At 46.2% G+C, this 126,891-nt stretch overlaps 2 protein-coding genes across 2 annotated transcripts; both read left to right on the top strand.

The window, feature by feature from the left end:
- The first annotated feature begins 25,891 nt into the window (after positions 1–25,891).
- On the top strand, positions 25,892–86,436 carry LOC130485810 (synaptotagmin-like protein 4). Its single transcript, XM_056858957.1, has 16 exons — positions 25,892–26,047; positions 29,130–29,281; positions 49,200–49,299; positions 57,698–57,788; positions 58,364–58,457; positions 59,535–60,674; positions 63,521–63,619; positions 65,283–65,371; positions 69,271–69,372; positions 72,492–72,661; positions 75,446–75,548; positions 75,912–76,073; positions 76,631–76,709; positions 77,246–77,345; positions 78,477–78,682; positions 86,253–86,436. Exons 1-16 carry the CDS (start codon positions 25,947–25,949, stop codon positions 86,396–86,398), a joined length of 2,934 nt encoding a protein of 977 aa, XP_056714935.1. The 5' UTR covers positions 25,892–25,946; the 3' UTR covers positions 86,399–86,436.
- A 25,126-nt stretch (positions 86,437–111,562) lies between these two features.
- Positions 111,563–118,631, top strand: RAB39B (RAB39B, member RAS oncogene family). Its single transcript, XM_056859882.1, has 2 exons — positions 111,563–111,777; positions 118,113–118,631. Exons 1-2 carry the CDS (start codon positions 111,563–111,565, stop codon positions 118,537–118,539), a joined length of 642 nt encoding a protein of 213 aa, XP_056715860.1. The 3' UTR covers positions 118,540–118,631.
- Positions 118,632–126,891: the final 8,260 nt, after the last annotated feature.

The raw sequence follows: 126,891 nt of genomic DNA, 5'->3' as shown, positions 1-126,891 counted from the left end.
GTCCCTTGTACTGCTGCCGACTCCCTTTGATCGCATTATAAATCAACACCTTTATCTGCATCTCTGAACGATTATAGCCCAACAGAAAAGGAACAAATTATCTCAGGGAACTTTCCAACAAAGTCAAAATGAATGAAAACCACTTTTGACCATCGGCAGCTGGCTGCAAAAGCCACATCAGGAGCCGAAAACCGACCCCTTTGAGCTGAAAAATCAAATAAGCTTTTGGGGATGGCATAGGGTTGCCAGCTCTGGATTGGGAGATACCTGGAGATTTTGAGGGTGGAGCCTGGGGAGGGCAGGGTTTGAGGAGGGGAGGGACCTCAGCATGGTATAAGGCCGTACTGTTCACCCTCCAGAGCAGCCATTTTCTCCAGGGGAACTGATCATGGTTGTCTGGCTATGAATTGTAGTAGCGCATAGTTAAATTGTGGAACTCCCTGCCCCAGGTTGTGGTGATGGCTGCCAACATGAAAGGCTTTAAGAGGGGAGGGGACATGTTCATAGAGGATAGGGCTGTCCATTGGTTACTAGTCAAAATGAACACTAGTCATGATGCATACGTATTCTCTCCAGTATCGTAGGAGCATGCCTATTATATTAGTAGGATTGCCAGGTCCCTCTTCGTCACCGGCAGGAGGTTTGGGGGCAGAGCCTAAGGACGGCAGGGTTTGGAGAGGGGAGGGACTTCAATGCCATAGAGTCCGATTGCCAAAGCGGCCATTTTATCCAGGGGAACTGATCTCTATCAGCTGGAGATCAGTTGTATTAGCAGGAGATTTCCAGCTAGTACCTGGTGGTTGGCAACCCTATATACTGTGGAACACAGGCAGGATATTGCTGCTGCAGTCGTCTTGTTTGTGGGCTTCCTAGAGGCACCTGGTTGGGCTGCTGTGAGAACAGACTGCTGGACTTGATGGGCCTTGGCCTGATCCAGCAGGGTTTTTCTTATGAGATCTACAGCTGCTACCTGGTGGTTGGCAACCTCAGGATGACATGAAGTGGCGCAATTGGTCTTTTACATGGTGCATGAAGAAGAAGAGTTGTTTTTTATATGCCGACTTTCTCTACCACTTAAGGGAGACTCAAACCGGCTTACAATCACCTTCCCTTCCCTTCCCCACAACAGACACCCTGTGAGGGAGGTGGGGCTGAGAGAGCCCTAAGAGAGTTGTGACTAGCCCAAGGTCACCCAGCAAGCTTCATGTGTAGGAGTGAGGAAACCAACCCAGTTCACCAGATTAGCATCTGCAGCTCATGTGGAGGAGTGGGGAATCAAACCTGGTTCTCCAGATCAGACTCCACCGCTCCAAACCACCACTCTTAACCACTACACCATGCTGAGTGAACATGGTCCTTTAGCTCATCTCTTCCATTGCTGAGGATGCTAGTAGACTGGGTCACCGATTTACCAAATGTTCAGCGGTTGTCTTATGCTAACTGATGTGCAGCTTCCGTGACTGAGTAGGCCAGTATGGTCTCAGTGTGTTCAGGCTAAGCGATTCCAGATCGGGTTACCCCCATGTTATCTTCTGAGTCTTAATTAATGCTCTGCAGACCGCAACTTTAGCTCTCTCCAGTTTGTCCCCATGGCGAAAGGGCAGCTACTTTGATCGTGTAATCTTACACACTCACACCGTTGAACACAGCGGGACCTACTTCCAAGTAAGCCTGTCTGGGGCAGGGCAGGCATCAGCATACCATGAGGTGGGGCAACTGCTAGGGCCCAGGGTTTCTGGCAGGGCCCACTGCCACAGGAACCCCCCCCCCCAACCACATGCTTCCAGGGAATAATAGTGGCACGTCTGGGGGCGCAGTGGTGGTGGTCCTAATTGCACATACCCCTCATACGTAGGATTGCCAGCTCCAGGTTGGGAAATAACTGGAGGTTTTCAGGGCGGAGCCTGAGGAGGGCGGGGGTTGGGGAGGGGAGGGATTTCAAGCGGGTATACTGCCATAGAGTCCAATTGCCAAAGCGGCTGTTTTCTCCATGTGAACTGATCGGCTGGAGATCAGTTGTAATAGCAGGAGATCTCCAGCTAGTACCTGGAGGTTGGAGATAGGGTTGCCAGGTCCCTTTTCGCCACTGGTGGGAGGTTTTGGGGGCGGAGCCTGAGGAGGGTGGGGTTTGGAGAGGGGAGGTACTTCAATTCCATAGAGTCCAATTGCCCAAGCGGCCATTTTTCTCCAGGTGAACTGATGTCTATCGGCTGGAGATCAGTCGTAATAGCAGGAGATCTCCAGCTAGTACATGGAGGTTGGTGACCCTTGGCATATGGTCAGGTTCACAAATGGGTAGGGGAAGGAAAGAAACAGCAGCAGGTGGGATGTGGGTGGGCTGGAAGTAAAGCATGAGTGGGGGCCCTGGTGAGAGTGAGAGGAGGGGAAGGCCACACGGGCCATTTAGTCCTGGCTGTTTCCTCGCAGTCAAACCACCAACTACTTCGGGGCTTTGCTCTGATTATCCAGAAAACGCGGGGGGGAAGTGCGAGGAGAGCAAGGCGACCTCTGCCAGTCGGAAAATGCAAACATAAAGCAAAGCCCCAAAGTAGTTGGTGGGGTGACCGCAAGGAAACAGCCAGGCATAAATGGCCCGTGTGTGCCCCAGGGTCCCCCAAAACCTGGAAATGGCCCTGGGTGGGGACAGCACTTTTGTGGTATCCTAATCTCCGCCTTTTGGCTAAGATCAAGTGTAGTATCCTAAATGAGTAAGAATCTTTGGAGGTCCGGCTCTCCCTCACTTCATTGCCAGTGACAATGTAAATCTAATGGATTCCTAATCTCTTTGCTTCTTTGGTATTGCTCTTTCCTGCTCCTGAATTGCACTAGGTGGGAGAATTTTTTTTTCTGGATCCGTAACATTCACAGATGTACAGGGTGGTGTTCTGACAGACTCAGGGTCAAACTTCACAATACAGCTGGCATGTGTTGGGTCATGGGTGCGCAATGGAATTTACACTCAGACATACATTGGGGGAGAGCTGGCGTGGTGTAGGGGTTACGAGCCATGGCTTGGAGCGGTGGACTCTAACCTGGTGAACCGGGTTGGTTTCCCCACTCCTGCACACGAAGCCAGCTGGGTGACCTTGGGCTAGCCACAGCTCTCTCGGCCCCAACAGGGTGTCTGTTGTGGGGAGGAGAAGGGAAGGTGATTGCAAGCTCTTCCTTAAGTGGTAGAGAAAGTCGGCATATAAAAACCAACTCTTCTTCTTTAAAAGCCCTTGTTCAAAAAGGGCACATGGAGCTGGAGAAAAGGGGTGAAAAGCCCCCGCCACCCCCCTTTCCACCGGCAAAAGCAGAGAGGGCGAGAAACCAGAAGCCCCCTCCTTCCCTCGCAAGGCTCCCTTGTAGTGCCAAGCAAACGAGTGGGCTCCCCCCACGTACGTCCAGTCCCGCTCCCATGACTCAGCACGTGTTGGGCGTATTGTGTAGTTACGCCCTAAGGAGACCTGGGTTCAAATCCACACTCAGCCATGGAGTGCACGGGCCACACTATCTCATGCTAACCGACATCATATGATGGCTGCAAGGATAAAAATGGAGGAGGGGCGAATCATAGATGCCACCCTGAGCTCTCAGGAGGAAGGGGTGGGATAGAAATGCCGTATCTGAAATACCAGTTTGCCAGGCGTTCCTTGATGCATATTTATCTCCCTGTGGTGTTGGCCGGCACCATGGTGCCCACGGGCATCACGTTGGGGATCCCTGCACTAGAAGGAGCATTTTGTCCTGCTCTTTTCTGAATGACTACTCCAGCCTTGCATTATTCCTGACTTCTGGATATGCAGGATTGCATTGGAACAATGGGAGTGTTTTAACGAAAGACATTCCTAGAGCTATGAAAACGACAAGCGTTCAAATGCACCATAAGAATGCCTTTAAATCCGGGTGCTCTAAATTGTGGACTTTTTTTCACGTTGGCTAAGAAAGCACAGGAGGGAAAGTACCAGGGTGTAGCCAGATATTGTCAGATCTTGGAAACTAAGCAGGGTTGGTACTTGGATGGGAGACCACCAAGGAAAGCTCTGCAGAGGAAGGCAATGGCAAACCACCTCTGCTTCTCACTAGTCTTGAAAGCCCCTTTTCTGGGGTTGCCGTAAGTTGGCTGCAACTCGGCAGCATTTCACACACACACACACACACACACACAAGAAAGCACAATCTTCAACCAGATGTACATACCAGCCCAAATGCTTTTCGCATGCAAATCAGGAGTGAAAAAAGTGTTAATATTCGATTTAATTTTCCCGTAAACCAGATGCCTGAAGGTGTGTTCGGTGTCCTATCAGCTCCTGTTTGTGGCCGAACAGTATGGAAATGGCAAGAGGCTAATATCCCATAATCTAGACCAGACAAACAGTCTCTTCCTGTAGATTCAACGTAGTTTACAAATATTTAAATTCAAGCTGTTAATTCCCTTTAAAGGGCAATTAACCCCCTCGACTTCTCAGAGATGCTTTTGCAGCTGCTGAGAAATTGGTGTCTGGTGCTTTTTGCACTTCCCATTTCCCTGAGCAGTGAGGCGATCCAGGGGGCAACACCACCAGATTGAGTTTCCTTTGCAAGAGAGCTCTGGAGACTTGTGGTGTCTTTGCAGCGTTTGCTTCCTTTGCAAGTACAGAAGCGCAACCTAAGTGGAGGCAGAAGGATATGCCCGCAAAGCAGGGGGTCCGTTATCCCGGCTCAGATCCCCAGAGAAAGGCTTTGTGGCCCTCCAAAACTGTGCCGCGCTATCAGCTAACTTCAGGCTTTCTCTAGCTCTCATCAGATGTGGGATAGAATGAACATGCATAGGAGTGGTGGGGGGAGGCACAATCCTGGCAGCAAGCTCTGGCCCAAACCTATGTGCTTATGATCAAAAAGCCCTTGCAGCATACAGACATGCACACTTACGGCTCTCTCTGCATGGTCAGGAATAGGGTGTCTGGAGATCTCCCGCTATCACAACTGATCTCCAGGCAACAGAGATCAGTTCACCTGGAGAAAATGGCCGCTTTGGCAATTAGTCTCTGTGGCATTGAAGCCCCTCCGCTCTCCAAATCCCGCCCTCCCCAGGCTCCACGCCCAAAATCTCCAGGTATTTCCCAACCCGGAGCTAGCAGCCCTAGTCTGGAACCCTGTTGTTGTTTTTGCTGTTGCCAATCCCATAGAGTGCCATAAGCACCTGTAGGCTCAATACATATATCCAAAAGCATGTGCATAGATCAGCAGTGGAGGTTCTCACCATAATCCCACAAACCCCCTTTGAACATCTGGCGCCACGGCAGAGAAGGCCCTATTTCTTGTCACTGGCAATGAAGTGAGGGAGATCCGGACCTCCAAAGTAAATCTTACTTGTTGGGCAGGTGCACACATGAGCAAGTGGTGCTTAGGTTGCCATGCTCCAAGCTGGGGTTGCCAGATCTGGCTTGGGGGATTCCTGGAGATCTGGGGGATGGGGTGCCCAAAAAGGGCAAAATTTGAAGAGGGGAAGGAGCTCGTCATGGTTGTGAAACCATAAAATCTACCCTCCAAAGCTGCCATTTCCTCCAGGGGAACTTATGCCTGTAGTCTGGAGATCAATTGTAATTTTAGGAGAACATGACAAGGTTTGTGTGTTTGAATTCTCTGTAACAATGGTTGTTACCATTCTCTAGGGTTGCCAACTCTGGGTTGGGGAATGCCTGGAGATTTGGGGGTAAAGCCTGAAGAGGGGGGCGGGTTCGGGAGAGGAAGAACCTCAGCAGGGTCTAATGCAATAGAGTCCACAATCCAAAGCTGCCATTTTCTCCAGGGGAACGACTCTCTGTAGTTTGGAGATTAGTTGTAATTCTGGGAGATCGCCAGGCCTCACCCCGAGGTTGACAACCCTAGCAAAGGGAGGTTCTACAGACACTGGGGCCTATGAAACATCCATCTTTCTAGCAAAGGGATCTTGCTGTGAAGAGCCACCATTCATTAGATTGTCCTCTGTAGCCAAATGAGTATTTCCAGTGGTGGCCACATATCTGTGGAATTATTTGCCATTAAAAATTTTCCAGCTTCAAGGGTTGAAATCTTTCCCTCTGAAGTTAATGAGATATTAACTTTTGCTTACATTAACTTTTGTGCTTAACTTTGCTCTACATTTTAATATGTGCTGTACTTTGAGAATTTGGCAGCACCAATTTCTCCATCTTGAGAGACCTCTCCCCCCCCCCGCACACACACACACACACACACAAAAGGTGCTACTACTCGGTACTGGTGAGTTCCACTACAAAAAAGCCCTGACTACACCAGCCAATGGAGACAATCTGTCTTCTGTAAAATGTTCGGCTCTCTATTGCTGTTCCTTCGATAGCCATTCCTTATCACACTTATTTGTTTAAAATATGTTACACTTCTTGGTCTAAGAATAAAAAATAAAACTAACCAAGCAATAAAACAGGAAAGACAGAATAGCTAAAGCGGAAGGCTGAACTCAGTCAAAGGTCTTTTGAAAGAAGAATATTTTAAATCCGCTCCAGATCTTTGAACGGATGTAGCTTTTTGAACATCCTTGTGGGATGGGATTTCCAAAGATTAGGGGCTGTCACCAAAAAGGCCCTGCTGCTGTCCACCCTCTTCTGTACTTGGTATACTGACAGTTTTGCAAGCAGCGCTGCTTTTTGCCCTGATTTTCATCAGTGTGTGGAGAGAGGTATGTAGATCCCAGACCGTGAAGGACTTATAATTTCCCTCTTGATGGACAAGTGAGTGGCAACCTATGTGAGTGGCTGAATCTGTGCATCCCTCCCCACTCGCAACAGGAGAGGATATCGGCCCCTCTCCTGGATTATAGCCTAACAAGAAGCCACATCAGCAGGTTGAAGATAACAAACGGCATTCCTTGTAGAGTTCCCATTTGGAGACTGGTGTGTTCAAACAATAAGCGCATTCAGGGAAGCATTTCTGAAGAGTGAGATTATTTCTATATATTGACAGAGCCGGGCCTTGACCCTTGGGAAAGGGCGGGGGGAGCACAGGTGGAACAGGAAGAACGTTCATTGGTGGCTGTTATGATAAACTACACAGTGCTCTTTGTTCCAAGCTGGCTTGCGCGGGGGCCATAGATCTTCCTCGCTGAGCTGGAGTTTTAAGAGCTTGCCTCATTGGCTTTGATCAATACCACCTGACCTTTTTTTTGGGCCTCCGTTTTATGGCCAGTTTCACCCTGGCCTTTTGGCATTTGATTGGTTTCATTTGTTATCTAACTAGCGCCATCAATGCTTGAAGCACATTTCAGAGTACAAGAAGCCAGGTCCCTGCCTTCAGGTGGTGGCTGGAGATCTCATGACACATAAACACATGATGCTGCCTTATACTGAATCAGACACTCGGTCCATCAAAGTCAGTATTGTCTACTCAGACTGGCAGCAGCTCTCCAGGGTCTCAGGTAGAGGTCTTTCACATCACCTACTTGCCTAGTCCCTTTAACTGGAGATGCTGGGGATTGAACCTGGGACCTTCTGCATGCAAAGCAGATGCTCTACCACTGAGCCATGGCCCCTCCCCTACAATTGATCACCAGGCGACAAAGATCAGTTCACCTGGAAAAAATGGCAGCTTTGGAATGTGGGCTGTAGGGCATTATATCCCATTGAAGTCCCTCCCCAAACCCTGCCCTCCTCAGGCTGCATGCCCCAAATCTCCAGGTACCATATTTCCTAATCTGGAGCAGGCAACCCTATCCCTGCCCCAAGGAGTTTACAGTCTCACCTTTGACCTAAGGGAGGAGAAGGAAGGTGGAGGCAGGGATGAACAGGCGAAGACTATGCATTCATTCCAAAGCAGACAGGAGTTGCATGTTAATCAAAATCCAAAAACCAAAGCCATATAATATCATTGATTAAGACCAACCCAAGCAACACAACAATGTGCAAGATTTCACATTCTCCAGAACTCTTCATCAAGTGGGACGTTAAAAGTACGGTGGAGATTATGGTCTTCAGAGTTTCTTGGCCTAGAATACCAAGCAAGTTTGCATAGATGAGATGGTGTTGGGTAGAACCGGTGTCAGGTTGCTTCTTTGGTCTTCTTGGAACAAAAATAGAAGCCTCCACCTGACAAAAAGTATTGGAGGACTCGAAAGCATGAGTGAGCTTGACTCGAGTGTGCTAATGTTTAAGAAAAATTCAAACACAAAATCTGTATAACACCTTCTGTTAAGACTAGCCAAAATAACAGAATACATCCTGCAAACTTCTAAGTTCTCAAGAACGTTTCATCAGGCTGAATGTTAAGAACACATCTTCAGCGCATGGTGTTAAAAGTCTTGTCTGCATCCTCTGTAAGATGCTTAGATGATTTCAACATGCACAGAGATTGGCTAACTGGTATCAGATGGCATACTGGGAAGATGAAGCAAAAACAGAAACCATCTTCTTGATCAGATGTCTCTCAGATGCCAGACATGTATGAACATATACAAAGTTGCCTTAAATTGAATTGGACCTTGATCCAACAAGGTCAGTATTGTGTACTCTAAGCTAGACAGGGGTTTGTCAGGGGGCAGCATCCTGGGAGAAATTTTTTTAAAAAGAAAAATAAAGCCTCGTCTACTTATAGGAATTCTTACCATAGAGTTTCCATTAATTCCTAGAGCGACCCTTTTCACTTCTTCCAGCTCCCAACTGGGGCTTGGCAGCCCTAACTGTGACTGGCTGCAGCTCTCCAAGGTCTTAACTCAAGGTCTTTCAAAACACTTCCTACCTGATCCTTCTGCCTGGAGAATAGTGTTCGATGGTGTATTAAGCAGAGTATAAGGAAATTGAGGAAATTTAAGGAAATAATTGTCACTGGTTACAATTAAATATGAATAGTAAATTAGCTATATTAAATACCTTTTCCTCAGAAACAATAGCATTAAAAGTCATTTCTCAGCTCTTATTGGCAGCCAGGGAAAGTAGTATCCTTTAACGGGAGAAAATAATCAAATTTGGGAAGAAAAATTTGGTTTCCGTGTATTTGGAGCACCGTGACAATGGAGAAGCTTACATCAAATTAGGGAAATGAGGTCAAGGGAGTCTGGGAAATGTGATAATTGTGGCTTCCCTTCATACTGTATATGTGTGTGTGTAAAGTGCCTTCAAGTCGCAGCTGACTTATGGCGACCCCTTTTTGGGGTTTTCATGGCAAGAGACTAGCAGAGGTGGTTTGCCAGTGCCTTCCTCTGCACAGCAACCCTGGTCTTCCTTGGTGGTCTCCCATCCAAATACTAACCAGGGCTGACCCTGCTTAGCTTCTGAGATCTGACGAGATCAGGCTAGCCTGGGCCATCCAGGTCAGGGCTCATACTGTATACAGGCATTGTTTAAACAAATGTGACATTCCCAACCAATATAGAATTTTAAATATAGAGTACTGAAGCAAGAAACTGTCTGGGATTGTCAGGGAAGATTTATCAGAATTTGAAGTGAAAGATTTATCAGATAACTTTTTTTGTACATGTACAACTCAAAAGTCTTGACCTGGATACCACAGGGTAGCCTGAGCTTGTCAGGTCTTGGTAGCAGAGCCGGGCCATCCCTGGTTGGTAGTTGGATGGGGACCAAGGGAAGTCTAGGGTCTCTATGCAGAGGAAGGCACTGGCAAACCACCTCTGTTCATCTCCTGCCTTGAAAACCCTACTCAGTTGCCATATCTTGGCAGAGACTTGACCGGGGGTGGGTGGGTGGAATTATTAAACAATCTCATCCTTTTTCTCATTTTGACTTTTTATCGAATAAGAATGATGTAAACAAAATTCTAGCCTTTAAAACTATTTTTACATATTAACAGCCATCCCTGACCTGAAAGGATGAAAGTCCTTTGGAGGCCAGGAAAGGACTGCACAGGCATAAGTGGCACAGCCGCCGCCAGCCGTGCCACTTCTGCTGTCCAGGTTGGCATGGATGCCTATAGGGGGACCCGGATGCCGTCCTCCTGGCGCTGCCATGGCAGTGCCACCCAGGGATGCCAGGGCATCCCTGAGCACCCACACCGGCGTTCCAGGGGGCATTCCTGGGGTGTGTCGGGGGACGTCCCCTTTCGCCCCGGTACACCGCCAGAGGACAGTGTTGCCGGGGGGCATCCCCTTTCGCCCTGGTATGCCGCCAGAGAGAACAGTGTTACTGTGCCAGCTTTTTGCTGGCGCAGCCTCACTGTTCTCAATGGGGCCCCATTTAAAAATTAAAAAGCCGACAAAAGGATTTTTAAAGCCTCTTGGCAGCTGGGGAATGGCTTTGGAGGCGCCGCGGTGGTGCCTCGGCCACGCTGTCCCCGGCTGCCGAAGGCTCAGGAATGGGATGCCAGTGTACCTGAGAATTTTGGATTGTGTTAATTCCCGTTTTCCAAGAAACTTACATTTGCTCCTCTTTTTTAAATTATTTGCTTTGAAATGTTTCAATGGCAAAGTCATTTTTTAAAAGCCTAGGCCGAGCACGATCCTTCCATTGGGAAGTGCCTTGGAAGTTTTCCGGAACTGTGCAGATGTCAGGTTTTTTTGCCCAGCCTTGCCTGCCTGGAACAGTGAGTAGTCCGGGTGCAGAATAGATTGTACTGAGTTTGCAAACAATGCAATTGTTTTATGATTTGTACTGCATATACCCGTGGCAGGCCAAACAGCTAAGTCACACAAGGAAACGGGTGGGGGGGACGGGACTGTGTAACAGCAACCAGGATCTTCATGTATCTTAACATGGCATTTAAAATGAAAAATGTATTCTTGTTGAGAAACAATTATTTATTAACTCTACTTGAACATGATTCAGGACAACCAGTTGGGCTTAACTGGGTTGTGTTAAACTGAGATACCTGGGAGGCATTTGGAATGTGTAAATATATGCCTGCTTGATATCCCTGCTTATTCGTTACTTTTTTTTTTTGGTCTACTATCCAGCCAGCAGCCCTGCAAGGTATGCTGGGACAAGAAAGACTTTTCCGCATTAACCCAGGGAACTTGAAGTGGGGATTTGAACTCAGAACTCCTCAGTCCTAGGCCTGCACTCTGACCCCAAGAACCCACTGGCTTTCATTTACAATATATAAATCTAATCAGCAGAAGAAGATGCAAATGATTGCTTCTGTAGCTGGAAATTTTGCAGAGAGGGATTGTCACACAAAGGGCCTGGGCTGTGCATGTTTGCCACAGAGGAAATGTCCCTTCTTAGGGATCTCTCCCTCCTGGTGTTGCCAGCTCTGGGTTGGGAAATACCTGGAGATTTTGGGGGTGGAGCCTGAGGAGGGCGGGGCTTGGGGAGGGAAGGGGCATTGGAAAGATATAATGTAGGGTTGCCAGCTCTGGGTTGGGAAATACTGGGAGATTTTGGGGGCGGAGCCTGAGGAGGGAGGGGTTTGGAGAAAGGAGGGACTTCAATGCCATAGAGTCTAATTGCCACAGCGGCCATTTTCTCCAGGTGAACGGATCTCTTATCGGCTGGAGATCAGTTGTAATAGTGGGAGATTTCCAGCCAACACCTGGAGGTTGGCAGCCCTACAGGACAGACATGATGGTGAGTGGAGGTTTTCCGCCATATGAGCTGTTTGGTGTCATTCTTTTAAAGGTGCCTGAACTATTGTTCTGGTCCAGTTCCCACTGCTTGTTTGCTGGTTGCCGCGCCAACAGTGGCAAAGTTCATTTTTTAATTTACCTGTGAAACAATTGGTTGCTTAAATGCACAGATACTATTGATAACTGTGCAAGTGCAAATGCAGGCGAAGTATTGATGTGCATAGTTAGCATAATAGCACATGAGCAGCATAAGATATAGAAACAAAGCTGGAAGGTACCTCAAGGGTCATCTAGTCCATCCCTCTGTACAACACAGGAAATTCACAACTCCCTTTCCCCCCCTCCCCCAGTGACCCCTGCTCTATGCCCAGGTGAAAACAAAAAACCTCCAGGATCCCTGGCCAATCTATCCTGGAAGAAAATTGCATGCAAGAAAGGGCCACAAGAGCTGAGCCCTGACTCATCCCCTCCTGCCCTCCCTCTTATTATCTCCCTAAGTTCTAGACCCAGCACTACGGCTACCAAGCAACACAGCGAGAGTGCAGCTGAAAACAAGTTTGTAAGTAATTTGCGCCATTCCCCAAGCAAACAAATCTTGAGATCGGCTTACATTTCACAACCCTTGCACTCAGTAACTGTTGGATTCATTCGCGGCAAAAATCGCGACATCCCTACAATGCAGAGTGACCCAGAAACAGAACTCGAAGTGGGAGTGTGCAGATGGCAGCATGGTCATGCAGAGAGGAGCAAATTTGATTGCCAATAGCTGTGGTCCTTGGAGGCACCAGGGCAGGGAACCACATTCACCCCACCCCAAGTTAGTCCTTTACACACAAAATATGTGAACACAGAGGATGCAGCACACTGGCCCTGCCTGCACGTGCGTGCATTACCATTGCATAGCCTCCCTCCGAGGGTTACCTACCACAACCTGCAAAAACCTGTTTGACCAGAGAAGATTGTGGGACAAGAAAGGAACACATACGCTACAGGCAACGGTATCTTCCTCCATACCACTTTCAGGGCCCTTAAAATGGGTTGGATCTCACTCCAGATCTCCACTGATGGAAGGGATTTACATCAGCGGGGTAGGACTTTCCTGCTTCCTCCCTCCTCTGGAAATGCTACTCCTGGGGGACAGAAGCAGCATGGGAGGGGGGGTTGGAGATCTGCAATGAGAAGAGAATCCAGAGCTGGATGCCCAAGCTAAGTAAGTTATGATTTATGGCCAATGGGCTTTTAAATTTTAAAAATTACTAACCATAAGTAAATTACCATTTTGGGGTAATGCTATGGGGCAGGGCCCTGACCTGGATATCCCAGGCTAGCCTGATCTCCTCAGATTTTAGAAGCTAAGCAGGGTCGGTGCTGACTAATACTTGGATGGGAGACCATCAAAGAATACCAAGGAATGCAGAGGCAGGTAAGGGCAAACCACCTCTGAACATTTCTTGCCTTGAAAACCCTACTGCAGGGGTGTCAAACTCAATTGTAATGAGGGCCGGATATGACATAAATGTCACTTGGTCAGGCCAGGCCATGCCTTGCAAGCCCAGATCGAGAGTGGCGGGGGGGTGGCTGCCTCGGCTGGCTGGCGGGCCGGATAAGAGCTCTCAAGGGGCCGGATCCGGCCCGCGATCCTTATGTTTGACACCCCTGCCCTACTGGGTTGCCATAAGTCAGCTGTGACTTGGCGGCACTTTACACACACATAGGGCTGGGCCAGCATCATCATACCCTGAGGTGGGGCATCTGCCAGGGCTTCTGATAGGGCCCGCTGCCATCAGCCCCTGCCCGCACACCTCCTCTGCCACCTGCCTGCACACCCTCCCCTCGCCCTCTTGCTTGCAAGCTCCCCACCACCTGTGCTCCCAAGTCCCTGAGCACTCTCTGTCCAGGGCACATCAATACCTGGATCTGACCCTGCTGTGAGGCGTCTGAAACTCGACAGACTTTAGGGCCCCAGCATGTCTTAACCCGACCCCAAGGGAATCAGCAAAAATTGTTCCCCCTGTGTCAGCAGAAATGTCTGCTGGATGCAACCCTCCAATTCTCCCTATTTATCAAATTCAGTTTCTGTTTGCTGGGACCTGGTAGAACGCTGCCCCTGTTTGGTCCTTCCTTGGCCTTTTAGGAATATGCTGACAATGAGTTTTTAAAATGCCATTAGCATGCACAAATGCACCAGACTCCTTTATTGTTTGAATCTACTCCTGCCAATCTCTAAATGTTCAATATATGCTATGTGCGTGTGTTGCCTTAATGCATGTGTGTAAATGCATGTTCATGAACACAAAATGCACAGCTGCCCTCCCCCCAACTGCCCATCCAAACAGCAAACAATGAGATTTAGTATGTGTTTGACCTGCCACTCAAACACATCACTTGTGAGATTAAACATTACATAACTTTTTTAAAAGGAACTTTAGGGTTTACAACATGCCCTACTTCAGAAGACAGCATCAGCCTGGCTGTTATAAATTACATCTATGAAGGATTCATGGAGAAAAGCACAGCAATTGCTATTTGGCAGGATGGCTAAATGAAACCTCCATGTTCAGAGGCAGTATACCTTTGCATACCAGTTGCTAGGGAGCAACAACAGAGGAGGCAGATGGACCACTGGCTTGATTCAGAAGGGCTCTTGTGTCATCATGATTCTGGAAGTGATCCAGTGGGTAAGAATAGGGTGTTAGAAATATATCTGTCCCTTTTGGTGTTACATACGTAAATGCCTCCCAGGCACAACCAGCTATGGCGACCCCAACAAGGACATTTCAAGGCAAGTGAGAAGTAGAGGTGGTTTGCTGTTGCCTTCCTCTGCAGAGTCTTCCTAGGTGGTCTCCCATCCAAGTACTGACCCTGCTTAGCTTCCGAGATTTGACAAGATTGGGCTATACCATGCCGCCTTCCCTCCCCACCTTTTTTTTTTTTTGGCCACCAAGTCACAGCTGACTTATGGAGACCCTGTAGGGTTTTCAAGGCAAGAAACTTTCAGAAGTGGTTGCCAATGCCTGCCTCCGCATCACAACGCTGGTAATCCCTGGAGGTCTCCCATCCAAATACTTCCTATGGTCGAGGCTGAGTGTGTGTGACTGGCCCAAGGTCACCCAGCAAGTTTCCATAGCAGAATGGGGATTCGAACCTGGTTCTCCCAGATCCTAGTCTGATATCTTAACCACTAAACCACACTGGCTCTCTGTTTTGTATTTGTATTAGGGATGAGCAAATCCCCTTAGTTCCACTCCATTGCTGTTCCTCTGATTATCTTCATGTAGCATTTTGTTCCTCTGTCCTTCCACTCCTGTCTTTAGACATTTTTTTTTCAGCTGTTTGGCCACAAAACATGTATTGGAATATGCATTCGAATGCATCTTTCATTTCATTATTCTGTATGACATTTCACACTTGTTTGACTGAATGGAAACTGTAGTCATACCCTGTGCACCAAGGTTTTATGTGTTGATGTGAGCTTATTTGGGGTGGGGAATACGGGAGGCGTAATGCTGGCCTCAGCCACTAGCTATTGCTTCCAAGGCCGCTAGGGTTGCCAACCTCCAGGGAATACCTGGAGATCTGCTATTACAACAGCTCCTAAGCCAATAGAGGTTAGTTCCCCTGGAGAAAATGGCCACTTTGGCAATTGGACTCCGGCATTGAAGTCCCTCCCCAAACCCGCCCTCCTCAGGCTCCACCCAAAAAAACTTCCCGCCGGTGGCAAAGAGAGACCTGGCAACCCTATTGCCAACTCTGGCTTGGGAAATTCTTGGAGATTTGTGGGGAAGGGTCTAGGGATGGTGAAGTTTAGGGAGGAAAGGGAGCTCAGCGGGGATGTGCTGCCAAAGAGCCTACCTCTGACGCTTCCGTTTGCTCCGGGGGAACTGATCTCTGAAGTCTGGGGATCAGTTCTAATTCCGGAAGAACTCCAGGACCCACCTGGAGGTTGGCGACGCTACAGGCAGCACAGCCTCTGGGCTTCTGCACATTCCGGCACTGCATCAAGTGACAGAAAACTAAAAATGTATTGTTTTGTAGGCAGCAAAACGAAGAGAGCAACCTCCCCCCAAAAATCATGCTTGTGTCTGCTTCACTGTGCTTTGCCAGTAAGTGTGCACATCGAATTTGGTGGAGAAATGTGGTGGGTAGAGAATTGTGTGTGTGTGTGAAGTGCCGTCAAGTCGCTTCCGACTCATGGCGACCCTATGAATCAATGTCCTCCAAAATATCCTATCTTTGACATCTCATGAGTCCCTCCAAATTTGTCTTCTGAGCAGGGTTGAAAATTACTCAGTCTCTAGCCTAGGGGAGTGCTGATAGTTGCAAAGCTGACTTCAAGAAGGATATAAGATGCAAGAGCCCGGGCATTTGTAATTTGAAACAGTGCAGAAGCAGAGATCTGTTCCACACGACTGCCTTTATGGCAGAACCCTGCCGTTTGCCAGCCGATCTTACCCTCTAAGTGCTACTCAGTTCACGGCGATGCAAAGCAGGAGATGGCAATAAAAAGTGTTATGGGCTGTCTCTCCCTGAGGCCATACAAGGCGCAGCAGCAGGGAGAACAAACACCGCCACGGAAATGCACCAGCCAAACAGAAGCGTCATCTTTGTGCCCCAGCTCCCGATAAGCACACACAACCAGGCCAGGTTGTTGCAAACGCTGTTTACTTCTGATGGCCCGATGCTGGGAGTTCTGCCGCGCTGGAAACAGGTGTGCAAACAATTGCCGCACATTTACATAGATGCTTTCCCACAAGTCTGGCATTCGTCAAGTTTAAGGTTTGTTTCAGTTGTTGATTTCAGATTTCTCATGTCCACCTGGAGTAATAGGTTAGACAAAAGATTTTTCCCTTCCAATAGAGCGATTGAAAGCTGCAAGGAATAGTATTCGGAAAGTTAGCCGTTAACAGTTTCAAAATAAGATCTTAAATGAGGATTGGTCCTTACTGTTTAAGGATGCAAATTGTAAATGTCCTCCTCTCTTCTTTCAGTTACCCTTCAATAGTATTTTTTCCTTGACAGACTATTTCAGCTGGTTAGAAATCCACAAGTTTAGACAAGCTTTTTTATTGGTAAAGTGTTCTGCCTTAGACTCAGCCGAAATGCAAGGGAGATAAAACACAATTATGGCAGAAGAACGCAAATGCCCATTTTGTCCAGATCAAGTAGATTCCCTAGCCCACATTGTTTTATCATGTTCCTGAAACAATGCTGCGCAAAATAAATATATCACTCCCTGGATAAAACAGCTAATGACACTTTCTGAGAAGCAGATATTGTGTTATCTGCCATCAAGTGGATTGATGAATTATGTGAGAGATGTGACAGCTTTTGTCTTTGTAGTGTCAAGAAGAAATTAATTTTCTTTCTTTTTTAATGTGAAATGGCAGTTGACTAGCTAATGGCTGTTAAATCTAGGGAAAGGTATTTTGAAGGCTTTTTATCAACATCCCCTTCCCCCAGATTCAGAGGATTCCTGTTCCTACATGTTGTCATTGGGATTGTAAACAGTAGCACTTGTATTTAAAAATTATTTGTTAACTGCATATGCTGCTTTTATACAGGGTTCCCAGCCGTTTCCTATTCAAGGGACAGACTGCACCAACATTTGCTTTGTCAGGGCTTATTTCAGGTGGATATCCATTTCAGTCTGCAGTAGAAGAGCAAGATTTGAGTCCTGCAGCACTTAGAGACCAAGATGATTTCCAGGGTATAAGCTTTTGAGAGTCAAAGCATACCCTGAAAATCTTGTCTGTCTTTAAGGTGCTACTTGATTCCAATTTTGCTCTTATTTCCTGCAGTTGGTAAGGCCCGATGAAGCTTTTCTTACCTGACTTGATGGATTTATCTCTTTTCCCCCCAAATATTTACAGAATAATAACTACAAACACAACAAAAACAAACAACCATATCAATCAAATCAAGACCCCCCCTAAAAAAAAGAAGAAAAAGAAAATAAAGTTCTTTCCCCAAAATAAAGTTCCTTTTCCTTACCCATGTGTCTCCCCCTCCTTCACCCCTGTGTGACTTCCGTGATGTACTTTCTGGCTTTCTTCGTCTATCTTTGTTTACCTAAGTTGTCTTTTACACAATATACTCCCATTGCTGCTATTTTGAAGTCTATCTTTGTCTTTCTCTGTATATATACAAATGCCAATTTCCATTTTTTTTTCAAAATCTTCATTACTTTTACCTTGTATCCCATTAGTCAATTTGGCTATCTGTATAAAATAAAATAAAAATTCTCTCCAATCTGTTTTAGATAAATCTTTATCTCCCTTCCAAGATTTAGCTATTGTTAATCTCACTGCTGCATAACTATATTGACAAATTTCTTTGTCCTCTCATTTTACTTCTGCTTTGAATAGTCCCAGTAAACACATTTCTGGGGACTTTTTAACCTTCATATTTAACATTTTATTTGTCTCCCTAACTACACTCTTCCAAAAGTTTTGTACAATCTGACATGTCCACCATGTTCTCCTCCTTTTGACTTATCTATCCTTGCTACTATCACAGGCGTTATATAACATCTATAGAACATTTTGTACATATTTTCTTGTATACTTCCTGCAATTGTAAATTTGAATTCTTTTATCCAAAGTTGTTCCCACCTCTCTAATTCTATGTTTCTCCCCTGGTCTTTAGCCCAAGAAATCATTACTGGTTTTATTCCGTTGTACTCTAAAATATATTTGTACAATCTAGAAATTAAACCTTTATTTCCCTGATCTAGTATGTTTTCTAATTCTGAACTTCTATTAGAGAATCCAGCTTGTTTATCTTTTATATGTAGGTCATAAAGTTGACGATATTTAAAGCAGTCATTGATACCTAATTCTTCCTTTCCTTTTAACTTCCATTGATCTGCTGCTTTAACCAAATATTCTCTATATGATCTTATTTCACTATCAGTATTTGATTTCCGTCTTGATATCGACTCCAGAGGGCGTAACCATAAAGGAGTTTTCAACTCCACCCCTCTCTTATATCTCTTCCATATATCTAGAAAATTGGACCTTATTATATGTCGATTGAAATCTTTATGTACCCTTTCTTTATTGTACCATAAGTAAGCATGCCAACCAAATCTCAAATTGGTCCCTTCTAATTCTAACATTTTGTGATTCTGTAGTTTGATCCAATCTTTTAGCCAGGTAAATCCAGCTGCTTCATAATAAAACCTCAAATCTGGTAATGCCACATCTCCTCTTTCTTTTGCATCAATCAAATTTCTATATGCAATTCTATGTTTCTTACCTGCCCAAATAAATTTCACGAGATCTTTCTTCCACACTCAAAAAATTTTATGCCCTTAATAATTGGCAAATTTTGGAACAGAAACAACATTCTAGATAATATCATCATCTTCACCGCCGCAGTCCTTCCCATCTAAGTTAGCTGAACTCTCAGCCATCTGTCCATATCCTTTTTCACCTCTCTCCATATCCTCTCATAATTGTTGTGAAATAAATTCATATTATTGTTTGATAACCAAATCCCTAAGTGTTTCACATTAGTTTCAACACTGCATGCTAATTTCTCTAATTCTTTAATTTGGTTTTTAGACAGATACTTTACTATAATATTAGATTTTTCTCTATTTATTTTAAATCCTGAAAGATTTCCATATCTATTTATTATATCTATTAGTCTCTGAATGCTGTGTCTTCTAAAATACACACCATGTCATCTGCATATGCTTTAACTTTATATTCATTCTTTCTTACTTTCACTCCTCTAATTTTACTCTCTTCTCCAATTTTAATATTTAATATCTCTAATACTAATATAAATAATAATGGCCACAATGGGCATCCCTATCTAGTTCCCTTCTGTATTTCTATATATTCTGACAATTGGCCATTTATTCTTAATCTTGCTGTTTGAATGGAATATATTGTTCTTAATGTCTGTTGAAATTTTGGTCCAAATTTTAAAATATTGACTACTTTTCCCATAAACTTCCAATGAACTTTGTCAAAGGCTTTCTCTGCGTCTAAAAATATTAGAGCTATACCTCTATTAGAGTCCTGTTCCGCTAGTTCTAATATGTTTAACACTGTCCTTACATTTTGATTTAATTGTCTCCCTGGGAGAAAGCCAACTTGGTCTTCATGTATTTTTTTCACCAATATTTGCTTTAACCTATTTGCTAGAATTTCAGCAAATAACTTGTAGTCACAATTTAATAATGAGATTGGCCTAAAGTTCTTCACTTCCTCTATATCTCTATCTTGCTTTGGAATTAATGTTATAACGGCTTCACTCCATGTTTCTGGCATCTCTCCTTTTAATAATACATTGTTCGTTATTTTTAGCAATAGTGGGGCCAATTCTTCTTTATATGTTTTATAATATATTGCTGTGTATCTGTCTGGACCTGGTGCTTTACTTACTTTTGCTTTCCCTATTTCATAATTCAGTTCTTCCGTTGTTATATCCCTAGATGGATATATCTCAAAGCGTGAATGGTGCCTGTGGATGTGTGCAATTGTGTAATTTTTAGATTTTACTAGAGTTTTAACAGAGTGTTATGTGTTCTGCCAAGGCAGAGGTTCTTTAAGATTTGGAAGCAAGGAAAATACTAGTAGGTGGAGAAAAGGCAATGCTTTACTTATAAAGTAACACAATATTCAGCTTAATCCACAATATAAAGTAACACAAAGTAATAACACTTTACATGAATCTCGCTCTCTCCTCCTTGGCTGCAGGGGGCTCCGTGTGCAGCATCCAGAGAGCTCCCAGGGTCAACAGTCCAGTCACACAGCATCCAGGCTGATCTGTGTAGAAGCCCTCCGTTTGTCTCCTTTCTTGGGTTTTTCACTTAGGCCAGGTACTTTGGGTTGATTCAGGGCACCTGGCCCACAGCCCTGCCTTCCTGATCATGCACACCAGCTGCTGCATGAGTCAGCATAGACTGCCTGATCAACTAGTGAGTACATCTGGCAACACAACACTCCCCTTTTTAACACTACAGAAACGAACTAAACCAGTATTCATTGCAGAAAACTATACTGTCATATAGGGAATAGGGATATGTGACATGTCAACCTAAAACTCCTCGTACAATATTCTTCCGCATATTGCCACTACATTATGTATTATTGAATGTGTTATACCAGGGATATCAAACTTATTTGTTACAAGGGCCAGATATGACATAAATGTCACTTGGTTTGGCCAGACCATGCCTCGCCAGCCCATATTGAGAGTCTGAGGAGTGGCTGCCTCAGCTTGCAAGCCTGCAGCAGGTTTGCCAGCCCAGACTGAGAGTGGCTGCCTTGGCTGGCGAGTCCACAGCAGGCTTGCCAGTAGGGTTGCCAGGTCCCTCTCTGCAACTGGCAGGAGGTTTTTGGGGTGGAGCCTGAGGAGGGTGGGGTTTGAGTAGGGGAGGGACTTCAATGCCATAGAGTCCAATGGCCCAAGCGGCCATTTTCTCCAGGTGAAGTGATCTTTATCGGCTGGATATCAGTTGTAATAACAGGAGATCTTCTGCTATTACCTGGAGGCAACCGGGATCTTGTTACATCTTTGTGTGCGCTTTATATGAATTTTGGATGGATCCACATTCAAATATACAGCTGCTTTTAGCCAAATGAGAGATATCAGCAGGAACGGGATTCCACCGTTGTGATTGGATCATCTGACCGCGGAAGTAGTGCGGGTTACAGCGATCCCCACAATACTGCCACAATACTGTCTACTTGTGAGCAAGGACATTGCTGCCGGCATTTGGTTTTTCCCGAGGGGTACTCATCAGTGTTAAAGATTCTGATAAGGGATGATGCATAGTGAAGTGTTTGTATAGTGAAGTTTAACTGTATTCAGAATTTATAATTTTGTTGTCAAGACAAGTTAAAAGGTAAAATTAATATATACTTGGAGAAAGAAACTTTGAAAGAAAGAAATATATTTAAAAGGAGAAGTTGTGGTAGTGTACTGAGATTATTTCCTTAGGGTTGCACCATTACCTGGAGGTTGGCAACCCTGCTTGCCAGCCCAGATCGGAACTGAGGGGGGCGGCTGCCTTGGCTGGCTCGAGGGCCGGATAAGAGCTCTTAAGGGGTCGAATCCGGCCCCCGGGCTGTATGTTTGCCATCTCTGTGGTATACTATTGTTATTATGAATGATGTGAGCCGCCCCGAGCCCAGCCTTGGTCGACGAGGGGTGGGATACAAATAAATAAAATAAGCAGACAAGCTGCTTGGAAGCATGCAGCCCACCATGCTGAGGTGTGATTCTTGCCCCTCATAGTTAATAGTATTGTGCCAGGCTGGAGTGGTTGAGTGGGGCCAGGGGGTAATAAATGCCCCTCTGCAGGCGAATGTGGTTCCAAGTGCTTTGAAAGAGGTGGTTGTGAGACCCTTCCTGAAGAAGACATCCCTGGACTCAGGTGTCCTAAACAATTACCACCCAGAGAGCCAGCGTGGTGTAGTGGTTAAGAGCGGTGGTTTGAAGTGGTGGACTCTGATCTGGAGCACCGGGTTTGATTTCCCACTCCTCCACGTGAGCAGTGGAGGCTAATCTGGTGAACCAGATTGGTTTCCCCACTCCTGCATATGAAGCCAGTTGGGTGACCTTGGGCTAGTCACAGCTCTCTTAGAGCTCTCTCGGCCCCACCTACCTCACAGGGTGTCTGTTGTGAGCAGGGGAAGGGAATGTGGTTGTAAGCTGGTTTGATTCTTCCTTAAGTGGTAGAGGAAGTCAGCATATAAAAACCAACTCTTCTTCTTCAGTGGTTAACATTCCATTCATGGGCAAGGTGCCCGAACAGGTGGTAGCTGCATAGCTTAAGGCAGTCTTGGAGGAGATGGATAATCTGGAGCTGTTTCATGCAAGCCTAGGTCTGGGGTCGAAATGGCCTTGGACACCCTGACGGATGACCTTCACTGGGAGAGTGATAAGGGAAGTGCATCCCTGTTGATTCTCCTGGACCTCTCTTACCCAACACTCTGCAGCTGTCAATACCACTGAACACGGTGTCCTTCTGAATAGGTAGGCTGGGTTGAAACTGAGGGGCACCGTGCTTCAGTAGGTCCATTCTTAGCTCACTGACCTGATTCCAGAAGGTGGTGCTGGGGGACTACTGCTCGGCCCTGTGGTATTTATGCTATGGGGTTCTGTAGGGTTCCATCTTATCCCCCACACTATTTAACGTATACAGAAACCACTGGGAGAGGTCATCTGAGGATTTGGAGTGAGATGTCATCAATATGCGGCTGATGCCCAACTCTGTTTCCCCTGAACTACTAAATCAGGTGGATCTGTGGAAGTCCCAAAGAGGTACCTGGAGTCTCTAATGCAGGGGTGGGGAACCTTTTTTCTGCCAAGGGCCATTTGGATATTTATAACATCATTCGCGGGCCATACAAAATTATCAACTTAAAAATTAGCCTGCTATATTTGGTCAAACATTTAGCCAAAAGGCACGACCAGAGACGGCTCCAAGTGTCTGCCACATAGAGCAACTCACTTTTGAGCTCTGCTGTCCCCAGCTGGGCCCAAGAGATTCAGGCAGGGCAACATCCTTCTTAGCTAGAGATCTTCCAGGACCCATGAAGGGCCAGACCAAATAATTTCGCGGGCCTTATACGGCCCCCAGGCCTGATGTTCCCCACCCCTGCTCTAATGGGATGGATGAGATCCAATATGCTGCAGCTCAATCTGAACAGGACTGAGATGCTATCGGTCAATGGACAGTAAGGTGTTGCATTCACCTTGAAGGAACAGGTTCATAGCTTGGGGTTGCTACTGGATCCTGGCCTACAGTTGGAGGAACAGGTCTTCTCCATGGCATGTAGCACCTTTTATCAGCTTCAGCTGGTACATCAGCTATGACTAGAATTGCCAGGCTGCTTAGATTGACAGGCAATTGCCTGCCAATCCAGTGCCTGGCTTGGAAGCAGGGATTGCGTGTGTGTGTGGCCACACTGACACGATCGCGTCACTTCTGGTTTAAACCCAGAAGTTTGAACCTGGGAGTTTGAGTGGTAAAAGGCCCATTGCGATGCGGCGCTTCCGGGTTTGAACCAGAAGTTATGTGATCGCGTCACTGCGACCACACACACGCAATCCCTGCTTCAGTTCCGCCCTAAAAACCTCCCACCGGACCCGAGAGGGGGGACCTGGCAACCCTAGCTATGACCATTCCTCGAAAAGTGTGGTCTGACCATGGCGATCCATGTTTTGATCATGTCCAAATTAAGATTCCTGTAATCCATTTTGTGGGGCTGCTTTTGAAATTGGTTCAGAAACTTCCATTGGTCCAAAACGTGGCAGCCAGCCAGGCTATTATCAGGGTTTGGTTATTAGGGGCTGATGGATGGTATGACTGCTGAAAGATCTGATCTGGCTACGAATCTGTTTCCGGGCACAATTCAAAGTGCTGATTCTCACCTTTAAAGCCCTGAAGGGGCCAGGGTACCTGAAGAGCCATCTCCTCACATGCTCTCCAGCCTGCCAGTTAAGATTTGCCACTTGAGCTTTGCTCTCTGTGCCCCTGCCTTCAGAGGTGAGGCAGGTAGCGACTAGAGGCAGGGCATTTTCTGTGGCACCCCACATCTCCTTTGGAATGCCCTCTCCCTTGAGGCTCTCCTGGCACCTCCATTTAGGTGCCAGGACAAAACATATATTTTACCCAGGATTTTTATTAGGAGCTTTTATCATCCCAGGTTTTTAATGGTCTGCTTCTGGTCTGAGGTCTGGTTTGTGGGTAGCTTTTGTCCATGGGCTTGTTTCTAATGGCTTGTAGTTTTATATGGTTTGCAATTTTAATTGCAAGCTGCGTTGAGCAGATCTCTGAACAGGCAGCATAGAAATACCCTGAATAAATAAAATAATAATGATTTTACCGATTGTAGTTGGTGAGAGTATAAGTTCTAGGGGGCGACTGGAAAGGGAGCTTTTAACACTTCCACTCATGCTGTTCCCCACACTTAGTCCCAATCCCCTTGAACTGTCTTGACTAGGGTTGCCAGCTATGGGCTGGGAAATTCCTGGAGATTTGGGGGTGGAGCCTGGGGAGGGTGGTGTAGTGGTTAAGAGTGGTGGACTCTAATCTGGAGAACCGGTTTTAATTCCCCATTCCTCTACAAATGAGCGGCAGGCTCTAATCTGGTGAACTGGGTTGGTTTCCCCACTCCTTCACATGAAGCCAGCTGGGTGACCTTGGGCTAATCACAGTTCTCTTCGAACTCTCTCAGCCTCTTCTCCCTCACAAGGTGTCTGCTGTGGGGAGAGGAAGAGAAGGTGATTGTAAGCCAGTTTGATTCTCCTTAAAAGGCAGAGACAATCGGCATATAAAAACCAACTCTTCTTCTTTTTCTTTGGAGAAGGGAGAGATCTTAGAAGGGTATAATGCCATAGAGTCCACCTCCAAATCCAGCCACTGTCTCCCAGGGAACTGATCTCTGTAGACTGGAGATCAGGTGTAACTCTGGGAGATGGAGGTGTTTCGTTTTTACATGTGCTGGGGGACGTTTGTGAGTGCCCATATTTTTCCAATGCAGGGTTAAAAACAGTTTGAAGATCAAAGCTTTCAGCAGGGAGAAACATCATAGGGTAAAGAATTAAAAAGTGCCTCCCTCCAGGAAATTGTAAACCCAGTAGCTGCAATGTGGATCTATACCCATCATCATGGCTTTTTTTGGCCAGACAGCTTGCAGCAAGATCATTTCAGGTTGTAATCCTCATAGAAAGGAAATTCCCTTATCTTCCTCTTACAAACTGGGCAAATCAGGAGAAATCGACTTTTCAGATCTGCCTTTCTTCCGCCAAAAATAAAATACATTTTATGATGCTCTCTCTTCACCTTTCTCTCCCCACACAATGGACAAACTAAGATCATATCGCAATGTCAACCCGCTTGCCCGGAAAGAGCTACCAGCGTCTCAAAAGGGTGGCTTGTTTGAAGTCATGTGCTCAGGCACAAGTAAACATCCCCAATGTACACATGCGATCTCCACATACTGCTTTTATCTCAGAAGGCATCTCAGTGCGCCTTTTCATTCTTTCTCTTCTGCAGGAGCACCCGAACCAGACTGGCAGATTTCTTGGCTGAAGAAGGCAGGAGCGTCACCTCATGGCTGACAATTCGGTCCTCTCTCAAGCCAGCCGCAGGCCATCTTCTTGTCTGGGTGCTTTGGACTGGCCCGTTTATTGTTCCTCCTGTGCATGGAGCAAGTGAAAGGGACACTCTCTGGAGGGAATGGTTGGTTCACACAGGCATGCCGGAGAGAAGATTAAGTCACAGAAGAAGAGACCTGTGTTTGGAAGTGAAAGTCTGCGTCCTACAGAGACGCCCTGTCCAAACCATGCTAGTGTGAAGCATCTCCTGCTGTTCCCGTTATCTTCTTATTCAGACTTTCTTGCAACATCCTTCAAGTTCTCCTATCAAGGCTCAATGGCCTCTGCACCACAGTAGCTTCTTCTGAGCTGCTGGGGCACCGAGAGGAAGATGCTGGACCTGAGCTTTCTGACCGAGGATGAGTATGAAAAGCTCTTACAGGTGCTGCAGAGGGATGCAGAGCTCAAGAAAAAGGACGGTGATCGGATCAGGTAGGTAGGCTGGGTGTGTAGCAAAGTCTTTGCAGGTTCTGAGAGGCGGGTTGCCGGGTTCCAAGGGACTGGCATTATGGGATTGAGTGTGGAATCATAAGAGGGTGAATTTTCCACAGTCAGTTTTCTCAAGAAGCCTTCCAAGTTAAAAGAGATTTCTTTCTCAGGATGTGCACGGAGTTCCATCAGTCGACATAGTACCTTTCAAAGGTTTGCAAGAAAACAAAAATGACAACTCTCTGCCCCCAAGGCGCATACAATATTCACAATAGGGAATAGCTGCCTGTCAAGCTAGGATGGAGAGAGATTGTGGAGAGCACGTCCTGCCCTCATGGCAGTTAGAGAGAGAAGTAAGGAGGAGGTGGCCAGAAGGAAGGAACCCCTTAGAGTAGCATTCTAGGTAGGCAGAGACAGCATCAGAGCAAACAAGAGGATGGGTACAGGAAATGACCTCTCTAGACTTGCTAGCTCTACTGCCCCCTCTGAAGCTCTGTACAAAGAAACATGGCACAGTACTCCACTTCCAACATAAATGAATAGAAATGCAGGAATTTGAGCACGTGCAATTATTTATGTATTTATTTATGCCAGTAATCTCCAGCATGGTGATCATGGGCCCAATGGTGCCTGCTTATGGGATACCTAGTACCCATTTGCTTCTTCCCCAAAACAGCCAATCCTGAGTTTCCTTCATGTCACCGTACAATGAGTTGCTTCAGATGGAAGTAGGGTTGCCAGCTCTGGGTTGGGAAATACCTGGAGATTTTGGGGGCGGAGCCTGAGGAGGGTGAGGTTTGGGGAAGGGAGGGGTTTCAATGCCATAGAGTTCAGTTGCCAAAGGGGCCATTTTCTCCAGGTGAACTGATCTCTATCGGTTGGAGATCAGTTGTAATAACAGGAGATCTCCAGCCACCACCTACAAGTTGGCAACCCTAGAAGGAAAGCATCAACTATGTCTTCAGGGAGGACCCATTTGAAAATAGCCACCTCCATAGTAGGAAGACACTTGGCATTTTATGAATGGCCCCAACATTTTATGATTGGCCCCTGCCCCCCATGTAGGTTTGCCAACCTCCAGGTAGTAGCTGGAGATCTCCTGCTATTACAACTGATCCCCAGCCGATAGAGATCAGTTCACCTGGAGAATATGGCCACTTTGGCAATTGGTCTCTATGGCATTGAAGTCCCTCCCCTCCCCAAACCCCACCCTCCGCAGGCTCCACCCCTAAAACCTCCCACCGGTGGCAAAGAGGGACCTGGCAACCTTACCCCCATGGCAGTTATTCTATGATTAGGGTTGCCAGCACAAAGTTGGCCACTGGCAGGAGACTCAGAAAACAGGGAGGGCAGAGGCACTTGCCAGCAATATATTGAAGTCGCCAACAGCTAACTGATGTCACTCGCTGTGCGACTGGAAATGACTTCAGCATATCGCCAGGGATGTTCTAGCATTCCGGCAAAACTCTGTTGTTTAACCATAGAGTTTTGGCCAAATGCTTCAGCGTCCCCAGGAATGTGCTGACATCACTTTCGTCAGTGTGTCGGGATGCTGCCTGTCACCCTCCCTCCCCTCCATTTCCCCCCTTATTTTTCTCCCACCACCAAGCTGAGCAGCAGCAGGAAGGACCCTCTGGGAATGAGGAATCTCCTGCCCCCAGTGGGAACCTGGCAAACCTATTTATGATTGACAGTGTCCTCCATGGCAGCCGTTTTGTTGGGCATCCTCTACTGGTTCTCAAAATTCCAATGGTGTTCACAGGTTCGACAAGTTTGGGGACTCCTGATTTAAGCATTTTCTCTCACACATTTTTGGCATCCCATTCTAATGAAAACAATAACAATTATAAAACAAGTTATTAAATGGGTTTAGTTTTTAATTTAATGTGTTATGTTTTAATTGATGTATCTATAACGGTGTACTCTTGTTGTAAGCCGCCCTGAGCCCTGCATTGGCTGGGGAGGGTGGGGTATAAATTCAATCAATCAATCAATCAATCAAGAAGAAGATGAAGAAGAAGAGTTGGTTTTTATACCCTACTTTTCTCTACCTTAAGGAGTCTCAAAGTGGTTTACAATCGCCTTCCCTTCTCCCCCCGCCCCTTCACAATAGGCACCTTGTGAGGTAGGTGGGCTGAGAGAGTTCAGAAAGAACTACGACTGGCCCAAGGTCACCCAGCAGGCTTCATGTGGAGGAGTGGGGAAACCAACCTGGTTCATCAGATTAGAGTCCACTGCTCATGTGGAGGTGTGGGAATCAAACCCCATTCTTCAGATTAGAGACTGCCTCCCTTAACCACTACACCACAGAGTCCATCTAGTCCAGCATCTAGTTTCTCACAGTGGCCAACCAATGTTGCCAGAAGGCCCACAGACAAAGCACAGAGGCCAAAGCCAAATCCCCACAACCGGTATTCTGAGATACACTGGGTGGGATTCAAACTAAATGTTCCGCTAACAGAAGGGATGGGGTAATTTCTACCAATTCCCTCTTCCTGCTACAGACCCCTGATTTGCCTCTCGTGCTGTTTGTGAGGGTCCCCTGCCCCCTAGCCTTTCAAGGACACCAGTGGGGAAGCAGGAACACAGTTACTCTGACAAAAGTGCCCTACGTGAGCAGAAAACGTATCTGGATCCAACCCACTGATTCTGGACATGTGGGTTCCATTCGCTAATAGCTGTCGATGGACTCATTTTACAGGGATTAATCTGATCCCCCTTTTAAATCTGTCTTAACTAGTGGCCATCTGATTACCCCTGAATGCTAGTTGGAAATTGAATTGAGGGTATTCTCAACTGGAGCTGTATTTAGACATGGCAGAGGGATGCTTATAATACAATAGGCAATCCAGCTTACAACAAAGTAAAGATATGGTTTGCATCTAGTTGATGTATATGCTTTATAGAATGATGCTAAGCAGAGTTATGACTCTGCTGTCACTCTTCCGGTGACAAAAAGGTTCTTAACTTCGAGAAAACTTACTGTAATGCCATCTGCCTTTGTGAAATATAAAATATTTTCCAGGGCTGAGCATAGCAGATCCTTGCAGCTGTGAGCCTGGTTTTGTTTTTAATTTCTTTTCAGGCGATTGCAAGACTCACTTAAGGATGAAAAGAAGAAGAAATTTGTGACTGGGGAATGGTTTCATGAGGTGAAGGCGAAGCGGTTTCAAGAAGACTTAGAAGGGCCGGATCTACTTCGAGTTTCGATTAGAAAGAGACAGAGCAGCACCGACCGTAAGTACTGGAGTGTTAGCATTAGAATCCAAGTATTCCCCCACCCCAGCTTATTTCAATGGTTTCTGGCTTTAATTGCTATACAGATGTGCTTCAAAAAGCAACAATTGTACACGGCTGGTTTTTTTGAGATTGTGAGATGGATATGGCCAACCTGAATGAATACCCAGATTATATATGTGGGGTAAAATCACCTATTTATTCTCGCTGTAAACACATGGTTTCTTCATCCATTCAAGCACATTCTCAGGGTTTAGAACTATATTGTCCCATTATGGGATCTGTTTAGAGTCCATTTGCTTTTTAGAGTCTGTTTAGAGTCCATATGTACACACACAAACACTATGGTGCATCATTATGTGATTTCCCATCTTGTTTTTTTAATTATTCTTTTTTATTTTTTCAATAAATACTCCATACAGAATGCAAGGTGAATAAACGTACAGTATGCTTGCTTTATCATAAATACATTATAATACATCTGTCGCAGCCAGCATTGTACCGGTACAAGGTAGTAATCATTCCATAAACGAATTCCCTCTCTGTCGGGTTTCTTTAACTCATATTTAACAGATAGGTTTGCTGACAGTTGTATATTCGGCTAATATTCTGTAAAAAAGTTATCATCGATGGGGTACAGTTATCCTAAGTGAAATAGCCCGAATCTATAGGAAAGATGCCTGAACCAGATAGCCTGAACCAGAGATTGAGTTTCTCAACACGTCAAAAAAAAGTTATAGAGTCCAGTAAACTAGAAAATCCGAAAGAAAGGCAGCCTCCCTTCCTAGCAAAACTGGGCAGTATCCTACCTTCAAAAGGTAAAGGTAGTCCCCTGTGCAAGCACCAGGACATTACTGACCCATGGGGTGACATCACATCCCGACGTTCCCTAGGCAGACTATGTTTTATGGGGTGGTTTGCCATTGCCTTCCCCAGTCGTCTACACTTTACCCCCAGCAAGCTGGGTACTCATTTTACTGACCTCAGAAGGATGGAAGGCTGAGTCAACCTTGAGCCGGCTAGCTGAAACTGACTTCCGTTGGGATCGGTCATGAACAGAGCTTGGACTGCAGTACTGCAGCATACCACTCTGTGCCATGGGGCTCCTATCCTACCTTAGCCTTGAGGAAGTCCAGCCAAAGGAAGGCTTCAAACTTTGCTTAGTGGAGTGGTAGAATAAAGGCCAGTAAGGTTCTCATGCAGCCAGTGAGAGCTGCATCACTGCGGGCAAATGAAGCTCAATCATAATGAGGGAAATTCTGTTAGGAAACTGGGGAGGTTTCATGACTGTGACAAGGATTGGTCGATCAGCAGTCTGTAACTGTCAGCCTATCATGGAAACAGGAAGAACCTGGTCTTGATTCTGTTTGGAAGTGTTTACATCTTTGCAGACAGAGCTGTGCAGATCACAGGAGGCAGGTCTCTCTGGGTGTGTTCAACTGCCCCCTCCCTAATTCTTGGCTTTCAACTTATAGTATTGTGTGTGTTATATGCCGTCAAGTCACTTCCGACTTATGGCAACCTTCTGAATTAAGCACCTCCAAAACATCCTATCATTAACAGGCTTTGCTCAAGTCTTGTAGACTGATGTCAGTGGCTTCCTTCATTGAGTCAGTCCATCTCATGTTGGCTATTCCTCTTTTCCTGCTACCTTCAGCTTTTCCTAGCATTATTGTTTTTCCAGTGAATGTTGTCCACTCATGATGTGATCAAAGTACAACAGCCTCATTTTAGTCACTTTAGCTTCTAGGGAGAATTCAGGCTTCATTTGATCTACAACCCCCTTATAGGTCTTTTATGCATGGCTGTTTCCCTCGCCGTCACCCCTCTGATGACTTCAGTCTTTGTGTTGATTATGCATGCCATTTCCAACAGTCAGAGGCCACCTCGCTCTCCCCCTGTGTTTCTCCTTGTTTTGTCCACGTTTTCAAATTCAAGATAAAACAGGTCCCTGAAAATGCGGACAAAACATGGGGAAACACAGGGGGGAGAGTGAGGCAACCTCTGACTGTCAGAAACGGCATGCATGGTCAGAACAAAGACCCGAAGTCTTCGGAGGGGTAACGGCAAATGAAACAGCCATACATAAAAGACCATAGTATAAGTACATCAATATTCACTTCCCCCTCAGGAGTCCCTTCTCTGAAAGATTTTTGTGTTAAACATGTGAAGTTGGCTTACACCATGTCAGAATCATTGGTCCATCCGGATCAGCTACTGTCTGCTGAGGCAGGAAGCAGCTCTACCAGGTCTTAGGAAGAAAAGGTTTTCCCACGCTTGCTACCTGAGATCCTTTAACTGGATGAGCCATGGCTAGGGTTGCCAACCTCCAGGTACTAGCTGGAGATCTCCTGCTATTACAACTGATCTCCAGCTGATAGAGATCAGTTCACCTGGAGAAAATGGTCGCTTTGGCAATTGGACTCTATGGCACTGAAGTCCCTCCCCTCCCCAAACCCTGCCTTCATGATGCTCCGCCCCAAAAATCTCCCACCAGTGGCGAAGAGGGACCTGGCAACCCTAGCCATGGCCCCTCTCCATGAGCGTGCTTATGGTGTAAACCAGGGGTGGGGAACCTCAGGCCCACGGCCCCCGAGGACATTTTTTGTGGCCCTCGGGAGCTCCGGGAACCCTGCCACGGGAACCCTGCCGCGGAGCTCTGTGGGGGGGAGTGCACGGAGACTGGGGCCCGGTTGCTTGGTGCTCCGTGTGCCGCCGGGTGTGTGTGTGTGGGCGGGGGAGGTGGGGTAGCTGGGGCCCGGTCGCGCAGGCCGGCATGCGCGGGTGTGTGTGGGGGGGGGAAGGCTTTTCTCTCTTCCTCTTTTTCTGTCACTCTTTCTCCTTTATCTCCCTCTCTTCCTCCCTCTTTCTGTCTCTTTCTTTGTCTCCCTCCGTCCTTTTTTTTCTTTCCCTCCGTCCTTTTCTTTCTTTCTCCCCCTCTCTCCATTTCTTTCTCCCTTTCTCTCTCTTTCTCCCTCCCTCCCTTTTCCTCTTTCTCTGTTTTCCTTCCTCCCTTCCTCCCTTGCCAATTGACTGTGGGCTGCGCCCCCCTGGCACCTTGTTTTCTGGGGCCCACCGCTGGCTGCCCTCCCACCTGGGAGGGGGGAGTGGGGGCGCCCTGCAGGCCTTCTCTGGGTGGCCTCCCCTGGGGTTGCCAACCTCCAGGTGGTGGCTGGAGACCTGGCAACCCTAGCCTCTCCACCCCACGGGAGATCTACACCTGGTATGGCCCCCGAAAGATGTTATAAATGTGCAAATGGCCCTTGGCAGGAAAAAGGTTCCCCACCCCTGGTGTAAACTGACCCTAAAGATTTGAACTTAAGGCCTCAGATGTAGTCTGAGACTCCATCTACACATTACAAAGACCTCGTGTTTGTAGGTGAACAACTCGGGGACTTTACATCACAGGTGTGATGGGGTTTTGTGCTTCCCAGATGCACATTGCCGCTTTTCTGTTTATGACCACAGCGCACAGGGAGAAGCGGCTGTACCTCCCCGACACATAACCGTTTTCACATCCTTAGACTGCCCCGTGGAGCTGCCATTGTCTGAGCTATAAAAAACATGTCACTTCCATGGCTGCTCTTTGCCTGCATTGCCTGCCTGTTTTGTCACCTTAGGCAGCTTTTTGATTGCTTCATTGTATTCCGGTTCTTCAGTCTTAATCCTATGGCACTATTTGTTCATCAGGAATCTAGTTTGGTTGAATTGTCTGTATTGTATTCCGTACAATGAAGGGTATCGGTGGCGTGTCTAAAGTCCTGCCCTCATCCCAGCCAAAAAAAAACACACCTCTTTCCTTATGATTTGCTTGAAAATGCATGACAAGAATGTGAAATGGAACTAATCCAACTTGACCAAAGGAGAATATAGTTGGTTTTGGTGAGGTGAGGTTTGGCTCAAATCCAGTTCTGCCGGCCTGCATTTGGCACTTTGTTATCAGTGTTCCTTTGTGGGTAGTTAACACCGAGGGGTTGCTTCGCGTGATCACGGAGGGAGGCCGACGCAGCCTCGGCAAAAAATATTATGGGACTGCTGATTGGCGCTGCCCAACCGACAGATTAATTCGCTTTGCGAGGGAGCGACGCCACAGATGTTTGATACAGACAGGTTAACTGCTGGATCAGTTGATTCCAGGAATCTAGGGTTATAATTATGAGAACCATTGAGTCATTTCATTAGGGCTACAACTTTTTTCGCGGAATTTTGTGTTCTCTTTCATTAAATAGCAAGATCCCATGTCCAAGAGACACATAACTTTAAGAATCTGCGACTGGATCACCCACTGTGAAATGTAGCCTCTTAAAGCAACCTTCAGGAGGGGGGCAGTATGGATTGGGGCCATGGCAGTGGGAATTTTTGAAAAACTCCCCCCTCCCATGTGTTAGTCATTTTTTAAAATCAAAACTAATACCCCCTCAGGTTGCTTTTTTCCCTGGTTAGCAAAACAAAAACAAAAAAAACCCAAAAACAAAACACAATTACAAGTCTGTTTCCATTGTCAAAGCTATAAGAATCCCTGAAGGGTAAATTTCAGTCAGGGTAACTACTTTTTAATGTTCCCCAGCACCACAGGTCCGATTCAGGCCCTTCCATGGCTTCTTTTTGCGGCTAAATTGCATGTCAGGAATCCACTCACAGGTCTCCAGATTGTATTTAGTTTGCCCTCCCCCCTCCACAAGCATCTGATTTTTCTCTTCCATTCCATATATCTTTTTTTTTCATAAGGGGTCTGGGGGCACTTTAAAAACTAGTGGATGTTAGTTACAAGCTTCCACCACAATAAATCTTAATCCACCACACGTTCTGTAGTCTTTACTGCAACAGGATAACACAGAACTTTCCCCAACAACATTCTTTGCTCAGTGGCCAGGAGGGACAACAGGGGAGTTGATCTTCCCTCCTCCACTTCCTTTCTTTTCTGAGAAAGAGTAATGGCCAGCAACCAATTGCATTCGCAATAGTGTTTAAACGTATGCCAGTTTGCAATTTCCCATCAGCTAAGACCAGAACAACTAAGGGGTGGCAGAGGAGGAATAACCAACCAGAGGCAAACTCCAGTCTCTGATGATCTCTTGAAGATGTCTTTCACCAGTAGGCTTACCATATACCATACAACACAGACAGCCAGTGTGGTGTAGTGGTTAGAGTGTCAGAGTAGGATCTGGGAGAACCAAGTTCAAGTCCCTGCTCTGCAATGGATGATTGCTAGGTGACCTTGGGCCAGTCACACACTCTTAGCCTAACCTACCTCATAGGGCTGTTGTGAGAATAAAATGGAGGAGAGAACTGGATAAGCCACCTTGGGTCTTTGCTGGGGAGAAAGGTGAGGTATAAAGAGAGCCAGCGTGGTGTAGTGTTTAAAAGCGGAGGACTCTATTCTGGTGAACCAGGTTTGTTTCCCCACTCCTACACTTGAAGCCATATGGGTGACCTTGAGCTAGTCACAGTTCTCTCTGAACTCTCTCAGGCCCACCTACCTCACAAGGCGTCTGTTGTGGGAAGAGGAAGGGAAAGAGATCCGGTGTGATTCTCCTTGAAAGGTAGAGACAGTCGGCATATTAAAAACCAACTCTTCTTCTAAATAAAGTAATTAAATAAATAAATGTTCCTGTTTCATCAGTCCTTGAAGTTAGCAAATTATTGGCTAATCAGGCAAATCAGTAGGGCAGTATTTAGCAGCTGCTTTGCATCTCTTCTTGGCGTCTATGACAGAATGCCCAAGAAGCACCATAGTATCTTTAAACCTTTCCATTTGCTCAGGCTTCTGAGGAAGAGCAGCAGCAAGCACGTCAGTCATCGCTGTGTGTGTGTGTTAAGTGCCGTCAAGTCACTTCCGACTCATGGCGACCCTATGAATGAAAGTCCTCCAAAATGTCCTATCTTTGACAGCCTTGCTCAGATCTTGCAAACTGAAGGCTGTGGCTTCCTTTATTGAGTCAATCCATCTCTTGTTGGGTCTTCCTCTTTTCCTGCTGCCCTCCACTTTTCCTAGCATGACTGTCTTTTCCAGTGACTCTTGTCGTCTCATGATGTGACCAAAATACGATAGCTTCAGTTTAGTCATTTTAGCTTCTAGGGTCAGTTCAGGCTTGATTTGATCTATAACCCACTGATTTGTTTTTTTGGCAGTCCAGGGTATCCGTAACACTCTCCTCCAACACCACATTTCAAAGGAATCTATTTTCTTCCTATCAGCTTTCTTCACTGTCCAGCTTTCACACCCATACATAGTAATAGGGTGTGTCATTGCTACAACTTCCCTTATTGGCTAGAGCAATGGAAAAGTGGGAGTGAGTTTGTTTCTCACTCAGCGATTGGACAGAGTACTCCGCTCACATGTTGTCCTTGCCTCTGGAACTACAAGGGCTTGAGGCTAATTAAAAATATGAGCACTGGGAACCTGTATGGAGTGGGTTTGCCAGTCCCTGCATGGTCCAGCAGCCCTACACTGAAGGCATGAAGATCAACAGTGCAATCCTGAACAGTGTTGCACCCTTATAAATCCATAGCATGATGCCTTCATCTAAACCCACTGACTTCTGTGGATTTAGAAGAGCACAGTTCTGCTTAGGACTGCAGTCCAGCCCTTCCACAGTCTGCATTTCCACAAGAAACAATTTGTTTAACAAAATTGACAGTGCAGAATTTGCTTAAACCACCAAAGTCATTCCAAAACTGCATGCATTTGAATACCTCCGTCTGCGATCCAGCCGTGTTCTTTAGTTCACAGATAGGAATGACGTTTTTCCAGGTTCATTTTTAAAATAGAAAAAAAAAACAAGGAATATTATTTATATACAAACAAAAGCTTCTTTGTGCTGTTATTGTCAGCTGCCAAAGGTTGCTGGGAGGTATTTTACCAGTAAAGAGAAGCACAGCTTGCCTTAAATTTTTAACCCCTTGCCCCCTTGGCTTACCCAATGGTGATAGGATATCATCATCATGATACCATGTGTCGGAGCACAGGCGCCTCCGCACCTGGTCACTCGCTTAAGGCGGCTAGCAAATCCACATATTAGCATGACACTGGGCACAGGGGCCTCCTTAGACCAGTGGGTAAACTGCCACCAGCCCTTAAAAACCAGTTTAGCCCCAGGCAGAGGATAAGGGAAGACTCTGCCTGCTGGTGCCCAATTAGCAAGTAGCACTCACCTTGCAGGGTAGGACCCTCAGCAAGGGGAAGCTACAAAAGCAAACGGTTTGAGTTTGGTTAGCGGACCCCAAATCAACAAGGCACTTAGATTTAGAGCTTGAAGCCAACTAAAGTCAGAAACCACACAGGAATATATTTTAAAGATTTATTCAAAAGTCTGTGCTCGTTACAGAAAGGCAAAACATTCGTGAAGCAAGGAGCAGCAAAATAACAAAGGCTTTTAAGCAGCTAACTACACAGTAGGGTTCTTAGGTTCAAGAGTTTGGCATATAGGCATAAGCAAGTTGCACAATGTTACTAGTTCCAAAAGGATGTTGCACATCAGTCCAGCATTCAATAAGCATTCCAAGAGTTCAATGTGGCAGAGTCCCGCCCCAGAAGAATAGTCAAGAAATCAAATGGGTTTTTGATGGAGTCTGACATGTCGCCTGCATGTCCAGACAACCACACTCTGTGGCTAAAAACTGGTTACTTTTATCCCCTAGAACCTCAGTGGGGTTAGCTCACAAGACCCAATAAGATTCCGAGGATGTCCACAACCCAGGTGATTAATGATATATCAAACAGTGACCAAAAGGTTGCATCAGTAGGGTTCAGAGGTGAGAAGGGCCTGCAGAAACCCAAATCACCTGGACGGGAGCCTCTCTGTGACAAGATAAGAGCCTAATTGGGAGGGTTATTTCCTTGGCAACTAATTGACCTTCAATTTAGGGAGGATTCAGGAAGAAGGTCGTAAATGTCTCACAGCTGGATGCTATCTCTTTAGAAGTGAAACCGTTCCCACAGTTGTAAATTGAGAGCTTACATTCCAGAATGCCCAGAGTTTGATATCACAAATAAGCAGGCCAGAGAGCCTGAACCAAAGACAGCAGCAACAAGGAATTGTGGAGAACACATTTCCTTGACACCATGGAACAAGGGAATAGGCAGTGGCGAGAGGTCTGATGGACAGGTGCCACCAAATTACCCACCCCCAGGAAATGCTGGTTGGGAAAGGCAGGAACCAAAGTAAAGACTCCTGCAGAAGGCATTGGCTGATCTTTTCTGCAGGTAGGTTTTTTTTTTTTTTTTTGGCAGGGTTCACAGGTGCTCATAATTATTTAGCTAATTGAGCTTGTATAGTCAATGGCTGCCACTAAGGCTGTTCACTGCTTGGAATTTCCAGTTAGTGGATCAATCATGGGAAGCAGGAGGTCTTCTCTTACCAGCATCCATCGAGAAGTGGTTGTAGAAGCAGGGAAATGAATAAATCAGAGGCCTTCTCTGAAATAAAAAAGCATATTAAAGAGATTATGTTAGCACATGGTTTCGTGCTTGTCGTGTTTGCTCGTCTGTTTTTCGGAATTCCTCCTCCACGTAGCTTGCCTGCTTATACCTATTTCTTAGCAAAGAAAGAAGAACGGCACTTATGGCTAATAAATCCAGAGCATACTCAGGAAGTAAATTGGATTACACTGGTTGTTGGTTACCTCCTGAGTATGCTCTGGATCTATTAGCCATAAGTGACGTTTTTCTTTCTTTGCTAACTCCCTACTGGAGGCACTAGTTTTTTTATTTGATTCCTATACCTATTTCTTGACAACCCCTCATTTCTTAAGAGCTTTTTCTCTTGCTAGACTGAATGCTAACCCTTCTATGGTTATGCAAGGTAGATACATGAACCTACCCTGCGCATGTTCTTCTGGTTCAATTGATTCTCTACCAAATGTGCTCCTGGAATGTCCTTTTTATGAGGATCTAACATCAAGATATGAGCCCTGTGGCGCAGAGTGGTAAGCTGCAGTACTGCAGTCAAAAGTTCTGCTCACGATCTGAGTTTGATCCCGACGGAAGTCGGTTTCAGGTAGCCGGCTCAAGGTTGACTCAGCCTTCCATCCTTCGAGGTCGGTAAAATGAGTACCCAGCTTGCTGGGGGTAAAGGGAAGATGACTGGGGAAGGCACTGGCAAACCACCCCACAAACAAAGTCTGCCTAGAAAACGTCGGGATGTGACATCACCCCATGGGTCAGGAATGACCCGGTGCTTGCACAGGGGACCTTTACCTTTACCTTTAAGATCAAGATATATTATTCCTCTTCTAGCAGATTGGACTAGTAACTCTGTGTCTGAGCTAATACCCTCTTTATTAAGTGACAGCAATCCTAAGGTTACACTGGCGGTGGCAAAATTTATCTCAGTCCTTATAACCCTCAAACAATAGATATAGAATTATGCTGCTCAAGATTTAGGAATCAAGGAGCTTCTAAGGGAGTATTTTAGCCAGTATCCTGCCAATTGGCTAGTAGGCCCCACTGACAGTAGCAGCCTGCGCTACAGATGCTAGCCAGTCAGCAGCCGCACTCTTGTTTTGGGCCGATGAAAATGTTCTCCAGGGAAAGTTCCAGGGCTAAAGGAACTGAGCTTCCTTTGGATGACTTGTGATGTCTTTGTAACATGTGCTTGAGTTTCAAGTCAAGCTTATGGGAAGGAAATAGGCAGCCTTGCAGCCAGCAGTCACTCCACTCATCCTGCATGCGGTTGCCGGGCAGAGTGCCGGCACCATGCAACGCTCCATCTTTAGCCAATTCTGAATTCTCTTTGTCACCATCTCCGTTGCAGCTGTAAATCTAAGCCCTGTTTGCATTTTGACTGCATTTAAGAGGCCCCAAATGGGTGCATCTGTAGGCCTGAATGGGGGCAAATAAGCAGAAGTTGGACAGGGCTGGTTCACATGCCGCCAAGTGTACATTTTTTTAAAATATTTTTTTATTTTTCTTCATTTAATATATCAACAAAAACAATGTAATATTAATAATAAAAAGAAAAACAAATAGTGTTTCTAATTTAACAATCAAATGACTTCCCCCTCTCCCTCTTCCATCTAAAGTTAAATTGTATAATCTTTTGCTAACGGAACTAATCCCATCATGCCGCCAAGTGTACATGATGGGCAGGTGGACATCAGAAGGATGTGCATGAGATGTGTGTGCCTGGAGTTCCATGGTGGGAGCTCAGTTCCCAGGCATGTGGGGGCATGATTGGGCAGGGCCTTAAGCCTTCCCTTTGCACCATTTTCCTGGCCTGAAATGGTCCAGAGTAGCCACTGTTTACGCCACTAGGGAAACTGGCCTATACTGCTGATGTTCTGTTAATCCATAGCGCCAATTGGGGTTGGAGGTTTCAACTTGTCCCAGATGAAACCTCACTTCTTCTAAAAATGCAGGTTCACAGCTTTGGGGGGGGGGCGCACTTGCAGATCCATGTCTGTAGATAGAGGCATTGGTCTCTTCAGTGGGGCCTGTCTCCTTTAGGTGGTTCACCAGCTGTCGCTTTCCCTCAAAAAGCATGCCTAGACCTGATCACATCCTGGCTGAAACATGGGGGGATCACATCCGGGTTAGATCTCTGCAGTCTGCTGTTCATAGGGCTGCCTTTGAAGGCTGTTCAGTTGCTACCAAATGTGGCATCAAAATTTCCTTTGGGTGTGCTTTATAAAGAAGACATCTTGCCAACCTTAAAAGCTTTGTGCTGGCTTCTGGTTCGCTTCTGGGCTGAATTTATTAGCTTTAGGACCAGAGTATATGAGACATTAACCATTTATGCAGGGGTATTTAGCTCCCAATCCCTGCTGGACTGCTTCGAGGCTTCCTTTGCATTATTCATGATTTTACTAACCTTTAGAAGTCACTTTGCTCCCACCTCGTTCTTTCCCCATAGTTCTAGGATGCTGTTTTATAATTAATTTAAAGTCAGCTTCGAGGCAAGAGAGAGGCAAATCCCTGTCATTTTCATGCATAGTCCTAACTTCAGGGTTTCTCTCCCCACGTCCATTCTGGCTTCTCCCTCCCATCCAACCCCTCCCCTCAAAGCGAAGCACAAAAGAGGGAGTGAAACCTTCATGAAATGTGCAGGAAGACATCAACTGAAGAGAGGCTGGAAGGCAGCTCTTGGCAGGGAGCTGTTGAAGAAAGAAGGGGAAGAATACCCAGCTTTGCAAAAGCACACACACAGACAGGGAGCAGTCCCTTTAAGAGCTGACCTGCCCCCTCCAAGTAAACTGCAACAAGGCTGCATTTTAAGGAGGAAGGACTCAGAAGCTCCGTGATTCACTGGGGATGTGCATAATTAATCACAAGGTACTCCTGGAATTTCTTGGGGTGGAGAGGAAGCCCTCATGCATATGATGTTTGAGAATTTGGATCAGAAAACTGTGCAGCAAACCAAGCACAGACTTCCCCTGTATAAATGACCATTGCCTTTCCCCCTGTGAACCTGCCTACCGACTAAATTCAGCTTCAGAGACCTTTCTCAGTGTTGCCTTCGCCTTCAGAGAAAAGGTGGATGAGTTTAAAATGGGGCCTCTTCTGTTGTTGCACCTTGACTCTCAGTAGTTCTGCTAAGGATCGCACTGTATCAGTGCAATCCTAAACCGAGTTACACCCAGCCACACCTATTTATTTAAATCAACTTAGACTCTTCTTAGGATGGCTCTGCATGTCACCTTGATACTTCTACCTTTTGTAGTTGTATCTTTGAAATTAATAATGATGAATAGAGAACTGTCAGTGTTAAAACATAGTACACATTATCCTGTTGTCATTTGCACAACAGCTGCGTAAAGTAGGCCAGTGTTCGTATTACGTGTTTGTAGCTGATATAGGGTGGCTTGCGTGGCAGAGCTGTGATTTGAACTCTTAGCCGCCACACCAGGTTCTCCTGTTCTTCGAACCTCTGTTTTAAAATGACAATAAATTAGCGAAGAGGTTGTAATTTTACAGGAACTGGACCTTTAACACAACATCAACCAAAGCAAGTTGAACTGGATGGGCAACTATGAGCCAAGAGGATAATTTACCTCTTAATTCCAACTGTCTTGGTTCCAAGCCACTGTTTTCTTAGGCATCTCTAATATTCCAAAAGCACCTTTTAATTTTTTTTTCCATTATGAAATGCTTTAAGAACAGCTCAATACAAAACGTACCGTATTTTAAAAAATCCTTCTCATCTCCAGCCTCAGTGAACTGATCTGCCAATATTTCTCGTCAGGTGAGACATAGGAATTTTGAAATTTCCCCAAGAAGTTACAGTAAAGGTTGGTTATTATCCAATGCATGAATGAAATTCAAGGTCATCACTCATCTGGTTGTCACGGCTTGAACAAGTCCGGACCAGTTGTGCAGAGACCAGGGTGGGTTGGCCTCAGACTTGCATGACCTACTCTTTGGGGGGGGGGGGAAATAGAATCCTAGTGTACTGCTAAAGATTATTCGGTTTTAAAAGCAAGAGAGCACACCAGAAGTCTCCTACTAGTTAAGACATAATTAATCTATCATGAGTGAACCTAAATCATGCACACTTGCTTAAGACCATGAGAAACATGGCTAGAAGTGACCAAGATCCACCTAGGCCAATGTTCTTTGTAAGCATACAGGATGTAGTCTACTGGAAATTGACCAACTCTCCACTAAGATCTACTTTCTGCCCACCCTTTGGCAGCGTGGTGTAGTGGTTAAGAGCAGTGGACTCTAATCTGGAGAACCATTTTTGATTCCTCACTCCTCCACATGAGTGGCGGACTCTAATCTGGTGAACCAGATTGGTTTCCTCACTCCTACATGAGGTCATCTGGGTGACCTTGGGCTAGACACAGTTCTCTTTGAGCTCTCTCAGCCCCACCTACCTCACAAGGTGTCTGCTGTGTAAAGAGGAAGGAGATTGTAAGCCGGATGGATTCTCCTTAAAAGGTAGAGAAAATCGGCATATAAAAACCCTTCTTCTTCACAGAAAATTAGAAATGCTTGTAGTAGTCAGTTTACTCACTGTGCCCGCCTTGTAGATCAAATCTACCTAAATGAAACCTGATGTATCTCATTAAAGGATTGGGGAATATGACTTCAGTCTTGGGTTTATTAATGAGGACCTTCCCCAATTCCACCAGTTGTGTTTTTGAAAATATTCTCAAAGTGTGTACTGCCTACTCAGGATCTCTTCACAGATAAAGCTTAACCGATCCCTGTAAAGTAATAGTGAGTATGCACTCTTGCTTTAATATGTAAGAATTTAAAAAGTGCCTTGTGGGATCCTAACGGGATCTACCTAGTTGATATTATATTACATTTAAATTGTTTTAAATGTTTTATGTGAATATTTGTATCTTGCATGCGTTTTAACGCCTCTAATGTTTTCCTGTTTGCCGCTTGGGAACCCTGAATTGGGTGGAAAGGTGGCATAGCAATGTTTTAAATAAAATAGATAAATAATAAATAGTCTGCAAAGAATCCTAGCAGCCTCTGGCCAACCAGTATTTGGCCCAGCAGTGTATGTATCACACACTGAGATGCTAAACATGTATTCTCAGAAGTAAATACTACTGAGTTCAATGAGACTTACTCCATAGCTAGAGGCGGTGAGCTCTCCTTCTTTGGAGGTTTTTAAACAGAGGCTAGATGGCCATGTACCAACAATGCTGATTCTGTGAAGTTAGGCAGGTCATGAGAGGGAGGGCAGGAAGGATTACATCAGTGTTCGGCTCTCGTGACCCTTTCTTACATGCCCAGGGTAATGCTGAGTGCCATTTTGGGGTCAGGAAGCAATTTTCCTCCAGGCCAGATTGGCAAGGGATCCTGTAGGTTTGTTTGCCATCTTCTGGGCATGGAGCAGGGGTCACTGGGGGTGTGGGGGAGAGGTAGTTGTGAATTTCCTGCATTGTGCAGGGGGTTGGACTAGATGATCCCGGTGGTCCCTTCCAACTCTGTGATTCTTTGATTTATGCACAAACTAAATAATTTACAGTTTAGGGCCTCAGATTACAACGAACCTCTTAAATACAAAACAAATTAAATTTCAAGTTTTACATTTTTTGGTGATGCTGTGGGGTCTCTTAAATGTGTCATAGCTTAGGAAACAGCACCCAGAAAACGCGGGGGAAATGCAGGGGGAGATCGAAGTGACTTCTAAAGGTCGGGAAAAACGTGCATAATGAAAACGAAGCCCCAAAGTAGTTGGGGGTTATCGCCACGGAAACAACCCTTGCATAAAAGGCCTTACATAGGATCGGAAAACTCACTTTTTAAAGTGCTTTATTCCTTAATGTGATTTTGGAGCACTGCATGGGGTTGGAAGAACTTCAGCCTTCCCTACCACGTCATTTTCCGGAGGGGAAATAGCCACAGGGAGGGCTGCTTGCCCTGCTGTTGGGCTCCATGTATTCTTCATACCATGATTCCCAGTACATGTGGAGCCCCACAGTATGTCAAACAGCCCCCGCCCCCCATGGTCATTTCTGCTTAGAAATAAAGCCCCTCCCACCAAAGTTCTCCGTAGCACTTTGGAAGGTGAGTTTCCCAATCATACATGTGATGGCAGTAGGGTTGCCAGGTCGCTTGGATTGGTGGGCAATTACCCACCAATCCATCAGCTGGCTCAGGAGTGGGGATCACACATGTGATGCAATGACGTCACTTCTGGTTTATACCTGGAAGCACCGCATCGCAACTGGCTACTAGCGTTTTGGGGGGGTTGAGTGCTGAAGCAGCCCATTGCGGTGCGGCGCTTCCAGGTGTAAACTGGAAGTGCCATAATCACGTCGTGTGCGATCCCCGCTCCAGCTCTGCCCCAGAAATCTCCTGCTGGAGGAGAGGGGGTACTGGCAACCCTAGACGGCAAGTCGGGGCAGGAGACCCCAACCTAGCAGCTTCACACATATTGTGTAGTTTGGCCTTCATCCATCCTTACTCCTTAGTCAGGATTGTAGCCACATCCTTACTATCTGCCTGTCCTGGTAAAAACTCTACAGGACCACACACACATACTCCCCTTCTCCCAGCTACAACTTGTGCACCGTCTGGTAAAATACTGTTAATGTTTATTTTGAAAGATTTACAACCTGCTTTTCCAGTGTGCATTCAAAGTGTCTTAAAACGAGAGAGAGAGAGAGAGAGAGAGAGAGAGAGAGAGAGAGAGAGAGAGAAATAAATAAAAATATTTTTTAACCTGAAATAATTTTAAAGGAATTACAAATAACATGTTGCCAGCCACAAAACAAAAAACAGAATCATTCCAGAAAGAATGATCCCAGCATCCCAGTGAAAAAGGAAGCCTTTCCAGAATGAAAGCAAGAAGGAACCATTCTTTAACTCGAAAACAATTACTTTCATTTCTAAAAAACGGTAGCTAACGAACTTTCGGACCCCGAAAGTTTGGCTTACCTTTCATGCTAAACTGAATCTTGAACGGTGCCTAGAAGTGTCCCAGTAGCAAGTGACAAAGCAAAGCCCCACCCCACCCCGGCTCCCATCTCCTGGGGTCTGCAGCGTTTGGCGCCCACTGAAGCTCCCAAATCTTCTGTCACTCAAACAAAGCAGGACATGAGGTATGGTATATGGGCAAGTCTTAACATTTCTGTCTTTTTGTGATGATGGCACTCTCTTCTCCCCCACAAGGTAGAGTTTGCACAGCACGTTTCTCATTACCTTGATTTGGTTGAACCACAAGAACAGGAAACAGGGACCTTGGAAAAGCAGGCACGTCATGGGCCGATAGTATGAGTCCGACGTGAAATGCTCCTCCACTGAGTCATAGTACCTCTCCCCTTTGTAATGTTGCCAACTCTGGGTTGGGGGAAACCTGGAGATTTGGGGGTGGAACCAGAAGAGGGTGGGGTGTGGGGAGGGGAGTGACCTCCGCAGGTTATAATGCCATGGAATTAGGGTTGCCAGGTCCTCCCTCTCCACCGGCAGGAGGATTTGGGGTTGTGCGACGTGCTTAGTCAATGCCGGGTTTACTCCCGGAAGCGCTGCAGTGTGACAGGACAGTTTACCACTCACACCCCCAGGGGTTTGAGTAGTAAAGCATCCCATCGCGATGCAGCGCTTCCGGGAGTATACCCGGCAGTGACATAAGCACGTCACACACGGCTGCTAGGTTTGCCAGGTCCCTCTTCACCACCGGTGGGAGGTTTTTGGGGTGGAGCCTGAGGAGGGCAGGGTTTGGGGAGGGGCTTCAATGCCATAGAGTCCAATTGCCAAAGCGGCCATTTTCTCCAAGTGAACTGATCTCTATCAACTAGAGATCAGATGTAATAATAGGAGATCTCTAGCTAGTACCTGGAGGTAGACAACCCTAGCGGTCGCCATTCCAAGCAGCCTGCAGGATTGGCGGGCAATTGCCTGCCGGTTCCAGCAACCTAGCAGCCCTACATGGAGTCCACCCTTGAAACCAACCCTTTTTTTTTTAGGAGAACTGATCTCTGAAGTCTGGAAACCAGTTGTGATTCCAGGAGATCTCCAGGCCCCACCTGGAGGTTATCAATCCTACTCCATTAGATTAGCCCTGCATCATTGAGATAAAAACACCAACTGGCTTAGGCCCCAAGGGCCTATTACTCTATTCCAGTGCCACAAAACTGCAGACTGTTCCATTTGGGCTGGCCTGAAACAAATGTGCCACAAAGTGCTGCTGAAGTTGTGTTGCAAAGCACAACATCCCTGCTGGGCTCAAATAGGCCTTCCACTCATAAGAACATAAGAAAGGCCCTGCTGGATCAGACCAAGGACCATCAAGTCCAGCAGTCTGTTCGCTCAGTGGCCAACCAGGTGCCTCTAGGAAGCCCCCAAACAAGACGACTGCAGCAGCACCATCCTGCCTGTGTTCCACAGCACCTAATACAATAGGCATGCTCCTCTGACCCTGGAAAGAATAGGTATGCATCCATTTTTACTAGTACCCATGAATAGCCCTCCATGAACATGTCCACTCCCCTCTTAAAGCCTTCTAAGTTGGCAGCCATCACCACATCCTGGGGCAGGGAGTTCCACAATTTAACTATATGTTGTGTGAAGAAATACTTTTATCAGTTTTGAATCTCTCACCCTCCAGCTTCAGCAGATGACCCCGCGTCCTAGTATTATGAGAGAGGGAGAAAAGCTTCTCCCTGTCCACTCTCTCCATACCATGCATAATTTTATTCATGCTCACTTAGTAGCCAGAAAGATCTGCCACCTCCTCGCTGTCTGAAACATTAGCGTGCTTTTATTTTTTCTTTCCCCTTAAGGACGCTGCTTATTCCTGTGCCAGGGCAAACAATAGGGTATCTCCTTTTATTAGCTTTTCTAGCCGCCTCCTCTGTTTGCCAAGATCGGATGACTTGGACTCAAAACAGGAAGTAGCTCAATTAAAATCCTGGAATGGATTAACTCTGTTGACAGCCTTCTGCCACGTCCTGTTTGGTTTTGCTCCTGGGTTTGTCAGCGGGCTGCACAGAAGGGAACTGGGAGAGCCAGGTCTTTGATTCCTAGGGAGACAGACAACCCGTTTTAACCCCCTGCTGGTTTTGCATGCCCGCCTCTGCTCCTGGATCTATATCTCTTTAGCACACAGTTGCGTTGTCTTGTTCTTTTTTCTTTTTTTTTCTTTTTTTACAATTTTATTTTATTTTAACAAACACAAACAACCAACCACAAAAACATTAAAACACACTCAATACAACAATATATATGAAGCTTGCCATTCAAAATTGCAATTCTGTTGTCAGCCTCATTAAATTACATTGTTCTTTGTTTATAACATATTGTTCCATATCAGTTAGCACATTTATTGCTTGCTTATTACATTTATTGCTTGCTCTTTAATTTAATCTAAATTTGATTCAGTTCGGTTTAGGGTTGACAACCTCCAGGTACTAGCTGGTGATCTCCTGCTATTACAACTGATCTCCAGCTGATAGAGATCGGTTCACCTGGAGAAAATGGCCACTTTGGACTCTATGTTGTTAAAGTCCCTACCCTCCCCAAACCCCACCCTCCTCAGGCTCCGCCTCAAAAACCTCCTGCCAGTAGCAAAGAGGGACCTGGCAGCCCTAGTTCTGTTCCAAATTTCTAGCTATATAATTTTAAAAATACATTCAGTTTTCCCCGAAAATCTGTAATTGGCCGATTATGTATAAAAGATGTAAATTTTGCCACCACAATCCGGGTTTCATGGGGAATTATTTATTGACAAAAAGTATCTGGGAGATCTGAGGCCAGTTGCAGAGGGGCTGAATTAAACCATTCTGGCTGCAAGTTTTTCCAGGCCTTCGTCACCATTCTCTTCACGCACAAACACACCCTTGAATCGCAGTCACGTTCCCACCCACCCCAATTGTGGCTTCGCTCCCCCAGCCATCACAGTTGTCTTCCCTTCTCATTGCTACAATGTTGGGAGGAGCAAAACGCAACTTTCTCACACTGCTGTTAGCCCTGCTCATGCCCTCATTGCAACAAAAATAACTGCTTGTCAGATGTTGCAGCTGAATCCTACTGTGCATGTTCACGCAACAGAGCATGCTCAGTAACAGCAGCCGAACCACTTTTGTGGCCTGATACTGCAGACGGTATCAGTGTAAGTCTCCATTGGGGAAAGAGCCTGAGAGTTGGCCGGGTGCTTTTTCACGCACAAAAACTCATAGATGGGGAGAGGACAATATTATTATGCAAAAACTGCAGTGCTCTAAGAAGGAGGCTCTACAAAGTTGTTGCAGCCTTTCTGGACCTATTGGGAGGGGAGTCTGGAGGAGGCCTCAGTTCTCTGGAGCTGTACTTCTAACATGGCCTCCAAGAAGTTCTCTCACTGGGGAACCTGACCCAGCTTCTCCAGTCAGGGGTGGGCCTTCTGACAGACAGTGGGCAGGTACCCAACCCAGTGCTGGCACAGATGATTGGGCCCCAGTTGCTTCCTTCTTTGAACAAATGAGGTCCTCTTAAGCACAAATATCTACACATATCCATTCCGCTAATGCTGGCGCTTGACCTCAGGTTCTTGCAAAAAGGGGGGATTCCTTGTGCTGTTAGAAAACGGCAGTGGTAGCAGATGAGATCTTTAGGATCCAACCTAATGTCTTCTTAGGAAACATTGAGGTGGATCTAACCAGCTTTTCTTCTGATCAAAAAGGAAGGAAGGGTCCCTTTTGATCACACACACACAAAGTTATGCTAGGGATAGGGTTGGCAGCTGGCAACCTCTGGGAAACTGTGGAGGGCGGGACTGACCCAGATGGCCTCCATAAATGCCACAGTGTCAATTTTGGCTGCGTAACTAGTAATGATATCACCATTGCACAGGACACTCTAGGATTCACTCAAAACTTTTTGGGAGAAGCCAGAAGTGATGTCATGTCATCAGTGGGTGCCATTTTGCTTTCCCCATTTTCTTCCTGGGCCCGTTTTCTTCCTGGGCCCAGGCTAGCCCAATCTAGCTAAGCAGGGTCGGTCCTGGGAGGCCACAAAGGAAATCTAGGGTTGCTACGCAGACAAAGGCCAACCACCTCTGAATGTCTCTTGCCTTGAAAACTCTATTGGGTCACCATAAGTCGACTGCGACTCGGCAGCACTTTCCAACACCTTGCCCGCTACTCTGTGGAGCAGCAGCAGAGGACCAAGGCAATTGGTGGGAGGTTGCCCTCTGAAGTGGGCAGCCTAGCCAGCCTATTTGGGGATCATGGGAACAGCATGGAGAACAGCTGTGGGGAAAAAGGAGAGCAGGGCAACAACGAGTGGGAAAGCTGCTTGGATCCACCCCGTTCTTTTTGGCCCAAAGAGTTTTTCACAATGAGGATGGTGGAAACTCCAGGTGTGCCAAGCATTGCTCCAGCGCACCTTTGGCTCAGTATTGCCCATTTAATTTCACCAATTTAGCCCCGGTATTAATCATGTAACAATCATTTTCTTATGCAAAAATGAAACACAATGGTCATTGGTGTCTGGTTTTGTTTTGTTTTAAGTTTGATATAATTGACTCTTTAACAGATGAAACAATTGAGTGTGCCCAAGAGAGTCCGGAAGGCGGAACGACACGTTTGCCCTCGGAAGCAACAGCTGTACCCTTCCTTGAATCGGAAGAAGACAGGTAATTATTAACAAAGGGGAACAATGGACGTGGAACACATTGCCATAGATCCGGATCAAAGAAGTGACTCGGTGTTGAGCATTGATGATAAGAGCGTTTCAGTTTCACCAGCACAGGTGGCACTTCGAACAGGAACATAAACAAAAGGCGGGTCCCTGTCCCAGGAAGCTTCCAATTTAAATGTAGATCTTAAATTTAGATCAGGGTGGTAGTGGTGGAAGGAAGCACAGGCTTGGATCCTATGAGCTTCCCACGCCATCCTGCCCAACACCCCTTCTTTAGCCTCTGTCTGTAGCCAGCATAGTGTAGTGGCTAAGGGTGGTGGACTCTAATCTGGAGAACTGGGTTTGATTCCCCACTCCCACATGAGTGGCGGACTCTAATCTGGAGAACTGGGTTTGATTCCCCGCTCCTCCACATGAGCGGGGGACTCTAATCTGGAGAACCAGGCTTGATTCCCCACTCCTCCACATGAGCTGCGGGCTCTAATCTGGAGAACCGGGTTTGATTCCCCACTCCTACACATGAATGACAGACTCTAAACAGGTGAACTGGGTTGGTTTCCCCACTCCTACACATGAAGCCTACTGGGTTTCCTTGGGCTAGTCACAGTTCTCTCTGAACCGTCTCAGCCTCACCTCTCTCACAAGGTGCCTGTTGTGGGGAAAGGAAGGGATTGTAATTGTAAGCCGATTTGAGACTCCTTCAAGATAGAGAAAATTGGGGTATAAAAACCAACTGTTCTCCTTCTTCTGTTTTTCCTGCATGGCTTTTGTCCCTTGAAGGTTCTACAAGAGAACCTCCCATTTTGGGCACCTCTGTATGCAGAGGCAGTAGACCTCTGAATACCACTACTAGGAAGCAACATCGGGGCAGGCCTTGTCCTCTCTACCATGTTGGTTGGTCCTCCAGAACCACTGGTTGGCCATTGTATGAAACAGGATGCTGGACCAGATGGACCATGGGTCTGATCCAGTAGGAGGAAGAGCCCCTTCCTCACTCTTTTTTCTAAAAAAAAGCTGATAGGCTCCATCCCAAAAACGAGAAGGGAGAATCAAGATGACCAAGAAAGAGCCACTGTCATATAGTGTCAGATTAGCATCTGGGAGACCTGCATTCAAATCCCCATTGAGCCAGGAAGCTCACTGGCTGACTTTGGGCCAGTCATTCTCTCTCATCCTAACCAACCTCACAGGATTGTTGTGGGGTTAAAATGGGGATAAAAAATGGAAGGGAGGAGTACTATGTAAGCCACCCTTTGCTCTTCAGAGGATTAAAAAATGTGCTAGATAGAATGCAAGTGAATTTTACATATTTACTTAGTTTATACTCCACCTTTCTCCCCAACTGAGACCTAAAGCTGCTTACATCATTCTCCTCTCCTCTGTGTTATCTTCACAACTGCCCTGTAAGGGTAGGTTAGGCTGGCCTAAGGTCACCCCATGAGCTTCCATGGCAGAGTGTGGATTCGAACCTGGTGCTACAAGATCGACGCTCTAACCACTAGACCATGCTGGCTCTCCAAATGAAGTTGCGCAGACTTAGGCAGGAAGAAAACAAGAGAGGTGCCCTGGAAGGAGATTCCAGCATAAGGTGCTACAAGAGATAAGCAGAAGAGTTGCTTTACAGAGCAGGAGGTATTTTGGGGGGCTCAAGGCAGCCACCTCAGAGGAGCAACAGAATAAGAACATAAGAAAAGCCCGGCTGTCTCAGACCAGTGGTCCATCTAGTTCAGCATCCTGTCTTACACAGTGGCCAACCAGTTCTTCTGGAGGTCCACCAACAGGGCATAGATGCCGAGGCCTTCCCCTCATGTGGCCTCCTGGCATTGGGATTCAGTGGTTGACTGCCTCTGAATGTGGAGGTTCCCTTTAGTCACCATGGCTAGCAGCCACTGGTAGACCTATCCTCCATGAATCCAATCCCCTTTCAAAGCTGCCTGTACCTGGGGCCATCAGCACATCCTCTAGCAGTGAATTCCACATTTTAATCACTAGCTGTGTGAAGAACTATTTCATTTTGTCCATCTGGAATCTACTGTCCATCAGCTTCATTGGATGCCCTTGAGTTCTAGTATTTTGGGAGAGGAAGAAAAGGTTCTCTTTATCAGAGCAGAGAGACAGGATGGGGGTGGGGGCAAGCCATGGAGAGGTCTGCACAGGAGTTTGTACTGGATATGAAGGCAAAGCCAGAGGAAGGGTTTGGAAAGAAGAGGGTTGCCTGGTGTGAACAAGGAGAGAAGTGGTGCACATTGTGTGTGTGTGTGTGAAGTGCCGTCAAGTCACTTCTGACTCATGGCGACCCTATGAATGAAAGTCCTCCAAAATGTCCTATCTTTGACAGCCTTGCTCAGATCTTGCAAACTGAAGGCTGTGGCTTCCTTTATTGAGTCAATCCATCTCTTGTTGGGTCTTCCTCTTTTCCTGCTGCCCTCAACTTTTCCTAGCATGACTGTCTTTTCCAGTGACTCTTGTCATCTCATGACGTGACCAAAATACGATAGCCTCAGTTTAGTCATTTTAGCTTCTAGGGTCAGTTCAGGCTTGATTTGATCTATAACCCGCTTATTTGTTTTTTGGGCAGTCCACAGAATCCGTAACACTCTTCTCCAACACCACATTTCAAAGGAATCTATTTTCTTCCTATCAGCTTTCTTTATAGTGCACATTAACTATGTAAAACAAAAGCTCTTGGCCAAAAATGCAGTGCCAATTTAGAATCGGTAGCAAGAGAGATTTTTCATATTCTCCTGCAGGAATATCCTTCTCCACTTAGTAAGTGACTAGCAAGAGCCCTGTGCACAAGTATAACATCTAAATCACAAGATGTCATAGCTCTGCCGCACTCTGCATTGGTCAAGCCACACTTGGAGTATTGTGTGCAGTTCTGGAGGCCTCACTTCAGAATGGACGTGGAAAGAATGGAGCGGGTGCAGATGAGAGCTGCGAGGATGATCAGGGGGCTAGAGAACAAGCCCTATGAGGAAAGGCTGAGGGATTTGGGAATGTTCGGCCTGGAAAAGAGGAGGTTGAGGGGGGACATGATAGCTCTCTTTAAGTATTTGAAGGGCTGTCACTTAGAGGAGGGCAGGGAGCGGTTCCTGTTGGCAGCAGAGGATAGGACTCGCAATAATGGGTTTAAATTGCGAGCAGATAGGTACTGACTAAATATTAGGGAAAACCTTTTTACAGTGAGAGTTGTTCAGTGGTGGAATCAGCTACCTAGAGAGGTGGTGAGCTCCCCCTCACTGGCAGTCTTTTAGCAGAGTCCGGACAAACACTTGTCAGGTATGCTCTTGGCTGATCCTGCATTAAGTAGGGGGTTGGACTAGATGGCCTGTATGGCCCCTTCCAGTTCTATTCTTCTGTGCTTCTAAGTACTTCAATTAGGTAGATCTAATGCAAAAGAGAAGGGGGGTTGGGATTGTGGTGGCAGCTCCCATCCCCAGTGTCCACTGCAGATAAACATAAGAACAGCCATGTTGGATCAGAGCATGGTTGGGTCCACCATCTTGTTTCCTACTAGAGTTGCCAGGTCCCTCTTCGCTACCAGTGGGAGGTTTTTGGGGCCTGAGGAAGGTGGGGTTTTGGGAGGGGAGGGACTTCAATACCATAGAGTCCAATTGCCAAGGTGGCCATTTTCTCCAGGTGAACTGATGTCTATAAGCTGGAGATCAGCTGAAATAGTAGGAGCGCTCCAGCTAGTACCTGGAGGTTTTCAATAAGAAACAACAGCACGAGGCTTATATACAATGTTAAAGTCTTATCTTTACCACAATTCTTTACTCTTGAGTAGACCACAATTTTACATGTCAATTCATTACACTCCTTGGCATGAAATAATATACAATTGATGACTATGTACAAACAAGATTCAATACACATTTATAATCAAATCTCTCCAAACACAATATGAAATAACTGCAAAACTTAATGCAGGAAAAATTCTTGTATGGCTTAATTAAGGAGCACGGAGCCAAGATGGTATGTTGAAAAGAGAAGACTTGGATAGAATCGGAGGAGTCCAACATTCAGACGCCACATTTAGATTAGTGTGTGTTTCGCCAAAGAGACTGCTTCATCAGTAAGCTGGTCTCCGTATAATTTCCCAGCAAATTGCCAACATGCAACGCAGTTTTCACGGCGAATTGCCAGTATTCAACCACTTCAAAGGGTGAGAAGCACCTCTACAAAAAATAACATTTTTTACTATAACATAAGTCCCTCTTAAATTATTATTATTAAAGGAGCATCAGAAAAGCAAATCATCATGCTTACAATAAGATTCAGTCCACCAAAACCTCAATGGGTTCCCTTTCTTTGTCCTAAGGTTCAGTGGTCTCATTGCTATGGATCCAATTTAATGCTGTTGGTGGCAAACCACCGTCAGCTGCAGTCACACACCTAATGCATGAGTCAGGTTATTTCATTTCATTTAGGAACAGCCATTCAGCATGCCAATAGTACCTTCATTCTATTTTGATTAATTTGGAAAGTTATTGTTTACAAAATTGTTATTTACAATCTTCTCAGTGGGGATGAGGATACTCTTAAGGAGTTTTAAGGAAATTCTTAAGGAGTTTTAAAGAATTTTAAGGAAATGTAAGGAAAACCAGAAGGAAGTTAAAGGAAAGTTAGAGAAAATATGACAAGTCAAAATCAGTGTTCAGACCAGCAGGTACTAAAGTTTTAAAAAGGAAGATATATTTCATTTCCTGTCTAAGAAGGATCTTCCGTATGTGCTGCCAACAGAACGGACGTGGTCTGTATTGCCAAATTACGAAAAAATGCATGTCATTTTCAGTATGCCCCTTCTCAAGATAGTGTGATGTGAGGGGCGCGTCCATGACTTTAGCGCGAATACGCTCCCTATGTGTGCCAATGCGTAATTTCACAGGTCTAACTATGGAACCTATGTACATCCGTGATCAGGGGCATAAAATGGCGTAAACCACGTTGGATGATGTTCAATTGCTAAATTGAGTATGTTTAACTTTGAAATTGGATGAGGTGGGGCTCACTTGTTTCACCGGAAGACTCAATACACAGACTGAGCATGCACCACATTTGTGGTGACCGGGTATGTTAACCCCTTGTCTCCCTTTCAAAAAATCAGTTCTAACTAAGTGGTTCCTGAAGGATTCAGTTTTTCTAAGACCAATAAGTGGGGGTTGTTCACAACCTGGTATGTTATGTAAAATATGCCAGTGTTGGTGCACTATTCTTTTTATGTCATAAGTGAAATGATTAAATGGTAAAGAACCAAAAATCCAAGCATTTTGCTGTGGTGTTTCCATTCGTTTTCTTAGGAGTGACTCCCGGTCTGCGCTGGCTGCTCATAGCTTCCGCGCTATGTATAATAGTGTTAGGGTAACCCCTGTGTTTCAGTCTGACACTAAGTTCACCTGCCGCTTGTGTGAAATCATGTTCATGAGTAGCATTCCGCTTCAGCCTAAGGAGTTGGCTGAAAGGTAAATTGTTGCGGAGATGCACTGGATGATGTGATGTGTAGTGTAAACCACCTCCCCGGTCAGTGGGTTTCCGGTAGGGTTTAACTGCTACCCTGTTATCCTCAGTTCTAAAGACTGTCACATCCAAAAAGGGAATGGAATTAATGTTGCATTGTCCAGAAAACTTTAAATGTGTGTTAATGGTATTGATCCAGTTTAAGAGCATCTGGTACTGTTCCATAGAGTCCAATATAAAAAAATAAATCATCAATAAAACGGTGATAAAACAAAACATGTGTTGAAAAATTAACATATTGAAAAAGTTTGTGAAATTCAAAGAAAATCATATACTACATATTTGCAACCGAGGGCACGCATGCAGCGCCCATTCCTACTCCCTGTGTTTGTATGAAAAACTGGTCCTGATATCTGAAGAAACTGTTCTCAAAAATGATATCGATAAGGCTCAACAAAACATGCATGGGTGGCTGCAAATTAGTTCTCGTGTCCAGTTTCCCTTCAATAATATTTCTGACATCAGCCAGAGGGACATTGGTGTATAAAGACGAAACGTCTAGTGTTGAAAAAACTGCCCCTGTTGGAATAGTATGATGTTCAATTTGGATAATGAAATTGGCTGTGTCCTTAATGTAAGATGGTGTTGACAGCGTAAATGGTTGTAAGAAGGAGTCTATATACTGTGAAATTGGTTCTATTAAACTCCCTATTGCAGAAATAATGGGGCGACCTGGGGGGTTGGTTAATGTTTTGTGTGTTTTAGGTAAAGAGTGAAAGGTGGGCACTCTCAGAAACTGAACCAGCAAAAAATCTGCTGTGGATTTGTTAATAAAATCTAAAGTGAGACCTTCATATACCACTGTTTTTATGATCCCTGGGACTTTAACCGTGGGGTCATGTGAAATGGCTTTATAGTAATTTACATCATCAAGCTGTCTCCGGTTTTCCTCATTATACTGTGTACTGTCCAAAATGACCAAAGCCCCGCCTTTATCCGCTGGCCTGCAGACAATGGTAGAATCTGAGGCAATTCCCTGTAGTATTTTTGTTTCCTCCAAAGTTAAATTGGCATTGGCAGTGTTGTGCCATTTTTTCCGTTTTTCTAATTTTTCAAGATCACGTAATACCATTGACTGAAAAGTATTAATGTAGTGACTGGGATTTTTTGGTACAAAGGTGGATTTTGGACAGAAGGATTGCTTAATGCTTCCTTGTCCTTTGAAAAATTTCTTAAGTTTTATATTCCTAACCAATTCGTAAAGATCTATCCTGGTTTGAAAACCTGAGTAATCGGGGGTTGGAACAAAGCCTATTCCCAAATTTAGTATGCGTCTTTCATCTGCTGTAAAAACTTGTGAGGACAGGTTCACTACGAGATCTTCTTTAGGCAAGGACCTCTCTGGGGTCCCAGGGCGTAGGGAAAATCCCTCCTACTAGGGCGTAAGTAGTATGAGGACCATAGGATCCCCCACTCGAGCCCCCCCCCCCATTCAACAGAGCCTTCTGATCCTGAATTGTTGTTATTTCTCATTCTACCCCTCTGGGCTTGCTGTTTTGGTCCTTTCCCAATGTTGGACTCCTCCGATTCTATCCAAGTCTTCTCTTTTCAACATACCATCTTGGCGGGGGCACAGGGCTCCGTGCTCCTTAATTAAGCCATACAAGAATTTTTCCTGCATTATGTTTTGCAGTTATTTCATATTGTGTTTGGAGAGATTTGATTATACGTGTGTATTGAATCTTGTTTGTACATTGTCATCAGCTGTATATTATTTCATGCCAAGGAGTGTAATGAATTAATGACATGTAAAACTGTGGTCTGCTCAAGCGTAAAGAATTGTGGTCTACTCAAGAGTAAAGATAAGACTTTAATGTAGAAATTGTGGTCTAATCAAGAGTAAAGAATCGTGGTCTACTCAAGAGTAAAGATAAGACTTTAACATTGCATATGAGCCTCGTGCTATTGTTTCTTATTGAAAATATCCATTGTACAGCATAGGTAATTTTTTGTATATTTTAGGTTCGCTAAACTAGTACCTGGAGGTTGGCAACCCTAGTGATGGCGTGTAGCTGCTGTCCAGCGGGGTCCTGAGAAGGTTCAAGTGATGACATCACTAGCTTGCCCCAGGCACTGCCAGCCAATCAGCAGCTGCTCACATGCAAAGCGGGACTGTGATAACTGTCCTGGTGCCTCTACCACGACCTTCTGGTACCCTCCAGTAAGGGAACCCCAGCAGTTGTTGGTAGCCCTCAAATGAAGTGTCGCACAAGCGTCACAAAGAGTCTGTCCTCTAACAGCAAAGGTAAAAACCATTCTGAGCAAGAGGCAAACAGGGCGGTTAATCATTAGACAAGCAGCAGCCGAGAGATGTGGCAGCCTTGGATTGCTCTTTGCCAAACAATCTATGTAAAAATGGAATGACCTTTTGTTCTAGTGGATTCCTTTCACCAGTAGCCTTGGCAGAAAAATGGAGCATTTTGCAACCCAGTAGGTTGATGGAGAAACGATTGGGTCCTACTGGTTTTGGTAACAGAGAGTGTTAAAAATGATTCTACAAGAAAATCAACAAAGACTATGACAATACTTGTTTTTTTGTTTAAGGGTTGCCAGGTCCCTCTTCACCACCGGCGGGAGGTTTTTGGGGTGGAGCCTGAGGAGGGCAGGGTTTGGGGAGGGGAGAGACTTCAATGCCATAGAGTCTAATTGCCAAAGCGGCCATTTTCCCCACAAATGCTCTCTGGGGGGTATACCAGGAAAGACGGTCCCCACATATATCTGTAGTGATGATGATGATTGATGATGACGAAACTGGGAACATCAGACAATATTTTCACCAAAAAATATTATCTCCCATGACTTCTTGGAGCCTTGAAATCTGTGGCTTTCAGTCAAATCTGTGCCTTAGAATCAGTGGCTTTCCTTCTCTGCAGACCACCGGAACCAGCTTTGGATTCTGCAGAAGGATGTCAAATGAAGCCCAAGCCAAGACTGAGGCTGTCGACCCTTCCATCAACTGAAAAGGTAGTGTCCAATGGAGGAACTCAATCACATGTTGACTTAGAACAGTTGGTCTACAGTTGGCAGGACACACCCTGACCTATATCGGGGTTATAGCAATGGAACCACAGGTTAAGAGCGGCAGACTCTAATCTGGGCAACCAGGTTGGTTTCTCCACTCCTCCACATGAAGCCTGCTGGGTGACCTTGGGCTAGTCACAGTTCTTTCCAAACTCTCTCAGACCCACCTACCTCACAAGGTGTCTGTTGTGGGGAGAGGAAAGGAAGGGGATTGTAAGCCGGTTTGATTCTCCTTAAAAGGTAGATAAAATCATCATATAAAAACCAACTCCTCTTCTTAAGAGAGGAGAGAAGCACAGAAAAGCAGAGAAAGAGAACAGGAAAACGGGTCTGGACCAGTCTTCTACATCTAGATATATTTAGGTCCACTGATTTTGCAAGGAAATGCCTGCTTCCACTCCCCCACTAAAAGACTTAGAACTTAAAAGATGTGGTGCGTGGCAACCATACTGAAGCCTAGCACAGCAATGTCTCTCCATTCTTAACAAGAATGAAAGTTTTAAAAAATTTCTTCTCAGAGATCCAGTCTAGAAGATATTTCTCCAGCCGACAGCGGTGTTGGTGTAAGTCCATTCTTGGCCACGAGAAACAACTCACAAGGATATGGAAAAGGTACGCTTTGAGGGTGCTTCTGAAGTAACCATTTTTTCCATGGGAGTGCTTCAGAGCATGTTTTTATGGAACAAAGGTCCCTGACCTTTTGGTGTCTTTGGACACCTTTGGAATTCTGACATAGTGTGGTGGGCGCAGCCACAATATGGCTGCTGCAGGAGGCGGAGCCAGCCACAAGATGGCTGCCATGGCTTACCTTCAGTCACACAAGGAAGATCCTTGTGCTGTGGTGGCAGCTGCTGCCAAAGCAGTGTTTTTAAAAATCTGCGCACCCAATCAAATCTCCAAAGTTTGCTGGGCAGAAGCCCCAGTAAAAGCCCCACCCAGCCCTACCCACTTTCTAAAAACACTTGGTGGGCACTAGGAAAGGTGTTCATGGATGCCATGTGGCCACTGGCACCACATTGGGGACCCCTGCTATATAAGAACGGACCTAAGAACATGTTTGGAGATGAAGTGAGCATTTTGAGAGTGCAGAGGGCCCCTTGATACCATCCTTCAATACAAACATACATTTCCTCCTATACATTTTCTTGACAAAACGATTGTTCAGATTTTCAGTGCTCTTCAAGTTGAATCGGGGGGGAAACTAGTGCCTCCTCCCAGAAGGGAGAGGACAGCTGATTGCACAGGTATGTGGAAGGCTGTCACAGAGACCTTTAGGCAAACCTTTTGATTCCCCCCCCCCACTGTAAGAGGGAAAGTGCCCTGACCTGGATGGCCCCAGCTCGCCCAGTCTCATCAGATCTTGTAAGCTAAGCTGGTCTGGCACTGATTGGTACTTGAATGGGAGACGACCAAGGAAGTCTGGGGTTGTTACGCAGAGGCAGGCAATGGTAAATCACCTCTGAACATCTCTTGCCTTGGAAACGCTACGGTGTCACCGTAAGTCAGCTGTGGCTTGACAGCCACAGCCAAAGTGAAAAGTAAAAAATGTACGGTAAGCCTAGTCCATGACTACTGCCCTCCTTTTAATCATATCAGTGGCTGCCCTCATTAAACATAAGTAATACAGACGTAATAATTGCATACAGACATAGTAATTGCACACTGTCTTTGTACCAAAGTTACGAGCAGGCTCTGAGCTTTCCGTTGTTGTTACAGGCCATGAAGGACACTCTGAAAAGGATCTGAATGATTTCACTTACCTGGCCGGAATGGATGTTCCTGATACTGCTACAGGAAGCCCATCGATCCAGCCAGCTGCTCAGGAAAAAACAAGTCCTTCCAGCAAGATACCAGTTAAGGCAAAGTCTAGCAAAGGACTATTCTCTCCTGACACAGTTATCAGTAATGCAGCCGAGAAACCAGAGTTTAACCTCGCAAAGAGACCATCACTGAAGAGCTGCAAACTGCCCTCTCTCGGATGGGAGGACAGTCTTCTGAAACAAGGTGACAATTATACTATCTTATCTCTCGGAAACAAAGATGAGGAGACAGGCCTAGATCGGGAACACTTCAAAAATCTGAAGAACTTTTGGGAGAAGGGAGGGGAGTCTGCCTTAACTAAAGATACATCTGAGAAACCCTCTGAAAAAACCAGCATGGTGGAAGTCAACGGGAGGCCACCCAGACTGAGACGGTCCCTCTCGGTACAATCCAACCAGAGCCAAAACAGTGATGAAAAGCAGAGCTGTAATATCTACTCCAAAGCCAGAGTCCGTCACAAACGAGCTGCCACCTTGTCTTCCAGTGAAGATGAACCTACTTACATAGCACCCCCCAGGAAAGGATCGGGGTCCTCCATCCCCAGATCCACCTATGCCAGGAGCAAAGGGGCAGCAGTTCATAAAAACAACATGAGTGATGGGAATGGGAAGCAACATTTGGTTGAAGAAGGGAAGAAAATGCAGCATTGCGCACGGAGGTCCAAGTTGCCCGTCCGCGTGCCTTCGCTTAAAATTGAGTCCCCGACAAAAGAGTTGAGCGGGATCATTTTTGAGCCCGAGACCCCCGCAGATGAGTACATCATGGCTGATGAAAGCAAGCGTAAGACGGATTCGTTGGCGGGCAGGGTTCAAATATTAATAGAGTCCGTGTCTTTGGAGGACCTTGATAAAGTTACTACGGAAAGTAATCCGGACACTCAAAACCATCTAGAAACCAATGAAGAACCACTTGGGGATAAGCCGTGCGGTCCTGCCAGTGACCGACCGCAAAATGAAGCTGCTGATGAGAGAGAAGTCATTCAAGAACAAAATTCTTCTGCACTGTCAGGTATTCTCTGGTTCACTTGTTAGCCTATGTTTTGTGCAAGCTGGTCACAGTCCTTGGCATCTCTGTTTAAAGAATGTCAGAGAGCAGGTGTTGGGAAAGTCCTTCCTCTGCCTGCAATTCTGCCAGTCGGAGGAGACCATACTGATTTTGGTGGACCCATGGACTTATTCGATGGAAGACAGCTTCGTATCAGAGTGTAAACATTGCAGGCAGAAAGTTCCCGGTTCAGTTTTTAGCCTCTCTAGTGAAAAAGGATCTCAGGTAGACAGTGTTGGCAAGGCTTTTCTCTGCCTGAGACTCTGGAGAGCTGCCAGTCAGAGTAGATGATACTGCATGAGACCAGCCAATGGTATGACATGATATAAGGCCGCTTCATGTGTGCCTTGGTATTTTGTTTTCCTCAGAGACCAAATCATGCATCAGGTTCATCAAAAGCATCAGGTACAGGCGAAAAAGGACAAAGGTTCTTTTTACAGGGCTTGGGATCTATTCCTGGTCTTTGCAGACCAACTCTTCCCAAATCTCACCACCACCATCCAATTATAGGAACATACTTACATTATGGCTGTTTCCGCAACAGTAACCTACCACAGCATATCCTCATGTTCGATATTATAGTTTTGGCAGCGAATTCTAAGTTTTTGTCTCCTTGTAGTCTCTTTTTATTTTAAGTTTTTATTACTTCTGTTTTCATTCTGTTCACACTTTCCCAAAACACGATATGCTCCCCGCTCCAGCAGTCCATTCTGCATTCTGTTCCGTGTGGAAACTTGTCCTCCCCTCCTTTTGCGCCCAAAATCCTGAGCCCAAGTGTTAACCCTTCGATTGCTTTCTCACTGCCTCCTAGTTAAATGGGGGGGGGGGGTTGTCCAACGCACCAGCGTTTCTTCAGTAGCCCAAGTTCATTTAAAAAATTAAAAGCTGGGAAAATAGCGGCCGGTAGGAGAGGGGAGGGGGAAGTGGGAACGAGAGAGGAGATGGGCAGAATCAACACGGGGGCAGGGAAATGAGTAGCGTCCCAAACATGTCCGCACCTCGGGAGAAGTCCTTAAAACGGTTAAATATCATGGTATAAGTGGTTGCAGATAACACGAGGATTGAACGGCTGCACAGCATTTCCAATCCCAAACAGAGGGGGGAAAGTGTGGACAAGAAATTATAACATGTTTCATTTAACGTTGTAAAAACTTGGTGCGGAAATGGCCTATTACTGCTGTTGTTGATGGACTATTTTATATATGTTATTACATTGGTTTTAACTAAAACTTAATATTATGTATACACATAAATCTCTTTCATCTACAGGTTTCTTATCACCTCTTCCTTTATTTTATTATTCCTTTTCTGCATTGTTATTTATATATCATTTTGTAAAATTCCAATAAGTAACATTTTTGAAACTAACACAACTTTTCCTTTTCAAACAACTTCTTGAAAGTTGAAAGGGAAAGCTTTGCTACAAATGTAATCCAATCAGTATTTTATTCATATTCTCTGTCCATAGGGAACCAAATCAGTGATGAAGTCTGTAGGATGATTCTACTTTCATCAAACACCTGAGTCATAACCTTGCATTACGGTTATAAATACTCTCACGCTACACCAATTTGCTTTTATAGCTGACTCAGTTGCATTGCAGATATATTTTTGGATTCTGTCACTTCCTGCCTGGTGGGGTGCGTTGTGTAGGAAGCTTAATTTGCATTGATTTATTTTAGGAACTGGGTAGGCTTGTAAAGTGTATATTTTCTTTTTATGAAGAGAGAGTTAGCCAGTTACTAACTAACCACTCTATTCCCAAATGCATCTACATAGAACGTTTTTCTGGTTTCTATAGATTTCAGGTTCTTAGGATTGCAGCGGTCATGCAAAAAAATAATATCTTCAAGAGACTGCAGCCCTGAGCAGACTTACTAAGGAGATTCTGTGGATATTATTTCCAGGCTTACTGGTTGAGGATCAGGGTGTTTGGCCTGTAGCTTTCAAAACACATGAACTTTCCTTGCCAGACCTTTGGCCCCTCTATCTCAGTATTAACTCCTCTGATTGGCAGCAGCTATCTAGAAAAGAGGGGTCTGCCTCAGCTCCTGCTACCTGAGATCCTTCAGTTGGATGTCTCTGAAACTGAACTGGGGAATTCCTACGTTCAATAAATGTGTTCCGTACCAGCGTGGTGTAGTGGTTAAGAGCGGTGGTTTGGAGGTGGAGAACCAGGTTTGATTCCCCACTCCTCCACTTGAGTGGCGGACTCTAATCTGGTGAACCAGGTTGGTTTCCCCACTCCTACACACTAAGCCAGCTTCGGCTAGTCACAATCTCTCAGCCCCATCTACCTCACAGGGTGTCTGTTGTGGGGAGGGGAAGGGAAGGTGATTGTAAGCTGGTTTGATTCTGCCTTAAGTGGTAGAGAAAGGATATAAAAACCAACTCTTCTTCTTCTGGGTAAGGGCCGTAGCTCAGTGGTAGAGCACCTGCTTGGCATGCAGAAGGTCCCAGGTTCAATCCCCAGCATCTCCAGTTAAAGGGACTGGGCAAGTAGGTGATGGGAAAGACCTCTGCCTGAGACCCTGGAGAGCCGCTGCCTTTCAGAGTAGGCAATACTGACTTTGACGGACCAAGGGTCTGATTCAGTATAAGGCAGCGTCATGTGTTCATGTGTGTTCTTCTTGTGCCTCAGCCACACCTCTCCCCAATATAAGCAATAGGTCCCTTGGTCGTGCCCATAAATCTCTAGATCATATAATCAGAGAAGAGGGGGGTTGGAAATTTAAGAATCCTTTCTAAGCCATAGTTGCAATGATGCCAGTATTTTGCCATTGCTTAATTCAGTCGTGTTTGTTTTCCAGGGGGAAATGGGCATTGTTCTGCCGTCACCAAGAGGTTGCCCCACACGAATGGGCTCAATTTTGCCAAGAGTATGGTGAACCTTTACACCACCACAGAAAGTGAGTCATCGCATGAAAGCTGAAAAGCGGTGTTGGGAGGGCAGTGATTGTTAGAGGAGAAATGGGGCACAGAGGGGGTGCTTAATCCTCCCCCCCCCCGTTGCTTTTCTGCTACAATTCCTCTTCCTATCAAACTTCTCCTCCCCCTAGGAGAGTTCCAGACATTCCTTCTGCCAGGATCACATGTTCTTCTTTGGCCCTTTAAATTTACTCCCTACAAATTGTAGTTGTTTTGGGTAACCTGAAGTTTTAATTTCAACCACTAGAGGGAGCTGAAACCTTCCTGAAATAGCGATTTAAATTATTTAAAATATTTCTTTTTCTGCTTTTCTGTCCTACGCCTGTAGTGGTTTATCTATCATTCAGTGGACATCAGTGTCATCATAACTGGTTTTAAGAAACAGAGCCTGTGTCAGACAGCAGAAGAAGAAGAAAAAGAAAGCTCAGGCTTAAAGAAATGTATAATCCTTTGCATTCCCCCCAAAAAAGTTGCTGACCAGCTCATTGCAGTCCTTTTGTGCTTTGTTCAGGGTGGTTATGGTGATTCTGGGGCCCTGGGCAAAAGTCCAGGATGGGGCCTCAGAATCAACTCACCCACACCCCACTGGGGCCAGGCAAGACCTCCACTGTCCCCAGATGCCAGTTGCCTAGGGTTGTCGGGTCCCTCTTCACCACCGGTGGGGGTTTTTTGGGGCGGAGGGTGGGGTTTGGGGAGGGACTTCAATGCCATAGAGTCCAATTGCCAAAGTGGCCATTTTCTCCAGTTGAACTTGTTGGAAAACATCTTGGTTCTGTAAGTATGAAAAGGTGCAGCTTTCCACCCCATTGTGTGGGTGGGAAGCCCTGCGCGCAGCCAGCGTGCAGCTCTAGCTTCCAGCATCAAAGATGCTGTTGAGAGAAGAGGACAAAGAGAATGTGTGTGACTGAAATCAAAAGTCCCTGACATTATCAGTCTAAACATCAAAGCACAGAAAGAGGGAGAGATAGAGATCAAATAGCCCTTCTGCCCTCTCCTGTCCTGTCTATCTATCTAAGTCTGTGGTTAGACCCCCTCTGGATCTGGAGTTAAGTGACACCGCAAAGGGCATATATTCCAACAGAACTGGTCTCTATCAGCTGGAGATCAGTTGTAATAGCAGGAGATCTCTAGCTAGTACCTGGAGGTGGGCAACCCTACAGATGCCCAAGCCCCAGATGGGGCAGGTGCAAGCAGCAGCAGGAGCCTGCTCTTCTTCTCCCCTGCTCTTTTGATGGAGCTGTGCTGTGAGCAATTGGGAGCCCCCTAAGCATGAGATCCGGGCCAGCTGGGGTTGCCAACCTCCAAGTTGTGGCTCAAGGTCTTCTGCTATTACAACTGATCTCCAGGCGACAGAGATCAGTTCACTGGGGAAAATGGCTGCTTTGGAAGGTGGACTCGATGGCATTAGACCCCTGAACTCCTTCCCCTCCCCAAACCCTGCCCTCCTCAGGCTCCACCCCCCAAAAAAATGTCCAGGTATTTCCCAACCCAGAGCTGGCAGCCCTGGGGCCAGCTGCCCCCATTGTCCGTTGGTTAAGACAGCCCCTGGCTTTGTCAAGGACTGAAAATAAAATGGCGTTTATTATGCTCTGCAGATTCAAAGTATAGGTTGCCTTCTCGTGTTTTGTTCTCCCCTCCCCGCAGCCTACAGTAAGCCTCAAATGCTAACTCAGTACCTGGAACCAGAGAGAGCCAAAGACTTGAGCAGATCCACCCCTCTTCTTCTCTCAGAGGTAAGAAACTTGTGGGGTGCCGAAATCATGCCTGGAAGTCTATGTGGTGCTCAGGACAATTAGGTTGTGTGATGCCTGTTCTTTCTAAGCAGAAGCTTGGTCCAAAGGTCTGTAGTACACGCATGGGCGTAGCCAGAGGACTGTGCTCCGAGGATTATGGACCAGACTTTTATCCTGTCCTTCCTCCAAGTAGGATACTTGGCTCTCCCCTCTTCAGTTTTACCCTCCCAACACCTGAGCGAGAATGTCTGGCCCAAGATTACTGAGCCAACTGGAGATTAGGATTTATTTAGTACTTCTTTTCTCCTGCCCTTCATCCAAGGAGCTATATGGTTTTCTCCTCTTTAATTTTATCCTCACAACAACCCTGTGAGGTGGGTTAGTCTGAGGGAGAGTGACTGCTCAAGGTCACCTATTGAGCTTCATGGCTGAGATGAGATCTCTGGTCTCCAAAATCCTAAATCTGCCACTACACCACACTGGCTCCAACTGGTCCTTATCCAACTCTTTAACCACGAGACCATCCATCGGGCGGAAGGTGAGGGACCTTTTTTAAAAGCTTACGCACCCCACCCTCTGACTCCTGCCCTTGATTAGATCCCCCCCATGGCCTTCGAAAAGCAATAGTTAAGGGGTCACCACAAAAGGTGGACAGGCTAGGAGGCACAGCCTCTCTGTAATTCTGGTTTTGTTTCCATGGAAGTAGCAGAACCAACAGGCACGAAGGTGCAAGGGCATGAATGGGGTGAGCCTTGCCAGGAAGAAATCTGCAGAGCTCCCATCCCAGTCAGCAACTGATGTGCATCAGAGCCGCTGAGAGCAGCTTGTTGCAAGAGAGCCAGCGTGGCGTAGGGGTTAAAGAATGGTGGGCTCTAATCTGGAGAACCGGGTTTGATTCCTCACTCCTTCGCATGAGCTGCAGACTCTAATCTGGTGAACCAGGCTGGTTTCTCCGCTCCTACACATGAAGTCAGCTGGGTGACCTTGGGCCAGTCACAGTTCTCTCTGAACTCTCTCAGCCCCACCAACCTCTCCAGGTGTCTGTTGTGGGGAGAGGAAGGAAAGGCGATTGTAAGCCGGTTTGATTCTTCCTTAAAAAGTAGGAAGTCGGCATATAAAAACCATCTCATCTTCTTTTTATGTGCATTGAAAAATTTATATGCAGTCTTAGGAATCTAGCATCCATTCAGCAGCACAGATTCATATGGGCACTAGATTCATAAGATCACGAGAGCTGCCGTGTTACATTGCACTGATTGGATGCTACTAGTGTGGCGGTGGGCATTGCACTGCTCTTGCACTATGGCAGTCCTTTGTAAATGGATCGTATTGTCCACACAGGAAAATCCAGTTGCAAATGACTGTTATTGCACCCTGACTGTACAATAGTCAATGATGTGTGGACGCAGCCTCCATTTTGACAGCAGCCAGCCAGATTCATTGTGAAGCCTACAAGCAGGCCTTGAAAGAAATGGTGGGGCTAGTCACCACTTGATTTTGGCATCTGCTCACTGGTGCGTTCTGGAGCTCTCGCGCATCATAGCCATTTGCAGCCCATGAATGGGGCAATGCCATGTCAAATACTGCATGACATTGCCTCTGCCTGATAATGGTTAATATTTATCACTGGCCCTCCTCCCTTGTTGTGTTATGTGTGTTTGTGTCTATATGTTTTGTGGAATTTTAAATTGTTTTATGTATACTTCATTTGAAATGCTGTTTTAATGTGTCAAATGTTTTAATGTTGAAACATTTAGATGTTTTGATGTTTGCCACCTTGGGGGGACCCTATTTGGGCTGAAAAACAGCATAGAAATGTTTTAAATAAATAGATAAATAAGAACATAAGAAAAGCCATGCTGGATCAGACCAAGGCCCGTCAAGTCCAGCAGTCTGTTCACACAGTGGCCAACCAGGTGCCTCTAGGAAGCCCACAAACAAGATGACTGCAGCAGCATTGTCCTGCCTGGGTTCCAAAGCACCTGATGTAATAGGCATGCTCCTCTGATCCTGGAGAGAATGGGTATGCATCATGTCTAGTATTAATTCTGACTAGTAGCCATGGATAGTCCTCTCCTCCGTGAATTTGTCCACTCCCCTCATAAAGCCTTCCAAGTTGGCAGCCATCACCACATCCTGGGGCAGGGAGTTCCACAGTTTAACAATGCATTGTGTGAAGAAATACTTCCTTTTATCTGTTTTGAATCTTTCACCATCCAGCCCTGATTGCAATTCTCATCACATAACAAGAGGTAGTTCCCTCCCCCTTCCCAGTTATACAATTGTACACTTACAAGTATGGACTCTTGCAACAGAGTTGTGGAGGTTAAGAAGGGAAAGTGTTTGGGGAAATGCTGGAATTCAAATCTGAAACCAGCCAGTTGTCACTGTGATCCCCAGCAAAGATAACCACCATCTTTGAGCATTCCTGTGCTTTTTGTATCTGAATTGCACACTTACCGGTCAGTTGACCAATCCGACATTGTTCATTGAACACCTAATATTTGACCTTGGTCAAAAATAGCTGTAAGTCACAAAGCCAAGAATGTCCCTGTGTAGGTGTCCACTTGTCTTTTTAAATGTTCATGATGGTGTCATTAGTTAACCAGGATAGCAAGAGCAAGGGGTACTTAATTCTGCGGGCCCCCCTCCCCGCCCCACTCTCTATCTATCATGACTGTGGAGGCAAATCCAGCAGCATGACAAAGCTCCCTCTACAGGCCACCTGTTGTAACTGCAAGCATCGCCCAAACTGACCATTGTTTTGAGCATAGTAATTACAAGACAAAAAACTGCTGTTACTGTGCTTTATTTAATTTTTTATTTCTTGTGATAATTTCAGTTGTTGTAAATGTAAGCTGACCCTGACATTCCAGGATAAAAGCCAAAGAGAAGAATCGTTCATAGGGTTGTGCGCATCGATAAACCCGAACAGAAAATAAACCCGAAATTAGCCGTTTTGGCAATATTCAGGTTTTGGTTTTACTGAATACCAAAACCTGCGAATAATGCCAAAGCCAGATAGCAGATCACCAAATAAGCCAAATAGATGTTTGGCTTTTTCCTGCTTCAGCTTTCCCCAGGATTTCCCCTGTGGGAATTTTTTTTTCTTTTTTTTTTCCCTGTGGGAATTTTTTTGATGAGTTCTGGGAGTGGCATTTTTGGAGGTAGAGTTCCCAACTTTTCAGGGTAGCTTCAAGGGACTCTCCTTGCATGAACCCCAAAGTTTGGTGAAGACTGGGTCAGGGGGTCCAATTTCATGGGGTCCCGAAGGAGTCGCCCCCCTCTGTAGAGCATGGTAAATTTTGAAGCAGATGCTCTACCATTGAGCCACAGCCCCTCCGTTCACTGGTTTGTGTCTATAATTAGCATAAGTATCACGCTTATCAATAACAGAAGAAGTAGAGTTGGTTTTTATACCCTGGTTTTCTCTACCTCAATTAGTCTCAAAGTGGCTTACAATTGCTTTGCCTTCCCCTCCCCACAACAGATACCTTGTGAGGTAGGTGGGGCTGAGGGAATTCTGAGAGAACCGTGACTAGCCCAAGGAGTGGGGAATTTAACCCGGTTCTCCAGATTAGAGTCCACCGCTCTGAACCACTACACCACGCTGGCTCTCATAATCACTACACTGCACTGGCTAAAGTCTTTGACATTCCAATAAAGTTCATGCTTAAAAAAATTTACTTGAACAACTTTTGATTGGTCAGTTTGACTAAATCTTTGTTGACTGATCAAAACCCCCAGCAGTTCCAGATGGAGCTCCATGAGCTGCATTCCTTCCTCCATCTTGTCCTTGAATTGCCAAACCCCTTCCACCCTGACAGAGCTTGTGTTTGACACGTTGTAGGGGCTTGTGCTGCCACTTAACCCTCCCCCCCTCTCGATTTCATTTGCAGACAGAATCTGACACCGCTTCAGAAATCAGCTTCCAGTTTAGCAGGCACAAGAAATCTCCGAGCATGGGCAGTCATTCCTCCGACATGGCCTCTGTCTCCTCGGTAGGTACTTTTACAGAAAATCTAGCCAATGCACTGTGGTGCTTGTAACTAGAAACATTTCTCCCACACCTCCCCAGGACAACATCTGCCACTCATTAAGAATAGAAGAGTAATCATGAAGAATCAAACCAATGGTCCATCCAATTCAGCATCCAACTAACAGCTGCCCAGAATTCTGCCTCTGAACACAGCCAGTCCCTTTTGGTCATCATGGCTAATAGCCAGTGATAAGAGACCTATTGTTCATGCCCATCCTTTTTAACTCCTTAAATTATTTGTGAGCTTCTTCCACTGCAGGCCAGGATATTAAGAACGGTGTCCTGATCGCCGTAGTCATTGACCCCAGTTAGCAAGGCCTTTGTTTACTTGAAGAGTTGATTTTGGGGGGGCCTTCGTCATTGACATCTCTGGGGTTCGTATGATTGTCATTTGACAGTAGTTGGCTTGATTCCGGAGTCTTCTTTGGGGTTCCAGAAATGTTCCTGTTCGCTTCCCATGAATCAGCTTCAGTTGCTTTCATCCACAGATGAGACAAAGCTGTATTTGAAGGACCATCTCCTTCCATATGTCCGTGTGCGCCAACTACAGTGATCAGGCAGCCATCTGTAGCGTATCCCATACTGTAGGGTATCATCAACCAGAGCCTTTTCCATCATGGCTCTGGCTCTGTGGAGTGGACTCCCTGAAGAGGTGAGGGGGGCGGGGCCTCCTTGGAGATTTTCAGGAGGCCCTGCAAGGCCTACCTGTTTGCCAAGGCTTTTGAGGGGCAGCCATCTTTTAAGGGGGTGGGCGGGATTTGTGGTTTACTATTTTGGTTTTGGTTGTAACTGGAAATGTTTTTAACTGTTGTGAGCTGCCTTGAACCACAAGGAAAAATGGGATATAAATGGGGAGGGGGGAGGAGGGAGAGAGAGAGAGAGAGAATGAGAATGAATGAATGAATGAATGAATGAATGAATGAATGAATGAATGAATGAATGAATTTGGGAACAGGCACCTGAAACAACGAGCTGTGAGTTCGTTGCATCCATGGCCGTCCTGGGTGGTAAGAACTCATCAGAAGAAGCTGAGACCTTTGCTGGCTGGGCTGCCAGCACTTTCCCTCAGAAGAAGTTGGGGGCAACCAACCTCCAAACTAGCCTCCAAACTAGGCCTTGCCAAAGAAAGCAGTTTTAACTGCTGATTATCAGGCTAGCTCCCCCATTTCCTTTTCTTGAGGAAGTGATATTGACCTTTCATCTTCAAAGTACCCTAAGACTTTGGGCTTCTGTCCTGTGCAAGACACATGGCCCTATTTGGTGATCTTTTTTTAAAAAACAACAACAACAACAACACACACATCAAGATTTATACACTCACTTATCCACTTGGGCCCCCTGTAGAGTTTCCAAGGCAAGAGGCATTCAGAGGTGGTTTTGCCGCTGCCGGCCTCTGCAGAGCAACCCTGGGTTTCCTTACTGGTGTCCCATCCAATTGCTAACCAGGCCTGACCCTGCTTAGCTTCCAAGATCTGATGAGATTGAACTAGCCTGCACCATCCAGGTTAGGGCTACACTTTTCCATGTAACACTTCCCAATTTTTAACTTATTTCTTTATTTGGATTATTTCTATACCACTTCACTATACAACTGGCTCCAGGCAGCTTACAACTTAAAGGATAATAAATACATAATACCAATAAGAGCTGTAACAAAACTATTAAAAATCCAGCATTAAAAAGTGAGCAGGGAGGATTGAATTTGGGTGCCCTGTCTTTTAAATTGGAGAGTTCCCAACCTCATCTAACCTTCTTACATTGTTAGTTTTCAGATAAGCCACTGATCTCATCAATGTATAGAAATTTGTTCATTATGGCCACCAGGAAAAGTCCTGGTGAGCCAATGACTCTCCAGCAGGGCAACCCCAGCTCTTGGTGAGACTTGCCTCGTCTTGCATGGGATGCCCCCCCACCCAGGCCAGGCAAGTCTTGCCTGGAGCATGGCATCGCTGCCCCTGCCTGAGGTACCCAGAGCCGCTGCCACCAGCCAGTCCTCTCTCCACAGGGAGAGTGCGATGGGAGAGGGGTTGGGGTCGGGGAGTGGCACCCTTTTCCTGAGTATTGTGACCTCCCAGATCAGCCCTGGAATCAGACAGGGGTGTTTAGCACTGCTTTTAAGACACTGAACAACTATCTGTTGCTAATCCAGAGCAGAGGTCCTCGACCTTGTTGAGCCTGTGAATTTTGAGCAAGGGGGGGGTTGGCACCAGTACAAAATGGCTGCCATGAGGGTGGCACCCCTCACGCAATGGCTGGCAATGTCAGCAGTTCTCTAGAGGCTCAGACAGAGAAAGTTCTTTCCCAGCACTGGCCTGCTTTGAGATACTTCTAACTGGGTAGGTCAGAGGCTGAACTGGGGGGCTGTTGTAGGCCGGGCAGATGCCCTTTCACTGAGCCATCTTACCGCCTTTTTATTTTTCTCAGGAAAGGAACTTGAAGGTTCCATCTTGTGCCATAAAAATACTGTAATGTCTTCCCCCTCATAGCAAATAGAAGCAAGGGGGCTATTTAAATAAGGGAAACAACATGGATTAATTTTCCCATCCCTCCCTCCCTAGAGCCTCAGTCAAATTCTCACACACATGCAGCTGCTATTGCCTTTGAGGAAAGGGGCCAAGCCAGAGTCAGGCCAGATAGAATCTTATTGTCTCTTCAACAGGACACTAGTCCTGTTGGGCAGAAAAGCTACCATATACTTCTTTGCAGGGTGACCTAGCAGAGCAATGCTGTTCCTTTTGTCCACAACTTCCCTGGTGGTGGAAGGGATAGAGTGCTTGGGCCGTCTTGCTAGAGTCTCTGGATCAAGACCTCTGGTGACCTACAGGCTGCTGTGATAGCTGACCTGAGAAGTCTCCAATCTTTTCTCGGAAATGCTATCTCTGTGTATTGTCCAGCTAGTTAAGCTTCCACCCAAGAAGTACTAAGCGTTAGCTCTATGAAAGATCTCTTCTCTCCTGAGCGAAGCAGGAAAGATGATGGAAGGTCACAGAGCCCGAAAAAGCTCTCACTCTTTCTCTAGTTGAGAAGAAGGAATGGTGACCATTCTGGCCTCATGAAGGATTTCTCTTGCACCCTGGACAGGTGAGCGGCAGTGTTCTCAGCGTGTACAGTGGAGATTTCGGAAGTGTCGATGCCCAGGGGCTAGTTCAGTTTGCCTTGGACTACGATGAGAAGAACCGAGAGTTCCAAATCTACGTCTCCCAGTGCAAAGACCTGGCCGTTGTGGATGAGAAGAAAGGCAGGACAGACCCGTGAGTGAAGATTAAAATGACAGACTTGTAACAGTGTTGGTAGTTGTGTCTGTCAAATGGTCACCATTGCAGGCCCATTGCAAGCATTCATGGGAAACTGAGTTTTCCCATGATTCTTGGGTACGGATGCGGCCATTACAGACTGTGAAAAGTAAGTAGTTTTAAAATTATCCCGGGGGGGGGGGGGCATTTTTCGAGGTAGAGTCACCAAATTCTCAGCATAGTTTCACGAGACTCTCCTTGCATGAACCCTGAAGTTTGGTGAAGATTGGGTCAGGGGTCTGAATTTATGGGGTCCAGAAGGGGTCAACCCCTAATCCCTAAAGAAGCATTGTAAACTTTACCATTCTTCTCTATGGAGGAGGGGAGCAACCCCTTCCAGGCCCCATGGGGAGCAACCCCTTCACGGCCCCATAAAATTGGACCCCCAAACCAATCTTCACCAAACCTTGGGGCTCATGCAAGGAGAGTCCCTTGAAGCTACCCTGAAAATTTGGGAACTCTACCTCCAAAAATTCCCCCACAGGAGCTTTGAAAAAAATCCCCATAGACTATAATGGACCCGAATTTTTTTGGTAAACCCAGAAATAAAGCCGAAATACCGCTTTACCAGTGTAGCTATTCAGCTTATTCCAGATTTACAAAAAAAAAAAAAAAAACAGGTCCAATAAACCCGAACCCAAAATTTACCGATTTTTTTTTTGCACAACCCTACTCCCAATTAAATCCACTTTGTTTCCTGTATTCTGAGACACAAACTAGTCTGTATGTATTTACGTCTAATCAAGAGAAGCTTTTAAAAAATAAAAATAAACTGGGGTTTGGTGTTCTTATCAAACAGTCTGATGTCTCTTTTTGTTACTCTGCAAAAAGGGTTTCAGGCCTGCAATTTCCCGACTTCCTGCAAACCACCAAATAATTTTGCTTCCATTCATTTAGTGACTCAAAGCTTAACTGAAGGTATAATTTCCCCATGCCTTGAGCAAACCACACTGCCTTGTACTGAGTCAAGCCATTGGTTCATCCAGCCCACCAGGAGTTACTCTGACTGAAAGCATTTCTTTTCAAGACCTCAGGCTGAGCTGCTCTGCCTGAGCTCCTTGTAGCTGGAAACATCCAGACGTGAACTGGAAATGCTCTGCCAGGGAGCTGCTGCCCTCTCTTGACAAAGCACAGCCATTTTTCTTGACAGCCCCCCTCACTTTATCCTGAGGCTTACCATGCAATCCTGAAGGGGTGGTGGTGCTGCATAGGAGCCAGTGTAACCCCTGTGCCAGCCTCCATGCCACTTACACTGTCCAAAGGCAACTTGCACAGGGCAACTTACCCCAGATTTGGGGAGTGACACGGCAGCGCGAGCCTCATACGCTGGCTCTGCCTTCCCAGCAGCATTTTTCCAGCACGACTACTCATGCCGACGTCCAGGGTAACTAGGGTTTCCAACCTCCAGGTACTAGCTGGAGATCTCTTGCTATTACAACTGATCTCCAGCTGACAGAGATCAGTTCCTCTGGAGAAAATGGCTTCTTTGGTAATTGGACTTTATGGCATTGAAGTCCCTCCCCTCCCCAAACCCTGCCCTCCTCAGGCTCCGTCTGAAAAACCTCCCACTGGTGGCGAAGAGGGACCTGGCAACCCCAGGATGTTCCCGGGAGTGGTGCTGTCTCCAAAGCCCTTTGGCCCTGGGAACGTTCCATTTCGCAGGCGTCGAGTTACCGTATTTTTCGCTCCATTAGACACACTGGACCATAAGACGCACCCCCACAGCTGGCCGTCAGGGCAGGGAATGCTGGCTCGCATCGTTCTGGCGCGGCCAGCCGCTCTGTGCGCCCCCCCCCCCCGCCTCCCAGCTGAGCGTCGGGGCGGGGAACAACGGCTTGTGTCATTCTGGCGCGCCCAGCCACTCTGTGCGCCCCCCCCTGCCTCCCAGCTGAGCGTTGGGGCGGGGAATGCTGGCTCACATCGTTCTGGCGGGCAGGGCGCACAGAGCTGGGCGGGCCAGAACGACGCGAGCTGGCGTTCCCCGCCCCGAAGGCCAGCTGGGAGGCGGGCGGGCCCGCTCTGTGCACCCCGCCCGCCTCCCAGCTGGCCGTCAGGGGGGGAACGCCGACTCGTGTCGTTCTGGCGTGCCTAGCCAGCTCTGTGCGCCCCGCCCTCCTTCCTTCCAAGCTAGAATGTGCGTCTTATGGACTGGGCTAGGGTCCATAAGATGCACCGACATTTCCCCTCACTTTTGAGGAGGAAAAAAGTGTGTCTTATAGAGCGAAAAATATGGTACACCTGCAAAATAGGTGGCACAGCCCCGTGAAACTCAAGTGGGGAGTTTCACGGGGATTTTTTAAAAGTGGAATTTTTTATTTTATTGACGGCCCAGGAAGCCTCTCAGGAGGCGGCACGGCTGTGCCGCCCCCGCTGTCAATTCACTAACTCCCCTTTAGGATTGGGCTGGTAGTCTACCAGTTGGGTCCTTTGCCCAGCTCTGTCCCAATAGCCGGTCTCCTTCCCCATTTCCAGTCTTTACAAGCATAAATCTCACGGAAAACACACCATGCCTGCTTCTAAATCATCTCCGCCCTTCCAAGTGTCTGGGCAGCCTCCTGTGGCTGGCTGTGGTCAGAGCTTGCGCCTCTCCCCCAGGTGATTTATCACTCTGCACAGATGCCAAGCTAACAACCCAGCAGGGTCTTTAATTCATTTTGCCTGCTGCCTGTCTACCCCGGATGCTGGCTGGTACGTAACAATGTGGCTCTGATGAATGTTAACTCAGAGACACTTTCTTCCCAGGTACGTCAAAACCTATCTGCTTCCCGACAAAGCTCGGATGGGCAAGAGAAAAACCTCAGTGAAGAAGAGAACCGTCAGTCCCGTTTACAATGAGGTTTTGCGGGTAAGGACAAGTACAGGTTACCCAGAAAGTCCAGATATTCGGGGTGGCAGGATATCCAAATTGAATTTTAAAGGTGGTGTTTCTCAAACTGGAGACAGCCCTTGCAAGGAATAGCCTCTTGTGGCAGGAAGAAAGGCAGGATAAGGTCCTTCTTCTTGATGTCTAGATTGCTATGATCTATAAGGCCATAACTCAGTAACAGAGAAAGGGCGATGCATAGAAACGCCCTCAGATTTGGACAGTCCAGAATATCTCCAGTTGAAGGATCTCAGACAGCATGTTCAGGACAAACCGTTCTCTGCCAGAGCAGAAATGAACACAAAAATGTGTAAATGGTTCAACTTCTCTTTCCCATCTCTACAGTATAAAATAGAGAAAATGGTTTTGCTGATTCAAAAACTGAACCTTTCGTTGTGGCACAATGACCCGTTGGGACGGAACAGTTTCCTAGGGGAGATGGAAATTGACTTGGCAAGCTGGGACTGGAGCAACAACAGATTGAATTGGTACATGCTCAAACCACGGGTGAGTAACTGAACACATGAAGCTGCCTTCTACTGACTCAGACCACTGGTCCATCAAGGTCATTATTGTCTACTCAGACTAGCAGCTGCTCTCCAGGACCTCAGGAGGAGATTTTTTACATCATCTGCATCATCACATCATCCTTTTTTTGACTGGAGATGCCAGGGAATGAACCTAGGGCCTTCCATACGCCAAAGAGATGTTCTGTCTCTGAATCGTGGTCCCACAGCCACAGATTGTGAGGATGTGCATTATATATAGAATAAGGGGGAAGGGAATTCAGAGATAAGTCTCCAGTGAAGATTTTAATGGTGAGGAAGGTTCATGTGAGAGCCCATTCCTTGGTTCTAGATATTTCAGGTCTTCAAAAAGCAAAAATCAGTGCTATGAATGGTGTCCCAAACCAGCTGGGACCTAGTGGAGATCTTCACATTTGTTCTCTCCTGTTGATGGCTCTGCTCTAAAGTATGTTTGCCCCATCTTAATGCCCCGGCTGCTCTGAAGTCCCTGCCACTGTTCTGTACACGCTTTGCCTATGACAGGCATTTCTCTTTCAGAGTCTGTCTACCCTCAATTGCGCCGACCATCGGGGAGTCATGAACCTGTCTATTAAGTATGTGCCACCTGGAAGCCAAGGTAAAACATAGCTGCACTTTAAGGAGCATTTCAATGTAGCTAGAAGATGGACATCAGCTTGTCTCATTTTTATGTATTATATGGAATCAGAATGGAAGTTTTCCCCATAATGCATTTGGTTTGATTTATATTTCCCTCCCTACCTTGGCACACAATGTGTGCTACCCAGGTGTCCCTTAGCAGATTTGTTCCATATCCTACAGTAGCTTCATGTAGGGCCATCAGCATGGTCACCTTTCCCTCCATTTTTTAAAAAACATAGAGGCATAAGGGTTCTCTCCCCACACCAGATTTATTCCCCCCTCCCTGGTTATCATCCTTTGGTTAAGCTAAAGGATGGTAATGGGTTCAAGATCATCCACCAATCTTCAGGGCTAAGGGGGGATTTGAACCCAGGTCTGTCCAGTATCATTCCAAAGCTCTGTCCATTACACCGCATTTTGCTATTTAATGAAACTTGTTCTATTAAAACTATGGATGGATGAAACTTACATGCTTCTTAACAATTAATTATCTTTTATGATAATTCACGGAAGGCTGGAAGACCCCTGCGTCTGGCGAGGTCCATATCTGGGTCAAGGACTCCAAAGATCTTCCACAGTTGCGCCCCTCTGGAGTGGATTCCTTTGTGAAATGGTATGTGTGTCATCTATAGTCTCTCCCCCCCCATTACCCTTATTTCTTTATAGCTGATGATGTGTGAAATTCCTTTTCTTATCAGCTGTGTCTGTAACTTTAAGGAAACTTTTCCTGTTCAGATTTTACGAAAACTTTTTAAAAAGTTTAACTAAGCACTTGTGTGTGTAATATTTGAAATGTATGCTGAAGATCGGGATCCAGAAAATGCCTAAACTTTCACATATCTATTAACTTTCTATAGTAATAATTGGTGCCTGTTGTTTTTTTTTCTCTTTCTGAGCCTCACTGTTTATAAATCTAGGATTAAATATTTCATGGCTTTAAAAGGCCAGCAGTCGCTGTATGGGGCCCAATTTGGTTTGGAGTCATGGTGCAGGGGGATACCTTTTCTCCATTCCCGTTTTGCTAATTGAAACACCAAGCTGTTATAAGCCCCAGAAGGGGTCATGGGTCAAGCAAAGAGATGGAGACTCTCTCTTTTCCCTTCCAGGTTTGATAGCCCAGGATGGGTCAGTTTGGAGCAGGGAAAAAGCATGGACTTGGAAGGGTTAAAACCCATACATCTACAGGTAGCCCAGTGCAGACAGGGACTCACAAAGCTGCTATTTGCCTTTTTTTAATATCAGGTTCAGTCGTGGATGCCGTAGCCTGTCATCCAGTTATGGATGACAAACTATATCTCATGCAGAGAATCTGTGGCATTTCTGCTGGGGTGGGGGAAGAGAAGAGGGTGTCCTTTGACAACCAAGAAGACTACGCTGGGGACGCTGTGACCTGTGTGGACAAAAGTAATGGGACGTGGTCTGCAGTAAGGAGGGAAATTAGGACAGACTGAGTGAAAAAGCTGGCTGGATCCCAACTCAGTCCTTGGACTGCCTGTCATTTTTCTTTTCTTTTTTCATTTGAATGTATCCAAAGGGGCCTCAAATTTATTCAAAGCAGAATCAGTGAAGAAGTATTATCTACCCGCTTTCCCCAGTATGTGGATTCAGCAGTTTTCAACACATTTTAATCTAACAGCCTTGAATTATGTTTGGTGGGGAAAGATTGGGAGGGAAATGCATTTTTTAAAAAAATAGCTGTTAACGGTTTTGCGACATGGAACGTAGTGTTTCTCTTTGTTTTCAGCTACGTCCTTCCAGACACCAGCAAGAAAAGTTATCAGAAGACCCGAGTGATCAAGAGAGATTCAAACCCCGTCTTTAACCACACAATTGTATATGATGGATTTCACACAGAAGATCTCAAAGATGCGTGTGTGGAGCTGACCGTCTGGGATCATGAAAAACTGACCAATCATTTTCTTGGAGGAATAAGGCTGGGTCTCGGGACAGGTAACTGAGTCATTGTCTGTCCTCATTCTTGATTTATATATGAACCATTTTCCAATTTAGGGATCAATTCAGGTTTGTGACCATGGGTTGTTACTGTCAGAAACGTAATCCCAGCTTCACTTAAGCCCTAGAAATTGGCAGCCCTGACCAACCCAGACCACTGTGCAAAATGGAGCATTAATTTTCTTGATCCTACCCACTTGAGAACTTTAACTGAGCAAAAGGCCCGAACAAATGCTCAAATACTTGCCAGAGCTTAAATTGTGACTTAAAACCACTTTTCCCCCAATGTACGTTGAAACCAAGTTTCCCAATATGGCCCCACAAACCATTTATCCTCAGCCTATTGGCTCAGGTCAGAAACCACACAAAACCATGGTTTAATTATGCTGATGAGTGTGGTTGTCTGAATGCAGTCCACTCCACTGATTATGTTTAGTTAGGTCTGTCAAACCCAGGCTCTGCAGCCAATATCTGAAGTGGGTTTGTTCACCACACTTCACTTTGATTACGGTTTCACAAGATGTCTGTCAGTCTCAGACGTCTGCCTCTAGTACCCCTCAAGCATACTCATCCAGACAGGTAGATCTGAAGCAGTAAAACTTTATTAGGAACTAAAAAGCAAATTAAAAGAACTAACTGCACGCAGGCAGGCAAGGTTAGCAATGGAGACCCAGTACAGGCTACCTGCTTAAAAGACATTAGAACAGGAGAATAGAATAAACATTGCTAGGCAACAGCAAGATAAGCATTTCCCATGAATGAAGACACAACATGCCACAGCTGTGATAACCGGCACTAACGAAGTATACACAGGAGCTTCCAAACCCTGGGAACCAAGGACTTGACTTGTAGCCAGAACTCGGCCTGAACTTATGTCAAGAGCCCGTCTGGCTCTTGCATACAGTGAAGAACCTGACAATGTCTGAATGCAGAAATCCTGGCTAAACTCTGGTTTGTTCTCTAGTGAAGCCCTCCCAGGGAACAGAGAGAAAGGTCATTTATGCATGGTCGCTGTAATCTCCTTTATTCCCTGTTTCAGCCAGGATCTAACTTTTCAGTATGCACGATATCTCATTCCTGGGTAGCTTGATGCTGTTCCAACGCAAAACCTACCCGGGTCCTCCCATTCCTCTGTTAATCCGACTTTTCCCTCTCCTCTGAGCTCAGCCCGGTTCAAGTTTCCGTGCAGATGGCAAGCAGGGGAAACACAGAAGATTGGCTTCTCTCACAGCCAATCACAAAACAGTGTGTAAAGAGGCAGGGATTCAAGTGCTTCCTGCTTCTCACTACCTTGGAGCTCTTTCTGAACAAAAGAAAGGCTTTTTAAAAACGAGGCTTGGATTTTCTCATACACACCCCTTCTTTCAGAATGCACCGTTTTTTGTTCTTAAAATGCTTTTTTATGTGGCAGTTGGATTTGGAGGGGAGGAAATCTTCTCTCACGGTGAGCACTGCAAAGTAAGCCAATTACAGAGCAGCATTTAAAGAGGTGGGACTTGATTTAGGCTTGGGAGATGGCCGGTGCATAGATTCCCAACAGAAAAGTGTGAGTCCAGCCAGCAACAAACCTCAGGTAAAACTCCCATGCATAAATGACCAAAGAAATGAAAGTGACATTTGTCAAGGAAAACCTGGGTTTGAGAGATTGGTAGTGTGCTGAATCCTGGGTTCACAAACTAACCATTGTTACAATAAACCACCGTTTTGTATTATGGTTTGGAATCCTGCCTCGAGTTTCTATTGGCAGGTGGATTCCTTCCCTCTGGCAGGAGACCTCTGATTCCCCCTCCCCACCTATTCCTGGGGGTCCTCCATCTCCCAGCATTTGGGGGGATGTTCTTTGCTGCTGGGGAGGGGAAGGAATTGGTGAAAATCACACACCCCCATTTTGCACGCATGGATCTTGCAAGAGGGGTCCAAGTCATCATCTGAACCATTAGCAGTACAGACCTAAACAGAGTTACACCTTTCTAAGTCTGTTGATGTTAGTTGGCTCAGAAGGGTTATGGAACTCTGCTTAGCACTGCACTGTCAGTCACCTTATACTGTCAGTTCCAGAGAGGTAGGCTGCTGTAGCAAAATAAAACAGAAGCCCAGGTGCCAGATGACTTCCAGTTTCTTCTGCTGCTGCTGTCAGCCGATGGGTCCATCTTCTCCAGCAGTGTCACATGAACACATGACGCTGCCTTATACTGAATCAGACCCTGGGTCCATCAAAGTCAGTATTGTCTACTCAGACTGGGAGCAGCTATCCAGGGTCTCAGACAGAGGTCTTTCACATCACCTACTTGCTCAGCCTTCCATCCTTCCGAGGTCTGTAAAATGAGTACCCAGCTTGCTGGGGGTAAAGGGAAGATGACTGGGGAAGGCACTGGCAAACCACCCTGTAAAACAAAGTCTGCCTAGGAAATGTCGGGATGTGACGTCACCCCATGGGTCAGGAACGACCCGGTGCTTGCACAGGGGACCTTTATCTTTACTTGCTTAGTCCCTTTAACTGGAGATGCTGGGGATTGAACCTGGGACTTTCTGCAGGCCAAGCAGATGCTCTGCCACTGAGCCACAGCCCCACCCCTAGTCTTACTGGCATCAGCTTAGGGAAGGGTCTTTCCCTAACCCAACTGCCTGAGATTCTTTAAGTGTAAATGTCATAGACAGAGAACTGGAGACACCCAGGATTGAACCAGGGAAGCTCTTCGTGCAAAGCAGGTTCTCTGTTGCTGAGTCACAGCCCCTCTTCTCTTTAGTTGCCCCTTGGCGAACAAGCTGAGTGTTCAGAACCACTCCACTACACATCCTATTCCTACCCCAAAACTCAACACACTTGTCTTCCAGGGGGTCACGCATAAAACTGTCGTTTGGGCTGTGTAAAATACTATTTGCAAACCGAAAAGCCTCCTGATTTCCCTGTTGGAATATCAGCTGAGCATAATTTGGGGGGGATCATTTGGAAGACATCTGCAGCGACTGGAATTGGTCTCCTCATGCCGGCTCCGCACACCCGTCGATCTTCTGACTGCTGAGACGTCATCCGCCATGTTATAAAGCTCCCAAGTGTGAAATAGCAACTCAAATAAACTTCCAGCCTGTGCAGTAAAAATCTCATACCAAAGATTAGCTGTTGCCAGCAGCCTACGGGCCGCGCATTCATTAGCAATGAAATCAAAGCTCTTTGCACACATCACAACCCCCCAGCGGGCACTTAACCCACATGCTGAGTTCACTCAGAACTACAATTAGTGGTAGACAGCCTCCTGGCTTTCCCTCCTCCCCAGAAAAACAGTGACCTCTCTATTGTCCATGAAAACCCTTCCCTGCCTGGCTTCAGAGGATTTCTTTTATTTCAAATGCTTATCATCGGCACTGCCCATTAAAAATGGCCCAAGGGGCATTTGCCAGGGTCCCCATAAGAGACTTTTCAGCTGGCATGCTGCACCTATTTAGAAACACAGAGCAGGAAGAGACCCCAAGGGAGCCAGTGTGGTATAGTGGTTAAGAACGGTGGACTCTAATCTGGAGAACCCGGTTTGATTCCCCACTCCTCCACGTAAGCGGCAGACTCTAATCTGGTGAACCGGGTTGGTTTCCCCAGTCCTCCACATGAAGCCAGCTGGGTGACCTTGGGCTAGTCACAGTTCTCCTAGAGCTCTCTCAGCCTCACCTACCTCACAAGGTGTCTGTTGTAGGGACAGGAAGTAGGGTTGTCAGGTCCCTCTTTGCCACCGGCGGGAGGTTTTTGGGGTGGAGCCTGAGGAGGGACTTTATAGGAAAGGGTGGGAATTTAATGCCATGGAGTCCAGTTGCCAAAGTGGCCATTTTCTCCAGGTGAACTGATAACTATTGCCTGGAGATCAGTTGTAATAGCAGGAGATTTCCAGCTATTACCTGGAGGTTGGCAACCCTAAGAGGAAGGGAAGGTGATTGTAAGCTGCTTTGAGACTCCTTAAAAGGTAGAGAAAGTTGGCATATAAAAACCAACTCTTCTTCTTCATCATCTAGTCCAACCCTTCACAATGCAGGAAATTCATAGCTACCTCCCACTTCCCACACACACATACGCACACACTTTCCCAGTGACCCCTGGAAGACAAAAAACCTCCAGGATCTCTGGGCCAATCTGACCTGGAGGAAAATTCTTTCCCAATCCCAAAGTGGCGATCGGCATTACTCTGGGCATATAAGAAAGGGCCACAAGAGCTGAGCACTGGCTCATCCCTTCCTGAAGAAGAAGAAGAAGAAGAAGAAGAAGAAGAAGAAGAAGAAGAGTTGGTTTTTATATGCTGACTTTCTCTACCGCTTAAGGAAGAATGAAACTGGCTTACAATCACCTTCCCTTCCCCTCCCCACAACAGACACCCTGTGAGGTAGTTGGGGCTGAGAGAGCTTGAAGAGCTGTGACTGAGAGAGCTCGAAGAGCTGTGACTAGCCCAAGGTCACCCAGCTGGCATCATGTGTAGGAATGGGGAAACGAAGCCGGTTCACCAGATTAGCGTCCACCACTCATGTGGAGGAGTGGGGAATCAAACCCGGTTCTCCAGATTAGAGTCCACCGCTCCAAACCACTGCTCTTAACCACTATACACTGACTCTCTCCCTCTCACAATCTGCTTAAATTCATAGTGAGTCATAGAATCAACATTTGTCACATTGCATTGTTTATTTCAGTTTCTACTTGGTTTCAAAAGTTTTTTCTATCTGAAAATGTATTTGTTCTCCATTTGCGTCTCAACGGGAAACATGTTGGCAACTTCCTTCATTTCTGTCCAAGCTGAATGGAATTTTCAGGGACTGTACCATTTATCAAGGAACCTTCTTGCCTGATTTCAGGCAGCAAGGAGAAAAGGCCCCAGTTTCATAGGCAATGAAAGGCCCAATGCACGAGAATGAAAGGCCGAGCACAGGGAAACGGGCCTATTGGTTCGCGCTACCCTAACAAGCATAGCTAATGGGACTTTGGGTTTCTTTTTGTCATTTGTTTGGGAACGAATGCCTCTGCCTACTCTCTTCTGGGTAAGGGAATATGCTGAGGTCTCTTGTCCGAGGATACCCAAAGGGCTAAATATTCCCCATGAATTCTAGCCTTAGGTTGCCAGAGGAGGCTATTGCACATATGCTAAAAAGAGACACTTGACATTCTATGACTCACATAAGGACAGGATTGGGGGGTATGGGTCAGCAGGAACAGATGTTCTGTCACGCAACCCCACCATTTATTTTCTGAATCACTCCTGAAAACTGTGCCAACGTCTCACATCCATGTTATCACGTCTTGCAACGACGGATGTTTTAATCAATAGGGCTGCTGCTCATGAGTTTCCCATAAATAGCCAAATGATTTGGAAGTCACCCAGGCCTCTCAGCCAATGGAGAGTGTTCTGTGTGCAGATATGTCCACACAGGGAACACCCAGAAAGAATAGGGAGATTATTATTTTTTTGCAGCAGGGAAGGTATCCACAAAGCAGAGGGGAGGTACAGAATAGTCACTGACAACCAAGGTCAAGATAATTCATGCCATCGTATTCCCTATTACTATGTATGGGTGTGAAAGCTGGACAATGAAGAAAGCTGAAAGGAAGAAAGTAAATTCCTTTGAAATGTGGTGTTGGAGGAGAGGGTTATGGATACCATGGACTGCCAGGAAAAAAAAATCAGTGGGTTATACATTAAATCAAGCCTGAACTGACCCTTGAAGCTTAAAATGACTAAACTGAGGCTATCATACTTTGGTCACATTATGAGAAGACAAGAGTCACTGGAAAAGACAATCATGCTAGAAAAAGTTGAAGGCAGCAGGAAAAGAGGAAGACCCAACAAGAGAGGGATTGACTCTATAAAGGAAACCACGGTCCTCAGTTTGCAAGACCTGAGCAAGGCTATTAAGGATAGGACATTTTGGAGGACATTGATTCATAGGGTCACCATGAGTTGGAAGCAACTTGACAGCACTTAACACACACACACAGAGAGAGAGAGAGAGAGAGAATAGTCGACAGGCGCAAGGACATCCAGTCAAAGCACTGTACAAAGATAAGTTAGGCTTGCTGGCATGCAGGTAGCTGTGTGTGTAAACAACCCTTGTGGTTTTTCTTTCTCATTTTCTGTGTAGGCTGTAACATGTAGAGCAGAGGCGGCCAACCTTTTGGGCAAGTGTCGCACACTAGATGTAACATGTAGGTAGAGTGTAGGTAGGCAGGGGATTCTGCATACTCCCTAGTTATGCAGAAAAATTGGACTTTGTTACAAATTTTAAAAGACAGCAGAACAACCTGATGAGTGTAGTAATTGCCCTCCAGGGAGGGCAGGAAATGTTGAGGGCAGAGGAGGGTCAGTTAAGGAAAACAGAAGGAAATAGAGAAATTGCCCTGCCCCAGGTCCTAAAAGCTTGAAAGGAGAGATTTGGATGGAAAGGATTTCAGATAGCTTATTAGCCTGCAATATGCAGTTCTTCTCCATCCCCCCACCTGCTTGCTCCTTCAGTGACTGAAGTTCATGGTCAAGTGGCCATCAGTAGTTCTGTGAAATGAAATCACCCACAGACAAGAGGGGGTTGCTGCATATTCAGAAGATTCTCCAGGCACAAAGGAAATAACTATGTCATACTGTTTTTAGACCAGCAACAAGCTTTGCATTAAATTGTACCCCAAAGTTGTCAAAATATTGTGGATATCCTTGCTATTGATTATGGATTTGGATGCATGTCTGTGATGACAGTTAATTTCATGTTGACGTGTTACCACTGATGATGTTTCAGTTGTTGCACTATTTTCAGACCTCGGTACCTGTGCGTTTGTACCACTTTTTATTAGCTATGGTCTGTATCTATATACTTTGGCAGCCTGTTCCTGAGCGTTTTGGCGGCTAGGGACAGTGTGGCTGAGGCGCTGCCACGGCGCCTCCAAAGAGGTTCCCCAGCCTCCGAAATGCTTAAAAAAGCCTTTTTAAATTTAAAAAGTAAAAAATTGGGCATTTTTCTCCATTGAGAACAGCGAGGCTGCGCCAGGAAAAACCTGGCACAGCAACACTGTTGCTGGAGGGGGCGTTCCTGGCCTGGTGGGGCTTTGGAAGCTGACTAATGTCAGCTCCTCCCCTGGGAACACACACACACACACACCAGTGCCACATGTCCAGGTTTTACGTCCCAGAGAGACTGCGCCACTGGGGAAGTGGTGTGCAGCTCCGCACCGTCCAGGCGCCGACAGAACTGTCCCCATCACCAGCAGAAGTGCCTCTTATCACGGAATAAGAAGCACTTACGCTGGCGGTGGGGTCACGCCTCCTCCTAAGCTGTCTCGGCCCTCCACCTCAGGAATGGGCTGTTAAATAGCCAGATACAACTGTTGAGGCTACCTTTCTGTTTTCGGCAGCAGATAGTGCTGTCTTCCTGGGTTGGCCATAAATGGCTCTTTGGGTATGATGTGCAGCTCTGCAAGCAAGATTTGACAGCTAACCATTTAACATCGTGCACCAAAAGAGCAGGGTCCTTTCAGAAAGGCAGATTTGATCATAGGGGTGTCCATTTCTTGTATTGTTGCTATAGTGATTCTCCACATCTTTCTTCTTCAAAGGCTCTAGCTATGGAATCGCAGTTGACTGGATGGATTCCACACAAGAGGAAGTGGCGTTTTGGCAGGAAATGATGACAACAGCCAATGAATGGATTGAAGGAACACTGCCTTTGCGCTCCTTAGCAGGGAAAAGGAAGCTGAAATGAAACCGCCGGCTCCTAGATGAGAACTGAAGCCCGGTTCACAGACAATGGAGGAGATCCGTCTACTGCCGTCAAGCACCCAGCTTACAGACGCTTTCCAACATCCTTGGAAAATGTTAAGAGCTAAGTATTATTTCTTATCCCCAGGGAGGACTGAAAAACTATTATGCTCTTAACCACCTCGAAGCGTAGCTAAATGGCAAAGAATAACTACTGTTTACCTCTCTATGTACTAGATGATAGATCTGATTAAATATTGGGTATTTACCCAAAGGGCAGGGAAGAAGAGGTGTAAATATTTTATAGGCTTTAAAAAATCATGTTACTGTTTTCATGACACTGGGGTGTTTTTCTTATGCGGGGGAAGTTATAGTAAAACCATAGTTAACTCTGTCTGTACGTCCACCAGCAAGCACAATATCACAAGAACTTTGAAACAAAAGTCTGATATAAATGAAATGTGAAAAGTGTATACTAGGATATATGTGGCTGCTTTATGATGAGTCAGTCCTTGGCCCATCTACTGAAACTAGTTAGAAGGTAGATCACAGCCCACCAAGTGGACAACGGCCAACATTATGATGGACCACCCAATGTCTTCTGGTTGCTGGGACTTGTGCGAAGAATGCTGGGTTTGATCTTATCCGGCGAGGCTCCTCTTCTGTTGTTGTTTTCCTCAAGATCTCTTAACAAAGACAAATTGTGAAGATGAATTTTAAAAACACAACTTACTGCTGAAATTAAAAACCTATCCGTGGCCCACAGGGGTTATTGTGAAGAGAAAGAAGATGGGACACAACATTGATGAAAGTCCACTGTTATTAACTGGCTGAAGGCATCAAGTGGGGGCCTTTACCAGCTGACTTACCTGAGATGGAACCTGAGATCTTCTTCACAAAACACATTTTCTCTGCTAGGAGCTACGGCCATGGATACTTCTTTCTCTGAAAGAGATCTGTTCTTTAGTTGAGGCATTAAATTGAATTGGCCAAATTTACTTGAGCTGTCTTCCCTGTTAATACAAATCTAATCAAGTCATCTATTTGAACCAAAACTTTTCATTGTGCCCCACCACAATAATATATTTTGGTACTATTTAATGGTCTCGTTTATTTATGAATCAGACATAAGCCATTTATACAGGATCAATTATGATGCTCGCTCAAAGCTCTTTTTTAAAATGCGACCTTTAAAATGCCTATTCACGGTCCCGATGCAAAAGGAGAAATTCCACCCCATCCCCACTCGCCTTCTCCTTAGTTCCTTCCATTAGCCAACTGCCATTTGCATAGCTAACTCGCGGCAGTCATTTTGCATGCTTCCTTGAGGGGATTCTTCAAGGCAGGGGCAGAGCAAACACAAAAGGTCATGTTAAAGGGGCTCTTAAGAAATGTGAAGCAGGTATGTGCCATCTTCGCATTCACTTCCTAAATGACGGTTCATTGTGAAAAACTATAAAAAAAAATGCAGGGCACTTCAGCCTGGAATGTGCTGCTAATTACCAAGCATAAACGGCCATGGAGTATGTGTCTTATGTATCTATTTCTTCTTTTGTTTCTTTACCAGGGTTAGTTGTACGTTTTCCCCCAGATAATCATTTTCCAATACAATTATGGTTTTTTAAGAAAAGAAGTAATATGGGGACTGAGGCTGCATATTTGATAATGGATTTGTGCATAATTGCTTTCTCTGCATGGGCTTTAAGAGGCTATTCTTGGCCCAGGTCAGTTAACAGAGGAAAACACGTTGGTTCAAGAAAATACCATGTGCACAGGTGAGCACTATAAAGTTGCCAAGCTACTGTTGACTCTTCAAAGATTTCCTCATTCAGCAGCTTTTGTGTACACACTGGCAGAGTGAGGGCCACCTCCTGTATTGTGATGCCCCCCCACTGGCTACCGTTTTTCGAAAGCTAGGAGAGGCACATGGGTTGGTTATAGGGGGTGGTGCTTGTGGGTTTCATTAAGAGCATCTATGCCTTCACTGCCATAATTTGAAGACTGCATGTGCAAGTCTTTGGTGCACATCCAATGGACCGATGAAGAAGAATAAGAATTGGTTTTTATATGCCAACTTTCTCTACCACTTAAGGGAGAATCAACCCGGCTTACAATCACCTTCCTTTCCCCTTCCCACAACAGAAACTCTGTGAGGTAGGTGGGACTGAGAGAGCTCAAGGTGTAGGAGTGACTAGCCCAAGGTGTAGGAGTGTGGAAACAAATCCAGTTCACCAGATTAGTGTCCGCCACTCATGTGGAGGAGTGGGGAATCAAACCTGGGTCTCCAGATCAGATTCCACCGCTCCAAACCACCATTCTTAACCATTCTTAACTACACCATGCTGGCTCCTGTGATGTGAATGAATGAATAGTTTTATTGCATATAGCCTTAGTCCATTATAAACATGTCCACAATACCACAAATACATAATAAAAGTAATATACTAGGTTAAAAAAGGGCTACATTGATAATAAATATATGTAATAAAACTATGCTAAATTGATACATACAGAGCAATAATTGCTAAAAATTGTGTTGTCCCAATGGGCCAATGAGACCTTGCAACCATTAAAATCTACTCAAAGGATAAGCTCTCTTAGCAACTGTGTTGGACCTTATTTTCTTTGCCACCAGAGCATACAGGGAGGAGCTCCTGTGATGTGAGCAAGAGGTGCCTCAATGCCAGGGACAATTCCATATATCATCCCCAATATGTATATAGAACTGCTCCAGTCTCTGAAATTAGTGGTGTGAGAGGCAATCCTATCCACTCCACAGTTCCAGATCTGTGCATGGCAGAGGTCCCACAAAACGTTTGATCAGGCTGTATATTGGGGAAAGCACGTGTGACTACAAGCCCCCGTCAACTGTGTTTGGAACTCGGTGCTAACAATATTTTGTGATGCAGTGATATAAAAAGCTACTGCGATTTTGGGGTGCATCAACAGAGGCATAACATCCAAATTGCAAGGTGTCATATTTCCACTGTACACTGCATTGGTCAGGCCGCACCTGGAGTACTGTGTGCAGTTCTGGAGGCCTCACTTCAAAAAGGATGTGGACAGAATGGAGTGGGTGCAGAGGAGAACGATGAGAATGATCAGGGGCCTGGAGACCAAGCCCTATGAGGAAAGGCTGAGGGAGTTGGGAATATTTAGTCCGAAGAAGAGGAGGTTGAGGGGAGACATGATTGCTCCCTAAGTATTTAGAGGAGGGCAGGGAGCTGTTCCTGTTGGCAGCAGAGGATAGGACTCGCAATAATTGGTTTAAATTGCTGGCGGAAAGGTACCAGCTGGATATTAGGAAAAATGTTTACAGTAAGAGTTATTCAACAGTGGAATCGGCTACGTAGAGAGGTGGTGAGCTCGCCCTCACTGGCAGTCTTTAAGCAGAGGCTGGACAAATGCTTGTCAGGGATGCTCTACCAGCTTACAATCACCTTCCCTTCCCTTCCCCACAACAGACACCCTGTGAGGTGGGTGGGGCTGAGAGAGCCCTAAGAGAGCTGTGACTAGCCCAAGGTCACCCAGCTGGCCTCATGCGTCGGAGTGGGGAAACCAACCCGGTTCTCCAGATTAGAGTCCACCATTCCAAACCACCGCTCTTAACCATTACACCACGCTGGCTCTGGATGCGCAATGACCCCTTCCAACTCTATGATTCTAACATGAAAAAGTACCATTTTTAGTCAACTTCATCATGAGGTTAAAGTCTGGGTGGGTTTGTTACAGAACAAAAAGGCAACATTGTGGGTTCCTGTAAATGCTTCAGCTCTCCTGTGCATTGAAATTAAATCCCAAGCATGATAAGAAGTTCGCATTAGTATATCATAGTAACAAATTTGGCTGCCTTTTGGTATATTAGCATTGAGCATTCTGTTGGACAAATCTCGCCATCCCATTTCTGTTTTTCTTTAAATGTGGAAGGTGCTTTCTAAATAAAAGATGCAGTTACTTGTCCATGGCATGACTAGTACTAAAGTACCTGTAGCAAACCTAAGGTCAGTGTCCAAATGTCACACACTTTGTGATGTAGAGGTGTATCTTTTGTTTTACCTAGAAAAATCTCTTAATGCTATTGACTCCCATGGCAGGAGTTCATAAAAATGAGTCTAAAATATATAATAAACCAAAAGATGCTGTTTGTGCTTGCTAGTTCCTCTCCCCACCCCCTCAACACTGTGCTGGTATATTAATGTACCTGTTGGTTTTTGAAAATTATAGAATGCCTTTCCAGTCATCCATATATATATATATATGGATGACTGGAATATATATTGCCGTCAAGTCACATATGACTTAGGGTGACCCCTGGTAGGGTTTTTGAGGCAAGAGAAGTTCAAAGGTGGTTTCCCATTGCCTGCCTCCATATCACGACCCTGGTGTTCCTTGGTGGTCTCTCCATCCAAATACTTGCCAGGGTTGGCCCTGCTTGGCTTCTAAGATCTGATGAGATCAGGCTAGCCTGGGCTATCCAGGTCAGGTCCCAGTCATTCATGGTGGTTAATAAAATGGACATTATATTGTACTGCAGTTGCAAAGCAAAACACGGCTCATGCTGGCCAGAAGACCTCAGACTTAGGGCAAAAACACATGGTCACTTTATCCTCCTTTAATCCCTGTTTCAGCCAGGATTCAGCCAGGATCGAACACATGCGTTTCGCCTAATGTGCGTTCGATCCTGGCTAAAACAGGGATTAAAGGAGGATAAAGCGACCATGCGTTTTCGCCCTTATATTCAACCTGTGCAGAACTGCAAGTACAAACTGCCTTTTCAGGCCGCAGTCACAGCAGGCCCTCTCCACTGACTCCTTCTGCCTGTCGTTGGAAGCTCCAGCATTGAGCACTGAAAGGTTACCCCAATAATTCCCAGAAACGGTAACTCTGTATACTCCCCTATTTTGTCCAAGTGGAGGTGCCCTTCCACCACCATTATAGTCAGCTATAGCACAAATGGAGTTTTGGGTCAGTTTGAAGAGACCATCATGAGAACATAAGAAAAGCCATGCTGGATCATAAGAAAAGCCATGCTGGATCCCACAAACAAGACCACTGCAGCAGCATTGTCCTGCCTGTGTTCCACAGCACCCATGCTCCTCTGATACTGGAGATAATAGGTATGCATCATGACTAGTATTCATTTTGACTAGTAGCCATGAATAGCCCTATCCTCCATGAATATGTCCACTCCCCTCTTAAAGCCTTCCAAGTTGGCAGCCATCACTTCAATCTGGGGCAGGGAGTTCCACAATTTAACACCAATCACCTGTGAACACACAACTTGCCTTGTAAAGCATCCATTTGAAAGGGATGGGCACTTGATACCTGCCTCTTACAAATAGCACTGGGACAGCTGATGTAGCATTAGCTTCTGTGCTTCTTAGCTATACTTACTTTATCCACTTAACCAAATAGTGGGTGGGGTCCTGGACATATGTGGGAGATTTCTATTTATTATTTATTAAAACATATCCTGCCTTTCCTGATAGTTCAAGGCAGATTTCTCGGGAGGGTTAAGATCTTAAAATGGGTAAATCTCCCTCCTCCACATTCCAAGTTCTGACTAATGATGTTCTCATTTTTACAAATGACACGTTCGAAACACCCCTGACTGACAATACCTGTTTTCCCCACATGTTCACATCGATGGTCTGCCCACAATTTAAAATGAGGACTATCTACATAGTCAGCTAGTTGACAGCCGGTGTTCAGAAATGCTCGGAACTGGCTGGATTGCTCAGTTGATCGGACTGTCGTTTGCTTCCAAGAAACGACCATTCCCTTCAACCCCAGAAGAAAGTTATGCTGAGGAAGGTGGGGAGGAGCTGATTAAAGAAAAGATACGGCAATCCTCACAGGCTGTGTGGCCATGACTGTGCCTGTATGGCCCCATCGGCCCAGTGTGATTTGGGAAGAAGGCACCTCAGGAACAGCTGCTGCTGCTGTGTGTTTATGTTTCCCTTTGGCCCTATTCAGATTACCATTCTAAACCGGACATCATCCGTTGTTCTCCCGTTTTGGAATAAAGCAATACAAAGATGGGCATTCATACAGCTCTTTTTAATCTGTCCTCGAGCCATCTCTAAAGCACTCTAGCTAGTTCAAACAGCCCTGCGATGGTTTTACCGCCTTTTTGCTATAGCGCTATAACGCAAATCTCAGAACATTTTAAAAAAAAAAGCCGGAAAAGAATGCACTGGCGAAAAAGGCGGGGAAACAGTTGTGGTCTTTCCCAAAGTGCTCCAGGCAGTTCAAACAGCACACTAGAGTGATTCAGAGGTGCAAGGAAGAACTGCAAATGGTTGAAAACGGTTTTCATAAAAACCGGCTCAGTCTTGCTTTGCGAATGGGACTCAGGCAGCTTTGTCTGGACAGGTTAAAAAAAAAATCCATTAGCAGCCAGGACCCAAACCGCTTGTGTCTGAACTGACACAAAAAAACCCATTAGCAACCTGCTGCTCAAACGGATTATAAAGGCAGTTTGAATAGGCCCTTTGTGTGGCTTGAGAAGGAGATCAGAAATAGCCTCCTCCAGTGACAGCCAGAGCAGTGTAGTGGATGGAGTATTAGAGCTGGATCTGGAAGATCCAGGTTCAAATCCCCATTCTAACAAGGAGGACCACATTCTAACAAGGCGGTACAATCCTATGCAGTGACTATACCGAACCTCTTGAATTCGGAATTTTTTCTTATTTACGCTTAAACCTTTTTCCAAAGCCGCCCTGAGCAGAGAGGAACTGCTGCTTGTACAGTGACACTGGGAGAAAAAAACAATGCAGGTTACAATGTAATTGATTGTGTGTTTTGGTCTCCCAGGTAACCCAAAGGCATTGCAATTACCTGGAGTCTTACGACACCAAGGAGTGGCATCTTCGTTTTCCCTTGTTGTTGTAGTTTTTGCCAACAACCAGGAGGTGGCGCACACGTTCAGCTGCCAATTGGACTGGAAGGCTGGGTACAGGTGTCACATTTGAACAGGTCCCAGTGGATTTTTCTCCCATGGAGCGATCCAATTTCCTCTCATCTTTACAGTGTAAATGACAGCTTGGGTACTGATTCTGTCCTCATTCTGGCCCTGGCCCTGTGCATGGGGTGGGGTGGGGTGAGGTGGAACTGTCCCTTATTTTTAAAATGCTGTGTGTACCTTTATCCAAGGCGGGTTTGTGATGGTACAGATAGCAGCCAGCCAATGCTGTACACATGCTGTTTGTATTGCATTTTTGCAGAATTCAGCTCTGCAACGAAAACTGTTTTTCTCTGTAGGACATAGTTAATGCATTTTCAGAGTGACCTTACAACTTAAATAATGTCACACATGTATGTGCCTCAGTGATCCCCGACATGATATCTGTGTGCCCCCTAGTGCCCCCTGATACAATTCCTGGTGCCCATTTGCTTCTTCCCCAAAACACCTCTTCCCAAAGTTAGCAAAGAGCTAACTTTGGCCTTCCCCAGCCTTGTTCAGAAGGTGGTTCAAAGACACACACACCCCCAGTTTCCAGATGATGGCAGGAGATCTCCCACTATTACAACTGATCTCCAGGCAACAGAGATCAGTTCATCTGGAGAAAATGGCCATTTTGGAAGGTGAACTCTATGGCATTATATCCCATTGAAGTCCCTCTCCTCCTCAAACCCTGCCTTTCTCAGGCTCCACCCCCAAAATCTCTAGGTATTTCCCAACCCAGAGCTGGCAACCCTACCCAGGAGGCATCACTTTTAAGCCTGCAAGTAGGGTTGCCAGGGCCCTCTTCACCACCGGCGGGAGGTTTTTAGGGTGGAGCCTGAGGACGGCGGGGTTTGGGGAGGGGGGGACTCCAATGCCATAAAGCCCAATTGCCAAAGGGGCCATTTTCTCCAGGTGAACTGATCTCTATCAGCTGGAGATTAGTTGTAATAGCAGGCAATCTCCAGCTAGTACCTGGAGGTTGGCAACCCTACATATCAGCCATTTTGTCGTGGTACCCACTAGCCTTTTACAGAATTCAAGAAGCATCTACAAGCATTTTGGGGAGGGAGCCTGTTTGTCACTTTGAAGAAGGAATCGACAAGACCCAGGCTGGCCTTGATTACCACATGTGCTTTAACATGGTCCCTTTCACCAGTCATATGTTTCTTAACCACTTCAAAATCCATTCACACAGAGCGGGTGTGAGATGCTCTTAACTAGCAACAGCAAAGTAGACTGCACAACAAGTCTAATGCAGAATGAAATGAAATCCTGGATAAAATTAGCATTTGTAAGGATGGGATATACAACTTCGGAGGCAATTGTATCTTGCCTTCTCCTTAGTCGAAGCTGAAGTGATTTGGGCTACAGCTATGACTTGGCCTCAGTACTGATCTACCCCACACAGGAAACTGTGATGTGCCAACAGCAGAGAGACAGGCAGAGAATTTCTGTGCCTTTTCTGCTGAGAAAATGGCTTAACTGGTGTTAGGGAGGGACATGAACCCCTCCCAGTACAGATACAACATAACTTAGTCATGAGCTGATCTGACTTTGTGTCACAATTTGGCTTTTTCCCTGAGAAAAAGTACACAGGTTTGCAAACTAGGGGATCCCTTATATCAGGGGTGTCTAACTCATTTGTTACGAGGGTCGGATATTGCATAAATGTCACTTGTACCATAAAATTTAATGCAAGTACTGGAGATACAAACGTTATAGAAGACACAGGCAAAGCCAATTAATGATATTAATTTTTATTTTATTTTTTTACTTAAAATACAAACATGCTTAACACATCAAGACTTTTAACACCCTCAGCCAGCTTGCCAGCCCAGATCGGGAGCGGGGAGGGGTGGCAGCTGGCTAGCGAGCCAGGTAAGAGCTCTCAAGGGGGACAAATCCGACCCCCAGGCCTTATGTATGACACCCCTGCCTTATGTGGATCCATCTTGCCCTATACCAGGGGTCCCCATCCTTTGGAATTCTGACACAAGGTGGTGGGCAAAGCCATAAAATGCCTGCACACCTGACCTTCCATCACACAATGAAGATCCTTCTGCTGTGGTGGCCGCTGCTGCCAAACAAATATTTTTACAAATCTGCACAGCCTTTCAAATCTCCAGTGGCCCACCTGAAATCTTGTGAGGAAAAAGCCCCACCTGGCTCCTCCCACTTTCTATAGGCTCAGGCGTCTATCCCTAGCATCTATCCCTAGTGTACTCTACAGGCACTTGGGGGGGGGTACAGGGTCCCGATTCTTTGCAGCCTAGGCGGCACATCCCCACATGGCTACCTCCCTCCGGTGCTGGGCGCATTGCGGTTGGGCGAATGCAACGGTCCCAGCCACCCAGTCTATTGTGGGACTGTGCCCTTGTAGCCAATTTGCTCCAAGCACCACCGGGTACTGGATGTTTGGGACTATTGTAAAATGGATCTGTTCCCAATGAGTCCCGACTCCCAAAGCTACTTGGCCTGTGCGCCGGTGGACAGGGCCTCCCTTAAAGTCACTCAAAGTCACTCCCTTAAAGTCACTGCCAGCCATTCGGGCGAAGTGGATGGGTTGGGGCAGGCCCACCACTTTTAAAGCTTCAAAAGTCTCCTCACTGATCAAAGTCCGTGCGCACCCCGAGGCAACTAATGCCTCTGCTGAAATCTGTGGGCCCCCCTTGCAATTTTGCAGGACAACGTCTAAAACCAAAGTCTCTTCCATATCTCTCACCATCACTGGAGCTCCCTGCAGCAGACCTGGGTCATTTTTGGACGGGTGACGCCACGCCCCGTCCTCCTCCGAGGTGGTCGAGCTGTCTGGGCTCGGTACTGGTACATTTGTAATCCATGACCCCGTTGGGTTGAGTTGTGAAGTACGCAGAGCCTCTCGGCTAGTCGGCACGTGGTTGAGAGCGCTGGGTCCTCGTCTCCCGGGAGCGGTACTCTTCCAGACGTTCCTTGCCTCCAGGTCGTGCCGTCCCCTCCTTGGTAGAGTGCGGAGCGGGCCGAGGCCCCTCGGGGCGGGAAGGGCAAGCGGCAGCAAAATGTCCCATTCCGCCACACACCAGGCATGCCCCGCTCTGGAAACGCCTTGCTCTCTCTCCTGTCGGGGCGCCCGCCTTCCCTGGTGGTCTTGCAGCCCCTCTCAGGCTGGCTCGCTCCCGCGCTTTGCGTTGTCTTGACAGGTTCAATAGTTGTTGGCGGTTTTCTACTTCTACTGCCAGCAAAATCCACCCCTCCAGGTCAGGAGGGTCTCCTTGCATGAAAGCCCAGTGCAGCACCTCAGCGTTCAGTCCTTCTCGGAAGTACTGCACACGCGTCGCTTCACTCCAGTCCACGACTTTGCTTGCCAGCCACTGGAACTCACTCGCGTACTGCATCACCGACCTGGATCCCTGGCGAAGTTGCAAGAGAGCCGCCTTGGCCCGCTCGCTCTGGGAGGGATCTGCAAAGCGCCCTCTGAGCGCCACCATAAAGTCATCCAGGGTCCGCAGCGCCCGGGAACGAAGGTCGAACTGTTGAACCATCCAGCTTGCTGCTTCCCCTTCCAGCAGCGAAGCCACGTACCGGACACGACTCTCCTCCGAGGTAAACGTGGCCCCCTGTTCTCTCATGAAACGGTCCACTTGCAACAGAAAGTAAGGGAGCTTATCCCCGGAGCCGTCAAATGAAGCTCGCAGCTCCCTCTGTGGAGCTGGCGGTTGAGGCTGAGGAGCGGGCGCTGGCAGATGAGCGGGCGCTTGTGGGTGAGCGGGTGCTTGCGGAGCCGCCAAGGGCGCCGGGTGCTGGGGCAACTGCGGCGCCGCTTGCGGCTGTGCCTGCTGCACCTGCCGAAGATCGGCCACCTCTTGCCAAAGTCCCTCCATCAAACCCCGCATAGTAGCAACCTGTTCCACAAGCTCCTGATTCTGGTGGTAGAGACGCTGGTAATCCTCATCCCTCTCCCGCCCTCGCTGCATCTGGCGTTGGAAGCCCACTTCCCTATCCCGCCAGTCCTGTGTATCCCGCCAGATAAAAGAAACTGACTGTCTACAAACAGGTAAGGCTTGTAATGAGGAAATGTTGGCAATTACTTGGTTTAAAAGCAATGCAGGCTTTGGAAGTAAACATGAGCAAGCAATCCTGAGATAAGCAGTTCCCAGGAAGAAAGACTAAACAGCGGCCTAACATCTGCGGAGCTGAGCAAAACAGGACGGGGGATACTATACACAGAGTTTCCAGGCATGAGAACTGAAGACTTGACACGTAGCCAAGCCCTGGCCTAACTCAGGCCAACAGCCTGTACTCCTGCTGGAGAGCAAGGCCTGACAGTTGCCAACCTCCAGGTACTGGGGAGAAAAACGGCACCTCTGTACTCGTACCAAAAGGTTTAGAAAAACAGTACAGGAAACTGTATATACACAAAGTGCAAATATTTATAAGCTACTGAGGTGAAACATAGACCATATACGTGACATATATACAACACAATTATATACAATATGTACAGTTCACACAAAAAATGTAGAGAAATTTTCAAAGCTGCACTATGTGATGTACTTTACTGACGTCTGATTGCTCATACTTACCCTGTGTGGGAAGGAATGATGAATATGTAACAGCACTTTTGTATTAAGGACTGAAGAAAGATTTCCACTGCTGTGGATCTGAAACGGCCGTATCCATCGATGATTGTGGCTCTATATGAACTTTACACAAGGATTACAATATTAGCATTCATTTGGTACTCAGTTGAGACCTTTGGAACTTCCTCTATATATTTGTGGTACTCAGTTGAGACCTTTGGAAATTTCTCTACATTTTTTGTGTGAACTGTACATATTGTATATAATTGTGTTGTATATATGTCATGTATATGGTCTATGTTTCACCTCAGTAGCTTATAAACCTCCAGGTACTAGCAGGAGATCTCTCGCTATTACAACTGATCTCCAGCTGACAGAGATCAGTTCCTCTGGAGAAAATGTCTGCTTTGGCAATTGGACTCTATGGCATTGAAGTCCCTCCCCTCCCCAAACCTCACTCCATCCCAAAAATCTCCTGCGGGTGGCGAAGAGGGACCTGACAACCCTAACTTTCTAAAAATACTTGACAGGCACCAGGAAATGTGTCACAGGCACCATATTGGAGACCCCTGCCCTATACCCGCTCCCTGGCATCAGCCCTCCAGGTCAGAATCCTTTTCAGACAAGTTGAAAGAGGCAGCTGCTAAATCTCCCGGGGCCTGACATAGCAAAGCCCATAATAAGATACTGAACTGTGATGTAACAAGTGGCTCCTTAATCCTTGGGTCTCTGAACCATGACAGAGCTCTCCGAAATTGTCCCCCATTGATGGGAATTTTACCCTTAATAGAGGAAATGGATCGTTGAATATTAATGGAATCACCGGCAGAAGCTAATTAAGGTTGCACGCACACAAAGAAAGACACGCAGTCATTTCTCTTAGTAAAAATCACCTTTACTTACTAACTTCAGGAAAGGGTAACTTGGATGTAAAATAATAAATCTCTTTCTACATTCTAAGTTTCCTATCACATCCCAAAGTGGGAGTTCTATAGTTTACATCTTCACATGGTCAGATCTAAAGTCTAATTCTAATGGCGGAGGCTTCTTCTAGGTAAGACAAAGAAGAAGCTCCTGGTATGCAAATACCTTTACAACTGTCCTGTTTAGCCAATGGCTATTTGACACATACTGTAGGTCACATCACCTTTGATCTGGTCAGCTTGGTTACAAACAGTTTAACCCTTGAGTGACTGAAATACAATGAAACTCGCTATTCAAAACCCAACAAACCCCTTTTCGAGTTTACATAGTATTCAGGCATACAAACATAAAGCATCACGCAAATATTCAAATTGTTGCTTGTGTAGTGGCTTTGTCAAAATGTCCGCCACCATCTCTTTGCTCTCACAGTACTTCACTTTCAAAAGTCCTCTTTGTTGCTTGTCTCTCACGGAGGCAGTCTTGTATTGAAGAAATCTTCTTCCTTTCCTGGCGCTTTCGCTGCTCAGTATTGCTATGCAAGCTTGATTGTCCTCAATGGTTCACTTTCTTCCAGACTCATATATGATGGGTCAAGTGGAATATTTTTGGTTTTGCACTCCATCATATCCATAAATTGTAGGAATTTCAGTATTTTGCTCCTTTGGCTGATTGAGAATCCATTATCTTGATCTCTTTCAATTTCCATTCCAACATAATTTTTCACTTCTCCAAGTAGTTTGACTTCTACTGATTGGTTCAGTTTGTCTGCTATTTGCTTAGCAGCTGTTTCTGTATCACAACAGATTAGAATGTCGTCTACAAAAATTAAAATATATTGCCATCGATCATCTACTTTCCTGCTGAATAAACATTTCTCTATGTTTCCTTGTTTGAAGCCTTGAGCTTCCAGTAAGGTTGTAAGTTTGTGGTTCCATGTTCTTGCAGATTGTTTAAGTCCATAAATTCTTTTCAAGTTTACGAACTTTATTCTCCGTATTACTGTCCATTAGTCCAGGAGGTATTTCCATGTATATCTCCTCTGTTAATTCTCCATTTAGAAATGCTGTCTTGACATCCAGTTGTAAGACAATTTTGTTCTTAGATGCAGCTATACTCAGCAAAGTCTTTATAGCTGTTTGTCCACTAACAGGTGCATACGTTTCTGTGTAGTCAGTCCCATATTTCTGGGTAAATCCTTTTGCGACTAATCTTGCTTTGTACTTGTTGATCTTTCCATCAGCATTTTCCTTCAGTTTGAAAACCCATTTACATCCCACTGCCTTCTTTCCAGGTGGGAGTGTGGTTAATTTCCAAGTTTTATTTTTCTTCAGCGATTCTAGTTCATCTTGAATTGCGTCAAGCCATTTGGTCCGCTCACCATCGGGAAGCTTTTCCAGCTCTTCCCAACTTGAGGGCTCCATCTGACCTTTCACTTCCGCATAGAGATTCAGTTTAGGCGCTGGTATTCCTTCTGTAGTCCTTGTGGATCTTCTTAGGATTGGAGAGGGTGAGGTGGTTCCATCAGCACCGGGGTCATCCCCTTTTGTTCCTGCAGTCTCTGGGTTGTCTGCAGAATCAGGTGGTATGATTTCCCATGCTGTAAACGGAATCCCCTTTTCTTCCTCTTCACTGTCCTCTGGATTAGATGAGTAGCTGGTTTGCTTTCCATTCATGACATCTCTCTCATCTATGTACACTGCATTCAATGCTTGAACTTTGAATGTCTTTGGATTCATTACACGGTATCCTTTTGGGAGATATCCTACTAAGATTCCAAGTTCTGTTGTAGGACTTAGCTTTCCCCTTTTCTCTTTCGGGATGTAAGTATATACATGACTTCCAAAAGCTTTCAAATGTCTTAGACTAGGCTTTCTGCCATTCCATCTTTCATATGGAGTCATGTTAATGGTACTAGAAATTGACCTATTGTAGAGATAGGCTGCTGTACTAACACATTCTCCCCAGCAGGGGTCAGGCAATCCTGCCTGCAACAACATACATCTCGCACTTTGCATCAGAGTTCTATTAAATCTCTCTGAGAGTCCATTGTGCCGTGGGCTATATGCAACACTGGTCACATGTTCAATCCCTTCAGATTCAACAAATTCCTTCATTTGACTATTAACGTACTCAGTTCCTAGATCTGTGAATAACACTTGAATTCCTTTATTAAATTTGTTCTTCACCATGGCAGCATACATCTTAAACTTATCAACTACTTCAGTCTTTGATTTCAATAAGTAGACATATGCATATCTTGAATAACTGTCTATAAAATGCAGAACATATTTAGATCCTCCAGCAGAATCTTTGATTGGCCCAATAAGATCAGAGTGAACTTCATCAAGAATTTCTGCCTTAACATCTGTGCCTCTCTGCACGTGCTTTGGGGCAGTTCCTTTCCCTCTAATGCAAACGCTGCATCGCTCCTGGCTGGCAAAGCATTCTTTTACTGCTATATCACAGTCATTCAGCAGTTGCTTCACAGATTTGAAATTTCTATGCCCTAATTTCACATGATATCCATAAACACAGTCCTTATGATCACATTCCTTAGTTTTCATCTCATTTGATTTTCCATTATATGCAGCTAAATGCTCCGTTTCTGAATCGCAGGCCTCATCCTGCGCTTCCTGCAATGCCTCATCATTGCAATCTGAATCAGAAGTGTCTATTTCATCTGCTATGTTAACCAAACAGTAATGAGATCCTTCTGCTTTAGTTGGATAAATCCGTCCTTTAGGGTCAATTAACCAACATCCATCTTTCTCCATAGTCACTTTAAAATCTGCATTATTCAGTTTCCTTACAGACATCAAACATTCTTTGGCATTAGGCACATGATAAACATCAGTCAAATTCAGTTGCATTACATTTCCACATAGGCTCTCTATATACACAGTCACAGATCCCTTTTCCTTGCAAGTGATTGACTCTCCATTGGCAACTGTAAGTTTCTCATTGCATGCTTCCATATGGTTAAAACATTCCCTGTTAGACCATAAGTGGCAATCCGCTCCTGAATCAAGAATAATGTCTCTAACATGCTTGGATTCAGTTTTAGACTTTAAATCAATACAAGAAGTCTTCTTAACCATAAGCGTGGTCATCTCATTTGGCCTTTTACTTGTACTCTGGTTCCCTCTTGTGGCTGGTTGGCGCGATTGCTGCCTTTCCGGCCTTTGTTTGAATTTCGCGGGCTTTTGGTGAGAAGAAGAAGAGGGGGAGGGGGATGAGGGGCCCCCCTTCGCCATGTTTTCTCGGCATTGAAAACTTCTGTGACCAATTTTCCCACACGTAAAGCATTTAAAAATCTTTCTTTCATGCACATTCATCACTGAGATCCCACTTGATACTTCATTTAAACGTTTCTGATCATTTTCAAACTCTTTCAGTGCACACACAAGATCATTAAGGTTCAGGTCCTTTCTCCCTAGCAGGTTTCTCCTTTCAGACTGAAATCTGGGATGAAGACTGGCTAGGAAAATTGTTATAAAGTCTCTTTCTGACACTGTTTCGCCTGCAATACGAATTTCAGCGGCCAGGGTCTGTAATTGTCTTAGATGCTCAGTCAGAGAAATATTTTCTGGCATCCTGCTTGAGAATAAGTTTCCTTTCATTGCCATGAGCTGATTTGAGGAAGTTACAGAATACTTTGCAGATAGCTCTTTCATTATATCTTTGGCCGTTTCATTATTTAACAGAATATCAGATTCACTTTGGCTTAATGCTCCCATTAAGAGGCAGACTGCTTGTGCATTTGCCCTCTTAAAATCAGGGTACTCTGGGTCATCTCTTCCTGGCTTTTCTTTATCTAAGACCCATTCAATATCCATAGCTTCAAAGGCAAACATTACATTTCTCTTCCATAAAGCAAATGGTGTTTTTGCTATGGGAGGTATAGTCACAGTTTGGGGGCCTTTTGCACTCACGACTCGTGGAGTTGCTTTGGGAGCGGCTGGAGTTCCCGTGCTCGTTGTAGCTCTGTCGTCTGGGTTCGACATCCTCGCAGCTTTCCTCCTCTCAGATTACAGCACGCTGGGTCTGAGTTCCTCAGGTCTCACACGAATAAACCGCTGAGCTTTTGCAGAGAAAAGATCCCTTCTGGCGTTTTGTAATCCGTTTGGCTTCCCTGGAAAAATCCTAACTTAAGCTGTGCGTGTTTTGGCTTCTCCAAAATCCATTAATAATTCATATTAATATTCCAAACCGTCTGATGCTACCAATTTGATGGGAATTTTACCCTTAATAGAGGAAATGGATCGTTGAATATTAATGGAATCACCGGCAGAAGCTAATTAAGGTTGCACGCACACAAAGAAAGACACGCAGTCATTTCTCTTAGTAAAAATCACCTTTACTTACTAACTTCAGGAAAGGGTAACTTGGATGTAAAATAATAAATCTCTTTCTACATTCTAAGTTTCCTATCAAATCCCAAAGTGGGAGTTCTATAGTTTACATCTTCACATGGTCAGATCTAAAGTCTAATTCTAATGGCGGAGGCTTCTTCTAGGTAAGACAAAGAAGAAGCTCCTGGTATGCAAATACCTTTACAACTGTCCTGTTTAGCCAATGGCTATTTGACACATACTGTAGGTCACATCACCTTTGATCTGGTCAGCTTGGTTACAAACAGTTTAACCCTTGAGTGACTGAAATACAATGAAACTCGCTATTCAAAACCCAACACCCATCAATTCCATCTTCAGCGTAAAAACTGAGCCGGACTCAGCCCGTTTGTGGAGATGACCTTCCCGGTGGTAGAGCGGAGAGGGTGCTTTTCCTCCTTGGATTGAAGGGCCATCCCATCTTCAAGCAGCACTCCTGCTTTCTGCCCGATGTGCCCTGACTAGAGAACCAGAGTAGCAAATCTCCCCACGCAACCATGAATCGGTGGGGGTGACCTCGGGCCGGATCCTCTCTGGAGCCCCCCTGTCTCTCGGGGCTGATGCCAGGAGAAAATGGGGGAGGAAAGCCCCAGCACTGGATAGAAATAGGACGGAGCTATTCTCAGAGATGCTCCGGTGTTAAAAGAAAATAAATGAGTGTTTTGCTGTTTGAAGGAAGACAAGGGCCGTTTATGCAAGGGAGGTTTTGCCTTGGATTTGCCACTTTCTCGGTACGTGTTTTTCCCATCCAAATTCTCAAAACTCAGAAATAAGCTCCCATGCAGAGTTTTGAGAATTAGGATGGGAAAAATGAGTGGCAAATCCAAGGCAAAACCTCCCATGCATAAATAGCCACGCTCCAAAGGGCAGGACGCCCTACCATTGTAACCCACTTTCAGTATTACAGTATATCATGCCCAGACCGGAGTTCCCCCTCTCCATTGCTGTGGCTGTTTGCACTGTTTTCCAGTTCCATAATCCCAGGCCGTCTGTACTGTTTGTTGGAGCTCCTTGCTGTCTGATTTAACTGTGTGGTTTTTTAATTAAAAAAAAAAAATTTGGAGCCCTCCTTGAGGCTCAGTGAAAAGGGCCAACTATAACTGAAGAAAATGTTCTTGAGGACTAAGTCCTCTGACTTTAAATTAAGAAGTTCTGGGACAGCTTTGAGGTGAGGGAGGCCTTTAGTCCTTTCTGCAAGGCCTTTATTTTGGTTTATGTATTTAATTAATTCATTTATACCCCACCTTTCTCCCCAATGGGAACCCAAAGTGGCTGAGATCACTCTCCTCTCCTCCATTGTCTCCTCACAACAACCCTGGGAGGTAGTTTAGGATGAGGGGGTGTGACTGGCCTAAGGTCACACAGCAAGCTTCCATGAGAGAGCGGGGATTCGAACCCAGATCCTACTGTAACACTTTTAACTACTACACCACACTGGCTCTTTATTTTGTGGAAATTCTATGATGACTTTTCTTTAGCCTAGCGTTGTTGTATGGGCAGAGACACTGCCTTTAAGAGCTGCATGCTAAAAAGAAACCAACAGGTGAAACTCTTCCTAGCATGGAGATACGGTGACAGGAGAGAAGCAGCATTTTGCATTTTCACACGCTTATTATTTATTTACTTATTTATTTACATCATTTATACCCCACATTTCTCCCCAAGGACAGGGACCCAAAGCAGCTTACAATCATTCTCCTCACCTCCCTTTTATCCTCACAGCAACCCTGTGAGGTAGGTTAGGGTGAGAGTGTGTGACTGGCCCAAGGTCACCCAGCAAGCTTCCATGGCAAAGTGGGGGTTTGAACCTGGAGCCTCCCAAATCCTAGTATGGCACCCTATACCACACTGGCTCTCAGTAGTTTGTGCTATTGTTAACACGGTCCATCAAAGTGCTTTCTTGTGGCTTCTTCCCTTGCCCCCTCAGGATGGGTACAGGTCAACTGGCAAAAATGGATTTTACTATTTTAATTAGTGAGTTATAGAAACTAGTTTTAATACTTTTATATTTTACTGTTAATAGATATTTTTAAAACTGTTTAGACACTTCTTCGGAAGTCGGGTGATGGGTCACTTTTTAAGGTGGGTGGCGGGTCGAAGGGGTATCTTTTTGAACTTTATAATTTTGTAACCGTGAATGTATTAATAAGTATATAGAGATACTCTTTTGTATTTTCTTTTTTTAAATTTTTTTATTATTATTATTATTGTATTTGTTTGTTTTGTTTTATGTTATTAAAAATTATAAATAATAATAATAAAAAAGGATGGGTACAGGAACCCAAACGGGAGGCCAACTTCTTTCCCACCCACAGACTGCCTGCTGTGCTTGTGGCCCCCTGGAAGCAGCCAGCTGTTGGACTGAGGCTTGGTCTGTCCAGGACTATTAGCCATGACAGCTGCATGGAACCTCTACGTTCAGAGGCAGTATACCGGCGAATACCAGATGCCGAGGCTGCTCGGAGTGGGAAATGTTGGCTGTAACGCAGGGCCTAGTTTGATTGACTCTATGCGCTCCTGTGGAGTCGGCCCCTCCCTTCAGGTGGCAGTTGGCTCAATCTAACGGACACTTCCAACTGTCAGACTCACTCTGTACGGACTCAGACTCAGACCCTGTCAGAAGTCTCTCTGTACTTTCTAAAACTAAATCAATTTTACAGAAACTTTTGCTGGGTACAAATGATCATCTTATTTCCAAGATGTATTGTTAGAATTTTATTGTGAACAAGAACGAATAAAACCTACCATGATTAGTTGGGTCATGTTGGGTCATGATACAATGTTGGGTCATGAGACAAAGTTACAAAAATGGGAAAGGCTTTGGATGAGAGACCTGAAACTTATATCTTCGCAACTATTAAGAGGAAATGTATACAACATGATGTATAAATGGTATTTAACACCGAAGAAATGAGCAAAATCGAATGCTTCAATGTCACCAAACTGCTGGAAATGCAACAAAGAAATAGGATCTTTTCATCATATGTGGTGGACTTGTGAAAAAGCTAAAACAAAATTGGGAGATGATATATAATGAAATAAGGTTGATTCTACAACAAAATATTCCTAAAACACCTGAAATGATGCTATTAAGTATGATACCGGATACTATCTTCACTCATAGAACATTTTTGATTTATGCCACCACGGCTGCTCGATTGATATATGCAGCTAAATGGAAGACAGTTGAGATACCAGATAAAAAAGACTGGATAAAAAAGATGCTGGAATTGACCGAGATGGCGAAGCTTACAGCTTTGATAAATCAGAATGAAAATGAACAATTTTGGGGGGAATGGGAGGCTTGGAGAATGTACTGTGAAAATTATTTTTTATCGGGACCATTTAAAGGATACTCATTGATTTAATCCCTTATTCATACTTCGTATTAATTTTTATATTAGACATTGATTTCATAATGTTGGATATGACTAGAACAGATTAATTAAAATAATATTGGGATTAGTTCTGTTCACAAAAGATTTACAATTTAATTTTAGATGGAAGAGGGAGAGGGGGAAGTCAATTGATTGTTAAATTAGAAATTAGAAATACTATTTGTTTTTCTCTTTATTATTATTATTATATTGTTTTTATAGATATATTAAATGAAGAAAAAATAAAAAAATATTTTTTAAAAAAGAAGTCTGTCTGTACAACTGTGTTAGCTCTCTGCCTCACACAATGAAGTAGTAACAGTGTTTCAATTGAATATAAGAACAGTACAAGCCTCTTAAGGAGAGAATGTTGTTTGTTTACAGAACTTTATGATCTTTTATTAAATACAGTTATCTTTTATCTTACATGCATGAGCTGTTTATATTCCTCCACTTACCTTTTGGCTGTTTTTACTCTGCTGACTTACAAAGGGGGTCTATCCCACAACAAGCGAGTGCCGGGATATTGCCCCACATAAGGAACTGGACTAACCGCCATTTCCCCCCCTACAGAAAAAACCCCACCTGGGTTAGTGGATGTCCTGGAAGCATCTGACTAGGCTCCGTTGGGAACAGGAGGCTGACCTAGACGGGCCAGTCGGCTTGACCTGGTCAGGCGCTTGTGTTCTGACCGAGTGGCGAGAGACCGGCAGTGGGGTGGGGAAGAAGAGAAAAGGGTGGCCTAGCAGACAGATGGGGTGGGGCGCAGTGAGGGGAAACGGGAGCTCTGTTGTGGGGTAAAAAGGGAGGTGCAGGGATGGAAGAGGAGGGTTATGAAGCAGAAAACGGGTTAAGAGAAAATGGAGAGGGGCTGTGGCTCAGCGGTAGAGCATCTGCTTGGCATGCAGAAGATCCCAGGTTCGATCCCCGGCATCTCCAGTTAAAGGGGCTAGGCAAGTAGGTGATGTGAAAGACCTCTACCTGAGACCCTGGAGAGCCGCTGCCGGTCTGAGTAGACAATACCGACTTAGATGGACCAAGGGTCTGATTCAGTATAAGGCAGCTTCATGTGTTCAAGTGACTCCAATGAAAACTTTGGGTTTAAATGGTAACAAAATGGCATCTCCACAATGCAACTGTCCTGAGTTGGTCAAAATGTAGACTTTCTTTTTTTGCCATCAAGTCACAGCTGACTTATGGCAAACTCCATAGAGTTTTCAAGGCAAGAGGCATTCAGAGGTAGTTTGCCTGCCTCAGGGTCACGCCCCTGGTATTCCTTGGAGGTCTCCCATCCAAATACTAGCCAGGGTCAGGTCACCCAGCTAGTTTCCATGGCAGAGTGGGGATTTGAACCTGGATTTCCTAGATCCTAGTGTGACACCTTAACCACTAAACCACTCTGGCTCTCTGTAAAAGTCTCCCTCCCCCCAAACCCCCCAACATAATTGGAGTTGCACATTCCTTCCCTCTTCTGAATGTATCTTCCAATGAATGGCTTATGCCTGGCCTCCCCCTTTGATAGGGTTGAAAGCTCCAGGTTAGTAATTACCAGGAGACTTGAAAGGTAAATCCTGAGGAGGGCGGGATTTGGAGAGGGGAGGGACTTCAATGGTATATAATGCCATAGAGTCCACCTTCCAAAGCAGCCATTTTCTCCTGTTGAACTGATCTCTGTTACCTGGAGATTGGTTGTAAAGCGTAGGGTTGCCAGGGACGTACTAAAACTAGGAACAGCGCTTGCCCATAGAGGAAACATAACTGCCCATAGAGAATGCATGCTTACCCATTGGAAATAGTAGAGACCACGCTTGCCAATAGGAAACAATGACACCACGCTTGCCAATAGGGAACTATTAGACCACGCTTGCCAATAGGGAACTATTAGCCCACGCTTGCCAATAGGAATTAATGACACCATGCTTGCCAGTAGGGAACTATAAGACCACGCTTGCCAACAGGGAACTATTAGACCACACTCGCCAATAGGAATTAATGACACCACGCTTGCCAGTAGGGAACTGTTAGACCCTACTGGCAAGCCCCTGGGACTCGCAGAAGTGTTCTAGGGAGGGGATGACAGCCCCTGGGACCCCAAGAAGTGTTCTGAAGTGGGGATGACAGCCCCTGGGACCCCCAGAACTGTTCTAGGGTGGGGATGACAGCCCCTGGGATCCCCAGAAGTGTTCTGAAGGGGGGATGACAGCCCCTGGGACCCTAAGAAGTGTTCTGAAGGGGGGATGACAGCCCCCCGAGGGGATTGAAAGCTCCTGGGACTCACAGAAGTGTTCTAGGGAGGGGATGACAGCCCCTGGGACCCCCAGAAGTATTCTGAAGTGGGCATGTTAGCCCCTGGGACCTTAGCAATGGTGGCCAGCACTTAGTGGCTGGAGCCTTGGGAGGCTGAGGATCAGCAGCTGGCCAGCTCTCATTGGGTCTCCAGTGCGAGATGGGAGGTCAAATGGGAGTGCTTCGGCGTTGCAGCGTTGGCAGCTCTCAGCCAGAATCACGGACAACTGCATGCAGGTGGAGCTGTCCGTTTTTGGTCTCTTCCTGACAGCCTTCCCCTCCTGGGGCCACCCCGACTAATCAGAGGATACCAGGTTTGTCCCCCATGTGCAACTGACCCCCAACTCCCCCAGGACTCGGGCCGCCATGACATGTCAGTCTTCCGCAGCCGCACAGGTGCCACCACTGGCACTCATCCATTCCTCATGGGGTCTGGCTATCTTTTGAGCTTGGACATCCTATGCAAATGAAGCTGGGATCCCCGGGGCCTGAAGGGGTTGGGAACAGCCATCTGATCAGATGCGTCATACCCATGGCTTGCCCCGGTGGTGGGATGCTTTTAGCCAGACTCAAGTCGAAAAAAGGTCCAGCAGAGGTGCGTTCTTTCCTGTGTTGCACTTCCGAGCTCGGACACCGGCAGACCCTGCCCCCTCTTCAGGGGGTCCACCGAGGTGGGAAGAGATGTGGCCACAAGGAGGCAGCTTGTAATGGCTTTATTGGAGGGATGGACTCTGGTCCCTGGATGCCCCCTTCCACTCGGGTGCCATGGGGGCCTGGCTGGGGGGGGGCTGTCTGTCGGGTGAGGGTCCCTCCAGTCCTGGGGTGGGGTTGGGGGCCGTGCCTCCACTCAGGGTGACTGTCCATCGACAGCCATGGGGTCAAGGTCTGGGGTGGCCTCCCGCATCTCCTGCCACAAAGCTTTGGCAACCCTATAATAGCGGCAGATAGTGTTGCCAACCTCCAGGTATTAACTGGAGATCTCCTGTTGTTACAACTGATCTCCAGCTGATAGAAGTCAGTTCACCTGGAGAAAACGGCTGCTTTGGCAACTGGACTCTATGGCACTGAAGCCCCTCCCCTCCCCAAACCCCGCCCTCCTCAGGCTCCGCCCCAAAAACCTCCCGCCGGTGGCGAAGAGGGACCTGGCAACCCTAGTGGGAGATCTCCAGCCACCACCTGGAGGTTACAACCAAAGAAAAACTCAATTTCACTGTTAATTAATAATGGTAGGAACAAAACAGTGCAGGCAATAGTATCAAAAATAATAAGCGGAAACTTTTGAATTCAACCTGAAGACCCTCCCAGAACGAATGAATACATACTGGTGGGCTTAAACCTTTATAGCTGAGGCTGATGAAGCCAAATAATTGGTGAAAGCGCTCCAAAAGTCCGGGAGAGCGTTCCCTCTGTCACCTTTTTGGAGCAGCAAGAGGTGTTCCAGCAGACGTTGACTTTTACAATTACTAGCATTGGATTCTCGTAGGTGATCCGGGCTGTGCGACCGTGGCCTTGGTCTTTTCTTTCCTGACGTTTCGCCAGCAGCTGTGGCCGGCATCTTCCGAGGAGTCACACTGCAGGACAGTGTGAAGGACTAGCATTGGACTTTCCCATTTCGTCGGAGAGAGCCATTGTGCTTTATCGAACAGTGCTGTCACATCGTGAATAGCTTTGCGTATATTTTGCATTTCCTTGATAGTCGCTTTTGTAGTAGCCCTGGTCGTTTGTGTGTGTTTTGCACTGCTTCACGCACAGATGTGTTGGAGACTACCGCCCGCACTGTTTCGTTCCCACCACTACCACCTGGAGGTTGGCAACCTCCCCCCTTGAGCAGGACCGGCCCGGCTGCCAGAGCCCCCCCTGCCGGCCGGGAGAGCGGCGGGTCCCTTCGCCCCGTGTCATTTGTGGGGGGCGCTGCTTTTCGAAGCAGCGCGGTAGGCGGGAGCTGCGCCTGCACTGGGGGCATTACGGCCGCCGCCGAGGCCAATGATGAGTCAGGCTGTTTGGTGCTGATGCTGCTGCTGCTGCTGCTGCAGCCGCCGCGCGCCGCCCTCGCCCGCATCCCTCCGCCGCTCCATCGGGGCCCGAAGGCCTCGCCGCTCGGGGCGGCCGGACGACCCCCCACCCACCCAGCGGGCCGCCCGGCGACCCCGGCCCCCCGCCTCGGGCCTGCCTTCGGTCTCCCTCCTCCCGCTGCGCCTCCGCCCAGCATGCATCCCTCGGCGGCCTCCCAGCGGGCGCGCTCGCCCGGCGGCCTGGGGCCTTGAGCCCAGGGCCCGGGGGAGGGGGGCGGTGGAAGCGGGCCCCAGGGCGGCCGGCCCCCCGGCCCACCGCCCGGGGGGAAGGGGGCGGCCCTCCTGATTCGCACTCGGAGTCCTCCCCCCCCCCGTCCCGCCCGTGCCGTTGCAAAAGGCGCCATGGGGCCGCTCGACGGGCTAGTGGGGGCGGTTGCATTGGCGCATTGAGCGCGAGCGCGCCGATCCGGGCCTGGGAGGCCGGCTGCCCCCCCCCCCGCTCGATCCTTTGCGCTTTTTTATCGAGGAGGGGGCTTGCAAGGGACCGCCCCCCTCCGCGCCCGCTTCCCCCCGGGGCGGCCGGCCGGGCCCGGGCGGAGCGCGCCTCCGGGGCGCCGCCCAGTGGCCGGGGAGCGCGGCGCAGGCTCGGGGCGGGCGGGCTGGGTGCTTGAGCATGGAGGCCATCTGGCTGTACCAGTTCCGCCTGATCGTCATCGGGGACTCCACGGTGGGCAAGTCCTGCCTGATCCGCCGCTTCACCGAGGGGCGCTTCGCCCAAGTCTCCGACCCCACCGTGGGCGTGGATTTCTTCTCGCGGCTGGTGGAGATCGAGCCCGGCAAGCGGATCAAGCTGCAGATCTGGGACACCGCCGGACAGGAGCGCTTCAGGTGGGTGCGGGGGTGGGTGGGGGGGGGCTCCGTGCAGCGCGCACCCCGGGGTGGGGGGCTCCCTGCAGCCCGGCATGGCACCCTCCTAATGCGCAGAGGAGCTCTCGGTTCCATTGTGCCACGGGCGGGGGGGGGGGCGACTCTCGGATCTTGCTTTGTCATTCCTGATATCCGTGTGCCGGAGGGGGAAAGGCAAGAAACCCCCCCCCCCCGGTCAGGGGATGGAGGTAGCATCGCAGTGCTGGCCACCTCTCCCTCCCCCCATACAGCTCCCAGGGGTTTCCTCCTTCAAACAGCTGCACAGGGGGCAGAAGGCAAGCTGCTGAAAGTGGGGGGGGGGCACACTCCGGCCTGGGTTTCCTAGATTGCCCCCCTGGGGTTCTTCAGGCCAACTTTCAGAGAAGCCCACCGCAGGCAGAAAGCCCCCCCCCCGGTCCAGCACTGCAAGAAAGAGATGCTGAGCTGGCCCCCTTGGCTGAGCCAGGGCCCACCTCCCACCCACCTCTCCAAGCTTAGCTACAACCGAAGGAGGGCCTCCCGGCCTCTCATCTGCAGGCGCCCCACGTTTTCAAGAGGCTTCTTTGGCGCAGCCTTTTCTTCAGACAAACATGCGGATTCCAAGACAGTGCAGCTCTTTGAGAGGACTGTACCGCAGACTCCAGAGAACGTTCCTCTGCCCTCCTGCGGCTCAGAAGCCGTTCTTTCCCCCAGACGTGAATGACTTGAGCCAGACCTTGAAGAAATAAAGAGGCTTTCAGGCCTGTTTTTTGAACCCCTGAAATATTGAGCCAACACAGTTCCAAATTTTGTCCCTCACTGAGGACTGGAATCCCCCACACCCACCCACACATACGTATTATGAATTTCAGGACAATGGCAGCAGCAACCCAAAACTGCCATGGGTGCATATGACCTGCAGGTTGAATAGTGGCCAGTCAGCACATGTGAAGACCTCCCCTTTCCTGCTGTGAGGTTAACAAAATATGTTCCCTGCAGAGAGTTCGGCACTTATTTCTGACCCAGCACAAAGAAAAGGAGAGGGAGAAATGTGTGCACGCTTCACACACATTTGAAAGGCAGAGCAAAAGCATGTGTGTGTGTGTGGGGGGGGATCTTTACAGTGTGGGTGTAAAGGATGCAGCCCAAACTGTTTCTGTAATTTTTTCATTATTTTATACCAAAAATGCTATTCAAGCAGCTTTTCTGCGCAGTCCTAAGCAGAGTTACACCCATCTACGTCTGCGAAAGTCAAAGGGTGTGATTCTGCTTAGGACTGCACTGTAAAATAGAAAGATGTTGCCAAACTGAAAAATCAGTCTGTTTTTGAATCATGTTGCCTTGCACCAAGTTGGCCCAAAGGTCTCCTGGGTCTCAGGCATAAAGGGCCTTCCTCTACTTCTGTTACCCAAGTCAAGGTACCTTCATGAAAACTGCCAACTGGTGCGTGCAAAGCCGAGGCTCTGTCACTGAGTCATGGGCTCCAAGAAAAGTCTTTCTCTTCCAAGATACTGTAGCCACTCAGGCTAGGGGAGGTGATTGCTACCAACCTCCAGGTGGGCCTGGAGTGATCCCAGAATTACAACTGGTCTCCAGACTACAGAAATCACTTTCCTTGGAGGAAACGGAAGCTTCATAGGGTAGCATTATACCTTGCTGAGGCCCCACCTCTCCCCAAACCCTGTCCTCCCTAGGCACCACCCCCAGGAATTTCCCAAGCCAGCATTGGCAACACCAGGGTAAAAGAAGGAGAGTTGGTTTTTATACCCTGCTTTTCTTTACCTTTAAAGAGACTCAAACTGGCTTCCAATCTCCTTCCCTTCCTCTCCCCACAGCAAGACACCTTGTGAGGTAGGTGGGTCTGAAAGTTCAGAAAGATCTATGACTAGCCCAAGGTCACCCTTCATGTGTAGGAGTAGGGGAACAAACCTGGTCCAGCATCCACTGCTCATGTGGAGAAGTGGGGAATCAAACCCGGTTCTCCAGATTAGAGTCCGCCACTGTTAACCACTATACCATGCTGGCTCTCCAAGTCAGCCCCTCCCATTCCCACAGACCTCCTGCATGCGTGTTGAGTGCGTACTGATCCCCATCAAGCAGAGTGAAGTAGCTGCAGGGTCTTTAGTGGGCGGCAACAGCCCTGCAAGCGAAGAACGGCCTACACACCATGGGACAGTCTCTTTCTTCAGGAACTGCTTCCCACAAGGATGCCCACTACTGGCAGTAGGGTGGATCCTACTCCGATCCTACCACTCTACGGGGCATAGTGGATTAGTTTATTCATTCCTTTATTAAAATATAAATACCTCCACCTTTCATGTTGGCTCAAGTTTGAGATCTTCCTCCAGCCTAAGGGGTTTTCCTCCAACTTCCATTGGAGGAAGAACCACTTAAGTGGGAGGAAGGCTGCTTAGAGGATGGCTGGATCCACTCCAGGGGAGCCATTGTGGCTGGGATTCTGTGAAAAACACACCCAGCATGGTGTAATGGTTAAGAGTGGTGGACTCTTAATCTGGAGAAGCGGGTTTGATTCCCCACTCTTCCACGTGAGCGGCAGACTCTAATCTGATGAACTGGGTTGGTTTCCCCACTGCTCCACATGAAGCCTGCTGGGTGACCTTGGGCTGGTCACAGTTCTTGCTGAACTCTCTCAGCCCCACCTACCTCACAGGGTGCCTGTTGTGGGGAGAGGAAGGGAAGGAGATTGTAAGCCGGTCTGATTCCCCTTAAAAGGTAGAGAAAATCAGCATACAAAAACCTACTCCTACTCCTCTTCTTCTTCATCATCTGGCTGAGGATCTGGCCCATTACATTTAGGAAAGGCGTGACCAGGCATACTGACAAGAGTCTCTGCTTTCAACATTCAATGATAATTCGGGTTACAAATGAGAGCCCCACCACCATAGGTGGGTTGGGTACAAAGAGGCAGCTTCTGTCTTGCCCAGGGGTCCCCAACGTGGTACCTGGGGGAACCATGGCACCTGCCAAATATTTTTAGAAAGTGGGTGGGGCCAGGTGGGTTCCTACCCAGTAGAGCTTCTGATTGCCCATTGGAGATCCGATTGGCTGTGTAGACAGCTGCCTCAACAGTGTTGGTTGTATTCTTTCTCTGACTCTTCTTTCCCAGTGTTTTAAATATTTGTTCCTCTTGTTCCCCACACTTCGGCTTCCTCTGTATTCGTGGTTGGCTCTGCCTCCCACAGTGGCCATTTTAAGGTTGTGCCCACCACCCTGTGACAGAATTCCAAAGGTGCCCACAGGCTTGAAAAGGTGACCCCTGGTCTGGCCCATAACTACGTATCTCACCATGGAAATATCCAGTAGGACTTCCTGTACTCCCTAAAGCTCATAGTTCCTTTCCAGAGAAATGCATCCTGGGATATTGTCCTCAAGTTGTAAGGTTGGTGCTGTTTTTAACTAGATCTGCAGCCCTGAACACTGTTGTAGAAGAGGGTGTGTGTAAACAACTTGTTGATAAGCAGATGGTATTGTGCCGTGGAGCCCAACATGTAACTACTCATGTGCTAGGCCAGGTCGTCTCGGGTTACTGCCTGCTACTGGTCTTGACAGCAGGCTGTTAGTAGTTCAGGAATGCAGTAATTGAGGGGGGGTCCCACCAGGAGCTGAAAACCAAGATAAAGTCAGCATGCAGAGGCAAAGTCAAAAGTCCGGTCCACAGGGTCAGAAATCCGTTTATCAATGTCTAGTAGCGTCAACAACAAAAGTCAGAGATCCTTTTGCAACAATTGCTTTCGCAACGTCTGTCTGTTCCAAGCATGGTTTTAAGCTGTTTCTCTTTGCCTTAGTTCTCAGCCTCAGACAACTCACAGTCTTGGAGCCGTCTTCTTAGTGTCTGTAGGTGCGCACTTCTCCTTTTACTTTGTAACTCCATTCTCCCTTTTTTCCTGTGCTGTTGAGTGGCTTCAGGTGAGCTGGGTGGGTCCTGCTTCTGTGGAGTTACAGCTGCATCTGGTTGTGCCGAAGGAGGTGATTCTGTGTTTACCTTCAAATCCTCAGCAGGGCTGGTGTTTACTCCTACCTGTTGTCCTTCACCCTGCCCTGCATTCTCAGCTGCCTGAGGTGCAATGCCCATTATTTCTCCCTGCTCTGGCTCTTCCTCTGATGATGCTTCGCCTGTTGAAGTCTGGGCCATGACAACTCAGTACAAGAGAAAGAACAATTTTGCTCGATTTGCGTTTCCATTACGAGATGCTGTGCACACAATTCAGAAAATTGCCCCTTTTTTTCCCCTGTGGTGCCGTCAACTTTCTCCTCAGCCCTCCTAGTCTGATAGGAAAAGCATGTGGGAATCTGCTCCCAAGTGCTGTGACTTGCAGGTTTCAACTGTCCCACTATCTCTCTTTAAAATTCCATTGTTTCCATTTTCTTTTAAAAGCACAGCTATGAGGCAATGAATGTTTCATGCCTAATTATGTCCTGGTGAGAAAGGCTTGTTGCTAGGAGAATGGCCTGCTAGGAAGTGAGGAGAGGTAGGCCTCAAAGCCGATGGGAAACCCTCCATAAGCCAGCCATCAGAAGCCTCATCAGAGGGAAGCCCAGAACTGCCAAAGACATCTAGATCTGTAGGAGCCGTTGAGTCTGTTGAACCAAAGAGCCCCTTGGACTAAGAAGAAGAGTTGGTTTTTATATGCCGCTTTCCTCTATCTTTTAAGGAGAATCAAATTGGCTTCCAATCTCCTTCCCGTCCTCTCCCCACAACAGACACCTTGTGAGGTAGGTGGGGCTGACAGTTCGGAGAGAACTGAGACTCACCCAAGGTCACCCAGCTGGCCTCATGTGTAGGCTTTGGGAAACCAACCCGGTTCACCAGGATAGATTCCGCCACTCATGTGGCGGAGTGGGGAATCAAACCCAATTCTCCAGCTTAGACTTCACTGCTCTTAACCACTACACCACGCTGGTATCGAGTCCATGGAGTACATTCATTGGTACAACCAGGTCATTTTAGTGGTCTTATAGGGTCAGCAACCCAGCCTAGCTTGCTCTCATCAGAGTTTGGAAGCTAAGCAGGATTGGTAACAGGTAGTAGCTAGATGGGAGACCACCAAGGAAAACGGGTTGGTATGCAGAGGAAGGCAATGGCAAACCACCTCTGCTCATCTCTTGCTTTGAAAACGGCCCTGGGGTCGCCATGAGTAGGTTGCAACTTGAAGACACTCGTCTATTGCTAATTGAGAAGACGATGTGTATTTCATCTGCAAAGCTACATTCTGTTTCTAGGGCTCCCCGTGAGCCTCTGAACCAAGAAGCCATGGAGTTCCATAGATTTCTGCCATGTGACAGGTGGATCATTCTGCCTCACACACCCTACAGTGACATCCGTCTCAGTGGGCTGTGGCGAGGTGCCATGTGACACAAAAGTGTTGGATCCAACCAGCTTTTCCACTGGAGAACAAGGTAGAAAGGTTTGACCACCCAAATATCTGTGCTGGGGATCATGGGACATGGATCATGGGACATGCCTGGGCAAAAACCACGCGGAACAGCAGCTGTGGGATTAGGAGGGGAATCGGGTGAGATCGAGCTGCATCCAACCCAAATAGTTCCAAGTGACTCTGGCCTTCCAAAGAAAGGATTTTTAGGCTGACTGAACTAGCAGAGACTGAGCAGATCAATGCAACCAAGAGGGAATCTGATGTGGGACAGAAACAGACTCTGCAAAGCTTGGTGGAGTAGCAGAGAGAGGTAAATTCCTGGCTTACCTGAATGTGGGTGCATTGCTGGTTTGATTCATCATTTGAGCTTTGATCTGCAAAGGAAGAAGCTGCCACCTGGGAAGGGTTGGGACTTTGGTCTCTTGTAAGAGAGGGGCTGCCTCTCTAAATATCACACTTGAAAGATACAGCCTTGGAGAAGTTAAAAGCAAGGCGGGGGTCTTGTCTGAATCAATTTTTGGCGGTCTAGTGGAATTTTTAAATTGAACAATGGAAGGGGGTGATTGTACGTGATATCTGTGTTGTACCAATCCCATCTGTTTTACTATGGCTTGTGCAAGCTGCATTCCCAGTCACAGGCAGATAAATGCAAATGAAAAAGGACAGTTTGCAATTTGGGAGGGGCTGTGGCTGAGTGGTAAAGCATCCGGTTGCCTTGCAGAAGGTCCCAGGTTCAATCCCTGGCATCTCCAGTTAAGGATCAGGTAGTAGGAGAGATCTGTGCCTGAAACCCTGGAGAGCCGCGGCCAGCCTGAGTAGAATACAGACTTTGATGGGCCAAGGGCCCATCAGTGATTCATTATAGGCCAGCTTCATGTGTGTTCACCAGCATTCTCCTCTTTAAAAGGCCTTTGCCCCCTTCGGGCTCTTGCTGTGTTTCAGATCGATCACCAGAGCCTACTACCGGAACTCAGTTGGGGGTCTGCTGCTCTTTGACATTACAAACCGCCGGTCCTTCCAGAATGTCCACGAGTGGCTAGAAGAGACCAAAGTGCACGTCCAGCCCTACCAGATCGTCTTTGTGTTGGTGGGTCACAAGTGCGACCTCGACACACAACGGCAGGTCACCCGGCACGAGGCAGAGAAACTGGCCATTGCCTACGGCATGAAATACATCGAAACCTCGGCCCGGGATGCCATCAACGTGGAGAAGGCCTTCACCGACCTCACCCGAGACATATACGAGCTGGTTAAAAGGGGGGAAATCACCATCCAAGAAGGATGGGAAGGGGTGAAGAGCGGGTTTGTCCCAAACGTTGTGCATTCTTCAGAAGAGGTGGTGAAATCCGACAGGCGATGCCTTTGCTAGGGGGGAGAAACGATGCCAGACTTTACTAACCAAACGTACCCTGCTAGATGAACTCGGTGTGACGGAAGAGAATGCAGAGGAAAGTGTGGTGAGAAGCGTGTCATGGTGCTTCGGACCTCTGAAGAATAGAACTCAGGAGGGAACGGGGAATGAACCCCCCTCCCCCATTATGTAGGAATGAACCCAGATGCATGCTTATATGGTAGGAGGTGGGCAGTGTTAAGAAAGACAAGGTCAAATAGGGATGGTAGATGCCAGGGAACTTGGAAGGCACCCTTTTTCAATACCTGTCATTCAGTGCATTGTGATGAGGCCACAGTATGAAAAACCCACATATATAATAATAATAATAATAAAAATAATAATAATAAAACATATGGAGAAAGAGGGCGAAATCTGGGCTTATGTCAATACTATATTTTTAGAAAGATTAAGCTGTAACACATTTGCCATTCTTTTACGATACCTCAACAGTTAATGCAAAAGGGAAAGGTATTTACAGATGCACCGTGGCAGTCCATGGCTGTACCTTATGGCAACACAGGCTGTTTCCACTTGGGGGGGCGGGTGTTTGCTCCACCTTGTCTTTTGAACAGCAGCGCTGTTTTCAGGAGTGTCATATGACATCATTCTCTATCCATCATCTTTCTATGTGCCCCCCACACACACACACACACTTTGCTGTGATCCCACCCAAATCTCGGTTGATATATTTTTTAAAAGGTCACAGTCAAAGTATGAGGAAGTGGATATTTTGCATGTCCTGCCATCTTCCCTTACCCCCCCCCTTTTTCGCCCTATGCCCCTGGAGGGTTTTTCAGGCTTAAAAAAATAGTAATAGCTACATCGCTATAAAACTGCAACATAACGATAATTTATTGCAACAATGTGCTAGTTTTCAGTTTTCAAAGTCTCTAGACCTTTTCACTGCAGAGCTATAAGGGAGAAAGTACCGACTGCACATTTCCCCTCCTAACTGCAACCAATAGGGCTAAAGATTTACTTTTTTAAGCAATGAAAACTGGAAACTAGTAAGTTGTTGCAATAGATTGTTATAATGCTATAGCAATGTAGCAATTACCTTTTTTTTAAGTCTGAAAAAGCCCTCCAGTGGCAGCAGCGGGGCAATGCAATGGCAGCTGCCAAGGGCTAAGGCAAGGACAGTCCAAGGAAAACTAATCCGGGGGTGCTTCTTTGCACAGCAACAAGAGAGAGAATCACCCCCATGTGGAAGCATCCATAGATTACATCCCATTGTTTGTTTTTAAAAGGTGAGGGAGAAGTGTTAGATCACTGAAACATTTAGGAGCATTAAAACATAGCCCTATAAAAGAAACAAAAGCAGATGTTTTCCTTCTTGGGCCAGTTTAGTGTCTCTAATTTTGATGATTTGATGGACTGACAACTTCTGTTACTTCTTTAGCTTTGAACTGGAAATGCTGTTGAGTTCAGAATTTACAACAAATCAGAACGGGAAAAATTTCCAGCCGCGTGAATTCATGCAGTTGTTCATAAAAGGGATACGGCTACAGTCCAGATGTATCCTAATGCAACACATTGAGCTTCTCAGCAGTAAAAGAAGAAGAAAAAACAGAAACCCTAAACTGCAGACACCAAAAACTGGTGATTCCCCCCCCCCCCCCAATTTTCTTTTGGTTCTAGTTATAGCAAGAATTTGGGAGAGCATTTTGTTTACTGGAAGGAGAGAAGCGTGGCTGAAGAAAAGACGATGTGATCAGTGAATGCAGCAGAGAAGCAAAGATTATGACAGGAAGAGTGTTTATTCTGGAAGTAGGATGGGAAGACTACACAGTAAGGTTGCCAACCTCCAGGTGCAGCCTGGAGATCTCCCAGAATTACAACTGATCTCCAAACTACAGAGATCAGTTTCTCCTGGAGAAAATGGCTGCTTTGCACACTATGGCATTATACTTTGCCGAGGTCCCTCCTCACCCCAAACTTTGCCCTCCTCTGGCTCCACATTCCCAAATCTCCTGGAATTTCCCAACCAGGAGTCGGCAATCCTACTACACAGCTTTAAATAAGCTATCATTTTTCAGGGCGAACCTTTAAGTAAACCTTTCGAGTGAGACAAGGTGAACTGCACAGCTATCCTGTATGTCTAGGGAGAAATCAATGTTTTCACAGGATATATGTGTGAGGCTGTAAATCTAATGTTTAATGGGACTAGAGAAGGATTCGATGGAACAAACTGGGCATCTGGAAGCAGGAAAGAAGCCGTTTGTGGTGTCAGGCTGTATAAGATTGCATTTGTTTTAGCCCAGATGAACCTGTACATTTTCAGGAGCATTTCCATAATTCGTACCATTCTCATAGCAAAATAGCATCGCTGTTCCTCTGCAAAGACACAGGCAGGCATATACCACAAGGAGAACTGGTGTTTAAAATGGGAAGAGAATCTATCATCATGAATTTCAGCAGAATTGGGAAGGGCAGATAAGCATTTGGGCAAACGGTTTGTGCTGATCAGTCAATTACTACAAATTAGTCACGGTCCCTTTATAGTTCGTGTCACCAGCATCTAGTGCAGGGCAGGAAGAAAAGGTGTGTGAGGACTGACATAAAAAACTATCTCGCCCATGGTGGGCTGCTTCAGTTTTGAGCCCATGCTTCCGGTCTTGTGACAATGAAATCTGCAAGTGGTCGTATGACATTTTACCATTGGCTCAGATCACATTGGCTGTGGTTCCACCTGACTTTCGGAGACTCACAGTAGTATGGTCAGTCCACCGTGATCACTTTGCGAGGGGGGGTATGACAATATCATTCCCACCCCCCAAAACAGGTAGTCCTTCATCTAGTAGTACAGCCTACTTCCACAGGCATCAACAGAAAATCTTGTGTGGGGATCATAACACCTTGATACAGTAGGTGAGAGAAAGGATCTCTGCACAGGCTCAGAGGCAAACTAATTTATTTATTTATTTAAGTACTTTGCAGGGGCCAGGGCTGAATCCAAGGATCAAAACAGGGCTACAACCTGGCAAACTGTGGCCCAAATTAAATGTTACCTACAGCTTTTCCAACAGCTATTTGCAATAGCCCAAAACAACTGGAAATAATACCTTTCCTGTTCCAAGGTTTAATAGGAAAAAACTGTAAAGAGTGGGTAGGACAGGACTGAAGGAAAACCCCTCTTAAGAAATATATTTTTTAGAAAGTTGTCTCATTAATTGTACTATAAGAATGTTGTCTGTGATTTTCCTCTAGAGCCATTTCTAGTTTCCTGTTTCTGCATAATTTTGTGGGTTTTGTACTTTCTGAGCCCCCAAAGGCTAACTTTTCTTTGGAGAAAAACAAAGACTTCTAATGCTAACATTTCTATTTTCAATTTTTTAAAGTATCTGGCAAATGATTTGCAATACTACATTAATGTACAGCAGACAGCAGCTTCATCTCTAAAAACTACCGTGATGCCATGAATTTACATGTTTCTGCTTTTATAAACATACCGAACAGCACTGGTGAGTGTGTGAACTCATTCATAATGGATCAGATCCACCGGTGGGCTCCTATTAACAGCATGGCTGCTTCCACAAGCAGAAGGCTGTGTTTGGATCCTGCTCCATAGCAGGTCCAATTAATTCCATCGAGTCAGACTGTTGGTTCATTCTAGCTCAGTAATGTTGACCATGTTTGGCAGCGGCTCTCTGTGCTCTCTGGCAGACCAGGGTCTTTCCCAGCATCTGCTACTTGAGTTCTTTTTAACTGAAGATGTGGGGAAAGGGGGGTTACTTTTGAACTATTTGCATGAAGAGTATGCAACCCCTCCCCGTGTTTCATTTAACAGATTTTCATCTCCCACAGCTTCAAATATTTTGCCTTATTATCAAAAGATGTGGAAGATGATGGCAAAATCAGTTTAACCTTTACCCAAAAACATTTTAACACTGTAAGCCTAAATTAAAATCCTAACATCAAGTAAATGCCCTGTGATTTAGCTGTTCAATTATTATTTGTTTTTCATGTGCCAGTTTATATTTTTGGTCCGCTTTTAAGAAGTCCAGCTAAGACATGGAAAATGTGGTTGTAGTCTGGTACTTCTACATTGAATTATGGTTCAGTGTGAGTATACCATGAAGATGACCCCGGGTTCAAATGTCTCCCGTTAAAGGGTTGCTGATCTCAGGCATTGGGGAAAGTGCTTCCTCAGAGAGTCACTGCCAGGCAGAGGAGGCCGTGATGAGCTAGATGGATTGTCTGACTCGGCAAACTGCAGCTTCACATGTTCACTGCTGAAGTCAATAAATAATGCCCAAGAACAGGAGGGACTAAGTGCTTCTGGCACAGTTTTTCCTGAAGGTATATTGTCCGTGATGTTAGCAGATTTCATTTATCTGTTCCCTGCATTTGCTCTTTCTGCTGTAAGAGATATTGTCTGAATGATGCGCTACCCCAAATAAAAATCACGCTGATGGAAAGGGAGCAATCCTAAACTGGCTTACTTGGAAGTCCCATTTTATTCAATAGGGCTTACTCGTAGAGAAATGCTCCTAGGATTACAGCCCAAGTCTTTCATTGATACTGTATCCTGTATTAGAATTTCAAAAGAAAGTACAATGTATAGGGAATATAATTAACTACTTTAAAGTAAATTTATATTAATTTTGATCAGGGACCATGGTGTAATCTGTTTTCTAACGCCTTACATTTTTGGGCAGCTTATACAAATAAGCAATGGTGGGGGAGTCTTCTGTAAAAACAAAATGACAAGAGGCTTGATTTTCTAAGATGAAAAACCTCATCTCTTTCTTAACTGGTTTTAGTGTTTTGATTACTGCAAGAGAAACTGGAGGCTAAAAGTTATAAAGAGGCTTTTTTGCTCTTGGGTACAAACTAAAACAAACCTACTGGTTAAAAATTCACAATCTAAGTCTGCATGCTGGATTAAAATTTCTCAGAAACTCCAGATTTAAATTCTACTGTACACTTTGCCTAGCTTTGTGTTTATTGCACTGTAATGAAATGTGACAAACATGCTGTATTTAGCTGTGTGTGGATGAAAATTATGCTTGTATCTAGCAAAATGGTTAATGTGATTGTGTGAAATTCAAACCTTGTAAAGAAAAACCTGTGTTTTTGTTTCCTCTCCTTGTTCTGCCCTTTTCCATCCAACGTCTGATAATTGTCTTACGTTCCAGAGCAACCATGACAGAAAAGCCAATGCAGAGTAGATCATTAATAAACATGCACATTGTTTATAATGGAATCCACTGGCATTTTTAAGCTAAAATGTGCACAAGTCTGCTGCATATTTCAGAACGGTTGTAATCTGCCAAATCCACAACTAGCAGGTTATTCCATCCCGCCAGACTCCAAAACAATCGGGCTTGATAACTGGCAGGGTGCTAAATCCAAAACAAAGTCGTGGAATAAACACTTCTCTATTTAGACCAACCAAAATAACACAACACAGTTGTGATCAAACCGCTGTTTTGCCTCTGCAGAATTTGTTCACACAAATAAATTCAGAACGCGAAAGCTTCTACCGTTCCCCCAGCAGGATGTTTGAGAGCCAGTGTGGTGTAGTGGCTGAGAGTGTCAGACTACTATCTGGGAGACCCAGGTTCAAATCCCCACTCTGCCATGGAAGCTGCCATGGGCCAGTCATACTCTCTCAGCCTAACCTACTCCACAGGATTGTTGTGAGGATAGAATGGAGCAGAGGAAAACAACGTAATTCACTTTGAGTCCCCATGGGGGGGAAAGGTGGGAGACAAATAAATTAATGTTTTCACAGCACTGTGAAGGATAGGGGGAATAATCTATAATTATTTTATTTATTTCGACTTGTATCCTGTCCTCTATCCCTGGCCGAGGCCTGGCTCAGAGCGGCTAATGTCATCAAGTACGACACAGTACAATATAATAAAACCATAAGTATATAAATCATGATGGGTATACGTGTTACTCTGTCATTAGCAGTAGAAAAGAGCAAGAGCCCAGTATCACCTTACAAGACTAACAAAATTTCTGGCATGGTATGAGCTTTTCTGAGCCACAGCACACTTCTTCAGATACTAGGATGTGATTCCATCCTAAAGTAGAGAAGAGTGTATTAGATGCACAATGGCAATGTAAATGTCAAAAGCAAGTAAATGACACTAGCAGGCGTGATTGGATTAGGTGTGATATGCAGAGGGGTAGTAGGCGTGGACAAATTAGCATTCATAATGAGACAGGAATCCCAGATCTTTATTCAGTCCAGGAGAATGCATAGTCTTGAGCTTCATTATTAGTTGTACTTCAGCAGTCTCTCTAATCTCCCTTTGAAATCCCTTTGTAAGAGAACTGCTACTATTAAATCAGCAACTGTATGTCCTGGAAGGTTAAAATGTCCCCCCACTGGTTTCTGAATGTTGTGGTTTCTGATGTCAGACTTATGTCCATTTAATCTTTGTTGCAGGGACTGGCCTGTTTGTCCAATGTAGAGGGTGGAAGGACATTGCTGGCATAAATCACGTTAGATGAACAAGAGTATGAACCTGAGATAGCATGGCTGATGTTGCTGGGCCCAGTGATGGTGTTGCTAGGATCTATATGAGAGCAAGTTGGCACCTTGGTTTGCAGGCCTTGGTAACAGAGTCCATGCTACTGTTAAGTAGTTTATCACTGCAGGTGAGAAGTTGTTTTAGATTAGCAGGCTGTCTGTAAGCAAGAAAGGCCTTAGCGAGGGAAGTGTCATAATCCAGCATTGGTTGTAGATGGTTAATACTTTGGACTGGCTTGTTGTGAGCTGTATGCAATCACCAGAGGTGTTCTATTGTAATTTTCCTTGGGCTTGTCTTGTACCAAGCTGTGCCTGGGTGTCATTCTGGCCTTTCCAATAATCTTTCTTACCATATCAACAGGATAGCGTAGTTGCAAAAATGCTTGCTTTAGGTCCTTTAAGAGTATCTCTGTCCAAGGGGCTGGAGCTGATGTGACTATAGTGTAGGGATTGACTATAGACAATGGACTGTTTGATATGGTTGTCATGGTAGCTGGAGGCATGTAGATAGGTTTGTTGATCTGTTGGTTCCTGGTATAATGTGGTACTTGTGTGTCCCTCATGTATCCGTACTGTGGTGTCAAGGAAGTTTATTTCTTGTTCAAAGTAATTCATTGTTAGATTGATGGTGGGGTGGAAGTTGTTGAAAGCCTGGCGAAATCTTTTAAGGGCTTCTTCACCATGAGTCCAGACAAAGAAAATGTCATCAGTGAATCTCAAATAAAGGAGAGGTGCCAATGGGTAGGAGCTGTATCTGAAGAAGTGAGCTGTGGCTCACAAAAGCTCATAACCCTGCCAGAACTGAACTCTTGCTCTTTTTTTACCACAAGTATATAAATAAATCAACTTTAAAAAATTTTAAACCAATTTCCTATTATTAATCTATTGGCGCCCATCTATAGAGTATAGGTCCAAGGTTGGTGTGGGGAAACAATCAGGGTCCCCAATTTAAATTAGATAAAGAGACAAATGGAGTAGGGAGGCCAGCTCTGATGAAAACCGTAGCTGCCCTCAACCGTAGGCCTTGCGGAACATCTTACAGGCCCTGCGGCATTCGATTAGATCCCACAGGGCCCTGGTCTCACCAAAGAGAGTTTTGGCAGGCCCGAAAAGGCCCTGGCCCTAGTTGAGGTCAAGACACTTTTCAGGCCGGGGGCTACCAGTAGGTTAGTATTAGCAGAGCATGAAGCTCTCTGGGACATGACCCCCAGAGCCATGTCATATTGTCATACCACTGTGATTCTTCCATCTCAGAAACTATTACATAAATCTAGTCAGAAATTGCTACGGGTGAAAATATTTTTTGTTTTACAAAAGCTGTCAGTCCAAAGCTAGCATGCAAGGCTTTGCATCCTCCTCATGGGGGCCTGGATACATCACAATGAGAGGAGACAGTCCCAAACAACTCCGCTGCTTCAACCACAACAAAAATCACAATTTTTTAAATCTCTTAGTGGCCCCAGGAAGAGACAGGAGGAGTCGTCTTCCTTGTGTCCAAGCCAGGATGGGGATGGATTAGATCAGAGGTGTTGAACTCAATTGTTATGAGGGCCAGATATGACATAAATGCCACTTGGTTGGGCTGAGCCATGCCTCGCCAGCCCAGATCGACAGTGGTGTGTGTGCCTTGTGGGCCAGATGAGAGCTCTCAAGGAGCCGGAGCCGGCCCATGGGCCTTATGTTTGACGCCCCTGGATTAGATGATGCTCTAGTGGAGGATCTTCCCTGCTCCACAATGGATTTATAGGAAATGGTTGCAGCTAAGGCTGGTATTGAGCAGGTCAAAAGACAGCTCTCTCCAGGGACAATATCCAAGCTATAACCTAAGAGACTAGGAAAGA

This window comes from Euleptes europaea, chromosome 13, assembly GCF_029931775.1.
Source record: "Euleptes europaea isolate rEulEur1 chromosome 13, rEulEur1.hap1, whole genome shotgun sequence".
Lineage (NCBI taxonomy): Eukaryota > Metazoa > Chordata > Lepidosauria > Squamata > Sphaerodactylidae > Euleptes > Euleptes europaea.
This window is presented reverse-complemented; position numbering and strand designations above follow the sequence as displayed.

Coding starts and splice junctions, on each gene's coding strand:
- LOC130485810 (XM_056858957.1), top strand. CDS start 25,947: ATGCTGGACCTGAGCTTTCTGACCGAGGATGAGTATGAAAAGCTCTTA. Junction 58,458..59,534: donor CTCACAAGGATATGGAAAAG/GTACGCTTTGAG, acceptor AGTTACGAGCAG/GCTCTGAGCTTTCCGTTGTT. Junction 76,074..76,630: donor GGTACATGCTCAAACCACGG/GTGAGTAACTGA, acceptor TTTCTCTTTCAG/AGTCTGTCTACCCTCAATTG.
- RAB39B (XM_056859882.1), top strand. CDS start 111,563: ATGGAGGCCATCTGGCTGTACCAGTTCCGCCTGATCGTCATCGGGGAC. Junction 111,778..118,112: donor GCCGGACAGGAGCGCTTCAG/GTGGGTGCGGGG, acceptor GCTGTGTTTCAG/ATCGATCACCAGAGCCTACT.